Source organism: Vigna umbellata, chromosome 5 (assembly GCF_029865625.1).
Source record: "Vigna umbellata cultivar VRB3 chromosome 5, Vumbellata_1.0, whole genome shotgun sequence".
Classification (NCBI taxonomy): domain Eukaryota; kingdom Viridiplantae; phylum Streptophyta; class Magnoliopsida; order Fabales; family Fabaceae; genus Vigna; species Vigna umbellata.
This window is the reverse complement of record NC_142169.1, coordinates 65,471,222-65,609,116: the sequence shown is the minus strand read 5'-3', so window position 1 is coordinate 65,609,116 and position 137,895 is coordinate 65,471,222. Positions and strand designations below refer to the sequence as shown.

At 29.5% G+C, this 137,895-nt stretch overlaps 10 protein-coding genes across 13 annotated transcripts; 5 read left to right on the top strand and 5 right to left on the bottom strand.

Annotated features, from left to right (window-relative positions):
* Positions 1 to 6,857: 6,857 nt before the first annotated feature.
* Positions 6,858 to 13,276, bottom strand: LOC124832456 (DUF21 domain-containing protein At4g14240-like). The gene is made up of 13 exons (XM_047306662.2): positions 12,956 to 13,276; positions 12,721 to 12,797; positions 12,282 to 12,365; positions 12,074 to 12,187; positions 11,622 to 11,705; positions 11,416 to 11,487; positions 10,720 to 10,787; positions 9,435 to 9,522; positions 9,262 to 9,335; positions 8,505 to 8,880; positions 8,359 to 8,405; positions 8,193 to 8,274; positions 6,858 to 7,236 (listed from the first exon to the last, which is right to left on the bottom strand). Exons 1-13 carry the CDS (start codon positions 13,176 to 13,178, stop codon positions 7,162 to 7,164), a joined length of 1,464 nt encoding a protein of 487 aa, XP_047162618.1. The 5' UTR covers positions 13,179 to 13,276; the 3' UTR covers positions 6,858 to 7,161.
* Positions 13,277 to 26,443: 13,167 nt separating this feature from the next.
* Positions 26,444 to 28,286, bottom strand: IPT5 (isopentenyltransferase 5). Its single transcript, XM_047310772.2, has 2 exons — positions 28,031 to 28,286; positions 26,444 to 27,677 (listed from the first exon to the last, which is right to left on the bottom strand). The coding sequence occupies exon 2, from the start codon at positions 27,661 to 27,663 to the stop codon at positions 26,677 to 26,679; it is 987 nt and encodes a 328-aa protein (XP_047166728.1). The 5' UTR covers positions 27,664 to 27,677; positions 28,031 to 28,286; the 3' UTR covers positions 26,444 to 26,676.
* A 23,580-nt stretch (positions 28,287 to 51,866) lies between these two features.
* On the top strand, positions 51,867 to 54,431 carry LOC124832473 (uncharacterized). Of its 3 annotated transcripts, none has more exons than XM_088114988.1 (2): positions 51,867 to 52,063; positions 52,286 to 54,431. In XM_088114988.1, exon 2 carries the CDS (start codon positions 52,354 to 52,356, stop codon positions 54,139 to 54,141), a length of 1,788 nt encoding a protein of 595 aa, XP_087971114.1. In that variant the 5' UTR covers positions 51,867 to 52,063; positions 52,286 to 52,353; the 3' UTR covers positions 54,142 to 54,431. The 3 variants fall into 3 exon arrangements, with proteins under 3 accessions (XP_087971114.1, XP_087971112.1, XP_087971111.1); XM_088114986.1 differs by having other exon boundaries at positions 51,867 to 52,190; XM_088114985.1 differs by having other exon boundaries at positions 51,867 to 54,431.
* A 3,395-nt stretch (positions 54,432 to 57,826) lies between these two features.
* Positions 57,827 to 65,138, top strand: LOC124832487 (uncharacterized). Of its 2 annotated transcripts, none has more exons than XM_047306706.2 (9): positions 57,827 to 58,057; positions 58,144 to 58,205; positions 58,309 to 58,363; positions 60,743 to 60,841; positions 61,091 to 61,177; positions 62,030 to 62,146; positions 63,004 to 63,096; positions 63,696 to 63,726; positions 64,732 to 65,138. In XM_047306706.2, the coding sequence occupies exons 1-9, from the start codon at positions 57,962 to 57,964 to the stop codon at positions 64,911 to 64,913; spliced, it is 822 nt and encodes a 273-aa protein (XP_047162662.1). In that variant the 5' UTR covers positions 57,827 to 57,961; the 3' UTR covers positions 64,914 to 65,138. The 2 variants fall into 2 exon arrangements, with proteins under 2 accessions (XP_047162662.1, XP_087972939.1); XM_088116813.1 differs by having other exon boundaries at positions 63,696 to 63,788; positions 64,732 to 64,867.
* A 3,185-nt stretch (positions 65,139 to 68,323) lies between these two features.
* On the top strand, positions 68,324 to 68,965 carry LOC124832540 (RING zinc finger protein). Its single transcript, XM_047306767.2, has one exon. The coding sequence runs from the start codon at positions 68,324 to 68,326 to the stop codon at positions 68,837 to 68,839; it is 516 nt and encodes a 171-aa protein (XP_047162723.2). The 3' UTR covers positions 68,840 to 68,965.
* Positions 68,966 to 70,450: 1,485 nt separating this feature from the next.
* On the bottom strand, positions 70,451 to 75,207 carry GB1 (GTP-binding protein 1). Its single transcript, XM_047306740.2, has 7 exons — positions 75,051 to 75,207; positions 74,250 to 74,461; positions 74,022 to 74,162; positions 71,649 to 71,757; positions 71,454 to 71,515; positions 71,171 to 71,274; positions 70,451 to 70,920 (listed from the first exon to the last, which is right to left on the bottom strand). Exons 2-7 carry the CDS (start codon positions 74,340 to 74,342, stop codon positions 70,815 to 70,817), a joined length of 615 nt encoding a protein of 204 aa, XP_047162696.1. The 5' UTR covers positions 74,343 to 74,461; positions 75,051 to 75,207; the 3' UTR covers positions 70,451 to 70,814.
* Positions 75,208 to 77,345: 2,138 nt separating this feature from the next.
* LOC124832508 (putative E3 ubiquitin-protein ligase LUL4) lies at positions 77,346 to 84,889 on the bottom strand. Its single transcript, XM_088116430.1, has 4 exons — positions 84,199 to 84,889; positions 81,923 to 82,436; positions 80,437 to 80,620; positions 77,346 to 77,711 (listed from the first exon to the last, which is right to left on the bottom strand). The coding sequence occupies exons 1-3, from the start codon at positions 84,690 to 84,692 to the stop codon at positions 80,507 to 80,509; spliced, it is 1,122 nt and encodes a 373-aa protein (XP_087972556.1). The 5' UTR covers positions 84,693 to 84,889; the 3' UTR covers positions 77,346 to 77,711; positions 80,437 to 80,506.
* Positions 84,890 to 88,380: 3,491 nt separating this feature from the next.
* On the top strand, positions 88,381 to 92,490 carry LOC124832494 (putative E3 ubiquitin-protein ligase LUL4). The gene is made up of 3 exons (XM_047306716.2): positions 88,381 to 89,158; positions 90,092 to 90,605; positions 91,961 to 92,490. Exons 1-3 carry the CDS (start codon positions 88,461 to 88,463, stop codon positions 92,072 to 92,074), a joined length of 1,326 nt encoding a protein of 441 aa, XP_047162672.1. The 5' UTR covers positions 88,381 to 88,460; the 3' UTR covers positions 92,075 to 92,490.
* Positions 92,491 to 103,856: 11,366 nt separating this feature from the next.
* On the top strand, positions 103,857 to 106,199 carry LOC124832549 (Heavy metal transport/detoxification superfamily protein). The gene is made up of 3 exons (XM_047306779.2): positions 103,857 to 104,175; positions 104,418 to 104,493; positions 104,675 to 106,199. Exons 1-3 carry the CDS (start codon positions 104,146 to 104,148, stop codon positions 106,090 to 106,092), a joined length of 1,524 nt encoding a protein of 507 aa, XP_047162735.1. The 5' UTR covers positions 103,857 to 104,145; the 3' UTR covers positions 106,093 to 106,199.
* Positions 106,200 to 128,280: 22,081 nt separating this feature from the next.
* On the bottom strand, positions 128,281 to 130,258 carry MUTE (basic helix-loop-helix (bHLH) DNA-binding superfamily protein). Its single transcript, XM_047306310.2, has 3 exons — positions 130,128 to 130,258; positions 129,529 to 129,921; positions 128,281 to 128,647 (listed from the first exon to the last, which is right to left on the bottom strand). The coding sequence occupies exons 1-3, from the start codon at positions 130,221 to 130,223 to the stop codon at positions 128,561 to 128,563; spliced, it is 576 nt and encodes a 191-aa protein (XP_047162266.1). The 5' UTR covers positions 130,224 to 130,258; the 3' UTR covers positions 128,281 to 128,560.
* Positions 130,259 to 137,895: the final 7,637 nt, after the last annotated feature.

The window sequence follows — 137,895 nt, the reverse complement described above, 5'->3', positions numbered from 1 at the left end:
TCTTTAACATTATATTAAAATAAAAAAATATTAGGTAAACATTTCTTTTTCATCTAAAATGTTTCTAGCTCAATAGAAAAAAAGAAGTTATCTTATTCTTGTACATTTTGCTGTACTTTTTTAGTTTTAATTGACTTTATTAAGTGGTCCTTTAAATATTTACGTATAAATTTGAATAAAGGTCATTAAAATGACGTCATAGTTCCTTGCTTAAAATATTTTTCTTTTTCATACAACAAACTTTAACTATTTAAATTTTTAGTATAAAAACATCTTACATTAATTAAAATATGACTATCTTAGTACATCATATTAATGTATTATTTTAATTAATGACATTAAGCGACGTAATAATGCGAAAATTAGCAATATTTCATTATGTTCGATGGAAGATAATTTTTTTAACTGTTTTTATTCCTATAAGTTTTATTAAAATTAAAATATATTTTTAAATGTTACAAAACATAATTTATATGCTTACATATATTCTCTTTACCTTTCTTTATGATTAAATTTCAAGTTTTCTATAAATTTAGACACTTTTAATTAAATACTACTCAATTTTTAATTTAGTAAGTATTAAAACATTTTGTAACTTTTAAATGAATTTCTATCGTCTAATCTTTTCATTGATTAGGTGACTTGAATGATATTTTCTTTCATCCTCTTGATTAAAATTGAAAAGGATTAAGTATAAAATAACTATGTTATGAAATTAGAAATAATATTAAAATTTACGCACAATTTTTTTCTCACACACCAGTGTTTTTAAAAATTACATTATAATAACACTAATTCATAAGTTAATTGATTGAATTTAAAATTTTTCATAAAATTAGTCACTAAATATTAAAATAACTTACTTCAGAATATATAAACATTTAATGAATTTATTTTATTTTATTTATTGTTATCGTATTTTTATTTTAACTATTTTATATATTATAATAAAGAAACGTAAATATTTTATTATATTTGTCTACACATAATAAAAGTTAACTGCGAAGAACATGGGACTTTAATATGGAATAATTTGGTAGTTATTATTATTAGTTTTATTCTTTATATTATAAAGTATTTTAGTATATTATATGATGCGAAACATAATTTGTTTTGTACCAACGCTTTTGTTGGTTACGACAATATACATGTGCAGTCAGTACGTATAATAAGTTGAGGAAAATGAATAAGACACTAATTTCCAAAGTGTGTGTTCCATTATTATATATCTCTTATAACAGTACCTTATTGATTCAATTAACCAAAATTTCAAATCAAAGATTATATACATTAAATTCTTCTAAATCCAATTTAAAATCAGAAACATTCCCTTTCAATCTATCAAACTATTACATGCCAAAAGCTTCATTAAATTATCTTAAATTAAAGTTAAAAATCACAGAATGAATTGATAAAATTATTTCACCCATAATCTACGTCTTGTTTCACAAAGTGACATAGATTCTTGCTAATTTGTTTAGAAGCAGTAAAAAAATCATTGCAAATCGAAATGTTAACAATTTATATACATAATTGTTGTGAAAACTTAATCCATGAAGAAAAAGGACATAATGCAGAGGATGATGTCTTGTTTTTGGATAAGGTAAAAATAGAAGAAAGCAACAGAGAGCATGAAAATCACAAATATGAGTGGAAACCTGCAGCCGCCAGCAAGCAAATGACCATTACAATTACTGAAACATCAGTTTCTTCTTTCCCTGTACCAACTGTTTAACCCTGCTGATAGTTCAGTCTCAGATCTCAACAACCATTTCCAGCATGTCCATGTGAATCACTAATCACACTCCTCACATAATTGCCTCACTATTTTATCATTCTCACCACTTAAGAAAACTCACTATACTGATAAACCAATTATCTTCTTTTTTTTGTTATGTTACTTATCTGATTGATGAATGTCAAATCTCTGAGAAAGGTGACGTGTTCAAAAGGATAATGAATATGATTGGAACCCTAAAAAGGGGGCGTATCTGTGTTCTAGGCTTCCATCCTCTAAGGTATGGAATGATATAGATACATGCAAAAACAACTTTTGGTATTTATAAACGTTGGACTTCGTTACTTTAAGGATCATTCTCATGATCTATTACAAAAAGCTTCTATATGTGCTAATTATTCAGTTCCATGTCTAGACATGTGTTCCAAATCCAATGGGACAAAGTATCTTTGATAAACAGGTTTTCCTGACACACGGATTAAAACTTCTCTGCATGCACGATGTTTATCTAATAAAAAGAATGTTAGACAAGGTACTTTTCTTGTGTGGTCTCAGTTAGTCACATCATGAACTGCAAATATCATCTTACTCTCTCTCTGCTCATTATGGCATTTCACAAGACAACCAACAAATTGAAGGCACAGGCTGAGACTTTCCACCAGCCTGGAGTTTTCTTTTCTTTCATTTCGGATGAAAAAACAGCACAAAAGTCCAACCCTTGAAGTAACGTGTCCCCATGGCTGATACTCACCCTTCAGCAACTAGCTTCCCTCTCATTGGTGCAACACTATTCCTAGTCCTCTCCGTGGCTCAAATTTCACCATGACTATTTTACTAGGCCCCATGATAGCTGGATATCAGTGGATTAAATCCTTAAGGTCCACAAAGATTAGTTTCGTGTATACCATTAGATATCTTATCTGTGATACTTTTTCTTTAAGATAAGATACGCGGAGCGTTTCCTTTTTCCAATCTTTTCCAAAACAGTGAGACATTATTTGACAAGCTTACAAGTCACATGCTTCACCTGTTTGAGGAAGAACAAACTAAGCTCCCCATTATGACCCAAGAGTCTGCATGGTGTGGATCTCACGTGAAGTTTTGGCAGCATCGCCCAAGGCTGGTGTAAAATACATGGCCTTGCATGTGTCTCTCATCGAAATTCTTGAGGAAGGAAGTTAAAGAGACCCTTGATGTTTGAGAGGATATTGATGTGAGGTTAGTCACTGTTTAAGATAAGGGTAGTGCTTTGTGTACTTGTTAATCTTTTATGTGGAAACGACAATCACCAATGACCGATACTATTAAACTAAGAAGCGATGCATTTAAGATGAAATTTGGAAGCATGTGTATTGGTATACAATTCAAGCACAGGTGGAGCATTAACATTGGATGAGGCATTTCAAATCTAGATGTGAATCAAATTCGCATATTCCCTCTTGCCACATAGGATTAACCTTCCATAAATTGTGTGCCTTACCATGTTATGCAAGTAGAGACTTTTACGATGAGAAACATGGGTGGAAGAAGATATGCCAAGTGGAAGAGAATCGTGCAGCAGCAAAGGGGGAAGCTTTACATTATGAGGATTTGTATCTCTATGCTGCTTAATTGGCATAAGTACTCTTAGCCAAAAGCACTTTTTGAAATACTTTCAATCAGGTTTTAGGTGCTGTATGTATCTACCTCACTGGATTACTCTATTTGACTGTTATCCTTAGCAACCAATGATCATTTGTATCTAACTTCTTCAGACTGTATTTGAGGTTTTAAGATCAACTCAGAAGTGTATATTCTCTCTCTCAATCTCGTTTTTTCTCTCTCTGCCCCCCTGGAGCAACTATCTGTTGACTGTGTGTTTGTGTTACCTCAGAAACGTACAAATAGAAAATAATATATTCAAAGGAACCTTTTTGCTGTAATTCCTTGCTTGTTGCATGCCTTATGTCTTGTCTCAATTCTTGAACATGCTTAAAACCACTGATTCTAGTAGAAACTGATGTTACTTATACAGGATTTCTATTCGTATTAAAAAGTTAATGTCCTTAATATGACTGTCATTACAGACTTAATATTTAAGAATGTTTAGATAAATACTTGTATTTTTCATACAAAAGTAATTTTCAGTTTTTAGTTGTAATTGCTATATTGCTTCTGTGTGACTGGTGAGATCCTTGCCTTGCAATATAAAAATATATTTGATTGTGTAATAATAGAAACTATATGAGAGAATACATACAAAGTAATGATGAAACAAATAATAAATAAAGTGAGAGAGGTGGTAGATAATATATATATATATAGGCAAATACAGACAGGGTTGGTAATTGTATTAGTATGAATATTGCAGCTAGTCCTTTTCAAGTGACCTTGGGAGGGGACAATGTGACAGAGACCAGTTGGACATCTAAGATTCCACTTGAGCCACACACACCTACTACTCAATTTCTCACTTTCTCCACTACTTCCTTTCTATATATAGAGAAATTATATCAAGTGCTAAACGTCTATGTTGTCAAGGCATTTAGTGCATGGCAGGACATTTCTTGTCATTGAGATCTCCCAAGTTTCAGTTATGGAAACGGTTCTCAAGGCTCTTTCGGGAGCAGAAAACTAGATTCTATATCATATGGAGGTGTATAGTGATCCTTTTAAGGTGGCAGGAACGGATATGAAGGTGTATATGATGATTAAGGGAAAGATCATCAAAAGGGTATGCTGGTGAGCTTTCTGATTATGTGCAAAAGTTATAGATACCAATTCAGCAGCGTGGTCCACTTCAATCGATTAGGTTTGAAGATATAGTATATTGTAATACTATCAAAAGTTACTTAGTTCTTTTCTTTTTCTCTTCTTTCTCTTCTTTCTCTTCTTTCTCTTCTCTAATAGTCCAGGAGGCTAGTGCAGTGTTTATAGCAGAAGGCCGTAGTGCAGCTGTAGACATCAGTGAAAGAATTTGAGATGACTTCGGTGGTGGAAAAAAAAAATACAAATCGTAAAGTATGTTCCTGGTTTGATTTTACGGGGGGTGTTTTTGTTGACTCTCTCAGAAAACATTTTGCAATTTTGAATTTTTTATAACTGTGGAAAGAAATATCTAGATAATAATTTTTTTTTTTACATTCATCATAAAAGATTTCTACTGGTTGAATCAACCATGACCATTCTTTGTTTTCGATGAACTTGTGGTATTTTTTTCCTAGAGTTGAATATAATCTCTTGAAGTATTGATATTTATTTGAGGACTTGACCTCTTGCTTTTCTTTTATATTCACGGATATGAAATCAAATTTCCAGACATATGTTTAAAGAAGGGATATCTGCACTTGATCAAACTTCATTCTTTTTGCTAATCAAATATAATTTATTACAGATTTTTTTGATACCTTTTTAATTAACTTTACAACTTCACTTCATTGATTTATGTCAACATATATGTTTTCTTTATTTAGAGGGGAAAATATGAAGAAAAGTAATAGAATAAAAAGTAGGACAAAAAGATTGTTTTTTAAATGAATAAAATCAATAAGATGAAAAAAAAATCATTCACTTGTTTAGATGAGAGCAACCATAAAGAAACTAAAGTCAAATTGATCAACATAGCCACCAAGTTGATTATGAAAGGACATTGAATGCTGATAAAAAAAACTGAAAGGACATTGAAGTGATCGAGATTATCATTTTGGTCTCCATTTTTTTCCAGAGTAAAGCACGTTTCTCCAACTCCCATTCTAAACAACCAGTCATTGCGTTATTTCAAGATTTTGATGCGTTCAGCCCGATGCAACCAATTGAAGTTTATGAAAAAATGTCGAAACCGAAAAGCAAAATATAACAAAAGCACCAACCAGGTTCAAGTGTACTGCTGGATGGTACAACACTAAAGGGTATGGACCAAAGTAGATAGTAGAAAAAGTAAAAAGAAAGAATTATTGTGAAAAATTAAACCATTTTAATGAGAATATAAATGAATAAAAGAGTAGGACGTTTTATTTATTGCTTTAATATTTATTATTATTATCATCTTAAAAAGTCATAATTAATTATAAATAATCAACCATGAATGTCCACAATCGATTATACAAAAAAATATTACAAAACATCTATTATTTTATAAAATAATGAGTTGTGTTCTCTTTTACATAATATATATTTAATTTATCAATTTTAAACAAGTAATACTTAATCACATTTTAAGCGAGTATTATGTTTTTCCATTTTAGAGAGAAAATATAAAATGCTTTAATCTTTAAAAATGTAAAATACGATAAATGTTTACTCTATAAAGAAAGTAATAAAATGAGGTAGGAGAATTTAAAACTACTCCCTGCTTGTCGTTTCACCAAAACTGTGTATTGGGGTTCGTTATTCTCACCCCCATTAGTTTGCAAACTTCACTCTCTTGTTTTTTTTAGTTTGCAAGCCATTTTTACCTCATATGACCAATTCCCTAAAATCCTTTTATTCCTCCGTCACCTCTTCCTCTCTCCTTTATTTTCCAAACAACAAAAATCTAACCTGTTATATTTGCCTTGTTGCCAGCATGTATGAAGCAAAGCACTCACCTCCTTTTGGATGATATCATCTTCTCTTTATACTTTCAACCTTACTGCTTATGAAAAGAACAATGCGAAAAAGAGATATACAAACAATAAAAACATATTTTTAAATTCTCTGTGATTAAATTAAACATGCACATTGGACAATAAAAATTTCACATTTCCGCTTTTTTATATTAGAACAATTTGTCAAAGGAGGTTAATGCTGAATTATAAAGTTTAAAATAAACTAATGCACACATGTCAAAATTTACATTACAAACTGCAAAGGCCATAAAAAAAATAATACTAACACATTTTTACATTTGACAAAAGATAAAATAGTCATAAAAATGTATAAATAAAAAATAATGATACTATGACACATTTTTACTTTACATTCATTTGACACAGAATACAAAAATAAAATCATTATAAAAGTGCAAACTTTTGTATTTTTTCAGGAAAGAAAAAAATAAAAAATGAAAAAAATAGTATTAAATGAATGTAAAAAATTTAAGTGTGTCATTATTTTTCTAAAATATTATTTTTCTAAAATAAAATCAACGGTGACAATTAAATTGAATTTTGCATAAATTAGTTGACATTCATATGAAAATAAGAATACAAACATATAACTAATTTGTAATTTGTAAAATGTGAAGAGATTTTATATATTTTATTCATACTTATAACATATTGTTTCATTTATGATGAAATTTTTACTTCTTCAAAATTCGAATGCACGAATGATTAAACCAGTGACGTATGAGATTTCTTTTTCCAGGAGAAAGGGTGGATATTGACCATTAATGCAACATCTATCACCCTTGTATGACCATATCCTTTCATATATAATATCCCCCTCCCGATGGGAGAAAGAGCTCACTGTGGCCTTGTATTCGATCCATCGTCCTCTGCAGATTTCTTCACAGTTAGCCCTGTCTTACTTTGGCTTCCCTGAATGATTAAAAATCAGACCAAAATTATTTGTTGCCATAAAAATTGGGGCTTCTGTGCAGGAATTAGAGACATGGTTTTACCACAAACTGAGGTCATAACATTCCCAAAAACTAAGCTACAGTTTTCTGGCTTAAAAAATTTGAAATTTGTGATATACATAACTCATCTGATATTCCTTGACGCTAAAGAAATTAACTTCAAATCATTAGAAATACGGAGGGACAGAGGGGAAATAAGGAACTAATTTAGGGAAAACCATTTAATCTCTTCAGTCACATATCAATCACTCAACTTTGCACGTCATCCTGATGGCCTAGTTGGTTTGGGGCATAAATACCTGACTACAAATAATCCCTTAAATTCAAAGTGAGTTAGATTGTTCTAATAATCCCTTAGAGAAAAACAAGGTCACTCCGGCATACAAATTTGGAATCATCATAATCGAACTAAAAAACCACTAATGTCCTCATTGAACCCATCAGTTTTAAATTCATTTTAAATCTGCTGTCATAGAATGAAGCCTTTCATGGGAAAAAGTATAACAAGATATAAATCATTTCAATGTATCTAGCATACCCACAAATCATCCAAGGTTGCATGAGAAGTAGGCCATATGGCGAAATGCCGACCTAAACTATGACTGTTAATATAGGTCACAGTCCAAGAGCCATAAGTAATTTCCTTTCACATTTAGTTCTATGACACGTGAGCAACACATTTTGACTGGCAAACATACACACACTTAAATGGGTTGAGCGGGGTTGGCAATTTCTTAGCTCGCTACATATGTTAGTAGGGTTAAGTTGAGTCCCTGTATAACCACCCTCTTACAACTCCCCATAAAACGAACATTTTTCTCGTTCAAGTAGAATGAAAAAGATCGAATTCTATGACAAACACGAAATAGATATTAAAATCATTTAAAAAAAAAAAACTAATAGTTTATCACTTACTGCTCCTTTTTGACCAGTCAATCTTCGGATTGATGGGGCCCGTGCCACAGAGGAAGCAGCTGCAGCGGCAGCCACAAGTATTCTAAAATATAAAATACGTAACATTCAAATTCTGATTTACAGCGGTTTCATACTAGTCAGAAGATTAAGATTTGAAGATAATTACCTCTTATGAACATCAACATATTCATCTGTCTCATCCACAATCTCCTCCTGCATCATTGGAAACACATGCAATCAATATTGAGAGAAGAAAGATTTACTAGTGTACTGACGGTGGGGGAATATCTCAAAATACTGTATGTAATTTACTTGCAAAAGTTCTTCAAATACATCTTCTAATGTGATAATACCAATCACTTCACCATCATCCATGTTATCCGAAAAGGAACCATTTGTGGTGGCATCACTACGTTGCAAACTAGTTGACTTATTAATGCTTGGAGGTCTTGAAAATTTATGAATGTCAACCACGACACTTTCCGTCTTCTCATCATCCTGCTTCAGAAGTAATGGAGTAGTCAATTGTGAATCCCCTGTAACCCCTTTATTTCTTTCATATGTCTCTGCACCAGTTATTTCAGGAATTATCTTTTCTTTCCCCCTAGCCCTAACCACAGCAGCCATGTGACTACTGCCCTTCTGAAACTCATTCAGTATATCGTAAAGAGGCATATCCGCAGGAACTCTGTAAATAAACTATAAAACATTATACACATTCCTTATATCGAAATTAAATCTTAAAGAAAATAACAAAATTATAAATTAATAAATCAAAAGTTAAAAGATATGAAAATCATTCACATGCTTATATCCAATCCCCTCGCTTTTAGGAGACTTTATTCTTGACTAGGGTACACTTTATAACTAAATGAATATGAATTTGATCCTTAAACACCCTAATTCTTAATTAAACTAAATTTGAGCATCAGCTAAAAGCGATAGTGTTTTGTCCCTATTGGAAGGCCAAAAGGACTCTTGCGAGAGGGTGTATCAAAGATGTCAAATTCACAATTGTGACTCCATTTAAAATTTAGCTCAGTATAGTTACTCTTGACAACAAATGTACCGTGGGATTCTCCTGATGGAAACAGCACTGACAGGTGTCTCTGTTTCAGGCCTTACAGTGAGAAGACTTTTGACCTAATTTTAAATAGAACTTAAGTGAAGAAAAGAGAATATAGAAAGTAATTAAAAGGGATAGAGTAAATTAAAGTCAACGAGGGAGGATTTAACACCCACAAGTAGAAGCCCAATAATGTTTTTTGGATTTCCAGAATACACAGGAACTCGGCTATGCCCACGAGCAAGAATTTTCCCCATTGCCTCCCTGATTTGAGATTCACAACATTGGTTAAACGGGTGAAAATTGCAGAGTGAATGCATACATATACTTTGTAGCCAATAATAATACTCTCAGTATGCAACTGACGCAGGTCCTACTTATATTGGGGGAGACAATACCTAGAGAAATATTAGTCACATGTTCCAGTAAGTGCAGTGGAAAATAAATATATCTTCAGCAATAAAAAAGTCCTTATAAAAGTAAGCAAAATGAATTCCTCTACACTCAAAGATCCATTTTTCAAACAAATTTGAATAAACTATTTACAATCTATTCTATTTAAGAATATCAAACCCCTTTGTGACAAAAAATAAGTTACTTGACTGCCGCAGTTGTCTGTTGAATTGACCAATCTTAGCGTGTAATAGCTTATATAATAGGTGATTTAATAAGTAAATCGACAAGTATACAAATTTCTGATCATGATCTCTCAGTTCTGTGTTTTCAGTAACTTGGGTAATGCATCCAATAGTTACTAGTATCTGGATTTAATGAGAAGGATGTCAATCAGACAAGGGAACAACCCAGTTAGGAAATAGGGACAGCATCCGAAGGCTACTTGTTAAACATTCACCTTGTTAATTTTATACTTTAGAAAATATTATATGTCCTTGTAATTGTAAAAAACCGTTTTCTCTACTCTGAATTGTAGCCTACTATCTATAGGCACAGTCTGCTCTGCTTTATTTTCTCTCAATGTACTCATTGCTCTTTTTCATATATAATTTGGCCATGGGATCTCCAACACACAAAAATAGATACATACATACATATACACACACACACACACACACACACACACACACATATATATATATGTGTGTGTGTGTGTGTGTATGTATATATATAGTGCCAAGAGGTGCAACTTGGACTTATCTTCTTAAGATCTCAAATACCTGAATACAAACATGCACACATTAATGAAGAATTGTGACTTTAACGATTGTGCCTTTACAATTTTCAATTGACTAGTTCGTATACTAGATTTCCCTCATCTTGTCTATTTGGTCATACATAGTTGAAAATGTCTATCTAGCCCAACACAAACATTTATTTCATTGAAAACACAAACTGAATAACAATCACAATAATCTACACAGTATTATAAGAACTAAGGGAAAAAACACAAAGAACAATAAAACACAAGTTCAATCCAAAATATATAGTGAGATGCATACTGACCAGTCCAATTTTGAATTAACATCCAAAGAAAAAGTTGATTCGATAGGGGTCATGGCCTCTTCAGCAGTCTGGTAAAAGAAAAATCAATATTTGGAGAAATGAAAGGTGAACACAAGTATGCTGCCAAAACAGGTATATAAAATATATCATGCATATGTCAAAATAGTACAGTATGATAGTTAATACTAAAGGTAAAAAATAAAGAAAAAAATAAGCACAAAAGAAAACATACAATTTAGAGAATACAAGATTCATGGAAACTGAATGGAAAAATTTGCAAGAATAAGTAATGCTTCAATAGGCCTAAAGGATATTTTAAGAAATAAGACACTCTTTTAAGCATTTCTTATACCCATGTATCTCTAATTCCATGTCCAAAACCCGTTGATCTTTCCTAGTATCAAAAACAGAAGACACAAACAGTCTGATTGGATAAGCTGTTTTTCACATCTTGATGCATGTGGAACGGGTATTCATACACGCTAGAACTAGTTAGAAATTACCAAATCTATGAAGCAACCCTCACTTGTTTCCACATTCCATCATCCTCAATTGGTGTTTAAATTATAAAATTACAAAATAGGTTATAAACTTGAATCTCATATTTTAAATTATATTGTACTGTCATTATGTCATACGAGATATTGATGATATGTTGATATTCGAAATATATCATGAGGGAAATATGCTGTTTACCTTTTCAGTCAAATCTAGTGCTCCACTGATAATTGTTGTCTCATCATGCGTAAGCTCTCCACCTTTCCCAGCCTGAAAACAAGAAAATTCAACATTTCTGAATCAAACAGCAATGATTGCAATGGTGATAATTGGATAATTTTACCAATTTTGACATGACAGATTCCTCAACTAATCATTCATAATAATACATACTAATTTCATACCTCCTTGCTGTGGATTGAGACAAGAGCTTTTAACTGAGCTCGCCTAAATAAAGCCTCATCATGCCCCAATAGCCTATCTAGAACCTGGAACAAATGTCAGTGGGAAAAGGAAAATGTATGCCGTGATCTTTCTATAAGTTGTTCCTATATATACATTTTAAAAGGACTATTACTGTCAAAAAAGACATGTCTAATGATCTGGTTTTTTACCAAAGGCATCCTATGTCGTTACTACTCATTTGCTTACATACTGAAGTTTCATGGAAAGATCATGACCATGACATGAAATGGTATTTATTTTCACTTTTTCATCCTCTACTTAGTTATATATCATAATGGTTATCCGATAGAATACAAAGAAACATAATTTCTACAGCTTAATACATAGTCAACTGCATCAATTGTTCACATACTAGAAAAGATGCTAATTTATCCAATATATCATTAATTACCTTTCCAATGGGATAAGCAACCGGATAACAGATTATCATTAGAATTCGGACAAGCCATACGAAGTTAGCACCTACAGCAAGGCCATATCTACTACAAATTGATTGCGGAATAACCTGAAACCAGAGACGCAAAAAGTAGTCTATAATATTCATTGCTTACCAATGTTGATGCTAAACCACAGAACCAAAATATGACAAAACCACGTACCTCCCCGAAAAACAGAACAAAAGTCACAGAGAGAATTATGGCAACAAACTGATTGAACATCTTATCTAGGTATATTGGAAGGGCCTGCCATTGCAAGTTTCAAAGCAACAGCTGCTTAAAGGTTAGGCATGATCGACTAGCCAGTGCAAAGAGTTTATATGCATAATCAATACATACAATTACTCCGAAAAGCCTCCAACATCCAAAAAGCAGATTCCTCTATCATTCTTACATAACACGGCAGTGTTTCAGTTTAAGCACATACAACCTTTCTCAAGAAGCTAGTTTCACAGTATACCTCATTTCAAATTGATCTCCCGTAAAACCATCACATGAAAGTAAACTAGTCCACTGAGTAATAATAACCTCTCCTCCAACAAACAAGTTAGAAATAGAAATTCATACGTAATGGAGCATAGCAATCCAACTAATTACCTACCTCCATGGCAGCAGCATTACACAGAAGCAGAGTCACAAGAAGCTGGTGTTGTTTTTGAACCACAGGAAGTATAACGGCTGCATACGGACATAAAAAAATTATGTACAACTCCTTAGTTATCAAAGAAAAGCGCGTTCATCGAAACTATGTGATCCGATTAAATTATACGAAAAATCAACCGCCGAAAACAGAGAAATGGAATAGAAGACAAAACAAAAAAGAGGAGAGGATAAACCTGCTTTTTTTTTCTCAGAGGGAGAACCGCTGCGCTGAAGAATCTCGAGGTCAACGAGTCCGAGAGACATGAGACCTAGGGTTAGACCGGACATGATTCCGGCGAAGATGACAAGGAAGCAGGAGATTCCGGCGTAGACGAACCACCATACGGATCCGAAGGGTGTGCCCTCAGGTTCTCCGAGTTGGTCCTGAGTCACCATTAACGCACTTACCACATTCATCGTCGATCTTTGTATTATTTTTCTTCTTCTCACTTCTGTTTTTCTTCGTAGTCGATGGTCTCTGTCCTTTCTTCAACTGTCTGCAAATGCAAACTTGCAATCCAACTCCTTAACACGTGGCGGAATCAAGTATCTTTTGAGTCGATTCGGTGCATTCAATTTACACGTGGATGACGGGACTGCACTTATCAGAATTTCGGATTCGGTACGAAAATATAGTAAACCACTCCTGTATGTGAAAAAAATATGTTTAAACAAAAATATGAAAATGGATAAGTTCGTTAAAGCAATTGTGTTTTCAAGTAGATTTTTTTTCATTTTTAAAATACAAAGAAATGGCGCTTTAAAATACGTTTTTTTAAAACAAAAATAATTATTGAAATATAAAAAATCATAAAATATATGTACATAAAAGAATATAAAAATGGATTTCTTATTAATAGTTATAGATATAATAATTATAAAAAATATTTGTATTATTTATTTTAATATGTAATAATATTATCCTGGTAAATACTACGTAATTTATTCGCTATTTGGTAAAAGTTTTTTGGGATATTGGCGAAAGTAGAAGGTCGATTAATAAAAATAAAGATAAAATGTATTTCAAAAACAACAATTACGAAAATGCATTTCTTCATTTTTTTCTGTTATAAATATAATAATTATCTTGGAGAAAAAAATTATATTATATATATATATATATATATATATATATATAATAAGAACATTTTCAATATTTTATTGTGATAAATACTATTATCATGGATAATTTATTCATTCTTAGGTTGTATTATACATACAAAAAAGTTGGTTAATAAAAAATAAAGATATGAAAAAAAGAGTAAAACTTATTTGCAAAATAATTGTAAAAATAATTATTATTTATTATAGATGTCAGTTTAACAATTTTAAAAATAATAATTTTGTTTACAAAATATGATAAATTGAATATAGTAGAAGGCTTTTTACAAGTACATGGCAGATAGTTTTAGAAATAAGTGTTTATGAATAAAACAAAAATAAAAGAACACTGAAATATATTTGTACTCATTCATCCAGATTTAGGGAGATCTGACCGATTCCTACTTTAGGACGCTAAATAAAGACATCAGGTATAAACTATGCAACCTGCCAACTACAAGTCAATTTAAAATCGTAACCTATATAAATATTTGAAGTTTTCAAGTTACTGATCTGATCCTATATAAACTATAGAATATTCAATTAACCAGCTGTATATTTTTTTCTTTACGTAATTACATTCTATTTTAACGATGGTATTGATAGAAATATTACCTAAAATAATTTTTTTTACATTTTATATTCAAAATAACGTACCATAATTCAAAAAACATCGTTTCAAATTAATTTTAAATCCATTTATATTAAAATATCTCTAGATAATTATTAATTATAATATATATATATATATATATATATATATATATATATATATATATATATATACAGTAACAATTTTAGCTTTACAGAAAAGTATATTATTATACATCAAAACTTAGTAAAATTTTATTTTGCCCTCAAATGTTATCCATCATTTGGAAAAATAAGAAATGAATAATACATAAGTTTTATATTAAAGCATTAAACGAAATTGGATAGATCAAAATCCAAATGCGTTATATATGGCTGACTGTTTTAGTTTAAGGACTCGTATAAGATGAATATATTTTAAGAGTAAATTAAATTTAAGTACGAGATAAATTTTGATATATTTCATTAAGTTATATTAAATATTTGAACTTTATTCAACAGTCAAATTTATAATATTTTTAATTTGAATTTATACTATTTAATGGTTTTTTAGGTAATTTTTGTTGTATCGCACAAAACCATGGAAAGAAACGTAAGAGCGGATGACAAATTTATCCTCATACTTCTGTTGCAAAAGTGTGACACATGAAAACAAACACACACTTGTAGAGAATCTTGTAGATGTATTTATTCATTAAAAAATTTTACTTGTTTTTAATTTCTTTTGTATAGATTACTATGTTGTATAGGAGTTGGATTACCAAAAATACTTCCTTTTTTTATATATATTATTTCAGCTGATAAAAAAATAAAAATGTTTTTCTTTAATACTATTTGAACATTAAATGATTTAATTATTAAAAGACATTTTAAATTTATTCATATAAAAGTGCTTTTACAATATTTAGTTTATCTAAAACAACTTTTCACATTAGAATTTTAAAAACAAATTTACAAACCCTTGTAATGAGTTTATTCAAACAGACGGTATGTACTCTTACATCAAAGATTACTTTTATTTAATTTACTGGTCATTCACTTCTCATAAACATTGAATTTTATTTAACAAGAGAAGATAGTTGACTTAAGCTCATGTAAAAAAGTTTACTTATATTATTTCATTTTAAAATAATATCATAATTGATTATGTACTTTTAAAAAAAATCACATATTTTTTAAGTAAGTAAATAGTATAAATAATAAAAATAAAATAAAATAAAATACTATTATTATAAAAAAATTCCTCATATATTTTTTTTAGCTAAACAACGTTTATTTCTACTCTTCTCATATATTTTTCTTATTGTCTGTTCTTTCTAATTGCTTCTTCTTTATCAAACAGAACATTAACTTTATTTTATGTACTGTAACCATTTTTTTTTTCTTTTCTCAAAAGAAATGTAACAGACTTACTGTGTATATCCGACTCAGTTGATTATATATGTTGCCTTGAACGTCCCTGCCAACTTTATTTGACTGAAAAGTTTGTTATCTTACAATGATTCATGTAATCATGTCACTATATGTCGGTATTATTAGCCGTTTCTGTTGTCATTTGAATTTGGAGCTTACCATGATTTGATGAGCGTAGACTTGTAGATTCTAGTGCCTCGAAAACCGTGAATTTTCCTCTCTGATCTAGTAGAATCTAAGGCTAAAAGCTTACGCGCTTATTATTTGGTAGGGAAAGGAATCAACTAATGTGGACTACAAATATCACTCTCGCCCACTTGAGACACATGCTAGGAAGAAGACCGAGCAAAACGCCAGAAAGTGTGGGGTAGAGAAAGAACAGCACCTAAAGTATGGTTTGGATAGGCTCATTATTATATATAAACAAGAAACGAAAGAAGTACAGAAGGATATCCTTAGTGATGAAGCTGCAACATGAAGTTATACTCAAAATAGAGACGAACACATGGCCCGAATTGGAAGTTCCTAGACACACTTTTTGACTTTTTAATCTGTTTCTTTTTGCATAAGCATCCACACGTGTAGTAGTAGTAGTAGTTTCTGGTTGATGTATTATGATGTTACGGCGGGGTGGTTGGAGGGTCAGAGCCACATCCAAGTATGCATTTTGAACAGGCTATTTAATGATATGAACATACTAAGAACCTGCTCCATAATGGGCTCTCATCACATCCTCGTGCCAAAAATGCAACAAAAAGTGTCCTGTCATGTGGCCAAATTCTATACTCAATTATTGCACTCACGGTTTATAGGCTGCGAAAATTATTGCAATTATAGGGTTCCGGATTTATTTTAATGAAATGGCTGTGTCAAATCCACATTATATCACAAATGAGATTGTTGATTGTGTTGGGAGACATCGAAGGCCGTCTTTCATTTTCAAAACAAAAACCGTACGATTCCGTTAGTTGGGTTTTTGACCTATTTGGCTGATAGAAAATATTGGGTTTTAGTGACAAGTTGAGATTGTGAATTCAGGCACGCTTCTGCCTTCGTATCAATATCAGTCTTCAAAACTGTCATGTACATAAACTACCGCAGATGCTTTATATCATGTGTATTTCATCTTACTGCAATACAGACATTTTCATCGGTTCAAAGTTTACAAAAGAGAACAACTTAACCTACAAAACAATGAAATCTCAATCTACAAGCGAAGGATACACCCTAGTCTTCTGTAGGTTGATTAGCTCTTGTAAGAAGAACGAAAAATAAAACTTCCTGTAAGACTTTTCTTGTTCTTATTATAACAGTATTATCCCAACTTTGTTTGCCTGCAAGATCATCAAGAGTTGGATCCAGTAGACAAAACTAGTCTCCCAAAATATCTTAAATCAGGTTTCGAACTTCTGTTGAAAGAGATATATACCTACATTAATTTCTAAAAAAAAAATGTTTTTAAGAAAGATATCTTGGTTGTTGAGGGGAAAAAAACAGTGCCTGAACTTTTTAGACAAGAATATCCCGTTACACGTTTCTTGTTTTTTTAATATTGGCCAAGAATCTTAGCAAGAAGTACAGAAGTTAATAAGGCTGAATGTTAATGGCAGCATGCAAATGAGAACATGTTCTTTGGTGACTCTAATGTGACTGATATAGACATAGCTTATGCATTTCAAATGTATCTTGAGAAATGTCTTTAGGGCTAAAGGTTCGTAACTACTTCGAAAGTAGTTTGGTTGATTTCCATGTGCGTGACCATGCTGCTACCTACAATTCTGATTGTAACGTTGCTGGGTTTCTTTTAAGTATTTAGGTATTTCTACAGAAACATATCCAAAACTTCTACTGCAAAATAGGTGCAGAAACAACGATATAGTTTGGTGGCTTCACCGGTGTTCATACTTATCTCACTTCCTCTCCTTTTTCAATGCACTAAGGTAATCGATTCTCCAGAGAGCATAAAAATTCAACGGTGTTAGTTTACTGCGGAGGAGAGAAGAAACAAAGAAAAACTGATTGGTTAGATGAGAAGTACTGTAGCAAACGGAAGTGCGCAATAGGGGTTGAAGGATTCCGGTGGTTATACATAAACACTCCGATTTCTTCACAATCTCCAAACAACATCAATAAAATAACACTTTTATATTAAAATATAAAATCATTTAAGATGAAACAACTCAAAAAGTCAAAAATATTATTTTTTTTAATTAATGTTAGAAGGGTGTGAAAACACTAAGAGAGAGGTACATAAAATTTTTTCCAAATAATTCAGGAGAAATTAAATACTCTAGGGAAATTGAAATTGAAATTGAAAAGGGCTAGAAACCCTGGAAGAGATGCAAGGGTCAAATTCTAGAGGAGAGCGAGTGGTAAAGAATATTATTATTATTTATTGTTATCATTTTATTTGTATAAAACATTATATTAAAGAGACTCAGCAAGCATATTAACAAGAAAATATATTATTTAAAATTTAAATTTTAAATTTTTTCGTATAAAATAAATTGGAAGAATATCATAACTCTTTTATGTTATTTTACTTTATTGATGAACATATATAATAAGGATGTCTGTATATTTAAGAAGTAAACAAAAATGGCGGGTTAAGAAAGCAGTAAAAGAAATCCAAATGTCTGTATATTTATTTATTTATTGTCAGTAAAAATATGTAGCTTGCAGAAACAGACTTTCTAGGTTATTTCATTTATTTTTTTTATCCAATACGAGACTTTGTCATGGAAATGATTTTTCGACAAAAAACTATATTAGACTCTGTGTGTGTAGGGAAGGAAGTTGAATAATATATCACACTTTATTATTTTATTTATTATTGTTGATAAAAAAAATTACACGTAATAAATAACTCAACAATAAAACTTTCGACTGCCCTAAGTAAATTAATATTTTTTAGGGAAAGGAAGTAAATTAATACATGGTCCCCACACTTGTAGTATCATTGGAAAAGGAAATAGGACATGTTTGATTGATTAAGTGATATTTTTTATGAGTAATAGTAGACTGATTGATATTTATATATGTTAAATAATAGAATTGAAAGATAAAGATATGTGTCAATATGACCAAGTAAAGGGAGGAACTTCGTCACAAATATAATTTTATTTATACATATTATTTGTATATTGGTTGGGATAATCCAATTCTCTTTTAAATATTTTATTCTTACTTATCTAAACAAACATTACTTATCAAAATATGTAGAAAGAGAATAGAAATTTCATTATCAATTCACAAATAGAAATATAAATATGTCAAAACTAACTATTTATGAATTATTGAGACATAACTCATTAATTATTCGTTTAAATCAATTGCTAAGTTGAATAATCAAGCACAACCTTTCTCTGTTTTTTCAATGAGGTGATCACACTTTATTTAAAACTTGATTTTAATAGTTTATGAGTAGCTTTTCCATACAGTTTTGAAAGATCGTGCAATTTATGTTCTATTATGATGTTATTACACTTGTTCCAAAATTTAGGATTTATATCTTAATATTAAGATTCACTTATGTATGCAAAATAATAATTTATTTTTATTAAAAAAATTATTTCTATATTTTATTAGCTGATTATTATTAAAATGACATTTAGATGCATTTTAATCAAATTGAAAAATAAAATAAAAAAACTTAGTACTTTTTTAAGAAGCCCAGAACGAAGCTTTTTGAATGTTTGATTCAACTTATATATATATATATATATATATATATATATATATATATATATTTGCTCTATTTTAGATGTTTCCTCTTAAATAACAAAAATTCCCATGCACTATGACAACCAATACTACCAAATATAGATTTATATACACATGAAATCAATTCTAATATATATGAAACAATAAATACTAAAATTTAACAACGCATTCTCACTTTAAAAATATCCTAAACTCATTATGTGACATTTCAAAATTTAATATTGAGTTATGCAAAATACTAATTTACTTTTCTAAGAAAAAAAATATGTTTTTTATTAGTAGATAATTATAATTACAACGATACTTAGATGCTACTTTAATCAAGTTGAAAATGACTTAAAGCTTAATCATTTTTAACAAGTCAATAATATTTTAGAGTTATTTTTTAATAATTCATTTATATATATATAATTTTATTGAAAATATTAACTGTTAGTATTTGTTAATGGAAGAATTCAATCTATAATCTCTCTCATCTATTTTCTAAACTCATATGTTTTGGAATTGTTACAGAGTGGAGTTAAAAAACAACCTTTCAGACTATTTTTTCTAACTTTACTAGGAAGTCAACCTTATATCTCCACTTTACCTTATTATATAGAATGTATTTAAGAAAAAGGGTATATTTTCTGTGCATTAGCGTTGATTTTGCTTACCCTTTTATCTGCTCCTTTTTCTTTTACGAAAATGTTTGTTGTTGCTGGTTTTGTGTACAGCATTTTGTGTGGAATCTGTTGCAGCAGTTGAATCCAATAGTTTAATGTTCTGTTTTGTAGAAAATCGCACATTGAAAGAAACAGAGAAATATTGTGGTGGGTGAGACTTTTAGAAGTATGGTAAGTATGAAAGAGATGAGTGAGAGACACTGTGTTATGGAAGTGTTAGGAGCAATAAATTGGACAAGATCTTTGGTTGAAGAATTAGTAGGGAAAGTCTTTCGTATGCTTCAAAAGGAACAGTAATAATTGAAGAAAAAAGTCTCCTTTTGATGAGCATTTGTATGACATTGAACGTAAGTAAGAATCTTTTGTGCACTGAGAAGATTAGGAATTGAGAGTGGTGGGATCATTGTCATAACTAGCTAGGATAATGTTTGAGCTTCTAGGGACATTTCATACCTTTTCAACAAGTCATTTTCTCCCTTCCATTATTTCCTTACTTTTCTTTCATTTCATCACAAGATTGCATGTTTTCAGTTTCTATTTCCATTCGATTCTGCCTTCTCATTAGCTACATCAACTTTTTAACAAAAAACACCAAATTCAAAACATTTCTTTTTCTTTAGCATAACCATCATTCTTAAATAACTATGGACCCGCCAAGTTGATGCTTGAGGTTGAGCTGAATGAACAAATACCGCCAGGTAGGCTTTTTTTTTATAATGCCATTAAATTCAAATAAATCCAAATATTTCTTTTGATTAACGCATTAAATAATTTGTTTAATGCCGGGATAAACTAATTTATTTATAAAATGACATGTATTCTTTTACTTGTGATTTCTTAAGGACATCATCTAATGGATTCTTCAAGGTTTTCTTTTTGCAAATAATTAAGTGCTTTCTTCAAATGATATTATAGAATTAATTTATGTCTCAAGCGTTTTCAATGCAATAAACGCATTTGAGACACTTGACATAGATTCCTTTTATAAAAAAAAAACAAATTTTTGTATTCTTGTTGTTGTTAAGTATTTACAATAATAAGTAGTTAGTATCAATTTTTCATACGCGAACCGCAACTTGGTGGTTTGTAACTTTTAAACTAAAGTATATTATTATCATTTATGTTACTAATACTACTATTTTTTAAACAACAAATAAGCTTACTTAGTGTGACGTCCTATTATTGTAAAAATTCAACTATGTATGCTAATGCTAGATGTAATGTGATGGACATAGAGACATAATTGGTGGAATATTGTTGTCTTTGTCCATATATATAATTGTTGTTGCTTTTAATTGTTGTTGTTTTTTTCTAAACAACGAAGGATTTTGTTTAAAATAATGCGGTATTATTAATATTATGATTTAAAAAAATTAAGATATAAGTTATGATATCTATAGTAATTAAAATCTATAAATCCACTAATATTTTCTAAAAAAAATATACATATTTAAGTTATATATGTATATATATATATATATATATGAATCGTCATTCCTAAAACAAATTTAAGAATGAGATAATTTTATTAAAAAATATTTTTTTGGAGCTTTTTGAAACTTTTTTTTTATTGGAGACCTAAAACAATTACCACTAGAAAAAGTTTTTTGAGGTTTCTTTCCTTAGAGACCTAAAGCAATATGTGCCAAAAATAAATTTAAAATATTTTTTTATTAGAGGCATGAAACAAGAGCTTTACCTTTTTTAATTTTGAGTCGGCCTAACATAGAGGTCAAGCTAATATCTTAGTTTTCTTTCTAGTTTTTCCAGGAACTTTCTTGCTAGTTTTATTTAATTTTTTGTTTATTTTAAATTAATTAAATAAAAATTATAGTATATTAATAATTTGAATAACTAAGAGTATTTATTTTAATGTGTGTATTTCAGATGTAATAGGATGTAATAGGTTTTTTCACTTTTCTCTGTACATAATCAGACTTTTGAATCTCTCTCTTTTTGAGACACCAGTTGTATAAAACTTATTACATATAAAAACAAATACATCAAAATAACTACCATTAAGCAATAATTGAGGACGAATCTTTTAATTTATCAAACTTTATTTTGTCTTTGTGATGTCTTCCAAGCAGGTTGTCATAAAAGAAATTCTTATTTCATGCACTGTCTATTTATTATATACATTATATTATAGTCAAAGCATTAATATATATATATATATTATATTATATATATATATATATAATGTAAAAATCAAATTGAATTTATATTTTAAAAAATAAATTAAAAATAATACCTCACTTCATTAAAATAACTAAAAAATGAAATCAAGTCACCATCAAGTGAACTTAAATTTATTTTTTAAAATTATCTGGATATCATTCTAAGAAACTTTAGTAGCTTATACGGTTACCTTTTTTTTTTTCGAAATGATATATAGTACAACGAGGGTTCTTAGAAGTTCCTTTCGGAACACCATGTCGGGTTGGCTTAGGACAAAGGTGCCATAACATTTATTATACGATGAAGTTTTAGCGTTTTTGGTGAACAGTAGAATAATATATTGTGTCCTCTTGTGTATACTGAAATATGATTGCAATCACATGGACAGCGATTGATAGAGACTCTACATTATCATTACATTGGCGTTAGCATTGTAGCCTTTGATTTTTATGCAGTGGAATGCCGTAAAAGTGTGATATATGGCTACGATACACACAAGTTCATTTCAGCACATATACTTGTATACGCACCATAGAAATGCGAAACAACTCACTCGTCGATCATTCCGAGACAAATGGGATTTTTGGATATCCTATCTCAATCAAGCTTTAACTTTGTTATTTTATGATCACTCCGGATAAGATGACAAAAAATAAAAAACAACAACGGAGGGAGAAGGAGGACAAATTCATAGTACTCTCTTTTGTTTACCCTTCGTGGCTACCATTTTGTACCGTGTCGAACTCATCACCTGCAAAAAGATATTCTATATATATCCATGCATATATTGCTTTCTGTTATTATGAAAAAAGTGCAATGGAACTGATTACTATACCCTAACTATTAGAGCTGGCTCGTCTATAATTACTAAGATTCATTCCCCATTTTTTTTATTCTTTAAGGTGTTTCTCTGAAACAGTGTTGTAGATATGTAGCATTTGTGATGGCAGATGGCAGGGATGAGCATGCATGAAAGCTGTAGGGCAGAAGTGTTTATATATCTTCTTTCTCCTTCATCTTCTTTACTTTGCTGATTCCCATCAAGCATCTTTCTAATCTGGAAACACTAATTATTCTTCCCTAACAGAACGTGTATGCATGCATGTCAAAACTTTACTTTATTCATGCTCTAAGTTACTCGCATTCTACAACACTTAAATATCAACAAATCTTGAAAAAACAGTACGTGTCTAATTTGTTTACTTTACGAATTTAAGCTCCAGCAATCATGTGTTTAGATCATATTTATATTTATCTAAAGAAGCAGCTTCGTATATGTGTCTCAGAAATAATACATCAACTTGAGAAATGCATAATTAACGAAACTTACGAACTTATGTAATATTGTTAGGGTTTTTTGACGTTTATAGTTTGTCATACACACGTATGATTTCGTAGCAATTTTCATATTAGTTTTTTTTTTTTTTCTATAGGGTTGTAGCTTAAAGGATATTATTTCTCATTAAGTTTGAAAATGATATTGGTTAATGCACCAAACCCTAGAAAGGAAAAAAATACATTATCGATATTATATGATGCAGCACTATAGTCGTTCAGAAGAGTGACATATTAATAAGTTTTTAAAATATGGTAATACAATAAGAACGCTGTTGATGTATGGATAATATATTTTACATTTGGTTAATGATAATTTTGAATCGATCTGAATATAGACAAATAATGATCGATCCACCGAGGCTTGTAAGAAACTCCGGTTGGCTGCAATGTTATATTGATTATATACTACAAGTTGTGTGTAGTCCAGCATTTACAAATGTCAGGCAGAAGAAGTGTTATGTGGTAACCTTAGAAATTGATAATGATATCTATTAATTAAAATATAGATAATTTGATAGTGATGAAAGGCGTATAAATCACTGTCATACAGTTAGTGAACTGATAAGAACTGATACTATACTTTTATATAATAAGCTTTGGAAAATATATATTCTATGCATGCTTGATGTGGACCAAGATGCTCGTGGAAAATCATTACTCATACTGTCTCTTTTTCCCTTTTCTTTTTATATGGGATGCAAAGCCATGACTTTACTAAAGGTGATTTTGACCATACAATTGAATTGTTAAACATATAAATATGTAACGTTTTCCTTTTGTCTAAATTTTCAAGGATTTCCCTGATATAGTACTGGCAATTTTTTTGTAAAATTCTCCATACTCCAAAGGGGAGGTAGGGGAATTAAAAGCAAAAGTGCGTAAGAACAAAGGATGTATATATATATATATATATATATATATATATATATATATATTTGTAAATATGCCCTTAATATGGGTCCACTTTAACTTTTAAAATATGGGGTGGTGAGTGGGAGTATAAAGGCAAGCTGTGTGTTATATATTGGTTGGAATCATGTGAGATGAAGAAGACATAGAGGTTATTCAAGAGCTTGCCCCCACCTTTTTATTTTCTAACCCTTTTGTCTGTTTTTCTAGATTCCCAATAAACACTTAGCATAAGAATATGGTGGGTAATTGTTTCCATACTTTTTTACAAAGAAAGCAGTGTTTGAGCAGTTAAGGTTTTATATTATATATAAAAAAGATGATAAGATAACTATTGGAGAGGAATTGTATACCTTTGAAAATGAAGAGAAGGCAGCCGAAGACATAATCGTGTTGGTGTTTGTTGAACTGGGGTTGGGGTTCATCACCCGCCGGATCTTGAATAGACGGTGATTGAGAATGCATTAATTTATTTATGTGAGTGTATGAATATTAATATAGTGGAGTACATGTTACGATGACTTTTTCATGGTGGGAAGGAGGCAGGGTTTAGCCAAGTTCAACACCAAATCCAATCCAAAGGAGCCTGATGAAAAGACCAAAAGGCCATTCTATTGTCTGGCCCCCACCACCACTAGTGGGGCATGGAATTCTCATCACACATCAATCACTAACTGTGATCAAATTCAACCTTTTAAACTGGACCCACCAAATACCCCTACTTTCAAATCATCATGCTCGTCCAGGTGCACCACAAACTATCAGTACGGAACGCCACCAAAAAGTAAATAAGAATAAAACCATTCATCTTTCATCTTCTTCTTCTTTCTTCTTTTAACATCTCCTCCTTCTGTATCCTAGTTTACAATACTTACCCCACAACCCATCAACTTCAAACCGTTTTTCACGCATCCCAATAATGCTTCTCCTCTGTTGTACGCGGGTACTTCGGACACTCCAATCTATATATTTCACCACAGCACCATGCCTTTAGATTAAAACCCATATTTAAGGATGTAGGAAATCACTTTTCGCTGCCTTTGACTTCATTTCAGTTACTTACATTCCTACAAAGTCAATGTAAACTATGAACAGTGAACTCTCACACAATATCGACCCGGGATTAAAACAAAAACCTCTTTCTTACCTTAAAATTTGTTTTTAAACGGTTTTTTTCTTCAGTGTCACAAACCGTCAACTGTTTCAAAAAAGCTACTACCCTCTGTCACCAGCTAGTAACAAGAAAAGAAATCGCAACTTGTTAGTGTTTTCATTAATCGATGGGTACACTCGTCAACTGTTTCTTCTCATGCTGCCTACACTTTTCAACAAAAATTTACTCTCGACTGGCTACACACAACAGAATTAGAAAAAAAGAAGATTTCTTATGCATTCATTTTTTTAACATTGATAGTGACAGCAGCTTATCGCCCTGACTGGCTTCAAATCTTTTTTTTCTTCAGATTTTTTCCTAATGATTATTATTAATCACAGCGGCAGTGCCTGACACCATATGTATGTATGCAGTAAGAAGATCATAGTTTATGCGCCAAAATAAAAAATAAAATTCCGTCACATCAGTATCTAATTTAACAAGCATTTCCCGAGTGCAGCGGTTACACTGTAGGTCCACGACGTTGGCCAACAAAGCTAGGATCGTATATGCTATGCTCCATTAACAACATATTTAATTATTTATACAGAATACACTTAAGTATTCTTGATACTGATGTAACCCTAAAGATTAAAGAACCCTCCAAATAAAGAAATACATTCATATTTTAACATAACCTGTCATGAAGTTAAACAGAATATATTATATATATATATTTATATTCATATATATATATATATATATATAGTAAAACATTTTCTACTACCAATGACATGACCTGAAATATATATAAATAAAAAAGATATGGACTGCCACAGTGTGAAGCATGCGCTACGGTGAGGCCTTTTGTGTATAGATTCTCTGGCCCTACTTCCTCCCCCTAATGGGTTGCTGCCATTGCTACCGACGGCGCAGAAACAGCTGCAATTACGTCTTTCGGGGACACGATTCCGGCGGGGACGTGCGTTTTCTTTTCCTCGAAAAGGAACTTGTGAAGAATGACCAGGCTCTTGGCGAGCACGTGGTCGTGCCAGGCGTCGCGAGAGCCGAGGAAAACCTCTGTGGCGTCGAGGCGGTGCATGTTCCGTTTCCACAACCCGTGGAGGCGGTGAATCTTTTGAATCTGGCGGTTGGCGAGCGTGCAGTTGTTGATCTTGATCCTGGCAATGGCAGCCTCCAGAAGTCTCTTTCTGGTTGTCTCGTCCTCGGTTCCAGAAGCTTCAGCGCGTAGGAAGTCGTCGAATTCGGGCACCCCAATGGCCCTTCGGATCCCTCGGGTGTAATCGGCGCGAGGATCGAAGAATTCGCGAACCTCGCTCACTTGACCAGCGTCGATCATGCGGTCTACACGTTCCTGAAGAGAGGAATGGAGCACGGGGAGAGAGACGTCAACCCAGAGGAAACAACACTTGTACCTTAACCGAAACTCTGCGTGATGATTCACGAGTGCGTCCAAGTAAGAATTGGAGCCTCCAGCAATGATGGGTAAGCCATTCCTTTCCACAATGGAATCAATTGCGGATGTGGCGTGGCGACAGAAGTCGCTGGCGGTGAAATTTATATTAGGGTCAACAGTGCCAAGCAGGTGATGTGGGACCCCGCCACACTCTTCTTCAGTGACCTTGTTCGTGGTGATGTCGAGGCCCTTGTACACTTGCATTTTGTCGGAGTTCACTATCTCCGCTGGTTGGAAGTGTTTTGCCACGTCTACGGCCAACTTCGTCTTGCCGGTACCCGTGGCTCCCATTATGATTATCACCTTGTCCTTACTCCGATGATGAAACAACGACTCCATCGTTAGCCCCTTTTGGAAACTTACTAGGGGCAGCTCTTGCTTGCAGGCGCAGGCTGATATTGAGATCTTCATTTTTTAACCACAACCTGCAACAGTTGACCAAACCTTTCCTTTTTTAATTCACTTCCAGTAATCCATTCCACCTCATACTACCATTAATTTATAAACAAATTGTTACCGCAATTCTTTTTCAGTTTAATCCACCACCGAATGGATAAGTAACACAACTAAATTTATATATTTGAGAAGTGGGAGTTTAGTCTGAAAGGATATAAGGGAATATATTGAGGAGGGAATGAAATATACTAAGTACAGAAACAGAGTGGCTAAAGCAGGGGATAAGCAAAGTAACGACGAAGGGCATACAGTAAAAGGGAAAAAAATAAAAAATTACAGTAACGCAGATGAAATTTACATGGACCACGGTAAGAGTACGTACCGTCAGTGTCAAAGACGCGGCGAGCGGTGGAAAAAAATGAGTATAAAGGAGTAGTGTTGTGCACAGAGCTTAGGTTGTTGAAGAAGGAGGAGGAAGAATAGTTTGTGTGTGGTGAATATGAAATGGTGTGGGAGGAATAGGAGGGTGGTGTTGTGTGAAAGTGGTTGAATAGAATTAGAATAGAAGGTTTTGTTTCGATTAGTTGGGGGAAGCGATGGAGGGATGGATCAGTGAGTGGATTTTCTGGCATGAGAAACGAAGACGCGGTATTTATAATTTATAGAGAGGCCCACATCGGTGGCTTCGTTGAAAACTTGAAGAATACTTACTGACCTCGGTGTTTCAACAAATTAAAGTAATGAAAGAAGATAAGAAGTTAATAAGTCCTAAAAGGAACTCGTAATTAGTGTTATGCGTAAACTAACACTGACTCCTGGTCCACACCACACCAAAAAGTGCCTCCACCTCTCATCAGTTTTCTCCAAAAAGATAAACAAATCTTATATCTCTTACACCTTTATATTTCTTCATTTCTCACACAATAAATATTCATTTTCCTTTACAAATTAACATTTTTCACTTCATTTTTCCCCGATATTGCTCTTCCTATTCATACAAAAATTATCAATATTTTTCCTTCGTACCACTGCTAATATCACATGGTGTAAGTTAATATCACCTTTTCATATCTCACTTATCTTTCTTATTTTTACTTTACGAAAAATGTTTCCAACTCGTTTATATTTTTAATAGTTTTTTTTTCTAAAATTCAGTTTCACCACCATAAACGTTATATTTTTAACAGTTTCTAAGTTGGATTTTATCCCAGAACGGTTATATTCAAGTTCTGACACCATTATTAATTTTTTTCCACAGAAATAAATTCAAAAGATTTATTGTTTTTATATATGAATTGTTCCAACAAAAATCTTTGACATTATACGCAAAAATATGAGAACTTAATATATATATATATATATATATATATATATATATATATATATATATATATATATATATATATATATATATATATATATATGGTTAGGAAGAAGATAAAAAAAAAGAAAAACAAAAGAATTTATCGAGCATATAATGTATATTTTTACATTAGGAATATACTTAAAGTATTTTTATTTAATTTAATATATATTTCAAGTTTTACATATGGTTGCTTATAAAAAAAAAGATAATAGTGTCTCGTAGTATTAAAATATATAAGACTAAATCAAGTTCTATAATAATCATTCTCTTGTTTTAAAGTTTGATTTACGTTGATTTTATATATGATTGTTTATATAGTAAAAAAATAACAACATCTCATAATATTAAATTAAACAATATAGGACAAAATCAAGCTTCATAATATTAATCATTCTTTTATTTTGAAATTTGATTTACATTATACTTAGTGTAGTGTTCTCTTCCTAACAAGTGTACCAAATTGTTAAAATAATATAGATTGTAAGGTCAAGTAGCGTCAAAATATGTGTTTTTTTTATTTCAAATTCAAATTTATATTTTTTACATTTTAAATTCAATTAAATTAATTGGATTTAAACGAAATACTTTTTTAGATCTTTAAAATTTTTTAAATTAATTTTCATCCTAAAATTTGTTTGATGAAGATAATTCTTTTATTAATTTAGATTAGAATAGTTTTATCGATTAAGAGATGTTCTCGGATTAACCTTAAATGAATATTTTAAATTCGGTTTCGTTTGAAATGCAATCATTTTGGTCTTAATAAGAAAATCTATTATATATATTCACAACATAAAAAATACAGAAAATGTTTATAAACAAAAAATTTATCAAGCAGTGAGGAAAATAATGAATATATAGAAAAGAAGAAGAAAATATTAAAATCATCAAACACTCATATCCTGAATAAAACAACTAAAATTATATATTACATATAAAAGTCTTGATTTTAATGTTAATTTTATCTAAATTAAATATATATAAATGTGATTTAATTTAATTTTAAAATAGATTCAAAATATCTACATCCTTTGTACCTATTTAAATGAATATGAATTTCAATGTATTTTATTGAATTTAAATTTTAGACTGGATAATAATTGCAAATTCAAATCAACCTAATAGAAGCAATTCAATTAATTATGCTCAATTAACTGGATCCCACAATCAAAAACAATATTCTCAAACACTTAAGTGATGAATATACTTTAATTGTGGCTAATATCATGTGTACAACAATTTTTTCCCGCAATATTAGCTGGTGTTTCAACATTACTTTTCAGCTATGTTTTATTAAGTTGATTTTTGACATGACAATATATTCTCGTTGACTATTGGATGACAAGTTTTCCTAAAATTTTATTGGAATAATTGCTCAAAAGTATATTTCAGCCAAGCAATTAATTTCACATGTACAAAGTCTATTAAACTCTATTAATGCATTAGAAACAAGGTCTATTAAACTCTATTATTAAAACTCTAGTGAGAAGTATATAATAGATTTTATTCCAGTGATTAAAATTTGGTTAATCGAGTGTCTAATATACTATTCGATTACTAGTGTTTTAATAAAAATTAAGCAGAACTATGGCTACGTTATTTCAATCATCATTTGAAATCAAAAGTCGATATAAAAAATAGAGTAATTATAATTGACAAATCATATATAAAAAATGAGAAAGTATTAAGAAGTGAATTTTAAGCTTAATTCAATCCCACAAAATCGGTTTGTACATTGAAGTTTGCATCCCGCTTATATATTATAATTTGGTCTTATCTCTAATTCCAACATGAAAAAGACTATCAGATTTATGAAAGGATTATAATAAATTGTGCACAAGTGTTTCATAGGATGTTTAAGGATTTAATAGAATTCTTATTTTATTACTATGATATTTTTATTATTTGATTCTCTTTTTGGAAGATTATGATTTGATGTGATCCAAGGTAGTTATAATAAATTAATACTTTTAATCTAAATTATAGTATTTTGATAATTATGAATCTACTATTAACACAAATTTGATGAATAACTCACCTACGTTATCAATTAATGTCCTAAATATGTTTAAATAACCAAATTCTCTCAATATATATTTCAGTAAAGAATTCGTGCATTTTTATCTAATAATATATTTTTTTTTTTGTATTTTGAGATAAAATGGTGGATAAAGATAAAAAATAAGTAAAAATGGAGAAGAAAGTAGATGAAGAAAATAACGGAGATATAAGTTTGTAAGAATGTAAATTGTACTAAAGTACATTATTAAAGATAAAAATAAAATTGATAAAGAAAATCTATGAAATGGTGACCCAAATTGTTTCAACCATTGAATTTATCATTTTTCCCGTTTTCAAACATTATCAAAGTGTTTGAATTGTATTCATAACTTATATTTCCACTCTTTTTTTGATAGTTAAACTAAAAATAAATAAAAGAAAAATTACATTAATTAATTAAGTAAATATATTGAAACTACATTTTGCAACAGTTATTACAAACAAATAACTTCTCTCTTGATTTAGGTTTAGTTCATGTCTCAATCGCATTTTTTTGAATATCTTTTCTGTTGCAATCATGTTCTTTTGTTTTGATACAGTTTTCTCGATCTTTAATAACATTTTATTTTGGTCCCCTCGTTGATCTTGTCTTTATACATTCCTTTCTTACTTAATCATCACACTTTCTTTAACATTCTTATGTCGATGTGCTTCTATATTTCTTTTTTTCATTCAGTTCTCAATGCTTTCAGCATTCCAAACTTTGTTATATTCTTTTATATACACAAAAATCACAACATTGAAAGTTCACCTAAATAGTTAACTTCAAGCACAGCTGTATACGATGGTGCAAATAATTTTTGTTTTCAGCTCTCGTGTTATTTTAAATAATGCGCTGATCAACTGTTCTTCTAGTATCAGTTTTTAAAGGTTTAACTGAAAATTAATTTCTCTTTTGATAAACTTAATTCAGTTTTTCATACTTTAATTTAGTAGAATTAAATATTACTTTTACATTAGTTTATACTTCTTCGTGTTACAGTTTAGGAGATAATTTAACGTAAGCATTTACATGTGAATTATATTGTCTCCGGATCAAGGATCAAGGTGGAAAGGAAGAGGAACATGCAAGGACCAAAAAAAGGTAATTAGATACTTTATCTCCTTTTATGTACAATTGTTTGATCTGTTCAAGAAAGACTACAATGGATGGAAGAAAACATAGTATAATTCTTCTCTTTAATGTATGTTACCTAGTGTTTTTGGTAGAAAAATGTTGGGCCTTTTATGTGTGACGTTATTCATGTAACACAGGGCAATCGTATTTTGATATCAAGAATGTTTTTATACCTATTTGATACATTTTTAATTATTTTTTTCTTTTTTTTTAAATTCAAAAGTTCATTTTTTCTGAAGACTATTTTACTTCTACAAAGAGTTATCAAACAGTAGTAACTGGTGTCAAACAAACTTTTTCTAAAAAATATATAGGTTTAAATTGAATATGACTGATAAATTAATAAAAAAAACAGTTTATTTTGAACTACTTAAAGAAATTGCTGATAAAGGAAAAAAATCATATATATTTATTTGTACGTGTCGGGAAAATCTAATTTATCTTATTTAATATATTTTTTTACTTATAAAAAAAATGTTTCATCATAAGTAAATAATGAAAATATTTATTTGAATTATCATTATGTGCTCATTTATATTTTTATGATTCTTTTTTGTTTATAAAATTCATATATAATATAAATTTAAATATATTTAAAGAACATATATGATTTTTAAAAATTACACGCAATTCTTATTTTTAAAAATGTTCTCTCCCTTAGTTTTTCCGATTTGAGGGAAATAAGATTCAGTTTTAAGATGTCATCACTCCACTCATGAGTTTTATTTAACTTGGAATAGAAAAGTCTCTGTATGTTTAAGCTCATTAGGAAGAAAAGAAGCAATTTCTGATGTCAAATCATTGATAATTAAGTGAACATTGACATATCATGTGGGCAAATTTTCTTCAACATTTCAATCTCACGTCGTCTCATGTACTCTCTTCCGTCTATTTATCCATGATTGTGAACTAAGTTCTACAATTAGGTCAAATTGATAGGTTTAACTCAAAAATTTTATTAAACTACTCTTAACTCAAAAATAATGAACGAAAACTTACTCTCTAACTTATTAAAATAATAAAATGATCCATAATTAAACTGAACCCACCAAAAACTAAAGATGGTAAATAAACAGCAGAGAATATCAGTCAAGAACTTACCCATAATTAGCTGTAACAAGATCAGCGTTTTTAAAAAAAAAAAAAACATTTTTCAAATGCTATTTTGATTTTTTCTTAAAAATTGTTTTCTATAATAAACTTTTAAGGAATACGGTCTTTGCACACAATAATCAAATGATTATTTTAAATAATAAATTTAAATAAATTCTTATCCAAAAATTTTCTAGTCACATGTGCTGCTCTAAGTGCATATGTAAATTACTAGCCACTTAAATTGCCACCTCCACAAGCTTAAAGAATTATACACTCAACAAAAGAGTAAAGTATAGATAAAAATTTTCCCTTTTTCTGAAGTTTCTAATCTCAAACAAAAAAGTTGACTACGTTGTGAAAACAAGATTGCAACTCTGAGCATTAAATCATTAGGATAAGTGTGACGAAAAAAATAATATGTCATATCACTAAGATAAGGTCATGAATTTAACCTAGACTCCGGTATCCCAGCATGCACATAATTGCTTTATTGATGACACAACTTGTTTCTATCTTTGATCTATTATACTTTTCTTTTTGAAAGAAAAGAACTATAGAATAATTTATATCATAATTATTGGGCAGAAAATGTTGAACCTACCTTTTTTTGCGGAGGTTCATGCTTGCTACTATTGAACTAAAACCATTAGCCATATAGCAGCATATATAAAGACTCTGCGTCTCTAATCACCAGCTACATCAGCATGAGTGCATCCAAGAATTCAATCGTCACGAGTGCTGTATGTCACTTCTCAAGAAATCAAACAAAGGATAAACACGAATGCGCCGTCAAAATTATCAAATTCTTCGTTTGGAATGCCATACAATAAGACGTGAGACATCGTTCTTCCTCTATTGCTAAATTCATGTCCCTCTTAGCAGTTAACCAAAACTGTCGTAGTTTATTTTCTGTACGACAGTACGAGGTTACAACCTAACCTACAACACGTGCCTATTAATTCTTTTTCTTTATTTGTTTATATTATTGTTCATCATTGCCGTTCAAGAGTTGATGTCGACTAAGTTCATTTCTAACATGTTTTTCTTATGCCCGAGAAAAAAAGGAGATGAAAAAACAGTTACAAATGAAATATAAAATGTGTTTGATCTGACAAAAATATTGTTAAGAAGAAATGGGAGTTTTACACTTTTTTTTTGTGAAATATACAGGAAATTATATGATTTGGATTTTTAGCAATTGATTTTCTGATAATTTTTAATCATTAAATAATGAAAGCATTTTCAGTTAATGATGAATTTTAATTTAACAAAAATTTATAACTATTTTATAAAAAAATAAGAAATTTTATCTATTTCATCTTTCTTATTTTCACTCAACATTTTCACCAATCTATTTTAAGTGTACTAAAATAATTTATAATCATTTACAGATGAAACTAATTTTTAGTATTTTGTAAAGCACAAGTGCAATCACTGCCTTGTCTTGTCTTTGAGATTTTGTATGCTTTCCTTAACGATATAATCTTTTATTAATTATTCTGCCTACCTTTATGATAAATTTCAATCCCCATCTTTTAAAAAATAGATTACTTTTACGTTGAAAACGGATATTTTGATTTTGATGAATAACAAACTTATGTACGATCTGGGTGGACATAATAATTTGAGAAAGATTCATCAAACTGGTCAAGTTTTCAGCTTGAAGATTAAGCACTCTTTGAATAATTTCTATCCTCAGTGATCACTTTATAATCAGGAGGAAGAAGAAACATCTAAAGTAAACATTTTCCTATGCATATTATAAACCCAGCCCTTATTATTTTACGAATTTTATCACTCACCTATTTTTCGTATATTTTACCATCAACTTTCATATATATTTTCAAAAGCTAAAGTAAGCTTCCAATTTTATGAAACGGTGTTGTTTTTGTATTTGCTAAACTTTAAAAATTTGGTAAAATATGTGAAATTAAATATAGTAATTAATTATTTTTTCTCTAAATTCAATTATTATTTAATAATTTCCTAATAAAAAAATGTTTTTTTTTCTTTCATATATTTGTTATATATAGCTGCCTTCTTTTTCTTTAAAAGACAACATTATGCGTTATTTTTTCATAAATCTGAACATTGGTCAATAAAATGGTTAGATTATCATCCTCTTTATGTTTATCACCAGTTTTTCTCAAATTACAGATTGGAGAATTTTTTTTTAGAAATTAGTAACAATCATAATAATTGACAAAAAAAATTAATGATAGTCACAATATTGGTGAAAACCAAATGTAAGTATATTTTCCATCAAAAAAAATAGATACTGTTTTGTTAAAAATAATATGCTGAACAAACATCGAACCATTAGTTAAAATAAAATAAAATATCAAAGTATCTATTTATAATTTCTTTTTGTTAAAGTTAATTTTTTATGTTACTTTTTAACACAAATTACAAAACAAATAGTTATTCAACGTGGATCAATAGTCAATGTTAATTAACTACTATAGCTTCATATTTACATTGCATATATATACTAAATTATCGGTGTCAATTTTGAAGGCAATTATAAGTAATGTAGACTTGACACTAATTTTTACATATATGTTTTATTTAAAGCAATTTAATGTTGGTTGTGTCAATGCTAATGCATTTTTATTTTAAAAGTGATTCTAAGGCAGTAATTTAACAAAAAAATATATATCCTTGTTAGACAAAAATCAAATATAAATAAAAAAAATTGGTGGATAGGTAAATGAATTTGAATAAAGAGGATGATAGAAGAACATGAGTACAATTGAAAGAGATGAATATGTGAAATAAGAAAATAGGTGAGGGTGAAATGAGTGTGAATGATAATAATATGTGTGAAGAGATTTATGATTATGAATAAGAGAAAAAATTTGGGTGGGAAGATTTGTCATTTCATTTTCTTTCTCGATCGCATCGTCATATTTTTCTATCTCTCTTCCTTTTTCAACTCCTTCGTCTTTTCTTCTCAATTCTCATTCCTCTCCTTGTAGTATATAAAAAAAATTATCAAATTAGGCGATAAATCAGTTGTCTAAATTTCAATCAAATATATTGACGAAATGAAACCATTAATAATTATAGTGACAAGACATCAAGATAACAATTGTCAATAATAAAAGTTGTAATTAATTCACGAACGTTACCGATAATTTTTTATATTGTTAACTGTGATGGTAATATATGTGGATAATACTAATTATAATTTATCTATGAATCTTTATAATAAATTATATATATAGATTTTATATTAATGAGAGTTTCCACGTATAAATTAAAATTTGAAATTCTACAAAATTATTACTGTTATAATAATTAAAAAAAAAATACTTGTAATACTATGTTATTTTATTAGCCTAAGTTAAGCTGACTATATTAATGTCTAACTTTTTTTTTTTATCATCAATGGAGAATAAATGTCATAAAGGAAACATTTAGGGTGCTCTAACTTTTTTAAATATTTATACTATACGTAAGTCAGAAATAGTTTCTATTAGTGTCCATTAAATTTAATACTTAAAAAATATTTATTTATTAAAACAATTTAAAAATAAATTTTATTTTATTATTTAAAAAATTTAATTATTTGTATCACGTTAGAAGCAATTTATCTAACTCTAATAGTATCGCAATTTTATCGATACTAATAATTAAAAAATAATTTTACATCTTCTCATTGTGAGGTATATTTTTACCAAAAATTAAAATTTTTGTCTTCAAATGCAAAATAAAATATATATTATATTAAAAGTAGTTTTTCAATCATATTCAGATAAAAACCAGTGATAGTTTTATACTCAGTTAACAGTTTTAATAAAATAAATATAGACATTGGTATTTTAAATTAGAAAATACAATTGAAATATCAATGCCTTTAAATCATGCGACCCTGTTCATAAATGTACACACACAAAAGAAAACACAGCCACCATTTACGCAGCGAAAAACATTCATATATATATATATATATATATATATATATATATATATATATATATATATATATATATATATATATATATATATATATATATATATATATATATATATACACACACGGGGTTTGCTAACGCCACGTCTATTTTTCAGTTGATACATTTTAGCAATTTATACCGGGTTTTAGTACACAAAAATACTCTTATATATATCATGGATTCTAAGTTTGAAGGTTAAGGGTATTTTAATAATTTTTAGTCTCAAAACTTAAAAAAAAAAAAAAACCCCCAAACCCTTACTCACCTCTCTCATTTCTCTCAACTTTTTCTCTTTCATTTCTCTCACTCCAACCTTTTCTCTGTCATCCGTCCCAATTGAAAAAATCAGAAAGACTTGCCTTTAAACAATTTGTCTGTGTAAAGAGTTGAGTCATTGACATATTCATCTTCAAGCAAAGGTTCATTCAAGATCTCTTCAATTTCATCATCTTCACTAACCTCTCTAATTTCATCATCTGCATATGTTGAATCATCATCTCTAAAAAAAAACCCTCCAAGCCAATTACTAATTCTTTTGGATGTTTTGTGAAAATTAGATAAAATTATATACGATTATAAAATGAAAACTCATTATAAAATTATTTTTTGTAAGAAATTATTTAACATCGAGTGTTTCTGATTTTTTCCAGGCCAATTACCAATTCCTCTGATGTCATTATGCTTGTGAAAATTAGGTAAGACAAAAATTATAAAATGAAAACTCATTATAAAATCATTTTTTGTAAGAAATTGTTTAACAGCGAGTATTTCTGATTTTTTCCAGGTCAATTACCAATTCCTTTATGCTTGTGAAAATTGGATAAAATTAGATAAGACAAAAATTATAAAATGAAAACTCATTATAAAATCATTTTTTGTAAGATTGTTTAACGACAAGTGTTTTTTATTTTTTCAATTGGGGCTACAGTAAGGATAACAGAGAAAATGATTTTTTATTTTTTCAATTGGGGATACAGTAGGAATGACAAAGAAAAGGATTTGAGTGAGAGAGATGAAAGAGAAAAGATTCAGAGGAATGAGAGAGATGAGTAAGGGTTTGGGGGTTTCTTTTTTTACTTTTGAGAATGAAAATTATTAAAATACCCTTAAACTTAAAACTTAGAATCCATGATATATAAGGGTATTTTTGTCTACTAAAACCCGGTACACAACCAACTGAAAAACAGGCATACGCGCGTTAGCAAACCCATATATATATATATATGAGTTTGCTAACGCGTACGCCTTTATATATCAAAACTTAAAAAAGAAAACCTCAAACCCTTACTCACCTCTCTCATTCCTCTCAATCCTTTCTCTTTCATCTCTCTCACTCCAACTTTTTCTCGGTCATTCCTATCGTAGTCCCAATTGAAAAAATCAGAAACACTTAGCCTTTATAAAAAATTTGCCTTTGTAAAGAGTTGAGTTATTGACATATTCACCTTCAGACAAAGGTTCATTCAAGATCTCTTCAATTTCACCATCTTCACATTGACCTCTCTAATTTCATCATCTGCATATGTTGAATCATCATCTCTAAAAAAACTCTTCCGGCCAATTATCAATTCTTTCGGATGTCATTATGCTTGTGAAAATTAGATAAAATTATATACAACAAAAATTATAAAATGAAAACTCATTATAAAGTCATTTTTTGTAAGAAATTTTTTAATGAGTGTTTCTGATTTTTTTCCAAGCCAATTACCAATAACTTATTATAAAATCATTTTTTTGTAATATTGTTTAACGACAAGTGTTTCTGATTTTTTCAATTGGAGCTAGAGTAGGGATGACAGAAAAGATTAGAGTGAGAAAGAGGAAAGAGAAAGGGTTGAGAGGAATGATATATAAGGATATTTTTGTCTAGTAAAATAACGGCTGCTTTTAAAACGCCTACAATTTCTTAAACTATGATCAAAAGAATTTTAAAATGATTACATGAGTAAGATTACTTTAACATAAAAGACATAAAAACAATTAAGTCTATGTTTTCAAATCACAAAGTCTAAAATAGAAGAATATGAAAAAGGAGTTTAGTACAATATTTTAAATGACGAAACATTTTTAAAGAATCTGAACAATATTTTAGAGATATTCAACAATTTGTGAACTTGTTTCCTTTATGCATGTAAATGTTTTGTAAATAACTCTTCAAAATGTATTCTTTATAACATGTTGCTAAAGATATATGTAATGAGAATATAAAAAATATTATTGTTCATTAAATAACATTTACGCATTTTACAAATTTGCTTTTGAAATCTTATTTTGCACAATAAATTGGCATTTAACAAAATATATAATTAGTATTGTCAAAATAAATTGAAATGATGAGCTAAAACCCGACCTATCACTAGTTTGAACCAAGTTAGGTTGAAATTTTATTTTGAAATTTTGATACAGAATAATCATGAACTCGACTCACTAAAAATTCAATTAATAGGTTAAACTATGGGGATTAAACCAAATTAAAAAAAATTCGACTTATTAATAAGAGATTAAATTGAGTTGATTTACTAAACAATTAATCCGTGATAACTTAAATAACCAAAATACTGATAATAAACTACATTTTATTATTTTTTATTGATTTAAAAAAAAGTATATGTGAAAAATTGTTCTTAAATGAATTCCTTTTATTTATTTATATACTTACATAGTGTGCTTATATATTCAAGTTGCACGAGACCCCTTTTGTTATGCTCAAATTGAGCACTATAAGCTAGATCGAGGACAGAATTCTATGAAATTGTATTTTACTTAAAATAACAAAGCAACTACCCCTAACCATTGTCCATATGTATTTTCTTTTTCTTCTTTTTATATTTCTTAATCTCTATTACTTATCATAAAAACCCAACATCAAGTAGTAAAATCATGATTCTAACTGGTATATAATGGAAGTAAAGCACTCAAATGAATTGGTCATGATACCATTCTGATAATCATTAAAAGATTGAATAATTTATGTTATCTGTAGGTACCAACTTGTTGTAAACTTTGTTAAATTTTTAGTCAAGTAATTGAATTATCAAACCCATGTGAGAATTTAGTTGAAAGACAGAATATCTTGCACAACAGAGTATAACATAGAAAGACGATATTTAATGATTAAATAGATGTTGTGCGCATAATCTTTTCTAAAGAAAATTATACTACTTCATATATTCATAAATATAATTATATATTTAATGAGTGTACACAAGAAAAAAAACTTTTGCCCACTTAATATTTTTCCAATTGGCCATTAGAGCGAGAGTGGACAAAAATAACTTTGTTCCATATCAAATTCAAAACACTTTAATATTAAAAAAAATAGCATATCAATCACTAATTAGATGATTTTTTTTTTTGTGTGTGTTGAGATTGTTTGATATATCTATAGTTCTCTCCCAAAGCCCTAGGTTAATTGTTTTCAAGGGTTTGCTTTTGAATATTCCAACTCATCAACCAAAGAAAGTAATCGTCAATCATAAACTCAGTTGGGGGCGTGAAAATTAAATATTACATTATCTCATTATAGAATCCCAGTTTGATGCTTTCTTTTCCTGCCGATTGATGTGCATTTCTTTTCATGGCTTGCATCATGTCTACTGCTATGGACAGAGACATATATAATATGTGACAAGTTTTTCCTCCAAAACCCACAAAAACAATATAATTAACTCTTTCAATATCAAATTTCTCATTAAATCATCAACGTAAACTTTTGCTATATTAAACAAGTGTATTTTAAACTTAATTTAATTCTATAAAAAGTTAAAATAATATGTTTAATAAATACAAATTTTGTTAAAATAATTCATGGTAACTCAATTTTATAAACTTAGTTTGTAAAGTGAGATTTAACCTTATATTTATACTCTAAATTTATTTTATTTTATGTATATTCTAAATTTGTTTTATTTTTAATAAATATAAGAAACATGACAATGAATAGTGTTGTGAGAAGAATTGATTATTTTTAAAAAAATACACTTAAATGAATCTCGACAGAAAATTCAAACTCGTCATAGTATTAAAGAAAAAGGCTGCATTTATCAATTAAAACTTTCAAAGTTAATTTTCAATTGATTTATAATGAAAAATAACAGTTGGGAGCATTAATGTCATAATTGGTGAACACACATTTCAGAAATAGTGGTGAGTCGTGAGAAGTTTGTAGTTGTATGAATGCAATTGCGTCTGGCATAATTAACCTTGCAATCTGCATAAGGCAATGATTTCCATTTGTGGTCTTTTCAGCAGTTCACATCCACCAAATCAAAAAGCAATACAGTCATCTCGAGTCTACTTTTGAGATTTAGTTACAATAAATATAAATAAATATATATTTATTTATTTATATATTCCATGTAAAGATGAGCAATTCATGGTATCTTAGCTAAAAATCAATATGCGGCTGAAGTGAAAGGCAATCATGGGAATTATAGAGTGAATAATGGTATTTTGATCAATCATTTTAAAATTTGCAAGTCATGATAACCCCAAAGGCTCTACCCGTGCAAAACCCCATTATATATATTCATATAAATTCTGAATGACTTAAAGGAGATGGCATATTCATATCAATGCATACTTTAATCAAGGGTCGTTTCTTCACACTTGGGTCACTTTCTTCTGATTCTTCACGACCCCACTATTTTTCAGTGTATTCTTCCCAGCTAGATTTCCATTTTTGTATTACCCATATGCTTCTTTCTCTCTCTCTCTCTCTCTCTCTTAGTTGCAGAACCTGGTTTAACCTTAAAAAGTATGCATTTCAATGAGAACAAGATATTTGTGCCTAGGGACATTTCAATTTCACCAGATTCCCCAGACTTTTGCTACTTGTCTGCCTTAAATACTTCTACAAAGTTCTTTGGCTACTCATTAAAATAACTTCAAAAATCAACATACACATTTTAAATCTGTGCTCTGGGGCATGTCAATATGTGCAGATTCCTCACTCTTTTGCTTCTATACTCGTCTAATTTTATGCTGCTATCCATATAACAATATTATCATAACACAGCTATAGAATTCAGTTAAAAACAAAACAAAACAAAAGTTAATTCGATTTTTATTTAATTCTAGTATTAACCCTTTCGGTTTAACTATACAAGATTCACTTCTCTCAGACATGTCGTGTATGAAAAAGGCTATGGGTTTTATTCTTATATATCAGTTAAGATTAGTGAGTATTTTATTCAGGTGCGGCCGAATTAAAGTGCTCCGCTTCCTTCTATCTGCCACAATTTCTTTAAAAGGCATGCGTTATCATGATCGGTGTCTGCATGTCAAATTGCGTGTTAACTTTATGCTTATAATTAATTAGCAAACTAATGATATTTAGTTGCATGATGCGCATGCAGCACCAAGCGATGGTATTATGATTTACCATTGTTGTTGCATGTTACAGAACGTACCAATCAGATGCATGTTACAGCACGTACTGATCTGTAAGTAAATTCACATTAACTTTTATTTTATAGAAATTCATTCTCAGATCGAAAGTTAACTAAATAGGATTTCATATAACTATGGAGATACGTTGAATAACAAGAATAACGTTAGCTATAATAGTTTTCTCCCGAATTCTAAAAGTATCATTTGCAAAATTGGTATGCATTACCTGATAAACTAAATCAAAGTCACTATATATACATAATTTAACTATTTCCTTAAACATCATAACACTGATACTTCACGAATTATTAAACATAAAAAGTAATTCACCACGTTAAAATCTCCAATCAAAGTAACATGGACCAAAATTCCGTCTCAAAATCAATCGAAATACACCAAAATTCCTTCCTACCTAATTTTGTGTCATCTACTAACTTTTTTTCCATAAGCATCCTATCCAAAATTTGTTTGACTCTAAAAAATTATTGAATGTGATATTTTTTGTATATATTATATTATTATTGGTATATAATTTGAGCAAAGAATATATCAATAATAATAATAGAGTAAAAAGGTTGACTTTTCCAATACCTATTTTAAAAATTTATTTTAATATATAAACATGATTAAATTAAGATAAATAGCATAAAATTGAAACCCTCATTAAGCTTTTAACAATCATCACAACTCATTTTTGAGTGACTAATTCAACTACAATTATTTACGTATAATATAAAGACAAGTACGAGTAATCCATTTTCTTCCTTGTACTTTCCTTTTCTTTCATATATGAAATTTAAAAAACTAAAAATATGTTGTACACCCTTCCAACTTGAAGCATATAAAGAAAATTTGAAGTATGTTAAACCACCATTGATACACAATTAATATACTGCTAAATCAACTCACAGAAAGTTAAATATCGAAAACAATGTTTCAGATATGATGGGTTTTAGAAAACTAAAGCTTTGACATCAGTTTAGATTTTGGCTTGAAGGGTTTTAATAAAAAAAGTGGTCACACGAAATATTACAAAAATTGTATTTTTAATATTATTGGATCATGTACATTGATTTTCATAGAGTATCCTATAAGTATTTTGTAAGTTTGATAAGAGGTTAAGATTGTACTTACATTTATTATGGTTCAATTGACCCGTGGGTTTGAAATGACTTTCTTCGGTTTTGTAGGGAAAGATGTCCATCGTGTGGTAATCTTGTGTTTTTTTTTTGTATTATTTTTCTTCTTTTCATCTTTTCCTTTTCTATTTTATATAAGGGTTGACACAATTCTAATATTGCATGTTTTCAATATATTTTGCTATTGTACAAAAACAAAACTCCTTCATATTTATATATTTTTTTATAAAAAAAAGTATTAAATAGGACATTTTGGATACTGAATCCTAAAAATAAAAGATATACATATATTAGCAAACACATAATACATATTCCAAAAATTATATTTGTCCAAAAAAGCCTATTCCATTTATCTTTCTCCAATTCCATAAAAACCCGGTTCCAACACCACTTGTGCTATCTTCTTCTTGAGACGAAAAACACCACAATGTCTTTCATCGTGTTGATCAAGAACCAAAGAACCATAGTTGGTTAATCATCTTATTTTTTTTAATATTTCTGTACGGATTCAAGCATCCAAAAATACTCGTCTTAATATAATTATTTGTCGATAGAAAAAAAGTATGAATACCTAATTACGACGAATTAAAAAGGATAGAGATTAAAAATAGTATTATAGAGTCGTACCTGCATTCCACTTTCATTTAAATTGTCAACATTGCTAAGCAAATAATTTCCTCCACAACCCGAATATAAAAGTTCAGTCATTAAGAGTTTATTAAGAATAAAAGTGGTGGGGTTTTCAACAAAACCAGCATCACATGCATACTTCAATACACCACCCTTGGTCTCTGTGCATGGTGTTAGGTTTCAACTAATTAAGAAACAATATATCCTACTTATACTCCAATCTTTTTATGCCAGGACTTCAATACTCACACATTTGACTCTCTTATAATAATCAATCTTTCAACAATAATGATATCCGGAGAATGTCTTTTACTCTGGGGCCAAACACTTTACAAACAAATGCTTCTGCATTTTTCTAATGTTTTGTGTTCTTTCCTAAGTTAATGTTATAGGTTCTTGTCTCCTCATTTTCATTTCTTAAATTAGTAATAATGACCACAACCCATTAGCAAGCAACTTGGTGTATTATTTATTTATATATGTAACGTATTTTTGACGAAAATAGAATATGCATATTGACATAACTTTTGGACGAGAACGGCGAAGGTACCTTTGCCCACCACTATACACTTTTTATTTTCCAATCTCTTTCTTTATTCTCTCTTATTCAGACACCGTACCATCATCAATTACAGTTCAACATTAGTCAACAGCAATGGCCATTCACTGGCTAAAGGAAACCCTAAAGTGCGCGTCAAATCAATAAAAGACTCGACTTCCACGTATTGCCAGATTTTCAAACCTTATATTTTCCTATAAATTCTCTTTATTTTCATCACAAAACATTCTACATGGATAAATTTCTTTTATTTTCAGTAAATGTATTAAATAAATGTATTATTGATGTGAATGGTTAGAAAGTTCTCCAAATCTATCATTGCATAACATATTTTGATGTTGAAGTTAATAATGTTTGTTAAGAAGGTCTTAGAATTAAATTATGAAAAAAAATAGTTTTACATCAACATTAATCTTATATTTACAGAGCTTATAGTAATCTAATATATTAATTGATCATTAATAATCGTTAATATATCTGTTAATCTTTCGTTAACAACGATTATTCTATTAATTAGTCTTTAACCACTTTAAACGGTCGTCTGCACCGATCATCCTAATAGCTGACAGCATGACCATGACCTCGATTGGTATATTCCATATAATTCACTTATATTATAAATTAATATTATTTTTAATTGAACATGTATTCTAATCATTCATAAAATGGAGTTTAATCAATAAAATTATTATACGAAAGAAAATACTAAATTGAAAGATTCTGATCTACTTATAGATTATATTCGGAGGTTAATTAATATATGTCTGCATATATAAAGAAAAGTATATATCTAAAACTCCGTAATGCTTTCAGCTGGCACAGTAATGAATTTCCATAGACATGATGGAATTGAAGGAGAACAAGTTTGAAATGAATTTTTAAGCATTAGTGACAATTATAAAACGTGACTCTTTGACATGAAAGGATTCTTCGCACTGGTCACAGCTCAAAAATCTAACTGTTCACTATTTGACGTGAAAGACCTTTGATGGAATCACTTTAAACTCATATCAAGCTGTATGAATGTGTTACTTACTAAAAAAGAAGTGAAAAATCAGAGTGACAGAAGGGTCAAGCAAATTATTCTTCTATTTTTAATAAACCGGAGTTTGTTGAAAAGAAATAAAAAAAATTAAAGAAAATGTTTTTATTATAATCGTTTACTTTAATTTGTTATTATTTCATTCATTTATGTTTAAAAGAAAATATAGACCTATACTCAATTGTATGCTTTCATAATTCATAATGAAGAAATTTTAAACGTCAGTTATATGACAACTATTATGCTATATTATTGTGTAAAAAAATAAATTATTTTTTATTAGCAATAAAAAATAAATATTATATAAAAAATACTTGAAATACGACAACTCTTCTACCAACCAAATCATGCCTTTTTTTTTCAATTTTCATTTCTCACCTATCCATCCAAATTCAATCTCTTCTTTGTTTTTTTTCTTTCATCGTAACCATTGTCTTCCAAATATCTAACCAAAACTATTGAATGTTTAGTAATTTTTTTATTAACATTAATTTATGTACAAAAAATGAAGTGTTAATTTATAAATATTATAAATTTACCTTAATAATATATAATAAACTGGTTTTTTATGAATTGATATAAATAGACATGTATTGATATAGATTTATGAGTTAAATATACTTTTAATCTCTCAACTATTGAATTTAATCCATTTTTCAAATTTTGTTTTAATTTCATTAATCTCTCAAAATCTTATTCAAAAATAGAACTGGAATGAAAAAACTAAATAAAAATAAAAATAAGTATTTTAACCTAAGAAAAAATCTCCATTAGCAAGTTGTATTACTGAGATTTCTTCCCTTAACGTTCTTTAAGCATGATTAAAGTGAGAAAGTATCTATTATACTGTGAAACCACTTTAAGAAATAAAGACACATAAAGCATTTTATGTTGAATTTAGATAAGTGAGGTGACTCCTTACAAATGAAAGTCCTCTAGTGTGTAGGGTGTTGAATTTAGATGATGCAGAAATAATGGATAGTTGAATTGAAGGATCCGAGAAGGTAGGTATAAAGGTGGTGAAAATGAAGGGTGAAACTGTTAGGTTAAAAGATGTTTGTTGGGGAAAAGGGTAGGTTAAAAGATTAAAAGTGCTTATGCAGAACACGGCATAAGCTTTTTACTGAGCATGTGTGAGGATATGGTGGGCAAGCTTAGCATAGCATAATAGCATGCTAGAACTAAATAGATCTACGTTTAATTAAAAAACTTAAAATCAAAATTAAAAAACAAAAGTTGAATTAAAATAAGCACCAAAGGTTAATAAAACTATACCCAAATTTTTTATCTTCTTCTGCCTTAGTTTCAGAATCTGTTTCAATTTTTTACTCTTGGGGCGAGAGGGAGCTCACAAAGGTAAGTTGAATCCTAAAAATAGAAACCTTAGTTTCAGAGTCTTTGTTTTAAGGCAAGATATTTTACTTACCATTTTTTGTCAAAATGTTGTGTTGACATTTATTATTTTCGAAAAACAAAAAGTGAAAAAAAAAAAAAGAAAACCATGAAAGAATGAAATAAAAACAAATAGCTTTTATAGATTTTTATTTCATTTTCATAAAAATTTATAAGTGAATTTGAAAATAAATAAGACAAATTCTTAACTGTATAACTGGGAATAAGCAATATTTAACATGCTTCTTTCACCATGTTTTTAAATTGCTATATGTTAACAATTTTTTTCAATATTTTTTGACAATAAAGTATATGTTATTATTTTATTAATTCGTATATTTGAAACATAAAATCACGAGTTATCACTTATCGTAATAAAGTTGTTAAAAAAAAAATTTCCTTTTCAATTTTATTGATCGTATAGTAACCCCTTTTGTTTGCGCTCTTTTAACTTCAATTTTTATGTTAAAACAGAAAAGAAAAAAAAAAACTTCTTCTGCATCTCTTTTTTTTAGAAAAACATAAAATTCAACATTTTGTAATTATTAATCAAATCTATTTGTTAATATATAAAGGTACTTTTCAAAACATGTTTTTCGTTCTTTCCAAAAATAAAAATAAATAGCATAAAACAACTTCTCCATATATTTTTACCCCTTTCATCAAGTAGATATATATTAAAAAATGATGAATATTATATACATAATCAAAATATTATTTTTAGAAATATCTAAGTGGATCCTTCAAGGTACTGAGTTCTGTAAAGATGTCTCAATATTTGCAACACATTTTTTTATTGTAAACCTTACATTTTTATCGAGAAAAAAAGAGAGATTATACACAGGAAAGTTGCTCCCTCCACCACCAAAACCTTCTTCCCACACCTCTCAAATTTATTTTTTTTTCCAAAAATATCTTTAGGTTAAATTTTTTTACTTTTACCATTAACTTTTTATACTTTTAATTAAAAACCCTACTTTTATATCTTCAGTGCACACCACACCCACCCACCCCCTCTCTCTTCTCCTTCTCTTTCCCATTTTCGTCATCCACCCTCACACCCACCACCCTTCCCTCCTCTTTTCCATTCCCGTATCTACTGCCTTCAGAATTAAGGCCTAACAATGCTAAATGAAAGCACATACCTATGTTCAAATTTACTGGAATTCATTAAAGGTAAAGGAAACCATCTTCGCCAAATTGTCTAGTTGGATCAAGAAGTGATTGGAAATGGTTTGAATGGACAATTTATTGTTCTAAAATTCAGGGGCTCAAAAGTGGCACTGAGGGTTTAGTAAGGAGTTTGCAAACGATGTCTTCTTTATTGTTGGTAAACTAGCTACAATAAATTATCAATTATCTTAGGTAAATTTCTTCAGAAAGTTTTACTTTAATGGAATTAAATTGTGAAACCTCTATTCTACTGTCTGCGTATTGATTTATTTTAAATCTGTGTTACATAATTTGTTCATTGAAAATTCATGTCGATCATGTTTATACTTGTATAGGATACTTTTAAGAATTGAACTTAAAGCAGAATGTTTGTTGACGATCTTATTAAGAGAGAAATTGTATTTTAAAGAGCTCCAAGCTCAGCAGATGGAAGTAGCTACAGCAGTGAGAATCGTTAAGACCAAAACGAATGTGAAAATTGATTTGACCTTCAACGGATATGGATATATGTTATCAGATATCCCATATCCCTTTAGTCTTCAATCGTCAACGAATTTATTTTTTTTTAAATCTTTTAACTACAGTAGTTCCATTTTTATTGAAGAGCAATTGTGGAATGGGTAGTACAGGAAGAAATCTGTGGTGGTGGTGGTACAGGGAACAACTCTCTGTACAAAGACCCATCTTCTGCCTAACTTTAATATTTACTATTGTTTCTTTTCGTACCTCTTTCTCTCCTTTTTGTACCTCTCTTTATTGTTTTTGCAAAACTTATAAACTCCTAATTACCTTTCATTAAAATTATAATAAAAAAGGTCAAACTTATCCATGCACTTTTTTTATTATTTTCAGATGGAAGTTTTGGATCCAGAAATATCTTTCAAAACATACAATTTGGATATATATTTTTTACCTAATTCAGAATAGATATTTAGAAAAATATTTTTAGATTCAAAAATATTTTATGTAATATTTATTTTTAAAGATAAAAAAACATTCTAGAAGGGATGTTTTTAAAGATATTTTTTAATTTAGAAACACTTTTCCAAATATTCAATCTAAAATGTATAAAAAATAAATAGTTTTTAGTTTTGGTGACTTTTCTCAAATAGATTATTACTTTTTTACAACTCAATTGATCCTTCTTTTTTAAAAAAATTAGTCGACTCGATTTAGTTTGGTTCGACTCGATTTGGTTCGACTCAGCTTGGTTCAGTTGGGCTTGGTTCAACTCGATTTAGTTCAACTTAGATCAGTTTAGTTCATTATGGTTTGAGCTGAGCCGAATTGAATCGAGCTACGTCGAGTCAAACCAAATCGAACCAAACAAAAACAAACCAAACTTACTTCAAACCGAATTGAACGGAGAGCCAATCCGAACCAAACAAAATTGAACTGAACCCAACTGAACCTAGCCAAAGAGAACCGAACCGAGTCGAGTCTAGTCAAATTAAACCAAACTGAACAGAACTAAACTGAATTGAACCAAATCAAATTGAATATAGTTTAATTAAAACAAACTAAATCAAGTTAAATTGACAAAACTAAAATGAATTGAACCAAAACAAACCGAAGAAAACCTAACCGAATCAAATTGAACCAAAATCAACCGATTATTTCCGTTTTAAAAATGTATTGAAATGGTATTTGGATTTAAAAAAAAATCAGTGGCGTGGCCGACACAAATATTTGAAGAATCCCATGTGCCCAGATTTACATGTCTCCTCTTATTGCGATGATTTCGAGGAACACGTGTTAGACAAATATCCGTCCGTCTCCTCCAACTTCCAATCATATTCTTGGCAAAAGCGTAATTTGGTGTAATTGTTATTTTAAAAATAAATTTTATAAAAATTAGAAAAGGATAAATAGTGTCAGGGTGCCATGATTTAAAAAAAAGTTGTTTCCAATTTGTGCTAACTTAACAGGATTTTAATTTAAAATATAGCAAGCTAAAGTTTCTTTAATTAGAATTATATCATTTCTTCACGATGCTTACGGTTTTGGTATCGGATCGATAGATCAACTTTTTGATGTATCTTTCTTGTCTTCGAATGTCTGGATCGTTTGTCTTCTTTCTGTTTAGACTGCTTGGTTTCTATAGTCTGATAGCTTGGTTGATTTCTGTCTAGGCCGTTTGGTCACGTCAGTTTTGGTTGATCGGTTGCCTTCGTGTTCCAAAGGAGAGGTATCTGTCAAAGATACTCCGACGCTCGAGTTAGGCGCAAATTTGAAGAGTCTCGACTCTTGGTTGAATATTTAGTGAATGGTTATCACTATTGAGTATTTGGGAGTATGAGTTGAACGTGAGTAGATTGTGAATGGAACGTACATGACTTTTGACCCTGTCAGTGTATTTATAAGTGTTTCATAGATCAAATAAAAACAAACTTACCTGAAGATTCGGTTGGTTATTAATAAACAGCTTATCAATATCTTTAATTAGATATTCTTGATTATTTTATCATCTATTGGACGATTGGTCTAATAACTTAAACGATGGCCTAATTACGGTCCAATCTATGATTGTAGTGGATGAACTGAACGGTCCTGAGTTAATTGACCGAACGGTACCGAATGTTAATCCTTCGGCCTCCATACTATACACTTACTTTTTCAAAAATTCTTAAAAACTTATCCTTGATAATTTAAAAAAAATTACACCATGGTTACTTTTGTCCTTATTTCTTCGTCCATCTTATCTTTGTTTTCTATTCTCTCACCTTTCTTATCCAATTATATAAAGATAAAAAGTAGTTTATCATTATACTAAATTCAAATATAATTGAAACATTTTAGATCAGATATTTCATTTTCTCCTTTCGAATACATTTCGCATCACCACAATTAATCAAAAAATTATCCTCTCAACTATTTCGAAACAAAAAACTGAAGGTATTTAAAAAGACTCAATTATATGATCTTCTTATACCTTTTGATGTCCGAATTCACATTTTTATATGAAACAGATCCTATCATTATCAACCGAATCAATTTCTGTATTTTGAAATAAATTTCAAAGAAAACCTGTTATGTGAAAATTAATTTTTATTATAATTATATTAAGATTGTTTAAATGCACCATGTAGCCTTACCATGATTCTTTACTCTTCATCACATATATTACTTTTTATAAAAATTCATTTTCTATTATAAAAATTTGGTACAGTAATTCCACATTTAAAAAATATTTATTTATTAATTTTACTGTAATTTTAGATGTGGAATCTAATAATGTAATAAATATCCTTAACCTAAAAAAGAGGTAACTATAACTCATTCAATAATTAGTATCTTGATGTTGGATTTGTGAAGAATCCAACTTGAACAGAGACCGTAAGAACAGTGGTTGGTCCATATTCAGCAAGCTCCATAGAAGAAGAAAAAAGAAAAACTAAAAAATAAAACGCGTTATGAACAAAAGTAGATGAAGAATTAAAGGCACCGCAGATAGGTCTGAGAACTGCTCACACGACATTAAAACCTTCCTCGTGAGTAACTCCACAAATTTTTTGTTTCTTTCTGGAGAAAATTCACATCCTTCTGCTTAGGACACCCTTTGGAGTGTTTGTCATCAAGGAAAACAGCTTTGGTCTTTGTTGTTGTGTTGAGTGTTGGGTAACTTGAATATCGTTTTGGCATTTTTTGATAGCGTGGCTTGGTTTGGTTTGTTGCTGTTCTGTGGTGCTGATCTAGGAAGTTTGTGATGCCAGAAAAGGTGGCTCCTTGGTCTTCTATTAATTGGCGTTTTGGGTTGCTCACTGCTCTTGTTTTGGGTGGCATGGTTGTGGTTTGGACCGTTGATGGATTCACTGTTAGGAGCGTTGTTGAAGCTTGGAGCTGGAGGTATGGTCAAGATTCTTTTTCTCTGAGCTCCCATTTTCCTAATTCCACTCTTTCCCTTCATCCAAATCTCACTTTTAGTGATTGTAGCTCCCCATGTAGTCCACTTAGTTTGGATCAAAATCAAACCAATGTTACTACCCTCTTTGATTCCCACAATCATGTGAACATCACATTTTCTGAGTTTAGTGAAACAGTTTCTGCTAAGAATTCTAGTAGTAGTAGTAGTAGCAGTGGGGTGTCTGATGAGCTTGACAAGAAAACCCCAGTGAAGCCCGAACTTAAGGGGCTTTCAACTTGGATTTCGAGTGAATTGGAGCCAAACTTGACTTCAAGTCTTCTAGCAAGATGGTTAGCTCCAGGAGGAGAACCTTGTAAAGATTCTAAGACAGATAGAATATCAATGCCTGGGTTGGATGATGGGAAGCTGATAGAGCTATCAGCTGGGGAAGTGCATGAGTTTTTTTTTCAGGCGTTGGATGAATCAGGAAAGCCTCGCTGTTTAGGTGGGGATTACTTTGAGACTGATCTTTCGGGTGACTCATGGAAATCTAGGCCTCCGGTGAAAGATTTCAGTAATGGTTCTTACTCAATTTCTCTTCAAGTTCATCCTGATTTTGTTGGGGTTTACAATCTCACCGTAATTCTACTTTATAGACACTTTGAAGGTCTGAAGTTCACTCCATGGAGATTTGTACACGACCGAGTGGTTTGGAGTGTTGCAATCAGGTTCTACAGTAGCATTGCTCAGTTAACAAAACTTGAGACTTGTAAAGCTTCTGATTTTGGTAAGGATGTGTGGTGTGGAAGGTGGACCAGGCATGGCAAGAATGATGACTGCAATATAGGTAATGATGGTAGGTATAGATGCTTGGCCCCAGATTTTCCCTGTAAAGAACCATGGTGTGATGGTTCCTTGGGAGTTCTAGAGAGTAACGGTTGGGTGTACTCAACTCACTGCTCGTTCAAGATGTATTCAGCTGAGTCTGCTTGGAAGTGCTTGAAGAATAGATGGATTTTCTTCTGGGGTGATTCAAATCACGTTGACACAATACGTAATATGCTCAATTTTGTTCTAGATTTGCCCGAAATACATTCTGTCCCAAGGAGATTTGACATGAACTTTTCAAACCCGAAAGACCCTTCTCAAACAGTTAGAATCACAAGCATTTTCAATGGGCATTGGAATGAAACACAAAACTATTTAGGATTGGATTCTCTGAGGGATGAAGGGTTTCAAAATCTGTTGAAGAAGTACTTCTCAGAAGGCACAATCCCAGACACTGTGATCATGAACTCAGGATTGCATGACGGTGTTCACTGGCGTAATATAAGAGCATTTTCTGTTGGAGCAGACTATGCAGCATCATTCTGGAGAGGTGTTATGTTGTCAGTGAAGCAAAGGGGGTTAGCTTGGCCTAGAGTCTTTTATCGTTCCACAGTCGCAACAGGTGGATATGCAAGATCACTAGCATTTAATCCTTACAAAATGGAGGTGTTCAATGGAGTGCTAATAGAGAAATTGAAGAAAGCTGGCATCATCAATGGAGTGATTGATGACTTTGATATGACATTTCCATGGCATTTTGATAACCGGTGTAACGATGGTGTTCACTATGGAAGAGCTCCTGCAAAGATGAAGTGGCGTGATGGCAAAATTGGTCATCAGTATTTTGTGGATCTCATGTTAGCTCATGTTCTGCTCAATGCATTATGTGCAAGCTAACATGAGAGGTTCAGTTGGAAGAGAAGGGACAATTAAAACAGTGTAAAATTTCCTATAAAGTGGATATGGTTGGAAATGTAGGCATTTCTTATACAATAATATGATAGCAAGTCCATGGATAAAGAAAAGATTATTGAGGTAGCTCCACTATAAAATTAGATTAAGCATTCTTTCGTTCATTGATTTATAAGCACTGAGTTGTGTATTCATGAACTCCGTTTGTAGATTGACAGAGGATTTATATCCTCTAAACACATTTCTATGAATAATAAAAAGCAAAATTTATAGGATATGCTTGATTTGCAAATCTTCTATATTTGCAAACATAGTTACTTTGTTTCATGACTTTCATGCATCTAAGAATGCTTGTGGTTAGTTACCTGAATTGAATATAAGAAACTTTCCATCGCTTTCTATTTTCTTGAACTACCAATATAGAATGATGAGATTGAAAATCGATAACAGAAGGTGAAACTTCAAATCCAAACCTCCTCGGTTTATTCTACCTTCTGGTAATAATCTAAACTTAATTAGATTCTTGGTGTACATGTCCTACAATTGGAGTGGACACCACTTCTCAATAAATTATGACAATTGGCATTTGCCACCAAACAAGTAAAACTTGAAAAAAAAAAGTCAAAAATCAAAGGGTGTATTTGAATTATAGTTTTAAATCTCGACCTGTTTCAACTGAAAAAAAAAACTTTATTTTTGTTTTTGCTTATAGTCATACCATAGTTTAGATCCAAGATTATGTTCAAACTTAAACCATTACTGTGTTTGACAGATATATATATATCACACTTATCTAAAGTACGGTTAAACATGACCTTATTGCTTGAGCTACCGAGTTTTATGTTTTCCTTTTCCACATGGTATCAGTTGATAAGGTTTATTCATTAAATCTTAAAATTATCATTTCATATGTTTTTAATAAAATAAAAGTAACCGTTTGTAATACTAATTATTTACGTTTTAAAAATGTGGTTTAATTCTGGTTAGACATGAGGTCTTAGTTGAATTGAATTCCCGGGTTGCAAACTTAGGTCTGATTTAAAATATAGCTTAGGGTGCAAAAGGAAAACCGATGGGGTGCAGGAAATAATTCCCAAAAGATTAATTGCACACATTTGGTAATAACTTCACCTTTTTAAATCAAGGCTTATTTGTTATCAATTAAAAGTATTCTGATGTAAAATAATTTAGTAATTATGCTTCGTAAATTTAAAAGAATGAAAAAGTTAACTTCATTCTTTACAATCATGCAAACTATTTTCTTAAAAACAGTTTTTTGGAAATTGTTGTAAATAACTTTTGATTTTTTTTTCTTCAAAAAAACTTCTGATTTTTTTTTCAATTGTCATTATTTAAAAAAAAAGTGACATGACACAATTCTTTTTTCTTCTCTAAATACGGGTAACAAATGGGACCTAAGTTATGACAAGTATAATCGGGTTGTAGAAAAAATAATAATAATTCTATGATTGAATAGAACTGATATTTTAGCTTGCAAGTTGTGCAATATGAATTATTATTATTAAATAATAAATAAATTTGTAATAAATGAATATTTTTAAATGTATAAATTATGTAATAAATAAATTATATAATTTCCAACAAATATTTTAACCAAGTGAACTTATATACAATTTTTATCACTGAATTTGTATTTTTGCTATTTTTATCACCGAATTCTGAATTTCATGCCACAGGCTTTTAATTTTACGCAATTTACCATCTGAATTTTAAAATTATGTAAATTAAATTCTTCCATCAATTGAGTGTCTAAGTTGTTAAATGCGTTATGATGAAATTAATAAAAAGGTTGAAAAATAAAGACATGATCAATAATTAAGTGCAAATATTTTATATGCATTAATTAGAAACAATGTAACAACCCTACTCTTACGAATTAAACTAAACTAGTTATTTAATTTTTATCTGTATTTTATTCTAGAAAATCAATTTAAAAATCTTAAAATCATGATTTTCTGACCTACATTCATCCTTAAAATCCTTTTTAATTTAAGTTTTTAATATGTTATCCAAGTTTATTATCAAACAATATCCTAAAGCTGTCAAAACGGATAATCTGGCTTGATCCGGCTCGGTCTACTACGGGTTAGTCACTTAATGAGCCAACCCAACCTGACTCATTTATTAGTAAACTAAAAAAATTTGAACCCAGCTCGACCCACCACGGGTTGGTGAATTATACGGGTTGACTCACTAACTTACTTAATTATAAGTTTTTTTCTAAATAAAAAAATTATAAGTTTTTAATTCAAATTTAAATATATTTCACTTTAACTCCAAAGACAATTAAAAATAAATAAAAAATATATCATATAATCTAAGCATGATCCAAAAAGAAGTAAAAAGGTGAACAAATAAGTTTTTAATATTGATAATTTTTGTATTAGTTGTCCATGTATAATATTAGAATTTTGAATAAACAAATCTATAATATTTTTTTTTTGAAACATTTTTTTTTACTTCATCTATAATATAACAAAAATAAATGCTAACTAATAATATTAAAACATAAAAAATTAAATAATTAAATTAAATTAGGTGAGTTGGCTGATCACGGATTCAATGGCTATGCGTGTAAGTATACTTTGTTATTCTTAAAACATAATTAGTTAGGTATTGTGCAATCCAAGACCCTCATTTTCAATTGAAAAAAAAGCAAGGAGGAGCTTGGGGCGGTGGAGTAAGGAAGAAAAAAACACCTTGAAGTAGTCAAACCTTTGACTTACTAATTTTATCCTGAAAGGTAAGTAGCAATTAGGTAAATATCAATTTATTCGCATTTTTCTTATTCTTCAACTGAATTTCTTCATTATGGGAACCACTGTTTATAATAAAATATTTTTCACAAACACTTTGAATAAAATAAAATAGTTATTTATAAGCTAATTTGTAAATCTCTTCTTATACAAGTTAATTTAAAAGATATTTTTAATTAACTTGAAAACTAATTTTTGTTTTAGGAAAGAAATATATTTTCTATAAGATTTATACAAAAATTACCCAAATACACCCATACTATTCAAAGTAGATTCACTAATATCTTTTAAAAATTAACCAGACTGTCTTTTATTCCTCTTTTCTATTTCTATTTCTATTTTATATATAAACTAATATTTGTTACTGTTGAAGTGCTCTCTAAATTATTTTAAAAGACATTGTATTAAATGATTCTTACAGCAAATTTGACAATATCATAATTCACGCTATATTCTATAGTTTATTCATGTGTTAATATTAATGCAAAGGATATCACAAAATAATTTTTAATTTATTTCCTTTGCAAAGATAATTTAGATTATACATAAATTCACCATAGCAGTAAAATAAATAAAAAGGGCTAATTCTGTGTTTAAAGGCGTAAAGGTGTCGGTTATGGCAATGGTGCTTATAAAGCGCAGACCATGGCGGTGGTAGAAGTAGAAGCAACGCATGGTGTGTGAGAATTTACGAAACTACCCAGCCAACAGGAATATCCGATATTCGCCTCACCACCACCATTTCTTTCTCTCTCTGTTGCCAACAACCGTTTCTATTCCAGCGAAAAAAGATACAATAATAGAATTGGCGAAAGAAAGAAAGGTGAATGTGAGTCGGAGCGTTTGTGGTCTAAAGTTGGGTGGTGGTGGCAGAGAGAGAGAGAGAGAAAGAGAGAGAGAGAGAGAAAATCAATCGAATAAATCTGGCAAATCTTGTGGGATTGAGGGCTCGGTCTTCCTCCAAGCAAGCTTCCCCTGATTTGCAAGACGAGGAGGAGGAGTGCAGACCTTGGCGTCGCCGCTTAACCATGTCTTTCTCTTGGGCCTCCGCCCTGAGGATCACCATCCTCCTCCTCCTCCTTGCTGCCGTCATCACCGCGTGCTTCACTCTACCAGTCGAGAAGGTTTCCCCTTCCCTACTCTCTTCTTTCTTCCATTCTATATTTGCCAACGCGGCTTCACTAATCCTTTTTCAATTTTGCCGCTGCAGATGATGAAGGACTTCTTATTATGGGTCGATCACGATCTTGGGCCCTGGGGCCCAATCGTTCTGTAATCCCTTCTTCTTCTTCTTCCTTTTCTTTATCCCTGATTATTGTTTTCTCACCCTCCGTGTTATGGATTATAATTTCTGAATTTGTTTGATGATTTTCAGGGCTGTTGCTTACATTCCTTTGACTGTCTTGGCAGTGCCAGCTTCGGTGCTTACGGTAAGAGCCCTTCCCACCCTCCCTCTTCTTGCAAAACCTTTTTTATTTCTTGTACGTGCTAATGATGAATCTTGCCATCCACTGTCATTACGAATTAGAAGGAGATTTTTATTTTTGGGTATGAAATCACAAGTTTCCATTTTAATATAAAGTTATATCAGGGCTTTGCCTGAATTCCAAGCAGTTTCTGGTGTGTGTCCGAACCAACATTTTTTTTTTTAAATTAGACACTGGGTGAACTGTGTTCATTACTTATGAAGGCTGCACTTCAAAGCTCTTACTTTCCAAACGCCCATAATGGTCTAAAAAAACCAGAATGAAATAGGAAATGTTCCCTGACAAAAGATATTATCTATCCTGAGATGCAACGAAGACAATACTAAATTATCGATTGATTCAACTAGTAGAGAATGGTAACCCACTGTGCAAAAACTCCCACTTGGTAAGATTGTGATGGGTAGATATCCACAGCACCCTCATAAGCGGATAGGTTGTTTCTAGGAACACATTCAAAGTAGTATCCATTAAAGTAATGAATATTGTAGCTCAATACATTGAGCTCCATTTCACCTTGGAATCAAATGTTGAGTATGCTTTGTCTGTTCCAATAGTTACTTGCTTCAATCTTGTGGTGTGCTAAATATAAGGATTTTTGAGGAATAGAATGGGAATTGAGGAACAAAGCTGCTATGCTGGACAGAAATGACAGACTGTGCTAGATGACACTATTGAAGTGATCTGGAAGGCAGAAGGAATATCAATATTTGATATAGGTTGAGCATTAATTGTAGCTCAGAATCTGGAAGTAGACAACAATATATAGGGAAAAGGGATTTAGGGTCAGAAGAAAAAAGCTAGGGGAGGCTATTTGGGAAAGATAGTGTTGTTGACAAAATGTGAGTTAAGGATAAGTTAGGATATGTTTGGTTTGCATTATAAATAATAATGCAATTTGTTAATGTACAGAATACGTTACCAAGCTACAGATTGGATTATTTTAAGAAAATCAAAGTTATTGTTAAGGTAAACTTGCTGTTTTAAGGAGTAAGTTAGCTAACTAAATAAGTTGGATGTATTTTAAGAAGATCTTGGTTAGACTTCCTAAGTTATTCTTTTAAAAAAAAATGACTGTATGTTAGCAAATATAATGAATAATAATATTAAATAATAAGTAGAAGACTAATGTGGCATTTACAAATAAATGTGGAAACTATAGTTTTGTAATTTCTTTGTGGTGGGAAATTTGTGGGGCATCCTTGTCCCAAATCTGCCTTAAGGCGATTCTTACCTTTGTCCCATTCCCCGTGTGAAAACATCCCAGAATAGGCCTATTAGAAATGTATTGAGACTAACTCCCAAAAGCTTACTCAAGGGAAGGCGATTGCTTACTTTACAAATTTCTCTTGCACACCAAATTCCCAGGAATCTGACCTGCCTGATCCTCCTCTCTTACGTTGGGACTAGACATTTAGTTTGTGAAGTTTGCTCAGATGAACACCTGCAGGTGGGCCCTACATTAAGATTGGGTAAGCTTGAATTCCATATAAACAGTAGCCTGGCCCAGCTTACCCCATGGCTAGCTTAAAGGTGGAGGGTTATCCAAGTGTTATAAGGACTATCTGGCCATTCTTAGCCAATATAGGACATCTTAACAATACCAAAAGCCAATGTGGTAATCCATGCAAGGATTTCTGAATATAGTGGAAAATCTGCCATGCATAATGTCAACTTATGCAAATTTTTGAAAAAGGTTAATATCAGCTTTTAACTGTGTTGAATATCTGATATATCTATCTCTGTACTATTCGGTTCCAAAGGCTCTGTTCAGGGTAAAGGAAGCATGCATCAATAATTGGCAATTTGCACTTATCATTTTGTATATAAGCCTTTTTGTGTTTTTTTCTTCTTGCTTATGATGTTTTGGCTTGCAATCTTTGTTTTCTCCCCTCTTCCATTTCATGGTTTTATAGTATGTTTGGTAGGAACTAGGAAGGAGAAAAAAGGTGAAATATAGAGCAGATGGAAATAAAGAAGGGAGAAATAAAGTGAATGGAATTAAAGAAGAGAGAAGTAAACTGAAAGGAAATAAGTGAGAAACACAGCTGTTTGTTTATGAGAAGTAAATAAGTTGAAAAGAGAAATAGAAAAATAGAGAGAAGTAATAAAGGTGCGGTCACTTACTTTTTATTTCTCTACTACCAAAAATACATCATTTCCTCTCTCTTCTATCTATTTTCTCTCACATGTCTTCTGTACTAAATAGTCTTATTTTAGATCTCCATTATAATACCTGCTATAGAAGAATAATTTGGTTGGAAAATCAAATCCGACATTAAATTTGTCGAGACACATTACCTAATATGTTATTTTTTTTTTCAGCTTGGGGGTGGTTATCTTTTTGGGCTTCCAGTGGGTTTTGTTGCTGATTCTATAGGTGCAACTATTGGTGCCGGAGCTGCATTTCTCCTTGGAAGAACAGTAAGTTTTTCAAGTTTTACATTTATAATTAGTTGTCAAAGAACAATATTTTTGGTCCACTAGCTACTCAACAGTTGATTTATGCTAGGTTTTTCATTATTAATACAAGGCGCTCTGTCTTCATATTTACATGATTTCTGCAATGTCATTAGCATTTCATTTAAGTTCATTTCAATCTGTGTTTCCATATCATGGTATAACTATTTCTATCCTGAGGTTACTTACCCATTTCTTTGTCAATTTGGTCAGATTGGAAGATCATTTGTTGTTTCTAGGTTGAAGGATTATCCACAATTCAAATCAGTGGCAATTGCGATTCGAAGATCAGGCTTTAAGGTTTGCAGACTTCATATTTTTAATACTGGTGTGGAAATCTTGATTATTTTGTTAAACTTTCTAATATTGCTCTGGTTTTTTAACCATTTTTCTGGGTTTCTTATGTCCAAACACTCATGTTGAAGTGAGTGGGTCATGAAGTTATGAAATACTATTACTTTAAAATATCACTAATTTTGAGGTATTGAAGTAGAATTGTGTATGATTACTTGTTAATTCTAAAAATTACTAAGTGCTAAAGCTTGCATTAAGTGGGATCAGCTTTGTGGATCATTGATGCATCAAACACTCCTACACTTTGATGATTACTTGTTCAAATGAGCAAGTATGCTTTCTAATGTTAGGTCATCTTGGTATGTTGGTTAATGTTACCAAGCTCATTAAACCAGAGATCATCTTTAAGGTGGTTGTCTCTTCTTAAGTGGCAACGTTAATGTGCAGTGTTCAGTGTGCTCTGTGCACTCACCTTTTAGTTTTCTACTAGGGCGATAAGCATAATAGCACTCTCCATTCCTTGTTTTAATTATATTACTCATGTTATTAATCCTGTTTCTGTATGTATCAGTGAAAAGATCCTTTTGGAGGAAAACCATAACATGTATTTGAAGCAACATGAACCAACCTTTGTCTTGTCTTGTTAACTTGTGCTTTAGATGGTTTTCTATTTGATAAGAGACTGTCTCTTTTTAAGGTTCTATCCTTATTAATTTACCAGTGGTGTTTCTGTCGTGGGTTTTAGTTATTGCTAGAAGTCTATTATGGTGATACTTCTATGCTCAGTTTTGTTTGCACATCTGACTTGGTATTTCTTTCTGTTTTGTTTATATCTGACTTCCTGAACTGTCCGTACAGATTGTATTACTGCTTCGGCTTGTTCCACTTCTACCGTTTAACATGTTAAATTATCTCTTATCGGTGACTCCTGTTTCGGTGGGGGAATACATGCTGGCTTCCTGGTTAGGAATGATGGTATTTTCTTTGCCCATAATTATATTTTCAGTTAGTATAGTAAGGAATTTTTATTGTGTTATGATTTTAAAAATTGTTTAATTTTAGAGTTTCTTACAGTAGCAGCTCTCCATTGCTGTAAATGCAGTCCGAAATGTGTCTTTTTGTTTCATACCCAGATGAAGATGAAAAAGGGTCTTTCTTTTTTATTGTCCATAGGGCCACATAAGAAACAAAATTCTTCACAGATGTGCATAATATATATGTTAAATAATGAATTGAAATAAGAGTTAAAGACTAATTTCCAAATATAGTATTGCAATAGTTGTAGCCCAATGTTAATAATAGCAAAATATAATCTTGTTCATAATTTCATAGTAATATACAATTCCATCAATGAAAAGGTGTCAAGCATACACTTTTGTAGCTAAATCACGCAAACCCTAGTTAACTTAACTAAGCCTTTTGTTATTTAGTCAAATGACTTGAAATATGAAAACAAAATAGCATCTTTCTAATCTCTAATTCTTACTACACAGGTGCATATCAGTAAAATGATTTTGTAAATGTTTGTGATTGTGGTTCTACCCGTTGTCTTATGCTATGGGCTGATAATGAATATATTGTAAAGCATGTATATTTGCTTGAGCACTTGTTTCAGTTATTCAAAAACCTATTGGTGATTACTTTAACTTGGTTAATAATTTTGAGCTAAGTTTCCTGGAGTTCTTGCTGTCATTATTGTTACAAGTTTGCTTCTGTAGTAAATGTAGCATTATATCTGCTCCCATTTTTGGACTCGTATTAGAAATTTCTGTATGTGTTCTTATAGTTTACTAGATAGGGCGCCAATTTCAATGATATTGTTGTTGTTGCAGCCAATAACATTGGCACTGGTATATGTTGGAACAACTTTAAAAGATCTTTCTGATGTGACACATGGTTGGGGCGAGTTTTCAAAGACTCGTTGGGTAAGAGATGCTATCCTCTATTACTTATATTGACAAGCCTTTCAAGTACTTGTTAGATTTATTTCTCTTACCTTGTGGAATACTTAAAATGCCTTGGATGGTACAAGTGTAATCTTTCAATTTTCTTGAGTGCATTAAATGTGTGATTTATCTATTACCATTTTAATACAGGCATGGCCACGCCTGAGTGTCCATATTTTTTTATAATAATAAAAAAAAGCAGAAATATCTTATTTTAGTTTTTATTTTCGTAGACACTTCTGTTTCAATTTTTATTAAGAAATTACATGCTTTTTCTAAATTTCTTTTTTTTTTCTCTCTGTAGAGTTAATTTCATATTTTCATTCTTTATTACTTTTAAAAAAGTAGTATAAAAAGAAAGTAATTGTTATTTACCGTTAAGTCACATTCACATGTGGTTGGTTACATTCTTTTCTAATCAAAATATTAATATTTTGGTACATTGAAGTGAAAAAGGAAAAGCAAAATTTTAAGGGAAAGATAGTAAGAAAATATGTACTTAAAAAAACAATTATAGGAATGCATCTTCTTTATTAATTGTTATATATAATATATATTTCTTTCTGTTGTGGACGCAGGCTTTTATCATTCTTGGTCTTGTGATATCTGGTAAGTTTCATTCCAGGAGTATAGTGTTTATCTAGAAGATATTATTTGCATGCAGTAAGCAGGTCTGTTTGATAATGTATAAATTACGAAGGTTTCTTATAGAGTCCATAGTTAGTCGTTGCTGGTGCCATGCTTCATTTGCATCTTGCAACTTGACATAACGTGTCCATATTCTTGTGGTGGAACAATTAACCTGATTTCATATTGTATTTTTGATCTGCAATGAACATTTAAACCAGGGAAAAACTTGAAATTCTGCCCAGTATTTACGGCAGTAGAATAATTTCAGCCTTCAAACATCACTAACAACATATTGGTAGCCTCTGGTCTTTTAGAAGAAATTTCTTATAGACTATTCCCCGTGGCTTCTTACAAAGTTTCTCTTTTTCTCTTTATTTGAATGGGAAGGCGCTAGCTTTGTCTGCCACCAGTGTAGTGGCTGCCAGGTAGCATATGGTTATTTCAGACACACATGGTCTGTTTTCTGGGTCTCTTCATTGCATTTGGGCAGTGGCAGGAAGAAAAATGACCTTAATAGAGTAATCGAGGAAGTAATAAATTTGCTTATCTCATATTACAAAAATATAAAACTAGGCGATCTTAAATTGGCATGATTTTCTTATAATGAATTGTTTTGGGTTTAACTATTCTTCACTAGTGATGTGAGTTCTGTTGAGTAAAGTTTTTCAGTTCAATTATTATTATTATTTATTATTTTGTAATTTGCATGCTTGGCATTTTTGAATTGAATCGTAATTTGTTGTACTAAATATAACTAACAATGTATAACAGATTTTTAAAACAAATGATTTATACTACAGTTAATTGTAGATAATGATGATTTTAAATTCTTGATCAGGGACGGAGACTAGAGGAGGTTGAATAATTGAATTGTTGTGTGATTGGACACTGCAAATAATTTCATGCTACAATAATTGTATTAAATGAGAAAAAGATTTAAAAATTATTTTCTAATAACCTTGTGTTATTTTGGGTTATGTGCAGTGATTCTGATGATATGTGTGACCAGAGTTGCCAAGTCTGCTTTAGATAAAGCCTTGGCTGAAAATGAAGACATTGATGATATTATTTCTCCTGAGTTACCTATTGTTGCTGAAGCATCACCAAGTCTCAACCAACCTCTGATAATTAAGATAGATTCTGCTGAAGACAGTCATGAAAAGTAAAATCCTTTTTGTGTAAATTCTTTTTCCATCCTACCCTCTAAAGGCTATATGCTTTTTTAATTAAAGCTTAGAGGTAGCTGCCTGCTTCTATTTATTCGCGATTTGTACAGAGTCAAATTTAGAAATAGTGTTTAATCCTACAACCAATGTCACATTATTGACTGCGTATCTTGCTTAACACAACAAAAGTTAATGCTATGAACCATTCATCATTCTCTTTGTTTAGATTGTATTGCAGTCATTGACTATTCAGATCTTGATTGCATGAATTCTAAAAAACTGCTACCATTACTTTTAGAATAAGAAAATTCGTTGTTGATTTTTTAAAAGGTCAATTTAAAATGGGTCTGAGGTACTTTTGAAAATTAAATTATTGAAATAATTAATGTTGTTGAAAAACATTTTTAAGATAATTTGTTTAGATGTAATAAAAAAATTAATCTTTGTTTTTTTACAAAAGATAGACTATATGAACCTTAAAAGAAAAAAAGAATTTTATTAAAATGATTATAAATTAAAAATTTTCAGATACACAGGCTCCAAATATTATTTTAAAATACCATTCAAATTGTAATTTTTTTTAATCCCAAAGCAAATGCAATCTTATGAAATTTAACTTTTTAAATAGTACATTTATTTGTTTTTAAAACAAAAGAAGAACTAGTAAATAACGTTAAATAAACAAAAAAGGTTGTTGTCAGTATAACAGTTCCTAAGGGATTTGAGAGTTTGTGAAGCAAAGTTTTGTTAGTTTTGTCAGTATCTCAGCTTCTTTTCTTTTTCGTTTTTTTATCATTTTATAACTAAAGTTTTAAGGTATAATCTAAGTTTGTATTTACTCTAACAGTATAATGTAGTGTGGGAAATTGACATGTCAAAGAGTCATCAACTAATTATACAGTGCTGCTGCTATTCATTCACATGCTGTCCTTAATTGCAGTTTGGCTTCTATAGCTGTCTTTTTCTAACCTCCTTTCAATTTTTGTTTCATTAAAATCTCCTCATAATGATCCAATTAAATTCTATGTGCTGCAATTCCTATGATTTTCGTCCGTTGGATCAAATTAAAGAAATGGATACATGTATCATACATACCCACAATTTTTTCTCATAAATTACACATACTAATATATCACTTGTGTCTATTATGTTGGGTTGAAGTGTGGTCAAAGGAAATAAAAAAGTTCAAAGTTATTATAAATTTAATTCTATGTGGAAACAATATTTGACACTTATATTTAGAACAAATTAGATTATTGTCAAATGAAATTTTGAAACATTAGTTGACAACACCTATAGAAAAAAAAATATAATTATATATGTTGTTTTAAAATTTATTTAAGCAAGAAGAACAAATGTTTAAAGTTCAAGGAGAAATATATATAATTCATGTTACAAGTGGAAGGGAATCAAATCCCTCTGCGATTTTGTGTTTGATTTTAATATTCATGTGTATATATTAAAATAGCTTGTTAAAAGAAATTCATACTTTAGTATATAGTTATTTCCAAACTAATTTCTCACTTATTAAATGGGGAGATATTATAGATAATAAAATAAAATATAGAATTGTGTATATTAAAGTTAAAAGTTGTAAAAATTGAAAGAGAGAAACTAATTCATTAAAAGACATAATTCTACTTTCAATAAATAAAAATATAAAATAAATAATATTGAATGAAAAATACCAAGTTATATGCGTTCCGAGGTATATAATAGAAGCTTTAGAGTAGAATAAAATAATCCATACTAATAAGTTAAACGCGTTTAAAGTAAAAATAATAACAAGAGAGTGTATAAATATGTTAAAATAGTTTCTGATATGTACAAAACTTTTTGTTACTATTTTTTGTATTATATAATATTGTGGTTTACGATGCTAATAATCATATGATATATCAGGATCATTAATGTAAGCATCACTTAATGATACTTTATTTTTTTAATTAAAATTAGTTATAGAAAAAAAAAATAGGAAATCACGAGCCCGATCGAATATATGATTCAGAAAAATCCAAATGATGAATGCTAACACTAATAAAAACAGGGTGAGTAAGACAAACAAACCCTTTGTCGTAGCCTTTGTCTTATGATATGAATTCTGCAATTGAACCACTGGCTAATATTAACTAAACTCTGTATTCATATGACAAAACTGTACAATGAATTTTCTTATAAGTTTATGTTAAATTCAAATTCAAATAGATCTCCATGTCTAATAAAATTTATTCTAAAATAATTATACTCGGTGAACACATTTGATAAAGAAAATAATAATTTCAAATTAATCAGTTGTTTAAACTTTTCTTATTTATTCTATATTTTAATATGATAATGTCTGTTTGAGACCCAATTTATAAACTTAAAAGTATGAAGATCAAACAAATCATATTGAAGACAAAAAACCATCACTGAATAAAAAACAAGCAACTATAAGAAATTATTGTCTGAATGATGTTACTGCTTATAAAGATTTACGGGTGTCATTGGATGGATATACTTTTAATCATACACATTGCAAATTTAATCATCATGTATATATTTTCAGAAAAAACCAGCATGTATAAGTTTTGTCCGAAATAAGTCATGTTTGGTGATTCCCATGTGACATGTTCCACTGACTATAAAACGTGTAGTGCCAACAATTTAGAAGGGTAGGTTATTTGTCTAGAAGCTCAACTAAAATAAAGGACAGCCCTTCTGATAAAAGGTTACGCAGAATCATATGCTGCCTCATTATGAATCTCTGAATGAATGCCTTGTATGGGTGGAAATACCCCCTTTTTCCCACCCCAAGAATCAAAGGAAAATCCATCTTCTAGAAATTTTTAAAATTTATGTCTGTGCAAGTAAACTTTTCCACTGTCTTCTTCTGTTGAATTTGGGGCTCTTTTGGACCCTACCATTTTCTTCATGGAGGGGATAACCAATATTCTATCATCTTCACGATTCTGAAGTGTACGCCTCAACATAAGCATTTGTGTTCTTCTATGATCACAGCCGCAGATCACGCTTATCAAATACATGCCTATATATTTATGATCACATGACACTGTAATTTTTCTTTACTTTTTCCTAAATGTTACAGATGAACAATAAATTCAACTTATAAAATCAAACCGTAAAATAAAGTTCATTTAAAATATATTTTTTAATATAATATCACAATCTGATATCAATTATAAAAAAGTAAAAAAAAAAAAAAGTGAATTTTAAATTTAATTCAAGTTCATAAAATCAATAATAAATATTAAGAAAATTTTAAACTTAATTTAATCTCACAAAATTTTCTATGAAGTTTATATCCACTTATATATTATAAATTAGTTTTATATATTTAATTGACTTCCAACAAAAAAAAGTTATAAAATGATCAAATTTGAGGTGTTTTACATATAAATGAAACTCCTATGACACAAAACCGTGTGTTGTTTCTTGTTTGGAAGCTTAAGATGACTAAGAAGAAGTTGGAAACTCTGATGGGGAAAATGAGAGGCTTATGTTTTGTTTGTCTTGGAGGTTGGTTTGACAGCTGCTACGATCACAGTCAAGCCTATGGGTTAGGGACAAGGATTTGGAACTTGAGTGATCGACCGGTGGAGTTGCAGATAAGGGTGGGATCAATACTTAAGAAGGTTCACACTTTGAAGCCGGGGTGTTGTAAGAGACTGAAAAGTAAACGCATATACAAGGCATACATGCCTGGTAAGAATGGCAATGATTTGAAGAGCTTGCTTTATTACTATGATGAAACCAGTCACCCTTATGTTTGGATTCATGACAAAGGGGGTGATTCCTTGAGGATGGTCAAACAGCAGTATATTAGCCTTGAGGATTTGAGGGATTCTTCTGAGATCAAGATCTTAAGGGATCATCAGAGAGGTTGCATTTCAGTTCTCAAGAGAACTAGGCCAGATTTCTGCTGAATTTCAATGTCATTTCTTGCTTCATTAAGTCGCTACTTTAGTGTGTCATGGGTAGGAAATAAAATTTTCACTGGTTGCTTTCTTTGCTGGGTGTTATTAATGGCAGAATGAAATAGTCCATGATCATGTTTAAGTGTGTTAGATTTTCTGTATGCACCGTAGTGAAGATATATTAGAAGTCACTCATGAGTCTTTAGTAGCTTAGGGTTTGCCTTATCTGTTTTAAAAACAAACTTTTTTCAAATTATTTTAATAAGGAAAACTTATTTGCTTCTTAAACAATTAATTTTTTAAATTGCTTATTTTAAAAGGGCTTGTTTTAAGTTGAAACACATTAGCCCATTATCAGTAGCATACTTTCTTATTAGTTATAATTTATTAGAATTCATGAAATTGTAAGAATTTCATTCGTTATTGAATACATACTATTCAGCTAGAGAATGTTATTACTTCTATTAAACTAACAAAAAGTGCTAAAATAAGGAGGAGAGGAGTGTTGAAGTAAATAGTACACACTATCATATCTTATCTTGAATAGTGAATGATATATTTGTCAAATTGGGACGTCATCCTGCTCCAAAAAAATTCATTGGTTTAAGTCAATGTGAAACTCATCCAGCAACCCAGAAAGAAAACAATACTATTTTTTTCAAGATTTCATTAGATGATTTTTTATTAAAGCACATAAATAAATTTAACATTTTTATAAACTAAAAATAATTTATGTATAAATTAAAAATTATATCATACAAACTTTTATAAATTAACTCAAGTATAACCTAATTTTAACTTATAAAAAATTACTTTTTCTTTTTTCGTAGGAATTTATTGAAAAATTCGTCCAGATCAAATAACCAAACTGACTCAAGGTATGAGATTGGGACTGAGATTCAGATTCTAGAAAACAGACTCCTTTTTTTAGTTAGAGTATTGGTTAGGTTACACCAGTAAGGATTTAAATTTTGAGAGCTGAGTACATATCAGTTATATACCTTCATTTATCGTGGGAGAATACACGTAGGTAACAGAACTACCAAACAAACTGATATTTGGGTGTTGTTAATAGCAAGCAAGATGGGAGTTGAGTTGCTGGTTCTGCCAGATAACTTTGTTTCTCCAATAATTACATGCAAAGTCCAGGCAGTCCATGTTAAATTTCAGTTAGAATAACTCAACTACTTTTACTCCCAAGTAACAATTTTTTTTATGTTTAATTTGGTTCATAAAAATAAAATGTGTCTATAAGAATTGACAAAAATACTACACAGACAACGGGCCAGTTTAGGACCTCTCATGATGAAATATCCTTCCAACTCCTCTAGGCGCGGCTCTGTTAGCTGATGCAAATTCAATGCTTAAGAATTTTGTTATGTTTGTTTCCTGCATTTTTCTGTTTCCATATAATTATACCTTTTCCCAGAGTAACTACAAAATTAACATAATTTCCTATAGCTCGGGTCACATGGAAATGAATGCTTGATCCACCCCAATCACATTCCTCCCATAGAAGTACGACTACACCCTAAGTATACCTTTCATACTATACCATATATCTTCGAAACACCAAATTACTACCTGGATCTATATGGCAGAATAGTGTTTAAACAATGCTAAGGATAGAAAAGTAAATTAAATTCAGTCCAATACGAACCGTACAAATTACAAAATAGAGTCGACAAAAGTGTGCACGGAGGCAGAAGCAGAAAATCCTCCAGCGCAGCCCAGCACTTGATAGATTGCTTATACAAGGCATGTCAGTAGAAAAAATTTCTGTAAGAGATACTGGGGGCTGAGCCTAGCATGAAACAGCTGTATTACAAACTAAACATCAAACAAGGCTCGGATTAGTATAACATCGAATTATTCTTTTACATTTTCAGCTCAGTGACTTTTAATCATGTATAATCCAATTTGGATTAACAAAAACTATATAAAGGAATAGAGAGACCACTTCAGTTTATTGTGTAAGACCCTTCTAGGGACCTGGACCCATTGCACCTGCCCTTGCTCTTAACATTTCAGTCCTCTTGCTTCTCTCCATCACTTCCACCAACCATTCTGCACTTTCCCTAATCCCTATCCTGCAAATTTTAGAAGAAAATCTCTTCAGTTAAAATGAACACAGAAGCAAGTACTAATTGCTTATATGACAAACATCTACACAATATAGATGAGGATCCAAACACAAGTCTATGTGCTTCAGTATATGCTAACAGTTATTTTCACTTTGAAGACAACGCCCAAGAACAAGTACTTCAAATACTCCATCTTTATTGAAATGATAATGTATAGTCTTAGATTGTGCATTAGAAAGTTGATGCTACTACTTGCCCATCATATGCTGACACAGCTTCAAACATGTAAACTCTTTCATCCAACTTCTTCAAATCCAGATATCGAGCAAGCTCTTCAGCTGATACTGCTTCAGGAAGGTCCTGCAGTCACAAGAATGTCAAACAAGCAGCCATAATTGATACACATGTCAAAGGACAAAAAAGGGGATAACATGAATGAGGAAGTAATATGGTGAAACTCAAATGATGGATGAGATAGAATAAAATAGAGTTATATTAAATGCTATATAAATATAGGATGACAGAATAGTCACTCTCACCTGCTTGTTCGCTAATATCAAAAGAGGGGCTCCTTGAAGATCCTCATGCCGAAGAACCTTTTCTGGAAAACCAGTTATTAAATCATCAGTGTACCACATGTTTTCATCATATCTAGTATCATCACAACTTCAGGCCAGAACCTTAAAGAAGTTTTATGTAGTTATCAACTAGCACTAAAATCAAATATCACTAACCAAGAGCTGATTTCGCATCTTCAAAGCGTGAGGGAGAAGCAGCATCAATAACAAATATTACAGCATGTGCCTCTTCATAATATTTCTCCCAGATTGAGCGAAGACCAGGCTGACAAGAGAGGATCTTATTACATATATATACACTCATCCTCCCCATCAACACACAAACAATGATATAAAAGGGAATAAAATTAGCAGGAAAAAAATAGTATAAAAGGGTCAAGTGTGCGCTTTGCATGAAAGGATACATTCAATTCCTTCTAGCATGTGCAGAACTGTTAAAACCATTCAACTGAACTAAATTGATAGCAAACTGAATTGAATTAAAGAAACTGAATTGTTTTGAAAGAAAACTGACTTGAATTGACGTTTCAGTTTAGATAACCATACAAAAGTTGTTTGCTATTTAGATGCTAATTGAGCAAGATCTCCTTCTAATAGAAGATCTACTTTCGAGTATTGTGTCACCATTGGTAGTAACTTGATTTCATGGAAAAGCAAGAAACAAAGTGTCGTGACAAGATCTAGTGCAAAAGCATAATATAGAGAGCTATAGCCTCAACCACTTGTGAACTTGTTTGGATTAAGTAATTGCTTAGAGAGTTAAAATTTGGAGATCTCACTCATATGACACTTATATGTGACAATTAGGCGGCTCTTCATATAAGTTCTAATCATGTCTTTCGTGTAAGAACCAAACACATTGAGATTGACTATCATTTCATTCGAGAGAATATTGTATCTGGAGACATAAAGACTAAGTTTGTTAACTTAAATGATCAGTTAGCAGATATTTTTACTAAGTTTTTAAGGAGACCAATAATTAATTATATTTGTAACAAGCTTCGTACATATGATGTATATGCACCAACTTGAGGGTGAATGTTAGATATATTGTGTTTTATGTTAATTAAGGAAACATAGACTTTTGATATTGTTTGATATTGATAGATATTGTTGATATTGTTTTTTAACAATATCTTCTATTTACCATAGTTATGTTTGGTTGCCATATATACTTGTATCATTCTTCATTATTAATATATTATTTATGTGTGTTTTAGACAAAAGGGAGATTAATCCTATACCTAGTTTTACTATATTCAATCATTTTTAAAAGTTTATTTGCTCAATGCTAAATTTAATTTTAATTTATGAAACAGGAACATGTGTTTTAAGATAAGATGTTAATTAATAATAGTTCAAGCAAATAAAAATTGTTCAATAATAGTTCAGCACAGTTTATGTATTTTGTTGCCTGTCCGTAGGCATACGAGCTTACAAATATAAATGAAGAGCTGAACCAATTGTCCATGCATATAAGATCAATTTTTACATTACAAAATATTCTTCAGCATCACCAAATTCAACAAATATTCTCAAGCTTTAGACAAAGAGAGGACAAAATTGATGGTCCAAATTGCATGGTTCAAGTCATGGTTCTAACATATAACCTTTAATGACGTAGGAGTAGCTAAGAATGAAAATAATGAGCATTAACTTTAGAAAAAAATTATCAAACCAGCTAGACTAGAAGAGATAGCCTTCCCCAAGAGAAATTTGAAAACAAAAATGGTATCTTGTTCTTTCATTATTTACATGTTAAAAAAATCTAAAGTGCGGCGTCTAATACAAGACCATCGACTACAAGCCAAGGTATTGTTCAACAGCAAGATCATTGGCTAGAAACCGAGGTATCTTTCAACAGTTTGACATCAGACCCATGACCAATGCCAGGGTAGGTGACTCGGTTTTCATCGAGTTATATCTCGGTACTAGAATGAAAACACATAAACTGGGATCCCAAACCTGGTTGTGAACGAGTAATTGTCGGCCAAAGATGACTCCAAGAACAGTGCTGCTTATCAAGGAACTATCCCCGTGTGACAAGATTATAGGGCATGAAGCACACAACTTCTGGATAATGCATTACAACCGTGCAAGTGAAACAATACTACCCTACAAAGGTGGGGAGGTTAAAGGTAGGGGTTAGACTTTCCTCTATAAATAGAGGAAGAGCTTCCCCAACAAAGGGTAGAGAGAATATAAGAGAACACAGATCTTCCAGTGTTTCTGGCATCAAGCTCAGCTAGCTTTTGCAGGAACAAGAAGCAAAAGAAAATTACACTTCAGGAACTATGTAGATGGTTATAATTTTAGGTACTGAACTTCAAGGAACGGAAGAGTTTTAAACAATCAGCTTTTTGGCAGCACCAACATTTCATATTGAAAACACATTTATAGGATTTAAATAGAAAACTTTGCCTATTTATTTCCATACCTGACCTCCCAACATTTCATATTGAAAACATTTCATATTGAAAACACATTTATAGGATTTAAATAGAAAAATTTGCCTATTTATTTCCATACCTGACCTCCCAAGTCCCAAAATACAAGTTTACTATTTGTCACTTCAATGCGACCAATATTCAATCCCACAGTTGGAATAATTCGATCAGGAGGAATGCCTTCGATATTTGAATAGATTGACTTCATCTTCTCCAGCAAAGTCTAAATTTATGCGTTATACAGCAATTTAGAGCAGCATAACGAAGTTCAGAAATTTACTAAAAATATGGCACTTGAAAGATGATTTACCGTTTTCCCAGCCTTGTCAATGCCCAATATGAGTACATGAAGCTCCATCTTGCTGAACAGGTACTTCCATAGTCCATAAAACAAAGAAAACATCCTTGTAACGTTTAAGCTAGATTAACCTTCGAGTGTAGAAGAATATACTGTTCATGCCATGTTACTGGATAGCTCTTCAACTCATCATCACTTCACAATGTCATCAACATTCAGGATTCCTGAGCAAGCAAAGGAAGTAAGATGCCTTGAACAAGCACAACTGTGATAAGATATTACACATTTCCATTTCAAGAGTTACATAAAAAAAATAGAGTAATTGTTGAATTTTACGGTAAGAGTCACGGAAACAGTTATTGATTGATTGATCTGATAATTTTATTTACTCTAGTAGTAAACAGAGAAATAGAACTCCTCAGAAAATTCCAATTTCGATTCGGCAGTGTACAAACCTGTTTTAGCAACAACGCAGCCAAAAAACCGTATGTTTTTTGTTTTCAATCAAGTAATTACTCTATTGCAAGGGCATTGCCTTTTGTAATTAGACGCTTACGAATGACGCTTCACTAGATCTTAGGCACTTACCATCAATTCATTCATAACCTACCTACTCATACATGCATGATTAAGTTACTTATTTATATGATACTAAAATTTTCAGAAATCTCAGATAGTTACAAAACTGTGAAAATCACACTTCATCGGAGCCACCGCATGGACGTGATTCGTTAGAATGAATTCAGTAGTAACAGATCCGATATTTGAGGAAGGAAGAAAAAGAAAAGACGTTGTATGGTTGAAAAGATTTACCGGCGACGGCGAAGAGCTGCGATAGACGGTGGCAGAAGAAATATCCGATGACGGTGGAATCGGATCAAGAGTGATCGATGCGGTTTCGCAAAGCTGTGTTTCGCGCAGACAGCAGAACTAAAGAAGTAAGGATAAAAATAAAATGTAATAATAAAAGAATAAACAAAGAAAGAAAATAACTTTTTTATTATTAAATTTATAATAACTTTTTTACTCAATATTTATATTATTTATGGCGATCAAATATGTAAGCAATTTATTAAGTTTTACCCAAAAATAAAATTAATAACAACTAGTATTTTAATACATGATCAATGCGTTGAAAGGTATTATTGAGCTAAATTATATTTTAGAATTAGTGGAAAATAGGGAAATTAAAAAACAGACCCTTATAAAATAGTTTATACTTGGGGTCTTTATAAAAGGTAAATATATTCTGTGTAACCTTAGTAAGGGTCTTAAATAGTATAGTGGTTGTAAATAATTTATGAGTACAGTTGACTTTAAAAAACAATTAATGCATTCATATGTTAGTAATCCCTACTAATGCGTATGGAAATTGCCTATTCATAAAAAGTTAGAATGTGAAATTGACGTGGGATGAATTCTTACTATGTTCTATTAGTGTTCATAAGTGTTAGTTTTCAATTTCTATTTGTTTTGATGCTAATTCTTATGCTATTTTAATTGAAGTTGTACCATTTTTGTTATACTTTTCTGTTAATGGTGGAGTAAATTAGGGTTAATTATTGGGATATGAATTTAAGACTTAATTATGTGTTAAGTATATGATAAATTTAAAAATTTTCAATTGATAAATCTTATATTTTTCAATTAAGTCACTCTTAAATTATTCTGTTACCTAAGTGGAGTTAAGACTTAATTATGTGTTAAGTATATAATTAACATGCAACGAGAAGTTAATTAATATAACAAGATAACAACCACATCAAACATTCAACATCACATAATCCGATTAACAAAAATAATTTAAGAGTGAAAATTCAATTAAAAAATATAAATTTATTAGATACTCAATAAAATGTAAAAAGTTATGAAAAACTCAATTCAAAATTCTCAAATTTATTTACGAGAGACTTAAAACATAATTATGACTCTTTTTTAATGTGTAATATGTGTGATTATGTTTTTGTAATAATTCACATGTGAAATTCATCCTATCTATCATGTGCTGAGTGACTTGTCATTAAAGGACTAAATTTCATGTTATTCATAGAGTGAATATTAATAATTGAATTTATTAATATCATTTTAAACAAGTAACATCATATGCGAAAGACTATGTTCATTATCGCTAAAAAAATTAGGATTACATGTAGTATTATTGTTGATTAATTGTCGATTAATTGTCTAATAAATAAAGAATGTGGCCTAAAATTGATGACATTGAGATACTACTATCAATATACAAGGTTGGTTCAAGAAGACCAAAGAAGTTGTGTCCCAGAGAATTTAACGATGATTGTAACAAAAAAAAATTGGGAAGAACAAATAAAAAAAATGTGTAAAAGGTGTTTGAAATATGGTCACAGTCTAAAAACTTGTATGAAACATTTTAAGGTTCAAACTTATGAAACTAAGGATGTTCAGGTTGACCAAATGGACAACGTTGATGCATCACATAATGAGTCGTATTTTTGTTGTATCTACTTATATTATGTTTAATGATGTTGAATAAGGATTTGAAGTTGATATTAACATACAATCAGGTTAATTTTAACATACAATAAGGATTTGGTCTTAATTTTAATTTTTTTAAATTTACTATTACTTTTATCTTGTAATGATTAAAATGATAAATATGAAATAAAAATAACCTTGCATTACAATACAATTTATTTATTATAAGCTTATAAGTAAATAATTATTTTATATTTCAATTATAGTTTAACTTAAATATTTTCAGACAGAGGTATTGTTAAATTGTGAGATTTTTTTTAAGATTCTTCTTAAATTTTAAAACATTTTTTCACTATCTACCCAATTCGTTTTAAAAAATAGTGAATTACATGTGGAAGTCCCAAATAAGGCGAGATGTGAAAAAAATCTAGATGCATAATATAAGTATTATTTCTGTTATTTTTTTAATAAAAAATAACATTTTATTTTAATAATTTAAATTAAAACTTGTACTTTTTTAGTAAAAAGTAAATTTCATTTATAGTATTCATTAAAAAAAAGATTAAAAGTTAATTTATTATTACAAAATTTGGAAGTTAAACTATCCAGCCACTATACATGATTAAATAAGTTATAACTTTCAAACATAATTCATTCTGAACCAAACAAGAAGTTATTTTATTTATCCCCTGTTCAAGTATAACACAACGCAAATGATGTCTTAAACACCATAAGCCAAACTATTTTAAAATGATCACCTGTACAACATAGGTGACACGGGAGAAAACATTTAATCAATGAAGATCTAATTTTTCCCATCACACAAACTGTAAGGACTTGGATTTGAGTCAGCAAAAAGGGGATGACAAGTGGCAAAGGATGAGAGGTTGAGTACTTTAAAATAAAATTACATTAGTTTGGAAAGAGTGGGTTTTAACTCATTCCTCTTGTCTGAGAAACCATTCCCCTTCCAGCAAGCTCTCTCCTCCTCCTACATCTTCTCCCTTTCCATCCTTCACACTGAACCATTAAAATCTTGATTAGGTGCTGCCCCAACGATCACAAAGTAGCGGGTGTTGCTCTTAGTCGGTCAATTTTCCCAAATCTGAACCGGTAAGAAAACCCCCTTTCTCATGTGCCCTAGGGTTGTAAGCATGTGATTGAACTTGGTGCATGCAACCCATTTCGTTTTCTTCCATAATCTAGCTTCTATTTGGTGCTAAGATTCGTTTTCTATCATCAATTGATGATTTATAGGTGATTCTAACCTTTTGAAAGTGCAAGCAAGTGGTCTAGGGTTTCTACTTGAGCTTGGTTGTCTACACTAGAGGTAAGGGGAGCTAGTTCTCTTTTTGATTTTACTGTATGACGTGATTACATAATGATTTTCAAATTGGTATGTTGTTGGAAGCATAATTTTGAATTTTGCTAACTTGAAATGCATGTATGAAAGTGTGAGTGCTACGTGAATGTGGTGATTGATGGATGTGAACTGTTTGGGATGATTTTGAGTGATGAATTATGTATGTTGGAACTGTTTTGGTGTGTAAAATTTGTTATGGTGTTGATAGGAAGGAAAATCAAGTGTCTTAGGGTCACTTTTTGGTCATTTTAGAGGAAGTGAGGTAGGGATTTTGAGTAAATGAAGGCTGCAGTGTTCCTGGACTGTTTGGGCAGCCTAGACAAGTCCATTGTGACTTGTTAGAAGCATAACAGTAGTTGAAAACAGGTTCCAAGTAGTGGAATCGAATTTGGGTCCCTAAGTTGTTGAAATTAGTGTTTTGGATGCTGAAAGTGAACTTTAATCACTTAAAAATGGTGGTAGAAATGTTTAGAATCATTTGGATAAGTTTAATTAAGTCTAAAATGAGAATTAAGAGTCTAAGAAGTTGGGAAAAGTGGTTAGAAATGGTTAAGGGAGGTTCTGTTACCATTCTGCAGAGTTCTGAGAATTCTGCAGAATTAAATTCTGCAGAACGCGCAAACTGAGCGTTCGTCCATGGCGGAGCTGAACGCTCGGCCATGCATGTGCTGAGTGACGTTCGGTCAAATGTTGGTTGGATGAACGTTCGGTCTTAGGAGATGATAGTAATAGCGTTCGTCCATGGGAATGTGTTAGTGATTAGCGTTCGTCCTTGTCTGGGGACGTTCGGTCAAAGGTTGGAGTGATTAGCGTTCGTCCTTGTCTGGGGACGTTCGGTCAAAGGTTGGTGTGATTAGCGTTCGTCCTTGTCTGGGGACGTTCGGTCAAAGGTTGGTGTGATTAGCGTTCGTCCTTGTCTGGGGACGTTCGGTCAAATGTTGGGGGATTAGCGTTCGTCCTTGAGCCGGTGTTAGTAATCAGTTAGCGTTCGGTCATGATGAGGCTTGATATTGAAGCGTTCGTCCTAGTTATAACAGCATTCGTCCAAATTGGGTTCGTCCAAGTGCTTTTGGCGTTCGTCCAAATAGGGATCGTCCAAGATGTTAGGACGTTCGTCCAACAGGGTCCGTCCAAGGACTTTTGGGCGCTCGTCCAAGCAGTTCGTCCAAGCGGTTAGGACGTTCGTCCAAACAGGGTCCGTCCAAGGACTTTTGGGCGCTCGTCCAAGTAGTTCGTCCAATGGTGTTAGGACGTTCGTCCAAACAGTGTCCGCCCAAGGGCTTTTGGACGCTCGTCCAAACAGTGTTCGTCCAGTGATATTTTCTTTTGTGCTTTCTCTCATTCCAGTAAGCTTTGTTAATTAAATATTTCGGTTACAATTTATGAATGCATCTTCATGTGATCCAGATTGGTTGAAAGTGTATGATTATAAGTGGTTTATGATGTACATTGTTGATTCAAAAGGAATATTATGAGATTTAAAATGGTCGGATTAAATCGGAAATTTAGATCTCTCGGTGAGATCAGTTAGTGTATTGAATGAATGTAAGAGGCTTCCATATGGGGGGTTATCCCTAACACTCCAACGGTCTTTCATTCTCACTTAGAGAGGATCGACGCGTGTGGTGGGAGTAGTGGGAGGTCCTAGGGTAGACGCTATCACTGGAGGTCTATTCCGCGGTAACGGATTAGCCTTGTGTATGGTCGGGTGGAACCCCTCGGCAATGGCTTTGCAAAGCAGTAGAGGCCATCACAAGTGCACAACCCGCCCCAGCTCTACATACATTCTATGTCCGGACGTGTCTAGAGTCTTAACATGATAGGATACTTGTCTTGATGAGTGTTATTAAATAAATGCTTATGTTTATGATGACTTATGTGTATGGATATTCTGGTAAATGCTAGATTGGTTGAAAATGAATTGTATGATTGTTTGAGATCTAGCTCACCCTTGCATTTGTGTGTGTTGCATGTGTTTGATTTCCCTCTTGCGATGATCATCCAATCCTTTGGATGTGAGCAGTAGGTGATGATGTACCCTTGGAGCAAGCGTTGGAGAATGAGGAAGACCCAGCTCCTAGTGCTTAGGATTTCTTCTAGCTATGATGTTCAATAGCTTTTTATTTTGAAAAACTTCTAGCCTTCATTTTAGCATGATCTGTATTTTGGAGAATTATGAGCTTGTACTTATATTTTAAAGTTTTCCAGTCAGACTTGGATAACTGTACTCCTAATTCCATCTATTGCGTACTCCTAACTGTTTCTATTATTATAATTGATGCATTCTACGTATATACTTTGTTATATATTTTGGGATGTCACACAAACTATAGACATGTTAGTGATTAATATTTACAAAAAGAAAAAAAAATGCTATAATACCTGACTGCAAACATGTAAGAAGGGCATGAATTTTCTTAAAGCGAATTTATTGGCATCAGACTAAAAAATCTCATTGATGGGTACTGTTTACTTTGATCTCAATGAGTTCCTCAATAGACTGACGGCATATAGGGCATTTATTGGATTGAATTCGCAGAGCTTTTGCACATTCACTGCACATACACTGGAAAAATACAACAGAAGTAATATGAGAAAATATATATATATATATATATATATATATATATATACATTCTGTAAAGTGATGCAGGTAGGAGTGAGTATAAAATGTGGATCTAGGTATTGATGGAATGTTGATGGTAGATCATGAAAAAAGAATGGCGCACACCTTATTAAATAAACCTTATTTTAGCTGCCCAAAAAAATCTAAAAAGAACGACTATAATGCGTTTGTTACCTAAGACATTCTACATTCTTTTATAAATTATAACCACGAAATTGCTACAAACCGTGAAACAAGGATGAAATACAATCTTCATCAATATTTTGGGAAAAAAAACATAATCAATCCTAAAAATAATTTCTACACCCTAACTTTTTCGAAGGTCCTCTCATCTAACTACCACGAACATCTATGAAATTGGTAGAACTTGACATTCTCACATTGTAAAAGTCTTAACAATAAGGTTTGACAATAGGTTGGTCTAAAACTTAACCAGGGAAGTGATTAGTTTGGAAGGGTAGAAAATGATGGGAGTATGTTGTTATGCTTCATCTTCAGTTGATTGCCACACATCACAATTAGTGAGTTGTAACGGTATGTTTCTATACTCTAATAATACCATGCTACGCTGATTAAACAGTTAGTAAAAATAGTCCAAACTAAGTGATAGTGTAAAATAAAATACACAAAAAGATGTACTATTGCTACTACCTGCAAGGATTTTACTACCAAGCAATTAGCACATTTATTGCTACTAGTAAGGAAGAAAAGAAAACACTGTATAGTCATTTCACCCACAATATATATGTAAGTGATGATATTTTGATCTACCATTTTAAACTATATCCATAATCAATCAAATAAGATATCACAACCTTCAAAACAAATATTGCATGATCAATCACATGACATATCACAACCTTGAAAACAAAAAGAAGGGAAGGAAGGAGCGGAAGAAAAGAAAAACTAAAACAATATAAGGACCACGGAACACCCATTAGTTCCTCCTATTAGAAATACTTTCAATGAGCTCTGTTTTCCATAAGCAATCTTATGCAAAAACTAGTTATGTTTCCAGGGCTATGATCCGAATGAACCATAAGTAATATTATCCCCATGATATCTTAACTTCCACTAGTGACCTCATGCAAATAAAAGTTATGCTATTATCCAGAGCTATGTATCTGTGTGAACCATTACTTCTATTCTTCTCATGAACCAATACTAAAGCTAGAACCTTAATTTATTCCTCTAAACTGATTATCTACTCCATATATCAGCACATATGAAATAAAATCTTACCATATGTCGACAAGGTAAGACAGCTGTATCCTTTGGTTCAGTCAGGCATATGACACACTCCTTCCCTGGATCATTGTCCTCAAAATCGGCTGCGGACGAGCTTGCTATTCCATATAATTCTCTCAACTCATACCGAACACCATCAATCCACAAAATCTGCCTTACTACATTTATCAGGAAAGGACCCGCACCATTACTTTTCTCTAAGACACCCTGAGTTATTTGCATGTGAGGTGATGCATCTAGCACGGAATCACCCGGAGTTTGATCTTCTGAGGGCGTTTTCAAACTTGTTTCAGCACATATTACTAGAGGAAACACATCTTCTCCAGGTGAGGGCTTTGAAAGATCATCCAACTCAAAGAAGCCTAGGTCAATTCCTGTTCCCGAAGGCTGGGAAAATGTTTGACCAACTCCTTTCTGAAAGGGTATGCTGACTGGCTGAAATGCATCAGGAAATAATGGAACAAACCTACATCTTTCTTCTTCTTTGGCAAAGTAGAAGATAGTAATGCTGCCAATCACAATAATAGGGAGCAGAGAATGAGAAAAGCTAAAATATTTCATAAAATATGCAGTATTCACTCAATCTTTAAATTTCGCATCTTACAAAATTCAGTTCATATAATTAGACAAAGGTTTAATTCGTATTTTGGTCCCACTTTTCGTAGGGTCTGTTCAAATTGGTCCTACGTTTTTTCAAAAGTTCACTAAGATCCCACTTTTCGCAAAAACGATGCAAGTTAGTCCTTTTTGGTTACGGCATTAAAAAACTAACGGCACAACTGCCCAGGTGGAAGAAAACTGATGAGGTGTACATTTTTTGTTGACGTGGCACTGTGATATGTGTTAAATTAATTAATTTAAATTAATTTAAAAGATAGGGTTAATTGTCAAATGTAATTGTCAAATTTGTCGAATAGGAACATAAGGTGCTGCTCCTACTGCAGGGAACTTAAGGGGACGGATCCCTCGGCTTTCTAGAGCACAAGACTGTGGTGGTAGGGTGGAATTGTCGCCGGTCACTGCAGCCTGTGGATGCCTGTTTCGAGAACTTTCATTTGTTGTTGCCATTGATGGCTTGCTTCGAGGTGCGGTCCTTTGGCAAATTAGGGGAAGGATTTTTGACGAAGTGGCTGGCGGTGGTTGAGAACTGATTGGTCTGGGATTTTGAATCTGAAACCTTTTATGAAATGGAATGAGAGTGTTTGGATTAGACATTGTCATCTTCTCCTTCAAACGGTAATTCAGTAAAGCCCGCGCTATTGTGATCTGTTCCAGTTCATCATTGTTCTCTGGTTCCGTAGACGAGCTTGCAGTCTCTTTTGCCACTGGTAAGAAAATTATTACCCATTCGTATTCAATCATTCACAAACGAATCATAAATCATTCACAGTTGCACTCCTCGAAACGAGATTCTGGAACCCTAAATCGCATGCAGATTTACCCCAAATGTAATTGTCAAATTTTTTTAACCCTATCTTTTAAATTAATTTAAATTAATTAATTTAACACATATCACAGTGCCACGTCAACAAAAAATGTACACCTCATCAGTTTTCTTCCACCTGGGCAGCTGTGCCGTTAGTTTTTTAACGCCGTAACCAAAAAGGACTAACTTGCACCGTTTTTGCGAAAAGTGGGATCTTAGTGAACTTTTGAAAAAACGTAGGACCAATTTGAACAGACCCTACGAAAAGTGGAACCAAAATACGAATTAAACCTTAGACAAAATATCAAAGAAATCATAAATTTAACCCAAGAACATATTTATAATGCAATGCGAGAAGTACAATGCGGGGTTTCTCATGGATAGTGAGACAGCAGGCACTAGAACTATGTAATGGGCCATCATTGGGCTTGGCCACAATTTGCTGTGAAAGACAAGTCTCCACTAACATACTGCTCCTCTGTCATCACATACCAGAACCGCAACACCGCAAGAGCACCACTATTTATGATAGGAATCTTAAAACTTTTTTTTTATAATTTCAGGATGATTACTTACAGCTTTTATTCTGATCTAAATATAAATAAAGATAAGGCACCACCATAGTCTACATTCAATCATTATCCTCTCAAAGTTAGCCTGCAATCTCGATTCATACATGAATTCTAAATAAATTTATCAACATAAAATAACATAGCGTGGCAACACTTACTTAACCGTGATGTTTACACTCCAAAATCATAATCGTCTAATGAATAGTGCAAGATACCGTCTTATAGAGCAATCCAATTTTCAGAGGGTTCGAAAGAAGAGTGAAAAGCCTTACCTGCCATCGTAAACAGCGTCGAATACGAAGGAAATGAGATGATGGTCGGGGTTTTCCTGGTCAACCTCGAGGCGCAGGGTGTCTTTGTGGACGTTCACATAATTTCTTATCTTCTTCGCAGCCTGGTGATCGACATAGGGCGGAGGAGTAGAGGCAGAGGAGCGAGTTGCGCCTGGCCACGCGCAAATCTGAGGGTGGTAGAAAAGTTGGTAGTGAAGGTGACTGGGGACGGAATTGGCGTAGTTGGGATAGACACTCTGGTTGTGGTAATACGGCGGCGGCGGCTGTGGCAGTGGAGCGAAGGGAGGAGGAGCGGCATAGTTGTTGCAGTGCGGGGCATAAGTGGTTGTGGAAGGGAGGAAGTAGCCCTGCGGTGGCTGCGGAGGAGGGGGGTGGTTGGATTGGGGATGGTAATAGTAAGGGGGAGGTGGGAATGGAGGCGGTGGATTTTGGATGTAATTGTTTCTTCTTCTGCCACTCCATGAGATACCCATGAGAGTGGTTGAATTCAGAATCAGAAACAATGAATGATGATGAAACAGAGCTCCGAATCGAATGAATGCGTGTTGTCCTGGAAATTAAGTCGAACCCACTCTTTTGTGCTCCTTTCCCTTTACACGGTTTTCTGTAGTTTTCTTTTTTCCCTTTACTTTGCTTCGTTCATTCTATCCTTAACCTTAACCTAACACTCGCTTCATAAAGTCCACCCTCCTTCCTCACAATAATGTCATCTGAGGAAACTCATACGTCAGAGGAAAATTACTCGAAAAATACATACACGTAATATTTACTTTTATATGTCACATATTATATAAAATATATAATATTAAAAAAAAATTATACAGAAATAAATTTGCAAGAATAGTTCCAAAAGATTACGTGGAAAATTAATTTGTTTATAATATGAGAAAACTTATAACCATCCGTGTTTGTATCAGTTGTTTTTAAGTTCAAACCGTGGGTATTTTAATTTTGTAAATAATAAAACGGTTTATTTAAAAATGGCGTCAAAAATAAAATTGTTTAATTTAAAAGATTAAATGACGTAATTTTTACTTTATTAACCAATCAAATATATATCTTTTATCAGATAACAATATAACCAAGTGTAATATTATCAAAAACAATATAATTTATTTGTGAATATAAGATCAAACTCAATAATCTAATGTTAAATATGTTGTTAAAGGTTCAAAAGTTGTCTAAATATCCTAAATCAGTTGTTTAAATCATTTAGAGAATATTTGCATAATGAACTTTCATACCAAATTACTTCAAAGTTTGACATTTAAATTAATAATGTAGTAAATATATTTTTACTTTCACCTTTTAGTTGGTAAGTATTAAAGCTAATTATCTTTAGTTGGTAAGTATTAAATATCAGTTAACCGTTTATGACTGACCAGATACATACTATATACAATTTAATATTTAATACTTAATTTTAAATTATTAAATAGATATATATAATTCTATAAGAGTTAATTGATAATATGTTTAATGTTTTCGTGTATTATTTGCAATTACAATTTTAGTCAACAGTAAATAAGTTGTTTAAATAGTTTTCATTATTTCTTTAGGGACAATTTTTTATAAAGTCGTTTAAATTTGATGTCAGTAATAAATTATAACATTTTGTGTTAGTCAATGAACTTGTGTGGTCGTGTTTTCGTTTAGAATTGTTTTCCTAAACTTTTATTGTTAAATTAAATCTTAAAAATCTAGAGTAAGTATTAATAATTAAAAATACATTGCATCACGATATAGTTATCATTGAAAACAAATATAATTTGTGTCTAAAATGATACTAAAAGGCAGGATTATATAAAAAATTATTAACCTTTTAATATTAGAAGAGACCATGTGTAAAATATAACAAGTATAATTAAATGGGACACACAAAGTTGTCATTTACCATGAGAAAAATCACCAGTGAATGGGCTCGTATTATTAATTATGAAAAGGATACTCTAAAATTACATCTCAAAATTATAAGACATTGTTTATACATCTCAAAAGCACATAACGTTTACTGGGTGACTCAATTAATTAAGTCAATAGTTTTAAAAAAATAAAAACAAAAATTATTATTTGATTTAAAAATAATTAGTAAATCAGTCTAAATTGAAAGAGAAATCTATTTATTGGATACAAAATTTATATTTGAAAAAAAATATTATAAATTTTATTTAATAATGTAAGACAAATCATCACATGTTCAAAAACATTAGCTTGTCAACATCATACAATAGATTAAATTTTGTGATTGAGAAAAAAAAAATTTGTTCAAATTATCAAATTGGTATTCTCTGCTTAATACTTGGTCTGAAAAACAATTTTCAATGTAAGAGTGCATACTAACTTTCTCAAATTATCAAATTTTAAAATTCTTAATTCAACACCAATTCAATCAATTATAAACAACACACAATCATTTAACAGAGACGAATTTTGAATGTGTTTAAAAATCAATATTAGCAATTCAACTAATTTCATGCAATATAAACATGCAAACTCATATTCTCAACTTTAAAACAAGGTAATTAACCTTTCTCACATGAAAGATGATAAAAAAGTTATAGAAACTTAAAACAATTTCAAATGCACAAGAAACCTTATCTATTCCTTTGAACAATAAAAAAATAAGTAAGGCACATTGATTAGTAGAGAGTCTTATAGAAGACTTAAACCTCATATGCAAACTAAATCTAGTTCATATACATAGAAAAATATATGGACCAATAAAAAATGACAAAAATCAACTTACTCTATTGCACAAACTAATTAAATACATACGAAGAACTCACCTAAGATTACTTTATGATCTTCGATCTTTAAAAAAATAAAGAGATAATTATAAAGTTTAGAGAGAATAAAAAACTTAAAAAAATTTAGATAAATAATATAAGATAATAAAAATATTTATAAAAACTATATTTATATTTTAAACTTTTATTATTAAAATAATCGATTTTTATCATTTTATATTCACCGTGAATTCTAAAATATAAAATATAACTTTATAGTTTCTTACACTTAGCCATCTTTAAATAAAAGTAAAAAACGAGAATAAATATGGTTTCTTAGTGAATAATATGTAATTACAATGTACATTGAAATAATTTTGTGTTACTTTTTCAAAAAAATCCTTTGAAATTATTATAAAAATTTTGGTAAAAAAATCACAAGCAATATTTCATATATCTTTTCCTACTAAAAAAAGGAAGTCTCACTGGATTTTTCAATAGATCTGTTCTCCGAATAAATATATATTTCTGGATTGAAAGTGCTTCCTTTGGATTACTATCTTTAATTTAGTGATAGGTCTTCTGGTTAACAAGAAATTAAAAAGAATTACATAATTAAGTTTCATTTGTTTAAATTTTTTTATATTTTTAATTGAATATCTATTAAAAAAATAATTAATAATTGTCCACTGTTATTCTTACAAAAATATTTAATAATTGTCCAATGTAATTGTTACATTTGGTTATCATTGCTTGTATGTTTATATATAGAATCATAAAATTAAGTTTTAAGTTTAAGTCAACATTTGTAACTGGCTTTGTATAAAAAAGTTTAATTCTTTCGAGGTATAAAATTTTATATTTTTGGAGTTATTCCTGTTTAATTTTATTGTCAGTGAAATAATACGAGCATAATAATACAAATAAATATCTGAAATTTTAATTACTTTTGTAAAGATAATATTATTTTGTTTTTTAAAATTAAATATTAAAACAAAAATAATTCGAATACATAAAACATGTGGTTTGATAAACATAGAATTCATTTCCTTATTAAACAGTTTGTAACAGTATGTTTAATAATAATAAAAAAATAAAATGATGACGTCTTGTCAATTAATTGTAATAATTTAATTTAGAAATATAAAAAATGTAGATACTTACAACAATTTTTTTAATAAAAATTAATTAAAACTAAAATTTAGCTATATTATATTTTTTTATGTAAAAAAAATATCAAAATGGTGTTGAAAGATAATAATAATAAAGACAACAATGTCACTTCACTCTTCTACAAAGTCAAACCAATTTAAACAATATAAAAATTCTGGACACAATACAATCAAATTAAAAATATCTAAATATATGAAGAATTAAAATTTGATTAAGCCAAAATAATAACAATGATATGCATCTATTTTCCAGTTAATTTTGCTTGTGCTTGTGATTTTCCTTAGAAGACATCGGAAGGAGAGTGGACCTGATCAAACGATTATTAGGTTTAGGAGAGAATGAATGAAAAGTAAAAAGGGAAAGTGGAAAACTATAGAAATCCGTGGAAAGAACAAAGAACACAAAAGGTTGGTTCAACATAATTTCCCGCACAACACGCGTTCGTTCCATTGGGAGCTCTGTTTCATCATCATCATCTCACTGCTTCTGATTCTGAATTCAACCACTCTCATGGGTATCTCATGGAGTAGCAGAAGAAGAAACAATTACATCCAAAACACACCGCCTCCACTCCCACCTCCCCTTTACTATTACCGTCCCCAATTCAACCACCCTCCTCCTCAGCTGCCACCGCAGGGCTACTTTCAACCTTCCACAACCACTTACTCCCCCCACAACAACAACAACTATGCTGCTCCCCCTCCCTTGGTTCCACCGCCACAGACGCCACAGCCGCCACCGCCGCCGCAGACTCATTCCATCTCCTTCTATCACCCCAACCAGAGTGCCTATACCAACTACGCCAATTCCGCGCCCAATCGCCATCACTACCCACCTTCATACCACTCTCAGCCTACCCTGTTGCCGGCCGCCACTCGCGCCTCTGCCTCCACTCCTCCACCCTATGTCGATCACCAGACTGCGAAGAAGATACGAAACTATGTTAACGTCCACAAAGACACCCTGCGCCTCGAGGTTGACCAGGAAAACCCCGATCATCATCTCATTTCCTTCGTTTTCGATGCTGTCTACGATGGCAGGTAAGGCTTTTCACTCTTCTTTCCGAACTCTCTGAAAATTGGATTTGTTTCATCGTTAATTAAGTTTTGCTGCGCTGTCTTTGTGGATCTTTTTGTTTACAATTCATGTATGAGTTGATATTGCACGATAACTTCAGGAGGATGCCGATCGAATACCTACTATAGTGGTATCATGTCTTTATTTATTTTTAAAATCAGAATAGAAATTGTAATTAATTGTCCTGAAATTAGAAGAAAGAAACTTGTAATATTCCTATCATCAGGAGTGGCGATCTTGTGGTGTTGCAGTGTCCGGGTGTGATGATAGAAGAGCAGTAGATTAGTGGAGAGTTTGTCTTTCACAGCAAATTGTGTCCAAGCCCAATGGTTGCCCATTTCATGGTTCTAGTGCCTGATGTCTCACTATCCTTGAGAAACCCCGCAAAGTATCTTTTGTTTGACTAGGCCTCACAATTTGTGGCCCTTAATTAAGTCATTTATTCTATGTCTTTTAATGAGGCTGTGCTCAGATTTAACTCTAGTCTTAATGCCTTGAGTATAGGTAGGAGTTTCTTGTTATTGTCTTTAACGTGCCAAAAATATGTTGGACAAATTTTTAACCTGAATGAAGTTTGCAACAGTTTCAACGTGGTTTTCTAAGCAAGAACTCCAATTGGTGTTCCAGTTTGAGTAATTTCAAAATTTTGAATCACATTGGAAGACTTAGAGAGTAACAAATTGGTAGGAAATTTCACCTGGACAACAGCTTTTCCTTCCTGCATGTGTTCATGGGTTAAATTTATGATTTCTTTGATACTTTTAATGTCTAATTATTTGAAATGAATTTTGTAAGATGCGAAAATTAAAGATTGACTGAGTACTGCATAATACTGCACATTTTATGAAATATTTTAACTTTTCTAATTCTCTGCTCCTTATTATTGTGATTGGTAGCATTACTGTCTCCTACTTTGCCAAAGAAGAAGAAAAATGTAGGTTTGTTCCATTATTTCCTGATGCATTTCAGCCAGTCACAATACCCTTTCAGAAAGGAGCCGGCCAGACATTTTCCCAGCCTTCGGGAACAGGAATTGACCTAGGCTTCTTTGAGTTGGATGATCTTTCAAAGTCCTCACCTGGAGAAGATGTGTTTCCTCTAGTAATATGTGCCGAAACAAGTTTGAAAACACCCTCGGAAGATGAAACTCCGGGTGATTCTGTTGTAGATACATCACCTCACATGCAAATAACTCAAGGTGTCTTGGAGAAAAGTAATGGTGCTGGTTCTTTCCATATAAAAGTGGTAAGGCAGATTTTGTGGATTGATGGTGTTAGATATGAGTTGAGAGAGTTATATGGAATAGCAAGCTCACCTGCAGCTGATTTTGACGACAATGATCCCGGGAAGGAGTGTGTCATATGCATGACTGAACCAAAGGATACAGCTGTCTTACCTTGTCGACATATGGTAAGATTTCATTTCAAATGTGCCTATATTTGGAGTAAATAATTTTAGAGGAAGAAATTAAGGTTCTAGCTTTAGTATTGGTTCATGCAAATACTAAAAGTTATGGTTCAAACAGATACATAGCCCTGGATAATAGCATTATTTGTATTTGCACGAGATCGCTTGTGGAAGTTAAGAGATCATGGGAATTATATTAGTCATGCTTCATTCGGATTTATAGGCCTAAAAGCGTAGGTAGTATTTGCATGAGATTGCTCGGGGAAAACCGAGCTCATTGTTAGTATTTCTAATAGGAACTAAATTGTTATATATATTAGTTTTATTGCAAAAGTTAAAATTTGATTTGAACGTTTGATTTAGAACGTTGGAAATTAATTAGCAACAGGAAGAAAGTTGAGCGACGTTCAATTCCAACTTTAAAAATCTTTATGATTTTTAATTTCTTTTATTTAATTGATTCTTCCCTAGCTCTATAAATAGAGAGTCTTTCCCCCATTCCAAAACACACCTAAATCAGTCTTCTCTCTTTCTTCTTTTTCCTTTTCCTCTTCTAAAATTATTCTGGATTATTTTTATACTCCTTTGAGAGATCCTTGCTAGTTCTGAGATCCTCAGAAATTCTGAGAAGTTCCTGTTGTATCTTGAGGGCCTTGCGCAATACACCGCGGATAAGTTCTTAAGGATAGTGACTCTACACGTCTCAGGAAATACTGTTTGGTCAGCTATTTACAACAACTAATGGGTGTTTTGTGGTCCTCATTTTTTCAGTTTTTTTTTTTCTTCCTCTTCCGCCTTCCCATGTTTTTGTTATCAAGGCTGTGAGATGTCTTGTGATTGATCAAAATATCAGCACTTACACATATAGTGTGGGTGAAATGACTATATAGTGTTTTTGTTTCTTCCTTACTAGTAGCAGTAAATGTACTAATTTCTTGGGCAGTAAAATCCTTGCTGTTAGTAGCAATAGAACATCGTTCTAGTGTATTTTATTTTACATAATAACTTAGTTTGGACTACTTTTACTAACTGATGAACGTTTTCAATTGTCAAACCCTGTTTTTTCTTCATCAGCGTAGCATGATATCATTAGAGTTTAGAAACATATCGGTACAACTCACTAGTTATGAATTTAACTATATATTTATATTCTAATTAGTTGTGAATTTAACTATATATTTATATTCTAATTTAACACTTTGCAGCGCAGCCAAAATAACGTTTATTTAATAAGGGGTGCCCCAGCCTTTCTTCAGGATTAGCACCAACATATTTTTTTCACCCATGCCTGCATCATTTGTCAGAATGTATATTTTCGTATTGATTATTCTCATATGACTTCTGTTGTGTTTTTCCAGTGTATGTGCGGTGACTGTGCAAAAGATTTGCGACTTCAATCCAATAAATGCCCTATATGCCGTCAGCCTATCGAGGAACTTATACAGATCAAAGTAAACAATGACAATCAATGAGATTTTTCTTCTGATGCCAAGTTGCAGGGTATTATCAATAAATTCCTTTTAAGAAATTCCCCCTTTTTTTCAAGTTTGCAGTAAGGTAGTATATATCAATTTCTTTCTTTTTTTTTTTTTTAAATTTAGTCAATAATCTGTTTATAGTTATTGTGATGTGTTCATGGGAAAATTAGATCTTTCGTGATTGAAGGCGTCGTCCCGTGTCATCTATATTGTACAGGCGATCATTTTTCTGTAGTTTGTCTTGATGGTGTTTATTGTCTAGAGTTATCCATGAATAAGGGAGAAATGAGATAATACCTTGGTTGGTCCATTCTGAATCTTTGAAAGTTATTACATATTTAAACATGTATAGTGGATGTTTGAAACTTATTATTGCTGTGATTTATGTGATGTACCATATTTTGTTTTAATGGGGCCTAGAAGATACTAGGTGTTGGATGTTAAGTAGAATAAGATGGTTTTCAAATAATCACACAGAACAGAAAACCCAAATAGGATCTAGAAATCAATTATTCTCTCAAATGATAGATGAAGAATATCTTTACCTTCATAGTGAGCCTACTTGTAGGATTTATTTTTTTCTTTAAGAAAAAAAAGAAGAAGATAACAATTACCATTAGATATTGTTTATATTTGAAACTATAGTTATTTTGTAGATAGATATTTTAAAAATATGTTTATGTTATGATCTTGCTTCATTAAACCCTTTAAAACTTTTAATCCTATCAAATAACAATTATATTTAGAAACGGTTCTATTTTAATTCATTTATAATTTATTTTTCAATTATTTATTTGTCAATGTTTAAATAAGTCAGATGTCTCTTGAAACATTAAAACTTAAATGTTCTTCCTTATTAGCCTATGGCATATTGTGTCTGGATTTATGTTTAAAAGTTGCTAAATAGACTTTACAACATCCTAATGCATTAAAGAGAGAAGTGGTTTATTGAATTATTGATAATATCATTTTTATTTTATTTTTGTCAAACAAATTAATAAACATTGATCGAGTGGTTACATGTGTACAAGGATGAGATAAAGTTTGTATCCATTGGGTATAATGAGTATTATATATGTTTTCACTTTAAAAATAGAAATTAGTTACATTGACGTTATAATTTTAAAAAATAACAAATTAATAAGATATATTTATATTATATAAGTGAATAAAAATTTTATTATATAAATTAATTTTGTAAAGATTAATTTAGATTTAAAGTTTATTTTTTAACATAATATTATAGTTATGAGTTTGAAATTATTTTAGCAATATTTGTTATTTATTGAAATTATCGTGTATTATTAAATTATTTATTAATATGTAGTTCTAAATTTGAGATATATATACATATTGAAAATTTCATATATAAATTTCAACTGTTTTGTAGATTAAATTAAATTTGCTACAATTTTTTAACAAATTTTAAAGTAATTATAATTATACATCTGTATCTTTAAATAATTTGATAAATTGGACACATTTAAAGATATGTAATTTTATGTCCATAATTAATTAACTTTCCACTATATTGTTTAACAAATGAAGATAATTTCTAGATAATTTTAACCAAGGCAATATTTCATAGATCTCTTGACTTGAGTATTCTACCACACTAATGTTACAAAAATGACCAACAATTGATATCAAGTAAGCTTAAACATTGCATCAACTTAAAGATGAAAAGTTAGGCTGGATCATTATCTTATCATCAATTTGAAGAGACAGGTTGATATTTCCAACCCTTTTAATATACTAACTCTTTTTATATATAAATAATAAATTGGTTTATTTTATTTTGAAATAAAATTGTTATAAATTTGAATTATATTGTTTGAAATAAGCAAATATAGTATTTGTAATTTAAATTATAAATACTAACTAAGTTTCAAACATTAATTATAACTGAGCACATAAAAATATCAATTATTTCTGGTATTTAATTAGAGACATGATTGATTTAAAAGAGTTAAAAGCCTACAAAAACATTAAAAATAATTAACGATTATATATATATATATATATATATATATATATATATAATTAAAAGTTGAAAAATGTAACTTAAAAAAAGTTGGGTATGGAAAGGTTGATAAAAATGAAAAAAAACAAGTATTTACAAGTTTGGAAAGAAAAAGCGAGAAATGAGACCAATTAACTAAGTCAATCTTGAGGCTTTCGAATATTTTAAATTAGTTGTCTCGTTCTTGATAAATCTTTTAAGTTTACAATTGAAATAAGCAACTTATTAATTTTTGTTTAATTTGAGAAAGTATTATTGATCTTAGTAGTATGAGCGAAACATTGATCAATATTACTGCTAGTGCAAGGTGCAGAACTATTATCACAGTGTTGAAGCATATAAAAGTGTATTTAATGGAAAAAATGAGCTAAAGATTGTTTCATTCATATGAAACATCTTGCTAAGTATTAAAAAAAAAACTAAACAAAAAATTAGGCATCACTAAATTTTGAATATCAAGATAATAAACATATACTTAATTATTAACATTAAATCATTCTTACTTAGTATGCTAGTTTATTTACTCTAATTGTTAGTAAGAGGAAATACTATTTGAAGCAAGGTATGTCTGTGTCGTTGGTGATAATTTTGTTTAATACTTATAAATGAGATAATGCAGTTACATAAAATGAATATAAACTAACATCCCTTCGTGCCATTGAAATCACTGGTACAAATATTTTATAACATCGTTGGTTATTAACGTTGAATTTAAAAATGTTAATATTCGACGTTAAACAATATTTTTGTCTTTTTTTCAAATTTCATAAAACATTAACTATGAACGTATACTATCAACAATAAACATAATAACAAATAACAAACAAGTTCAATCAAACAACAACAAACAAGTTCAATGAAACAACAACAAACAAGTTCAACGAAAAACAACAACAAACAAGTTTAACAAATAAGTTTTTCCAAAGGAAAATTAACCTTCAAAAGGTGAATTCGTCAGAATAAAGTGTTTCCACCAGTGAGAGAGAATCATAATGCGCCTATGAAGGACAAGAACACGAAAATAATCGGTCAAAAGAAACGAAAATTATACATAAAGTAGTTAATTAACATGCATTTGTATCAAATGAAAGATTACATATGATGGTGGTCAAACTTCGTTCGAGAAAAGTTTGAGAAGAGAAGAGGGTCTCGCGCGCTAAGATAAAGGGAATAAATTTTCAATCTCCCACTCAAATTAAAAAGGGGAAACTTTTGGCTGACAAATGATACCTCGAAACTCCCACAAAATTTGACTTATATATATATATATATATATATATATATATATATATATATATATATATATATATATATATATGTGTGTGTGTGTGTGTGTGTGTGTGTGTGTGGTTTAAAAGAAAAAAAGAATTAAAAATGGGTCACTTTTTGGCTTCTGACCGACAAATAATACGTCCAAGCCCTCACAGGATTCGACATATTATTTGTTGTTTAAAAGAAAAAAGAAGTGATGACTTACAAATATTACGTCCAACCCCTACAGGATTCGAGTACTATTGATGGTTTAAAAGAAAGAAGAAAAATAATGACACGTTGGTTTAAATAATTACGATCATAGAAGGTCGAATTGTATGAGGTTTCGACGTTCTACAATTGCATTAATTTACAAAAATATCATCGATCATTTTAACTTTAAATATTCAGTGGTTAGACGTTGAACGCATGATGTTATATTGCACTAGTGAATTGGGCCAAAGTTCATGAACAGATTAAACTTATTTAATACTTTATTATTATAGAAAAGGGACATAAAACATTAATCTTTTAAACCACACATGATAAATGAAAGAGACATAAAGGATTAAACCAGGAAGAACGGTAAAGAAAAATAGACATTGGTATTTTTAATACTTTAATTAAATTTAATCTAACTCAATCAAACTCATAGTTTGTTTGAGTTGAACATTAAGTGACAGTTTTTTTTCTTCAAATTTAACCATTTTTTTAATTTATAAACTTTTTCTAATGGTTTTTAAAATTAAAATAACTATTTTAATAAACAAAATAATCTAAGAAAAACATTACCTATATTAAAATTATAATAATAATCATTATTTAGTTTTAAAATTATAATAGTAATAAATTTATTATTTTTTTTATAAAAAAAAGTGAACTTCACATAAATTATGAGCATGTGTTTTCAGTAATGTTTTATGAAAGGGTGTTGCTCCCTCCACCACCTCAAGTGCTCCTGCACTTCTCCATTATTTTCTTTTATTCCAAAAATACTCTACACCTCCCTACTATTTTCTTTTATTCCAAAAATACCCTACACCTCTCAACTATATTCAACAATCTTTTTCTTTCTCTCTCCATATTAATGGAGCATTCACATGGCTCAGATTTAAACTTGTGATATATTGTAAAATTTTATTTACACTTTCCCTTAAATAAGTTTGATTCAATTTTATTTTCACTGTTCAATATATATTTTTTTTCTTCAAATTACTTAATAAATGGTAAAATTTTATTCTAAATTTCTAGAAAAATGTTTATATATATATATATATATATATGTGTGTGTGTGTGTGTGTGTGTTTTCTTTTATATTTAATATCTATAATTTTTAACATTATATTATGTTTTAACTTACCAACATGTTTGACTCAAATAACTTGAATAAAGTATTTAATTTATTAGATAAATAATATAAAAATATTATTAAATACTTAAAATATAAAAGAAAAGTTATTTGTTAAAGATTTGGAATTTATTTAGTTCTTTCGTCGTTATAAAGTTAGTATATAATAATAATAACAATAATATATTATTTACTATTAATATTATTATGTTTATTATTTTGTATTTGCATCTAACTTTTAAATGGAAGTGGTAGAAGCACTAGTATTCTAATATTGAAGTTTCCTCTGAATTTTATATTTTGGCTCCATTAAGGCAGAGAGAGAAATAGAAAGATTGTTGAAGATAGTGGAGATCTATAGGGTATTTTTGGAAAAAAAAAATAGTAGGAAGCTGTAGAGTATTTTTGGAATAAAAAAAATAGTGAGGAGATGCATAAACACTTGGATAAGTGGAGGGAACAACACCCTTTATGAAAAAAAAACCCTCTTTTATTAAACATATCTGAATAACATATTGTCATTATTTAATTTTTGTATTTTAACAAAGTCTTGTCATGACAGAAATGTTGTATATTTGAACGTGGTTAAGCAGCTCAATGAAAAGTTGCTGTTTTCATATTGTGAAGAACTTCAAATATGAGTACTGCAAAAAATGAAAAAAGAAGGTAAATGGATGATTATGCGTTGGTGCTTTATAGGGTGGAGGAAAAACGTTGAAGGTGATGACAATGTCGTATTCAATTATAAAAACAATGATATCTTCACTATTGAGAGTGCAGAGAGACAAAAATGGGGTGCAGAAAGAAACACTACTAAATTTTATTATTCTGGGCTTTAAGCCCGAGCTTTTGCAATACAAGTTACTGTATAAAACAAATGAACAAGTAGATTTTACAGGGTGAAACTGGATCCTATCCAAAAGAAACACCTATATTTAAAATACGACTTTCTAGTGTAATAATAACTTTCATACTATAACTAACTCGAAGTTATTTTTGTATGATTTTTAAAAACTATTGTTATAAAAATGAACATATTATTATATAAATGATAATTTGTAATTGAATAGCAGCGTGAGAGTCTCATAATTGTTTAGCAAATGAGTTATAAAGCAATTTCCCACTCAATCTTAAGTTGGTTTATAAGACACTACATATCTGTCTCCAATTATTAAATCATTGAAGAGTTCACATGATTTAGTTATGGTTAATGATATCGCCTCTATTATTCACAGTTTCATTCATCATCAAGCAAAGTTGACACTCTCGGTAGATGTGAACAACGTGAGAAGCAGACAAAGTCAAAGGAGAACATATATATAAGATCATGTGTGCCAAAACAAACATAATAGGAGGGCGTATTCGGTGGGAAATACACACACACATGGTTTGGGAATACGAAATACGAAGTACAACAGAAGCAATTAGTGTTAGCAAGTTGTTTATAAAAACTTGACATGATTGTGTTTTGGTATAGGAAAAGAGAAAAAGATGAAAACCAAGAAGGAGGGCAAGGTATACCAAACCATCGAAAGTTCGTTCCTATTCTGTACAATTTTGATGACAGTGACTTAAAACACAAAGAAGGTAAAAGGGTAAGAGAGAAACTGAGAAATTAAATGCGTGAATATACTAAAGGGGGGCAATGTAGATATCGATTAGTGAGTTTAGCAAATGGTTATTGTTTATACAAAATGATAATGGTACGTAATAATTAAAGCGTGTGGTTGATGTTAGAACATACATATATATATATATATATATATATATATATATATACACATACATATATATATATATATATATATATATATATATATATATGTATGTATGTATGTATAAATATATAGCAGAATAGAAGAAAAGAATTAGGAATAGTACAAGAATGAAAAGTTTTCCCTTGTGGTAAAAGGTTGTCTACACCTGCAGTCCATTATTAATTTCCCGTAGCATGCTAAAATCTAGTGCGATAAAGAACAGACCATGTGTGAGGTGCAACTGCAACTGTACTGTTGTAGGTGAGGCTCAATAAATACCACTCTCCTTCTCTCTCTCTCTCTCTCTCAAATCTCAATGTGCAAAATCTTATTCTCACTCATCAATCACTATCCAAATTAAGACCATGTGGTTGCTTATGCCAAGTCTTCGACGTAAATGGCAATGGCCTTGCATGGCTGCCCAAGTCATTCCCCAATCCAACCTTAGAGACAAAATCTGTAAAATCATACTCCTAAATATGGATCCACCTATTCATCTAAAAACAACATTTACTCACCTCTCGTTCCACTTAAGTCCATGCTATCATACCTCTCATTGCCTGTCACCATCACAGAACCACCCTTCGTTTTTATCATTATAATTCTTGTTATTATTACTATTTCTATCTTTCCTCCTATTTCACCACTTCCCATCACACACAACAAGCCTTGCCATTTCTTTTATCTACAAATTAAGGTAAATTCAGTTTCATAACTTGCTTGGTTACTCTAAAATAATGATGCCTTTGACATTTAAATTTTGTCTGGAATCAGTTTTATAAGAAGACTCGACTGTCAAAAAAGCAGACGGCTTTTAAGTTGTTTCTGAGAACTCGGTTTTCAAATCTAAGTTTAACCCAAACTAACGTGTGCAAGCTTTTATCGAAACATGTACTTGGTTATTGTTTCTTGTGATCCTTCCGAATGCTCTTTGGCAGTAAAGTGACATGTCAAAAGAAATAACGGTTAAAATCACAGGAACATGATCGTAAGGGTGATCACATTTTTAGGCTTTGAAGAAGGGCAAACAGCAAGAATAATTTTGCCTGGAAAAATAAATGAAGTGCAGAAATGGAAGAAAAAAACAAGAAACCTGGTTGAACGTGGTGTATCGGTATCCAAAGGGTTCTCTGGTTTGTTTTGGTATGATTAGGAGTTTTTTATAGCCCATTTTTAGAGTACTATAGTTACCACTCTAGTTATGTCCAAGTAAAAAGTAAAACCCTGATCATGGTTAAGGAGCTCAAGTATATATATATATATATATATCAACCACTTGTACTAACAACTTTCGATAAATTATCTGTTAGAGGAGGAACTTGTGTTGAATTTCTCATGATTATACGTGAATTGAAATTTGTGTTTCTGGTTTTGTTCATAGAAATAAATAGATGAGTCCATGTTAAAATCTGTGTACATTTTAGGAGAAATAGACACATTTTGGTATGACATGATCATGTGAAAATTATCCATTCCCAGTTCTCTGCTTGCTTTTTCTTCTTTTCACTTAATTGCTGTTAAAGTAAGGTATGCATTATTTAATCAGAAGAGTTCTACTATTGGTTTCAAACACGACATATATGAATACTTTCCTTTTTAAGGCACATTCAAATGCACCAAAGACCACTCAGTTTTCATTTCACACAAGTTTGGCACCAAACACTTAAAACAAGAAGACCCCAAACTTCTGCCACTCCAACTGAATTCCCCAGGAAACAGATTTTAAACTTTATTTTAACAAATAATGACCCATCTATCAGATGTAATTAACTTCTCTCCCAAATGTTAAACATTGAATACACAAATGTCTAGAATACTACTTACAAAAGGATGATATTCTTCTTTTGAACTAATTCTTGTGAATAAGTTAAACTTCATATCTAAAGCCTATTAATTGTACAGGGGTTTATCCAGATTTAAATTAAGACAGATTTTAATGGTAAATAACATTGAGAAGGAAGATCCCCTTTAGTAGAAAAAGGTATAAAACTTTAATATATTATTAAAGCACTGGAGTTTTACTTTCATCTAGTTTATAGGAACTAGTAAAAATAGCTTATAAGTTACTCCAATTAATTATTAACACATTACTCATTATAAGTAATTCACTCATTTTTAATTCAAATAAGTTTTTCTAAGATTAGATAAAACTATTTCCATGATGTCACATTTCAAAGAGTTACAATGCGTTTGAACGTAGTTTTTTTTTTTTTAATTTAAAAGTAAGTTTATCTTTTCACATGCATTAATTTGGTAAAGAAGACATAAACCAACTTTGTCTTGCCGTGGAAAATGTGCAAATACAAGAAAAACACATATCTAAGACATAGTCTTATCCAGTTTTTAATACTATGATATGATAGATAATGTTGTTAATATGTAAAATGGTGTATTCTATCTTTCAACTTTAGTATGATGTATCATGTTATATTATAGTAAATTAACTGTTTATCTTATTTCGTTAGATAACAAGTGGATTTAATTGCATTTTGGTCCTTTATTCAATTTTAGCCTAACACGTTGTACAATTTTATCATTTTATCATTTTATGTCCAAAATGACATTATGTATTCAAACTCTTAATACTTTAGGTAAAAAGTACTTGTCATTTTATATTGAAAATTAAAATAAATAAAATTTATAATTAACATTTTTATTCTCTTAATTATTTTATTTTTATTTTCATTGTTATGATAAACCTATTTAATAACGGATATACTTATAATTGACTTTGACTAGTTAGATTATAATTTTTTATCATAAAAATTGGTCATAACCAAGAAAAAAAATGAGTTTAATGACTTAAAAGAATGAGTATAATAACAGTAGTATTAGTAATAATATTATAAATTAAAATGCTAATTTTGTAATGATAAAAAATAAATCAATCTTATTGAACAATTTGTGATTTTTTTTATGGTAATGAGATTATCAGAGGATTATTATTTTATATATAGTTAAAAAGGTTTTAAAAAGACTTTCACTTGTAAAACATATTTATTGTAATATATAGAATAATAAAACAATTTGTTTCTATATTAATTCGTACTAATATGTTATTTTTTTTATAAATTTTAAAGGGTTCGACAAATCAATGAATTATTATAAATATTTCATCAATATTTTTAATTTACATAGAAGATAATGAGATTATTAGAGGATTATTATTTTATATATAGTTAAAAAGGTTATAAAAAGAATTTCACGAATAACTTGTAAAAAATAGTTATAATCTAAAACAATTGCAATACAATACATAAAATAATGCAACACTTTGTTTCTATGTTAATTCATATTAGTATGTTCACTTTTTTTTTTTATAAATTTTAAAGGGTTTCACAAATCAATAAATAATTATAAATATTTTATCATTATTTCTAATTTATATTGTATATAAAGCCATTTCTTTATGGTAATGAGATTATGAGAGGATTATTATTTTATACACACTTAAAAAAGGTTTTGAAAAGAGTTTCATGAATAACTTGTAAAAAATAGTTATAATCTATAACAATTGCAATACATAGAATAATGAAAAACTTTGTTTTTATATTAATTCATCCTAAAATGTTCATTTTTTTTATAACTTTTAAAGGGTTCGGAATAATAGATATTGTATATTTTTTTTTATATTACATTGTATCCAAAGTCATTTTTTATTTTTATGATAATAAAATTATTAAAGAATTATTATTTTATACATAGTTAAAAATGTTTTAAAAAGAGTTTCACGAAGAACTTATCAAAAATAGTTATAATTTATAACAATTGCAAAATACATGGAATAATGAAATACTTTGTTTTTATATTAATTCATATTAGTATGTTAATTTTTTTTATAAATTTTAAAGGGTTTGACAAATCAATAAATGATTACAAGTATTTCACCATTATTTTTAATTTAAATTACAAAGTTATTCTTAAATATTTACTCATTTAATTTAAAGTTTCATTATTTTCATATTATTTATAAAGAAAAAAAATGATATTTTAATAGTGATACTATTTAAAAATAACTATTTAATATTAAAATATTTTAATATAAATAATTTTATAAATATTGTTATTTTAAAACACGCTATTTTTATAAAAAAAATTCTAAGATTTAGAATTTTTTAACTTCTCTCTGATATTTGTTATCCACTCATTAATCAATGGAGAAAAAAGTATTCCAGTGTTTGATTAAAGGTGGTATAATAATTCATATAAATTACATTAGTACAGCAGCTTACTTTCATCCTCTGAGAAAGAGGATGTTTCCTACATTTCCAAACATAAGTTACACCTAATAATGCACTTAATGCCTTTATTAATAGCTCACACTTATTTATAATTGTTTCTATAAACAAATTTGATATTTGACTGAGGAAGATTTATTATGCACATTAGAGATCATCAATGTCTGTATGTATATTGCTTTTGCATTGAAGAAGTTACAGTTTGGATTTTTTTTTATATAAGGTTATAATTTATAATCTGATGGGTATTACTCAATGCTTGAATACTAAATGTATCTTAATCTTACAATGAGATTTGGCTTAATTATAGAGATGAATTTGGATATATCATTACTTGAGGCAAAGGAGAAATAGACATCATATAATAGAATACGTTGTTTTTAGTCCTAGTTTTTAGATCGGTGGAATCTGAAAAAATTTATTGGTGAGTGTGATGATGAACGTGTGAATCAGGAGTGCCATTTTTTAGTGTAAGTCCACTTGAGAGGTACTGTACTGATGCAAATGTACCATAAGCCAGTTCTGAAAAGGAAATTGACAACTTAGCCCTTCTCTATAATAAATGACACTTAAATATTTCAAGATAAATTCTGACCTACTTCCTTCCATCTCTTCTAACTTATCATCGAAAGATTAAAATAAATAAATAATTAATTAATAGCATTTCATAACTATTTTATGTTTAACCCTTCCATTAAATACTTACCTCACTTCCAAAGAATTACATCCACACATCACATCAACACATTCTAACGGGTAAAAATAATCAATCACTTCCTGACCTGTTATTAACTTAGTTCTTTAGAAAAACAGCAAAATCTTAATTAGTTTTTGGTCTAATATTTAATGCTATTAACTATTTAATCATTAAAATTTAAATTTAAGAGTCCATTTAATATTATCCAATTGTCTTTTATTTATTTAAAGATTAAATTAGAAGGTTTATGAGTTGTTATTAATTTAGTCATCTTAAGAACTGGCAAAATTTTAATTAGTTTTTAAAAGTAATATTAAATGCTGTTAAATATTTATATATTAGAATTTAAATTTAAGAGGTATACCTCAAATCCATTTCATAGGTTATAATAATCAATTGCATGTGAAGAATAATAATACTGCATTAATATTGAAGAATAAAAGAAAGATTAAAAAGAAAACACTAAGAAAGCTTCTTCTTTCTTCCACACGTCCTTGGGAGAAACAGACAGAAGCAATGCTATTTAACGATGTTAAAGCATAACGTTGCTGAGATTTTGTTTATCTCAGAGAAAAGGGAAGGGTGTGTGTTTGGTTCCAAAAGCTTTAGAGGATAAGTCTAAGATTGGATGAGCCTCTCTATATTGTCTGTTTTTATCCTGACTCGGTTTCTCAGATCTATTACCACCCTTTTCTGCATTTCTCCTATCTCTTACAAATCACAATCCTTTTTGTCCATTGCCTGGTAAGACATGAGTAAAGAGGAGATTTTGAAGATACAGGTGCGTTCCTTCATCTCTTTCAACAATCAAGTCCTCACCTTTCTCATTTTTGTCTGCTTATTTTCAAGCTTTTTAGTTGCTGTGCTGTGTTTGCTTTTCTTTTTCTGTTGAGAGAGTCATTTTTTTCTGTATGAAGTGTCTGGTTTTCTTTTGCTTTTACTTCTTCATTCTAATAATTCCTCTTATTTACAACCAAATTTCTCTTTATTCTGTGTTGGTTCTTGGATTGCTTGAACATGCAGAAATGTGTTCTTAGAGTGAACATACACTGTGACGGGTGCAAGAGCAAAGTCAAGAAAATCTTGCAGAAGATTGATGGTATGTATGCATCTATTTCACTCTCTTAGAAAAGGAAAGAGAAGAAAAGGACCAATTTATGTTTCATTCTTGAAGGTTTTATTTTTATTCTGTATCTTGGAAGAAAAAATCAAAATCTCTTATCAGTATCCATATCTTGAATAGATAGTGTGCTTGGTTATTTATTGAGTCTATTTCACAGGGGTGTTTACCACCGAGATAGATGCAGAACAAGGGAAGGTGACGGTTTCAGGGTTTGTGGACCCCAATGTTCTCATCAAGAAGCTTGCAAAGTCAGGGAAACATGCAGAACTCTGGAGTGCCCCTGCCAAAGGAAACAACAATAATAGCAACAACCACCAGAACAACATTGCTAACCAGATGAAGAACATGCAAATTGACAATGGTAAAGGTGGGGGAAACAACAAGGGTCAAAAGGGTGGTGGGAATAACCAGCCAAAGGGTAATAATCAACAAGGGCAGAACCCCCAACAGCAGAACCATCAACAGCAGCTTCAGCAGCATCTGCAACAACTTCAGCAGATGAAAGAGTTTCAAGATCTGAAGCTGCCTCAGTTCAAGGACATGAAGATGCCCAACCAGAACCCCAACCAGGTCAAAGGAGTGAAGTTCAGTTTGCCTGAGGAAGATGATTTGTCTGATGATGAATTTGATGACGAGTTTGATGATGAGTTGGACGATGAGTTGTATGAAGATGAGATGGATGACCCTCAGCATCCTCTGAATAAGATGATGATGATGAAGCCCCCTATGGGTAAGCCCCCTATGGGTAATGCCCCTATGTCTAATGGGGCTCAGATGATGTTGAATAACATGATGAATGCTCAGAAAGGTGGCAACGGTGGTGGAGGTAATGGGAAGAAAGGAGGAGGTGACGGTGGAGGTGGAGGTGGAGGAGGACCTGTGCAAGTGCATAACATGGGTGGTGGAGATGGGAAAATTGGTAATGGAGGTAAGAAAGGAGGTGGAGGTGGAGGTGGCAATAATCATAATCAAGGTGGAGGTAACAAAAACAATGGTGGCAAAAATGGAGGTGGAATGCCAGACGTTAAAAACAACAAAAATAATGGTGGCGGCGGTGGTGTTCCTCCAAATAGCAATGGGAATGGAGGTAAGAAGGGTAATAATGGAATGGGTGAAGGGATTCAAGCTATGAACATGTTTCCAAACATGGGTGGTCATACTCCTAGTATGGTTGGGGCTAATGTGGGTCCTATGGGTAACATGAGCATTCCCATGGGCAACATGCCAATGTCCCAGATGGGTAACATCCCAGCAGTTCAAGGCCTTCCAGCTGCAGCACCCATGAACGGAACTGCCGGTGGTGGTGGTGGAGGATACTTCCAAGGTGGCGGTGGCGGGGGTGGTCCAGATATGATGGCTGGCAATCCTTACCAACAACAGCAATACATGGCTGCAATGATGAACCAACAAAGGGCAATGGGAAATGATAGATTTCAGCCAATGATGTATGCCAGGCCTCCTATGGCAGTGAATTACATGTACCCTCCTCCTTATAGCTACCCACCTCCTCCTCCTCACGAGCCATACTCCAACTTTTTCAGTGATGAGAATACTTCCAGCTGCAGTGTTATGTGAAGAGTAATGGGTGGTGATGCTGATAAGAGGGTTGTTCGGATATGGATGGAAAGTCCTTTCTAATATGATGATGCAATATTATACAATGGAAATGAGTTTCAATTTTAGTTTGGTGTTTCTTCAATTTTCTTCTTATCCCTTTTCTCCAAGTTAAACTTGAGCTTTTGGTCACATAAGGGAGTAATTTATAGATTTTATAATATTTTATGATAGTGAGAACTATGATATCATCATGTAACTGAGGATATGGTGATGATAGACTTCCGCCATGTGAGATGTTTATGTGTGTTTATATGTTGCAAACAGAAATAAATATCAGAAGAAAAAGAAAAGGAAGGAAGAGAATGGTTAAACTAAAATGCCTCTCTCAGTCCTTTCTCCGTCAAAAGAGTTAATTTTTCTCCACAATCAATCTTCTTTTGGTGTTATTATTCTTTATAATTTGTTCTGGCACGCACAGTAACATCATGTCCATTAAAGAATGGTTTGTGTTGCTTTTGGACATTATAGTATTTGACACTGTCCCTGGTTTCAATGTGAGGGAAATCATGAATGTTTGCGTGGTGGGGTGCACACTGAAGTTGGCATATTGAGGGATGGACCCAGCTAGCCAGCATGAACGAAGAACAGTGATTTTATATAGACTCTTGTGATAAGGGTTGGGTGGGGCACCATTCATCATCAGCATCACTATATTGTGATAACCCCCAAATTCCTGTGTCAGGAGTGAATTTATTTATTGCTAAAATACTGTTTATTTATTTATTTATTATTATTTATTATTTAGTCACCGCACCCACAAACCAATGTTTTGTTTTGCAGCACTTAATTGGTACCGGTACTGTCAATAAAGATTCCTCATAGAATTACTACTTCACAATGTTATTAAATCATAAAGAAAATCATATGTAATTTTTAGTTACTGAACTACATTGAGAGAGAGAGAGAGAGATTGATATTTTTCATAAGAGGTGCAGTGCAGTAGGGCAGAGTTCGGTTTGGATGCATTCAAGGGCAAGAGGTACAGAGTTACATAAACCCAACAACGAATTGCCTGTCTTCTTCGTTTCTGTTGATTTTCTCTTTCTCACTCATAACAATCACTCTGACACAACGGTACTCATCCTGCATAAATATTATCATTCAACATGAAAGACTTTCTTTAGTAAATAAATGTTAATCAATCTCATTATAATATCATTCATTCACAAATTTTACAACCTTATCCTTCTTCTTTTGCTCTTTCAATCTTACAGACTGCAGCGATGTGCTAAAACTGCCTATTTTATACTGTTATGTTCATCTTTTAAGTGTCTTCTATAAATGTTTCTTTCTTAAAACATTTTAAAAAGATGAAATATTTGTATTTAATTTTTATTAGATAATCTGTACTTCTTTTCTTTGGATATGTTCTTTATTTATTTATAAGACTCAAATTATTAAACTTTGTTATAATAATTTTCTTTCATAATCAGATCAATATAATGTTAACAAATTGAAAACGGTGAATTATACATGTAAATATCTTTTATATAATTAAAAATTACAATTGATATTTTAGTTGGGAAACTTTATTTTCATTAAAATTATAATGAATGCATATTTTTAGATATATCAATTATATTTATAATACAATTTAAAATATGTCTGAAGCTATTTTTTATTTGTTTAATAATTTATCATAAAATGTATTCAAACAAAGGATGGACATTGATTAAGAAGATCATGTGTACAAGTAGAATAAAAAAGAAGAATAAGTATTTTGATTGACAATTTTATAATTAGTTGTGGGAATAGTAGTCTGCGGCCATGTTTAATTTCTAAAATTAATATTAAGATGGGACAGGAGAAGAGATTATTTGAAAATTATAAATTCAAAAGAAAAATTGAAATGAATATTATAATTTTTTTTCTTATTTAGTAGTGTTAGTGACTAAAAAAATTGTATCATATATAAAATATGAAAAAAAAGTATTATTAATATTATTATTTATTTTTAGTGTTATCTATATTATTATAATTTTAATTACTATTTCTATTGTTCTATAATGATATAAATAATAGATAGAGTAGAAAAATAAATTTGAATAATTTAGTATTAAAATACGAATTTTGTAAATAATAAAATATATTATTAAGATGGTTATTTAAAAGGTTATTATCTCTTTAAAATTATTTTTTTTTCTAAGACTATAACATATTTGTTCATCTTTTTTATAATCAAAATCAAGACCATAGACTATAACAGTCATAATTAATCAGAATATATCTCTGTTCCTCTTTTCCAGTCAATTTATATATAAATTTTGTATCTTGCTAATTTGTTTTACGATAATACTTTAAATTAAATGGCATGGTTTCAGGGGAAAAGTTTGTTTTCTAATACATGTATATGCTTCAAATAAGACGTCACTTTATTTATTTATTATTATTATTATATAATGATTGTATTAAAATAATTAGTATAAATTGTACATTTTTGTACGTATATAAAAGAATGTTTAATCTATTGAAAATATAATAAGTAAGAATTATATTATATATTGTTTATAATTTACAAATTCAATATATATATATATATATATCTTGACATTTCCTATGTTAATAATATTTTCACTATTTTACTGTGTATATTTTAATATGTAACACAAATCAAAGATATTTGATTGTAAAGTTATATTTCACTATTATAAATTAGTTGTTGTTCATAATAATTTCTTAGACACTATGAAACAAAGATGCATGATGTTAATTAAATTTGAATTAAAAACTAATATACTGTTTATTTATATTGAAATAATTAAACTCAAAATGCACATTGTAATTAATAACATTAAAAGGGTACTTTCCCTCCTGAGTAATAAATAATGTGTAGAGAAAAGGAGAAATAAAGTTGTTCTGAAAGATTTATTTCTTATTCTTGTTGGTTGTTCTTGATTAAGTTGAGAAAATAGTTTGTTATGAACATGTAGCTTTTTGTATGGTGCTTCAAAGCCAAATTTAGGCATCAAATTGAGGAGAAAAGGCAAAAGAGCGTAGGTGTATGTCTACGTACGCGTGAGACAATCAAGTTAATCATAGAAGATGCAGCAGGTGTTCATGTTTTGTGCAGTGATGTTGAACACTTTTTCTTACTTTTAGTGGGTCCTTCCTTTTGACCATACAGAAAACCCTAGAGTTTCACATGGACCCTTTGCTATTTCAATTCAATGGACCAACTTGTTCTGCACTTACATGACTATCGTCTTTTAATCTATATGTTTAATAATGTATATTTTTATTTTTATTTCTATACATTTGAGTGATTCAAGTTTAGTTTATATGTAAATTTTAAGTATTTGAATTAAAATATTTCATCTCATAATTAATAAAAATATAAGAAGCTGTGGAATATTATCATTGATTTGTGTAAAACTGAGGAGAACAATAATATATAAAATGCTTGAACACTAGTTAAAACAAAATGAATTTTCTATTTTTATACATTTTAATTTTATCTTCATTATATTTGTTCGTGAATGTATATATGTATGTTATTGTATATTTCTTTTAATTATAAGTAAAAATTTAAGATGAGAAGTTTAATAAATAAGGTATAGTATTTGTTATTAAAATATTTTGTGTATAATTAATTAATATAAGTGTCATATATAGACATAGCTTAGTTCTTTGAATTTTTATATGAGAGCAAAAGCTACCAATGTCATTCAGTGGCGCCACCTGATATATTTCTCCTATTAAGTATTATTATTTTAGTCATTAGGTATTGATTATTAGTTTATTCAATTCCAGTAATTATTTGATTAGATATATTTAGGTTACTTCGTGACAAAGTTTCCTTCCAATAAAATCTAATAGAATTTGACTACTGATTATTGGTTTAGGTTTTGATTGAGTAATTTATAATTCCACTCACCTAATCTATTCACACTTTATCAAGTTTTTTTTTTTCTTTTTTGTACACTGTATATTATTATATGCTTAATTTGATGAGATATCCTTCTATTTTTTACTTGTGTCTTAATTCTCTCTTACTCCTTCATGTAAAAAGGAGAAAATTTTAGCACACTGTACCTCTGTTCTTATTTTCAATACTTTACCTCTCATCTCTACTGTTACTAGTAATATACATGTTGCAAATGAATTTACAAAGTGAATTATTTAGTTTAATAAAAAATATTTATTAAAATTTATAATAAGTATCTTCATTATTTTATATTTCTATATGTTATTTTTTATATATAAACTTTAGAATACAAGAAAAAGTAGAATTAAACATATTTTCTTGAACCAAAGTGCAGATGATAATAAAAAATCTCCACATCACCTCCCTGAAGTTAACATATTCTTAAGCTTTAGTAATCCTACAATTTGCAATACATATATATAATGTAACAAGGTTAATTATCTTAAATTTTAATAAGAACTATTTAGGAAAATAAAGAGTATATCTTTTATTTTATTTTTCTCTTTATTATTCTTTATCTGTATTCGTTGTGATTTTTAAATGGTTTAACTTTTTCTTAATATGGCATGCATATAATGGATGAGTTGATAGACAAAAATGAAACTAACATTTTGGTTGACCTGTCATACCAAAGTCATTAAAAAACAAATGTCGCTATAAAGTGAAAAATAAAACAAATCTCTTATTTGGTGATCATGTTTTAAAGTTATTACATTTTTTTTATACATTGTGTTATAAAATGGGATAATCATTGACATTCTTTTATGATCTTAGATAACCGAGTCTAAAATAATATAATTATAAAAAATTTAATTTTATAATAAAGATATAAACAAAATTAATTATAATTATCTATTATTTATTTTTATTTATGATACATATATTATTTTTTTTTGTTAGTTTATGATGTTATGTTAAAAGAAATTCAATAGAATAATCTTTTTTGAAGCAAAGTAATTCCTGATTATAACTTCAAATTAAATATTTAGATATTTGAAGTATTTTTAAGAAGTTACTTCTATATTACATTATTTCTTTGTTAAAGAAAATACTGTTTAAAATAATAGTTACTTCTGTAAACAACTTGTTTGTGATAATTGATTTCATTCAAACTCTTATTTGTATCTTCTTTCTCTAGAATAACTTTTGTTCAACATTATTCTTGATTCAATCCCGACATTTATGTAATTTTTCGAATTGATATTTTTAGAATTATTTTCTTTGTAACAAATGACCAATGAAATTGTGAGATGTGAAAAGACAAAGTATGAGATGAGAGTAACGATTGATTTTTTATTATGTCATAAATATTGTTATATATATTTTTTCTATTTCTTTATAGATCTGATTTCTCTATATTTTTTCCTTTTGATAATATATCCACTTTATTGTGATAATCTATTCTTATATCAATATAACTAATTTTCTATATTGAGAAATATTATTAAATACTCAATTTTTTACTTATTTTTATACTATAATCAATTTTATATTTTGGGAATTCATTCCAATGAGAAACCATCTTGAATAATTTGACAATAGATTTAAATTATGTGGTATACCAGTTTCTTTATTTGTTTGGAAATTATTGTTTTACCCTTTATAGTAAAACAAATAAGGAGAGTTAAATTCAAATATTTTCCTTTTCAATTTCACTAATTTTTTTAATAAATTTAACTTATTCCTTCCATATTTTGTTGTTCTCGTTGTTATTATTTACCATTCTTAATTTTGTTTTTGTTGTGTAAAACATATTGTTCGAGCACACTTTTATTTTATTATTTAATCCATTAAACTTAGTTACAACCCTTATCTATAGGATTGAGTATTTGTTTAATTAATATTAGTGCATTTTCTTGCTTTAATAAGGAATACTTACACATAAATAGATTATTTTTTAATTATTTGATCATGATATTAACAATTAATTTGTTGGTTTAAGAGATATTGAAGTTAATCCTTTTAAGTACGATTTTTAATGCAAAACCTTGTTACTTAAAAGAAGAGGTTTGAGTTGATCTCAAAAAACTAGCAAACATTTAACAAAATAAATAAATATAAAGTTAAACTACTGGTCTTCTTAATCTGATTCTTAATAACAAAATTTACTAATATCTGTTGAAGTGCCTAATTTAATATATTTAAAATATAATATTCAATAATTTCTATTTTTAAAATTTTGAATAAATTATTTTCTAAATTAATGTAAGGATATCTTATACAAAAGATTTTCATGTCAAGACTGAACTTGAAAACTTCAATATACAATAATATAAATACTAAAAAAAAATATTTTCTTAATAGTTCTACCCACTTAAACATATAATTATAACTCATAAAAGATACTTAAAAAGTTTTAAAAAAAATAAAATAAGGATAACAATAGTAGTAAAACCTATAAATTTACATTTAACAATAGACAACAATAATGTTATTAAAAGTATTTTTGACACTGTCTATCTTTTAAATCTATTATACATTATTAGTATGGATTCAAGCACATTGTGTTTCATTGGGTGTCTCAAGCTATCATATTGATCCATCATCTCTTAAAGTTGTTCAAGTTTTTGGACATTGTAAACATTAATATTTTTTAAAAAGAGGTTTATATAATTAGTGTTTCATTGGCAACATAAATGTATTATATGAAATATACCGATCGGAGTTAATGGTCATTCATGACCAATTATCAGGTATTAATAGGTCAGATTATCTTACGCTTTATAAATATATAGTATTAATTATTGATTATTGGGTTTGATTCCCTAAAAATAACTGCCACAAACTCTATAAATAATAAAACTGATGTCAGGTATAATGATCCTTTTCTATCCTAATAAACCTCTATCCTTTGGAGTTGATCGCGTTCTCGGAGATGATTGAAGATCAAAAGATAGGAGAGTAAGGAGAATAAGGAAGAACGACCGACCTCGGACCAATTCAACCGAAACAACAAACAATCTTAAAAGGGGAAAGTAGTGGTTAATGTTTCTAAGAATTCTATCGGATTGGTCTATTGAAAAAGTCACATTGATGTTTAGGAGCTAATCAACTCATAAAAGGCACAACATCTTGTTGGTAATCTTATTCTCATACTTTTGCAATCCAATATTCATTTCCTTGTGTGTTCTTTTCTTTTCTTATTTTCTTATTGTTGAATGTTTATTTTCATGATTTGAATTGCTAATGAGATTAACCTGAAATTTTTTTCTTTTTTCAAAGTCATATATCTAGTCTCTCTAGAACACCAATATCCAAACCTAGAGGAGACATTTAGTGAGATACAAATGACCTTTGTGTATTACCATTTAATGTGGCTAGATATAAAGATTATAATAATCAAGTTAGAAGAGTGTTCATCAAGCCACAAACTTTTCTTATTACATGACGTGTGGGAGGTTTCTCTTAGAAATGTCTCAATAAAAAATTATTTTTAACATCTATATTATCATTTAATTAATAAAATTTTAGACTGAATTATTAGTTTAATTTCCACTTTAGTGGAAAAGTTTTAAATTATTTTTTTGTTAAATTTTTTGTTTCAATTGACTTTTTGAAAAAAAAATATCAATTTGATCTTCAAAAATATAAGTACTAATAACATGATAGTGTTAATTTGTAGGTTTTTTAAACACTAGCACATGACATTGTCCTGTCAAGTGACACTCGCATTGTCACATGTCATATAAGAGACTTGACATGTGGATAAATTTTTTAAAAATAAGAAATTAAAAAAGAACTACGTATTGACAAGTGATATGTCGTTAATGCTGTTAGTAAATTTTTTAAAAGAAACTAATTGAGACACTTTTTCAAACTACGTTGTGACTTGATTTCTGAACTCTCATATGTTAAGGCACACACTAAACATCACTACCTCATAAAATTTCTCCTTGAAATTCTCTCAACAAACATATTCCATATTGTTGGGTCTATCGAGGAGGAAGTTTCATGTGGGTTGCACAAACACCAATAACATCCGAGCCAACTATATAAGAGATCGACACCACTCTTTACCCAAAATCTTAAGGCAATAAGTTAATGAGTCTTTCATCTTTTATATATTGTTCTACTTTCTCATTTTTATCTAATGTGGGACTTAGACTCACACTTGGATACCCAACACATATATCCATAACAAAATATTCATTTCCACACATACAATTATCATACTCACAAGCATACTCAAAGATTACATAAATCATTATCAAATGGCCAAGAAAAAGAAATAGAGTAAATATACACACTAACGCTAAGGGTGACGCTTAGTGTTGAACTTCTCACAAAAGGGGGCGTTCAACATCATTCTTCATGCAAAAGTCACGCTCAACGACACTCGTTTGGCACGTAGCATATAAGAATTAAATTGTTCCAAACTTGCAGTTAAAGATGACGCTCAACGGTACCTTACTACAGCTCAGCTCGAAAATATTCACAAAATTGGACAGTCAGCAGTTTTCAGCAAAAATGCTTCCAGACTTACACAATCAAACTTGTGCTCAGCACCACACTAGTATCACTCAAATATACCAAATTACAATGCACTCAAATTTGTGATTTAAGTGGAAGAAGACTTGATCAATTACTCAAAGTGGTATTCCTCTTCCAAAGAAATGGTTCAACACAGTTTTTGTACCTTAAACCTTATACCAATTTGTACAATTGTCCAATTCTTCAGTTCTTCCCGTCACAATAGTCCAAACAACAAGCAAAACTTAATTCAATGTTCAAATCATACAATTCAATTCAAGTATAAATATCAATCTGATATGCAAACAACATATCAAAAAATCAAATTTATCCAACTCATGCACACTAAAACAACTAATTTCTCTTACGTGAAATGCAACCAACAACTTGATGATCCCTAAGGCCCTGTTCTCTTGAGTGGATTTGAGGGAATGAATTTGAGGGGATTTGAGAGGATTTGAAGATAATTTTTTTTATCGTTTTTTTGAGCAAATTTGGAGGTAAATGAGAGTGAATTTAAAAATAATTTTTTTTAATATGTCATGTCAATACAATTCTATACTAATTCTCACAAATTTTATTTTCAAATTCACTTTCATTTACCTCCAAATTCGCTCAAAAAAACGATAAAAAAAATTATTTTCAAATCCTCTCAAATCCCCTCAAATCCATTCTCTCAAATCCACTCAAGAGAACAAGGCCTAAAAGACTCTTAAAAGCATAGAAAGCTCAATTTATCCCTATGATCAATGCAAACACGATCAAAATAAACCATTAGAACCACTGATTAACACAGACTAGCAAAAATAATACAAAACCTTATGTGCGAGCCAAAAATGCCACATGTAGAAGAGTAACCAAATAATAAGAAAGGAAAAAAAAATTAATTTATCCAATTGAAGAAACTGGTTGATTGATTTTGATAAACTCACTTCCACCATGAGAATATTCAAACAAACATTAATAGTTTAATTCAAATTCAGCCCCCTAATACCAGTTTTCTTTTATTTTAAATAAATAAACTAATTCAATCACGGACTTAACAGTTTCAAATCTTTATTAATGGACCTCTACCTCACTCATTCAACGGAAGTTGACGTGACAGTAATGCGGTTAACTTTAGGCAGTTTGATTACCTCGAAGAAATTGACCAAATTTCTATTGGGTTTGTCAGCAAAAGTGTTTTCAAACTTTGTGCTGATTTAGATTTTCTATTTCTTTGACTTTTCTTTAAACTATTAACTGTTTATATAATTTGGATCAGTAACACCACATTAACTAATTTCTTTAAATATAAAGCAAAAAATTTCATCAGAATCAATTCCATCAAATTCTAATTTATTCATTTTCATTAAAATATTTATTCAATATTCTAATTTATTTTATTTTCACTAAATTGGCTTCACTTTTTACTATTTTAAAAAGTTTATTTCTTTTAAAATGTATCCTAGGTTAAGAGGACATTTTATAGACATATATTCTTTTAAAAAATTAAATATAAGTTTTATTATTTATATAATTTTACATTAGAAAAAATAAAATTTCACATTAAATATTTTTAATTAGAATTTTTAAAATGATGAGAAGATTCAATTTTTAATTTTATTCTACTAAAATTTTTTATTATAAAAGCTACCAAAAATTATTTAAGATCTTAAAAATCAGATTTATTATTAAAACAATTATCTGAGTTAAATGTTTAAAACTTGTATATCCTATATCATATAAAAATCTATAAAAAGGAACTATCAAAAAGTAATATAAGCTTTTCAAACAGATCCTATACTATATATGAATGCACTAAGAGAACAAGTGTACAGAATGCTGCAAGTTATATATATATATATATATATATATATATATATATATATATATATATATATATATATATATATATATATATATATATATATATATATATATATAATTTTGCTTATGCTTTTTTTTATAATTTTTTTATTTAAAATTCTATATTCTTGTTTTAGAATAATAAAAACTAAAAGTGTAGTAATCTAGGTAGTCCTTTTCTTCTCATATTTATTCCTTAGTGTACAATTTAATTATATATTATATTTTTCTTCTATCTCTCTATTTTGTTATTTGTTTTTAATATTTTATTTCTTTTCTCACATTTCCTAAAATAATTTTAATTTGTGTATGCATATCATTTTTAGTTCATGAATATCATTTTAATGGAAGAATAATCCTTTGTAATGGTGAATTTTTTACGGTAATAATATCTTGACATATTTCATGATTTATACAAAGTTATTTTACAATTTTAATCTATAAGTTAAGATAACGAAGACGAATGTATTGTTTTTTATTATAATTTTTTTCACCAATTTTTTATTCTCATCCACACTCATAATTATAATAGTAAGAATTAAAAGTAATTTGATTAACCAACTTAACAAATTTTAGATAAATTTACTTTCTTTTTATTATAGCACTTTTTTTTTCATTTTTGTACATTAATTGAAAAGCAACTATCCATTGTGTCTATCCATGTGTCTATCTAAATTTATATTATATATAAATGTTAGATTTAATAGTATTTTTATTCTTATATTTATAATAATAATTTAATATATATATATATATATATATATATATATATATGTTTTTTTTTACTTAGTATAGTTTTTAAAAAAATATTACGTGATCATGATGAATACCTACAAAAGTTTAAAAGGAAAGTATGTTTGAGTTGGTCGGGACTAGTGAATAAATAGGGTAAGAACTAGCGTATGTTTAAGTTCTAACTAGGAAAAAAGTCTAATTAGGAAAAAAAAACAATAAAAAAGAGAGTTGAAAAAAGAAGGTGTTCATTTAATGGTTTTGTTGTAGTGAGAGTGATATTGTGTGATATTTACTCTTCCATGTGCTTTAGGATCTCTGAGATATTTATCATAAAACCAAATGATTGTGGATAGCTGCATAAAGTTGAAGCAAAATGATGCTAGTTGAACTGTTTTAAAAAAATTTGAAAAAACCATCAGAGGAAGCAAAGTTGGACTTGTTAACTAGTCTTTTGGGGCTGCTAAATGTTATTCTGCTATCAATCAAAAGCAGCAACTTGTTCTTGCTGTTTGCTGTTCAGAAAATGTTGACATTAGATACAAAAGTTAGATAAAGGCCACACTGCTTTTCTACTAATGTCAATTTCTTACCTTCTACTCCAATCTTATCAATAACTTACTAATTAAGGTAATAGTAATTACTATTTTTCTTTAAGTTTTCAATTTCAAATGAATCCCAACAATTAATTAAATTGATTTAATAAATTTTATAAATAATACGAATTAGAAAACTTGCCATGAAGAATGGACACGTGTGGATGTAAAATATGAAAAATATTATACAGAATACTGCAATCTTAAAAAATAAGATCCTGAATCATACCCTCTGAATCTTTTTAAGTCTGTTTCTTTAATCTGGTTTAAATCAACAAAAAAATATAAATCTATCTGAATATTCTATCTAGATTAATTTGGATTCAGTGGATCATCCAGATAGAAACAGAAATAGAGGACAGTGAAGACAAAAAAAAATTATGATATATTTGTGAATTACAGATAATCATATCATATCCTTCGTCATTATATATGTGATAGAATTCTTTTAAAAGGGGAAAGTAAGTCCTATATTAATGATTGTTACGAAAATAGTCATCACTGGAGTAAGAATTACCCTAATCATTTCATTGATATTTTAATTGATTGAAAATTTATTATATATTTATACAAATAATTTCATAATGTTTAGAGAATTTAAATATGTTAAATTTGAATTATTTTTATTTTAAATTATTTTAATTTACAATGTATTAATTAGATAAAAGTAAGTTAAATATATTGAATTTTTTTCTGTTAAAATTGAGTATTTTAAATTATCACCTAATATAAAAATTATTTCAATACAAATAAAATATTACAATTTAAAAATATAAGTTGTTGATGTTGGTTATGTTTTATTTTAAAGTTCTTCAGATTTAATCATAACTATTTGTTTTACATCAATAAGGTTGTTTTCCCTATATTGTTTATCAAGCAAGTACTTTTGTCTGACTTTCAATCAATATTGGTTTAAATGAAAAAAAAAAAACTTAACAATTATTATTCATTGACCAGAACATAGTACTGAAGATATTAGCACAAATTTTTTGACTGAAGTATATTAAGATGTCTTTATTTTTTAAAGTGAATTTGAGAAAAACAAGTTCTAAAAGTTGTATAAAAGTGAAGTTGTTTGAATCTAAAGAAAGATGATGACAAATAAATCAAAGTTTATTAAAATTAGTAAGTGATATGATAGGTTTTGGTAGAATAAAAAAATGTTTTAATGAATAAAATTAGATGATTATTATTTTATTTTCATAAAAGTAATTTAAAATAAAATATAATTATTATAAAGTATATTCAAATTAATATTATTATTACTTAGAAAGAAGTGGGTTTAGGTGAGAGTGTGGGCCAAGTAGCAGGAAAGTTTATAGACTTATAGGTTCCATGAATCTTGAGAGTGGAGGTTCAAGAAGACTATATCTATGTGTTTTTCATGATGTTATAAATTTTATGTTTATAGACTTAGAAACAATTATTATTTATCACATTATTTAGAAGTAGTGGGGTGTAGTGGTTCTTGTGGAGCAAGAATAGAACTACTTTATAAGTTGATAGACTCATACGTTAACACAAACACAAACGTTGTTAAGCACATAAGTTGTTATTGATAATAATAGAAGGACTAATATGTTATCATAAAAATTATTGAACACATAAGCTTTTAAACATATAGACTATTTTCCTGCTAAAGCTAAAGAGAGATATAATTCAGAAACATTCAATATATTATCTACAGTGATGATGTAGAGTCTATATTTATAAATTTAAAGTAGTAATTTTTTTATACAGCAAACCCACAATATTATGTTAAAAAAAATCATGAAGTTATTTATTTTAGTCCTGCTAAAAGTTACTTGGATATATTTGGAACAGAAATTAAATAATTTTATTTTCATAAATTAAAATGAATTAAAAGCAAACTAAAAAAACAGGTCATCCTAATTAAAAATTAAGTTATCGAGTGAGAAATAGTGTTATCATACACATGCAAGAGTAATCAAATATGTAGACCAAACTTTTAAAAAGTTAATAAATTTTATCCAAAGGAGTTAATGATTCTATGTAAATTCAATAGATAGTATTAATTTAAGAAAGTGCTCAATACATCTGTGAACAAGTTTTAATACTAAATGAAGTGGAGGCAAAAAACGGTCGAAAATCAACGCAACGTTAATTCAATAACTGTGTATGAAGCAAAGTCAAACTGAGGAACTCTCGAAGTTCAAAACACAATGCCAATGATGTTCAGGTTGAGCAGTAGAATCACGTGTAGCTAACACAACACTCCATGTTTTCGAGGCAATATCAATGCCAACAACTTACAATGGCAGGAGGACTTTAATATATCTTAAAAGAATGTAATATTTTCCTTATAAAAATAATAAAATATTTTTCTTTTATGAATGTTTTTGGTGTAAACCATATTATCATTAAAAACTATTTAGAAGTTGGTGATGCTATTGAACATAGTTTACTATTGAAGTAACACTATGTATAACTATGTTGTTTAATAGTAAATGTTTTAAACTTTATGAAATGTATAAATGAATTATCCTAACTTTTACTTTTTAAATTATGAAAGGAATATGAAGTTAAGGGAGATTTATGTGACTTTGGAGTATGAAAAGAATGATATTTCTTAAATATTAAGAATTTACCTACCACATAAATAGATAATATTATTTTCGGTAGGTTTAGTATTGAAGGGGACAATAGTATAATAAATACAAAATATCTTAAATTCAATATTGATAACAATTAAAAAATCATAGAAAAAACTACAATAAAGCTTATACCATGATTCAATAATATTGAATGTTCTTCTTAGAAATATTATAAATTATACCAAAATTATTTTTACTGTAACAAATAACAACTTAAACTAAAAACAATAAATTGTTTAGTTAGACAATAATAGAATACCTTAATTCTTTTGTAATCTTTAACATTTTATCAACGAAACGAGATAATACAAATGAATTGGCATGTAGTATTAATATTTTTTTATACTTTATAATAATATAAAATTAGAATTCTCTTAATACAAATTGTTATTCTATTTTACTTTTAACAATATTTTAAAATTATAGTACAAAATTAATATAAAAACAAAGAACAAAAACTTAAAACAGTGAAATTAACAATAATAAATAGAGAATAAAGTAACATATAATATCATGAGATTATTAAAAGAAGTAAAGACAATTACGAGATAAATGTTTAAAATAAAAGGTTTGATTTTATTTAATTAATTTTTTATTACAGTATAACTTTAATATAGTATACAATAAATAAAATGAATAAAATTACATAAAATAAAACCAGTATATATTATATATAAAAAATTATAAGAGGGATGTAATTAAAAAATTGTGTACAAAGAAGTGCAAAAGTTCTTAATTTTAGACTACTGTAAGTAAATTATATTGGATAAAATTCAATTTGAAAGTTTTTGAGGAAATATTAACTTTGCAAAGATAAACTAACTTTACAGGACTCGGTTCACTATTAAAAAACTATTTGACCATATGATAACTTTTTATCATGGATCTATTGTAAATAAATTGACCTTATAATATATCTGAACTTTTATTTAAATTATTAACCATATGATTTAAAATTTTAAAATTATTTTGTACCATACTGATATAGATGATTTTAAAGTTTCGTCTTTTACATAATTGATTTTCATAACTTTTTTACTTAAAAAATTCTTATTAAATAAATGGCCTAGTGTTGACTAAATATTTGACGGTTTTATTTTTGTTTTTGGTGATGGTTCTTTCAGTGATCATATCTTTTAGCTGCAGTCATAAATTACGGAAAGTTTTTCTTTTGTTGTGTTGTCTTCTTGTTATTAGAAATTCACAGAGGAGAATAGTATCAATTACTCATTATGTCTATGTACAAACCATGGAAGTTAGTCTGGTAAATCTACAATAATACACTCTAAATTCCTACTCTATGCTTCAAGTTCCAAGTAACTCAACCCTACTATTATAAATTAAATCACCTTATATATTGTCTACTTCTTCTACACCATCACTAATAAACTAATTACACAAACTAATAATGCTAACATTAATATATCTTTTCTTTTCCTTCTCCAAAAACAAGATATTCTACAATCCATCTTAATCTCATAAAAATATTAATTATTAATACCTTCCTTCTAAATTAATATGTAACTATTAAACCATTTTAATTATCTCACTTTCCATTTATATATCTAAGGAGAATGTGAGACTGTTTTCATAGAATTGTATGAAAAGATTCCTATAGTTACTGTTATTTTTTAATGTTTATATAAATCTTGAATTCTATATGAGAATGATAAAAAATAGTACTAAGAGATTTTCGTATATATTATTATTATTCCTTCTGTAATATGGTAATGATAATAGAAGAAGAAATTGATCCTAAAATAGCTGTTATTTTACTTTGCTTTCCCAATAATATAGTGTCATTTATTTATTTATTATATTTAAACAACTAACATCGTACTTAATATAAAACAATAAACATAAAAGAATATTTTTCAAACTCAAACTAACTACTCTTTATCGTATATATGGTACGAATTTATAAATTCATTTTCAAACTCAAACTAACTAGTCTTTCATATGGTACTATTATTTATAACTTGTGGATAGAAAAAAAAAAGAGGAAGACAATTAGTTTTATTAAGTTGCGTGAAAAAAAATGAGAAAAATTAATTTAAAACATAAATAGAGTGATTTGTTATACTATTTTTTATATATATTAACTTATTTTATTTATTTTTAATTTTATATTGAATCAATTAAATTATATAATTTTTAATATATATATTTACTTTTTTTTATCCATTCCTATTCTCCAAAAAGCAACTAAACATGATTTTTTTTTCTCGTTCATCGTTCTCCATTTATTATGTATCTTCCCTTCTTTTCATTTCTTTCCGCAATATCAAAATTGTTAAGTAGCAGTTTTCTTTGGTTTCTACATTTGGTGGAATTTTCCTCTCACCTCCTTAATGTTAACATAAAACAATCCAAGCACTCATAGGTGTTTATTGCAAACTTCTTTTTGGTCAAATTCACATGGCCTGAGTTTTGTTGGATTGGGTGAATGAATATGGTAATACAATACAATACAACCTTGGTTTTGGTGTATTTGAGACTTGAGAGAGACTTCTGACTTCTTGTCTCCTACAATAACCAAAATGAGTCTTCCAAGTTCAAGTACTACCAACTTATCTTTCTATTTTTTATTTATTTTATCAATACAACCTTTTTCCTATATATATTAAATCCAAGACATATCTTATTAGTACATAATTCACATGCATAAATTCTTTAAAATAAATTTTTCAATGTTGCGCACTGTCTTGAAGTTCATAGTTTAATTTATTATTATAATATGTTAAAATATTGGTCCTATATACACAGTCTTTGTTTAGTATAAAATAAATTGTCATTCCATCACCAAAATTAATGATGATTAGACCAGTTACGCGGCAATTATTATAACTATACTTAATGTATAAATAAATACCAAATGAAACTGTTTATTTGAGTAAACTGAGTGGAAGAAAACAATAACTAACACTGCCTTTGTGAATAGTCCCAGATGCATGATGACATGTTTCTGTGGATACAACTTGTTTATTAAAGTTTATTTATGGTGATGCGTGATAGACTTATTATTTGCAGAAAGACTGAAAAAAAAAAACAAGTATGTTTGTTTGTGATTTCTTGATGGAAATGTATCCTAAGAATTATGTTTGAGATTATACACATGATTAATTATAAAATTTATAATTAATTTTTAAATTAGATAATTTGATATAAATTATGAAATAAGGATGGGAGTTCTAAAAAAAAGGGAAACATTATAATGTAAATTTCCTACATGCTCACACTACCTGTTCAATCAGATGGGCCTGGGCCTGGACCTGGTGATCTTGTCAAATATTTTTCTTCGAAATGACCTTTTGGTACTCCTACAAATGATTTTATTTTTTTTGTTAACATAAAGGTATTTTAATAATAAGAAAGATGAAATTATTATCTTAAAAAATAACAACTCCTATATTCATAGATGTTACTATATTAATGTAATCTTGTTGAAACTTCTTTGGTATGCTTAAAAGCTCAAATAATTAATTATTTGTATCACATGGGTAAGAGACCCTATAAATGAAATAAAGGAGTTGTATGTATTCTCCACATGACTAAAGTGCAATTACCACAATAATCTTCTTTTCTATACACAAGTAGATAGATTTCTACGTCTCAAATAAAACATCATCAGAATGACATATCAGTCACTTAAGGAAATGAGATCGATTGACTTAATGATGTTTTTTTTCTTCCTCAGTGTACATGAAATGAATAAAGTTTTTACTCAAATACTCATTACATATACACAGCGATTCTTGATATTGAGAGAAAATAGATTTTATTTTTTTATTTTCTGATATGGATGATGGTTTTATCAAAGCTACTTTATAATTGCAATAAATAATACTTACCAGATCTCTCTAACTACATAAAGTAAGAATATTTGACATGTTAAGATTCTGAAAGATGTACAACTATGGTTATAATCTAATTGTAAGGAAATATTTAAAAAAGATTAACATATATTCATAAGAGCTATAACAGGAAAAAAATAAGCTATTTTCTAATAAGATATTTTGTAGAAATCTTTCTATAGGCAAGAATCTAGGTTTTGGTGATTTTATAAAATACACTACATATTGTGCTGTGCATTATAAGGGAATAATCAGCCGGACAATGAACATGTGTATGATTTCGACTTTTCAAAATAACATAAATGAAACCACTTTGAGAAAAGAGTGGCACTGGATTGAAATGATTTTATAGAACAGTTTATTTACTGTTATGTTTTGAATTTGAGAGACTTTGACTAACACATTTGTAGTGGTAAAATTTATTGAAGATGGTAAATTTGGGTAAGTCTTACATTGAATTTAATGATTATCTTTCTTAGGTCTGTTATTCTAATAAATATGAATCAATGATAAATTGTGTATTATTATACTAGCAATACAATTTAGTTGTCATATATTTATGTTGACATGTGTGTGTGAATGTTGTAAATTTAATGCATTGGTAAAAGAGTTAGAGGGTTGAAATGACAATGACAAGAAGGAGGTAGAATGGAGTGAGTGGTCCCATAGTTGGATTTACTATCACTTTTGATGAAATGCAATGTAATCAATGAAGAATGGAAGTGGTCCTAAGCCTACTATGTCTATCATCATCACGTTGCCATCCAATCACGTCATCATCAAATCCCTAATCAAACTTAATTAATACAAATTCAATCATCCACACATCAAACTACTAAATAAAATTCTTACTCCACCCTCTTATATTTATCCTTGCACCATCATTCTAGATTTTATTTTCCGGATCAAATAAATCAATTTCAGAAACATTTTTTCCGACGAATCTCACCCACTCTTTTTCGGGATAAAATTTTCCGAAATTGATTTAGTGTATTTCGAAAAATAAAATTCGAATAATGGGGTGCAGACAGAAATTTAATGGGTGCAGAAAGAAACTGCCATAAAAATATCGTATTTGGACTTTAAAGCAGCAGTCATATGGGCTTGTTTTGAGGCCCAGAATGCAACCCAAACCACGTCTGGGTGGATCCAGTATCAATAGAAAAGATAATCATTTACGGGAGTTGCTCCCTTCACCACCACCAACCACTCCCTGCACCTCCCATACCTAATTTGTCCTTCTATAAAATGGATGTCAACATCCGTTTCACCTTCAACGGATGTTGACATCCGTTTAATAAATTTTTAAAAAGTATTTTATTTATTATTTAAATAATAATATATACATTAAATTAATAATAATTATTTTATTAAATAAAATAAAATTAATTTATAAATAATTAAATAATAATTTTTAAAAAATTAAATAACATTTATATATTAATTTAAAATATAAAAAATTAAAAACAAAAAAACAAAAAAAGGCAACGGATGTCGCCACATCCATGGCACACATCCGTTTTAATATATTTATAACAAATTTTTTAATTATTATTTAAATAATAATACATAAATTAAATTTAATAATAATTATTTTATTAAATAAAATAAAATTAATTTATAAATAATTAAGTAATAATTTTAAAATAATTAAATAATATTTATACATTAATTTAAAATAAAAAAAATTAAAAAAAGAACTAAAAACCAAAAAAAAAAATGCAACGGATGTCGCCACATCCGTTTTAATATATTTATAACAAACTTTTTAATTATTATTTAAATAATAATACATAAATTAAAATTAATAATAATTATTTTATTAAATAAAATAAAATTAATTTATAAATAATTAAGTAATAATTTTAAAAAAATTAAATAATATTTATATATTAATTTAAAATACAATAAATTAAAAAAATAAAAATTAAAAAAAAAAAAAACTCAACGGATGTGGCACATCCGTTGAAGAATTTTTTCTTCAACGGATGTTGACATCCGTTAAAGAAAAGAGGTGGGAGTGTAGGATATTTTAAAATATAAAGGATAGTTTTGGAATTTTAGAAAAATGTGGTGGTACAAGGAGCAAAGTGGGGTGGTGTAGGGAGCAACACTCATCATTTACACTATATAGATTTGTGCCTTTTTATGATTCATTGCTTTAGGGTTCGGTTCTAAATGTTTGTAAATTATATAGTGTGAGAACATTATTATATCAATCATGCATATTTGCGATCCATGTTCTTTTAATTATCACCTTACTTTCTAAACTTTCCTTATTTAACATTTTCCTTTAAATTAAAGTTAAAACCATTTAAATTTATTTGTCATATATGAAATAAGAAAATAATAAAATCATGTTTCATTTTAATTATATGAAATAAAACATCCATAATTATGAAAACGTGATTTTTATTGCTATGAAAAAAATTAATACTATGTCATGATGAATTAATATTATATTTAGTTAATTACTAGACTACAAAACCTTTACTATAAGACTTTTTTGATGAAATTATTGAATATAACATTTAAAAATTAAATAAATAAAAAATGAAATAACAAAAGAGAGGGTATGTCGGCTATTTTACTTTCCTTTTCTTTTTTGTTTACATAAAACATGATGAATTATGAATTCTCTGTGTATGTTAAATATACAATTTCAAACGTATGAATAGTATCGGTTCCACTTAAGAAGAGCCTTGGTCCCAAAATATAAATTATTCAAAATTTTAATATAAAGTAATTAAATTTAAGAATAAATTTTATTAAGTTGTTATTTATTATATTTTGTAAATTAAATGATGATTACTTATAATGCTCTAAACAACACAATTTTCACATCAATCCAAAATACTAAGACTAGAATGATTTTAGTAAAAAAAATACTATAAAAGATATACTAATCACTAATAAAGTCATGATGAAACAAATTAAATATCTGATAGGAAAAATATATTTGAAGTTAATCCAGGTTTTTGTTTGGTTAATTTTTTAGATTTTAAAATCAATTCGATGATCTACATATTAAGTTATATAGGATGTAATAGATTGAACCTTCTTTTTGGATTGGGTGCTGCACGTCCTTATAGACCCTTGTCCATAATCATTAAATATTTTTATTTTACTTTAAAACAAAACAACTCATAAAAAGCAAGGGTTAATATAAGGATAAATTTAATAAAGAAATTTTAATTAATTATACATACTTATAATTAAGTGGAAATTTGTGAATAGTCAAATTAACAGAAGTGACAAAGTATTATTCTAAAATTTTGTAGGGTTATATCTAATAGCTTCAAGAAGCAATAAAATGTTATGTTATCACTATTCACTACTAAAAAACAATTGAAGGTTACCAGATGGCAGCTGATATGTGTGACGGCCTAAGAAAAATAAAGCGAAAAATGTCTTTGTCTATTTTTTTTTTTTTTGGTTTTTTAAATTAATATTTTAAAATTTTAATCTGTTTACTTTAAAATATTATTTTTTTAATATGTTTTTGCTTTGTTATTTCATATTTTGTGTTACGTTTAGTATTCTAATAAATAAAAGTATTTTTAATTTTAATTTTTATATTATTACCATTAAATAATTTTACTACCATTAAGTTTTCCTTAAAATCATTTTTAAAGCATTTAAAAAATTAAAATAGAGAAATTCGGAAAACGAGATAAAACATTGAAGAGCGATAAACGTATATTTTGACTTAAGATGATTGAAATAAAGGTAAAAGTAAATAGTTAAAAATAAAAATGAGAATTAGAATGTGAATACTACCACTGAATTATTATATATGGAATTATCAATATAATACATATATTTTCTCTTACACTCTTATTTTGTCTTTTAGGGTTCTTATTATATGTCTTATACACTCTCTATTTTCATTTTTTTATAATTTTTTATTAATAGTTTTTTTTTTCTCTCTATCCATTTCCACTTTCTGGCCATATACCCCATACGTAGTAATAATTATTTAATTACATAATCCCTAATAAAATATTGGTGGAGATCTCTTACTATCCTAAACAAGAATAGGTGTCTGGAAACATCTAAAAAAAGGGTGAAGAAAACAAAAATAAAAGAGTAGATGATAGTTCTAATAAACTTGTACGTAGTTCTAAAATAAATCTTACACTTAACATAAGAAACTTCCTATCGTTCACGGGCAAAGATAATGCATGTATATTATTACCAAATATATAAAGCTGCAGAATATTTTCCATGTCATGAAGTTTATGACAACGGTTATGATATAATAACCCTAGCTATAGCTAGTTTGTAATTTAACTGAAGAAGTGGTTTTTGTGCATGTATATGACATGCCTATCTTTTATTATAACAAACGATTGAAAATTGGATTTCTTTTGATTTGCTATATCTTCACAGCATAGTTATAGCTTCTGAGCAGAAGCTTTGTTGCACTTCCATTGCCAGTTCCTCCAGACTCAGTTGACATCCCAGTTCTATCTGCAGTAGTAAAAAAACGTATCACGTAAACAATGTAATGACAACATAAAGAAAGAAGCTGTAAATAAAATCCATATAAGTATTTTATTTGTGATTGCAACTCTATCTTTTTAGGTTTACTTGAATATGTACGATCACCCTCATCCAAATTTACGGATATTGTTGTGACACTGATTGTGGTGTTTATTGTTTGTTTTCATCTCAATGGCGACACGCTCTTGTGCTATTTAAATTGAATTTCAGTTCGGAAATTAACATAAATATTGGACAAAGTGCTACAGTTAAATTTTCTATAGAGGAATCTACAAGCTAGATTGCATGAAAATTGTATTAAAAACACATCAGGAAGGTGATGAACAAAAGTGAGAGAAAAACGATAACTAAATTTTTCGGTAAGCGTATAGAATATTTGTCAGACTTGTATGTTCCCTGATAAATTTTAGAAGCGAGATCGCATTAGTAAAATGCGTCATGGCTATTTGATCAAAATCAAGAAGTGTTACCTTCGGTCTAATAACATTTTTTTACGTCCTTTTGAGTTGTAATTTGCGTATTGTGGTTTAGATATCGAAAAGTTGTAAAATCTACATTGATTTCTCAGAAAGCTATGTGTTTGGTTCATAGAAATGGCTTGAAACCCTAATTGAAGTAGGCTATGAATTCCGATTGTTACGATCAATGATAAAATCTCCCAACATTTGGGAATCTCACTGTTACTTTTCTTGATTATTCTTATAAGTGTATTTATGAATATATAGTTAGTGTTAACTAATATATATTATTGTATCTAACTATTTATAGTTATTGTTAACTGATATATATTATTGTTAAATACGAAGTTATAAAAGAATTATGACAGGAATTAATAGTTATTGTTTCACCTTGACCACAAACTGGTAAAGGACAGTCTCCTCCATGCTGCTGATGTTCAGATGAAGAACTTCAAAGGAAAGACTTTCCAAAACAGTTACGATCCTTGCAACTTGACCCGGAATTCTTTGGGAGATCACTTTCAAGATCACATTTGAACCAGAGATTTTCACTTCAACGTCCGCAACAGAAGAGTTGCAGCTTGCTCCCAGTTCCTTGAAAGAATTGGGCCCAATTATGGAGGAGCTATCAAGTTGATGAAAATTTGGCTGAAGTGTTCGTGGACTCGGACCTGGGCTAGGGCTTAAACTCTTTCTTCTTTTCTGGGATTCCAAAGCCTGAAGAACTTGGTGTAACTCCTTGATGAATTCTATGACACCGCCTATTATAGATGCTTGATCTCCCTAAAATAAAAGCAAAAACACGAAAAGAAACTCACTTCCAAAAATCAATCAATTAGCAACATGGGAAATTGTCTTTCCCTCATTGACATCACAAAATTTTGATGATGAGTTTGTTAAAAATTATTCATAATTTCTCTGGTATGGTAACTCAAAAGCCGATCACATACACAGAAAGATTAGGAAGAGGAAAAAGAAAAGAAAAATACCCTTTTGATATAGAAACAAGGAGTCAACGATCTTAAAACTTTGAGATGTTCATTCATCTGTCTTCTTCGGTTCCTCTCGACAGCTATGTGAGACATGATAACTATGGTTGAGGTGTGTCTTGGTTTTTTGGTAGTTAGATGTTTCAACTACAGAAGTCAAAGTGTGGTGTATTTATAGGAGGGAATTTAAGAGTAAGAGTGAAGGTAATAAATGGTATAGGTTGCTTTCTCGTGAAGTATTCTTTAACGTAGTTTAGAAATAGATACACTCTTTCTCTGTCTTTCCTTGCTTATAAACATTACGCGTCTCACGCTTATGATCTTGCGTCAATTACGTGCCCTCGTGAGTTAAAACAGGGACATGGTTATTTTCTCAGCTCTCCCTTGCATTTTTATCTCTTTCCTTTCCCCCATTCATGCATGCCTTGCCGAGGCTTTCATCGCTCAACTTAGTATCGTCTTGCAAACATGCAATTTATTCCCAAACATTGTTTTCTTCGCTGTACCAAATTTATCTGCTTCACACCTTTTTAACCCTTTTTTCCTTTCAATATCCCTTTTATTTTCTTCTCGGAATTCCAACTCCACCTCTCCAAAACTCCAACAAAAAGGAAAATAATGTTTATATACACTTAAAATACTTATAGATCACAACATTTTTTTCACTTAAAATACTAAAGTTTCAGAATCTTATAATTAATTAGTTGGTTATATATTTCATGCAAGTTATTAATAACGGGTCGTAGAACGCATATAATATGGTTTAGGAATACGAATAGCCTAAATTCCTAGATTCAAATAGCTCAATGTTTGAATTATTTAACAAAAACTTTGAATTTATAACCGGCTTACAAATAAGTCGTGATTGAAAGTATATATTTCATAGAGTTGAGAAATACTTTTTGATAAAAAAAAATGTTAAAATAATTACGAAAGTCCTTGGCTAATTCCTGTTATTTTTCATCTTTATATTTATTTTTTTAATTTAACATTTAAATATAAATCATTAAATTTTAAAAAAGTAAATAATGAGAATGAAAGTAAAATTATTCTTAACCCTATGTTTTTTAAATTAAAACATAATCGACAATATTATAAATATATATAATTTTAAGGATATTATTATAATTTAATATTCCTAAGGAATAAATTACTCATCAGTAAATACTACAACGGACTTTCATTTTATTTTCTTATAATATGGACATATGTGGCAACAATTAATTGTCTGCACTACTTCGTTTGGTAGAGGGAAAACAAACAAAAAATGAAAAATAATAGTTAAAATAAAAACTGTTTGATGAGAAAGAAATGAATGAATTTTGTTATTATAATATTATTCATTATTATTAATATTATCTCTTGTATTCAACATTATAATATGTACAGGTGATTGTGATAGTTACATGATTAATTATGAGATCACATAAGTCATAATATTTTATTCGTCATAGTTAGGTTTAAGTATAACATAATTGATTATGTTAAGAATAATTTTCCCGATTTTCTGCATAATGTTGCAAGAAAGGTTCGTTTTGTGTCTAAAACTTATATTAAACAAAGACTTGGGGTACTCCACTAGGTAGTCATGTAGCAGCAGATAATTAATTCCTTACATCTGCGCTTACAGGATGCAGTCCATTAAACTTTCAAACATTAACAAAACAAAAGCCATGACATATAATGACAAAATTAAAAATACAACTTGCCTAATTATTTATCTCCAGAAAAAGAAAATAAAAGATGAAGCAGACTTCTCTCCTACTTTATCATCACAACGAACAGAGAAACAAATTAATTTTTCAGCTTATAATACCTACAAATTACATGTTTCAAGTTACTTACCACATGTTAAAATTCTTAGTTTAAGTTTGTTTCTATAACAATCAACTTAATAAATATGCGGTGACATTTTTTAAATAAAAGTATATATTTTAACTCTGTTGTTAATCTCACAAGAGACTTCAATTTTAGTTTTACATCTATTAAAATTTAAATAGATTTAAATTTTGTATTTGTTGAGTTTTCTACACTAGACTTAAATTAATATTTTAAGTTTTTTCTTAATGAAAAGATATCTTAGTTTTATACAAGATCCATGTTTAATTTAAAAAAGAATTTTTTTTCATGCGCGTAGGTTACAAATTGCAGGATGAAAATTAAATATTAAAGATGAAAGATGAAGATCAAGTATCAAGGATCAAGGATCAAGGATCAAGGATCAAGGATCAAGGATCAAAGATTAAAAATTTCAAATTAGAAGTTAGAAGTTAGAGATTGAAGATTAAATATTAAAGATTATTGGTTACATGAGGTTACAAGTTATAGGTTATAGGTTACAGGTTACAAGTTATAGGTTATAGGTTACAGGTTACAAGTTATAGGTTATAGGTTACAGGTTACAAGTTATAGGTTATAGGTTACAGGTTACTAGTGAAAGATTCAAGATTACAAATTACGTGTTAAGGATTACATGTTACGGTTTACAGGTTAAGTTACAGGTTGCAGGTTACATGCTAGAAGTTACAGGTTACAAGTTAGAAGTTACAGATTAAAGATTAAATATTATAGATTACAGCTTAAACTTACAAGTTGCAAGTTAAATGTTAAAGATTACAAATTACAGATTACGGGTTGTGGTTTACGGATTATAGGTTACATGTTACAGGTTACGGATTACAGGTTATGAGTTACAAATTAGAGGTTACAAGTTATAGATTACAGGTTAAAGGGTAAATATTACATGTTATAGGTTACAGTTTACATGTTACAGATTTCATGTTACATGTTACATGTTGCAAGTTATATATTACAGGTTAAAGATTAAAAATGACAGATTACAGGTTATGAGTTATGAGTTATAGTTTATAGGTTACAAGTTACAGTTTACAATTTATATATTACAAATTACAAATTACAAATTATAAATTTCAAATTACAAATTACATATTACAGGTTACACGTTAAAAAAAAACATAATACACGTTAAAGATATATGTTACATGTAATCTCTAGCTTGTAAGTTATAATACTGAGAAACAGAAACTGAATTATGAGATAATACAAGCAAAATCACTCATTTAAATGTCAAAGAAGCAATTGCAGAAAGCAGTCTGAAAATTGATGTTAAATGGAAGGCACGACGAGAAGATATTATTGCTATGAGCATTGCTGATGGTAAAGGGAGATACAAGAAAAGGAAAGTATTATAATTGAAAATAATTTAAGAAATGAAAAATTAGCAAATAGAAAAAATGAGTAAATGTATAATCTTTTTTATTATTGGCGGCACAGCTTATTTGATGAGGATGTCTTGTTCCTGTCTCACACCTTACTCCCTGGTCTTATTTATAGTTATATTTCAGAAAAGAGAAATAGTGCTTTAGCATGCCCCACCAATCACTTCATAACACACCTACGATAATAAATGATAAAATAATAAATAAAAGGTGAGTGTACAAATTTATTAAATGTCAACCTATTACCATTTTTATTAAAATTATCTATCGTCGGAGATTTAAAAATTAAAAATAAATTAATTTCATAAATTCAAATACAGAAACAAATTTTATCTATTTTTATCATGTTTAATACATTACCTAAAAGCTATTTTTTAATTAAAAGGAGTTTTATTTTCATTTCTTAATATCAATTTCCACGTGAAGAAGAAATAGACAAGATTGAAAATATAACTGTAAATGTAATGGAAGATGGAATATATATAAGAAGAAAGAGACAATATTGAAAATCTAATTCTTACTAATGAAAGATGGAATATATGTATAAGAAGAAACAGACAAGATCGAAAATCTAATTCTAACGATGAAAGATGGAAAATACTACATGGACATCCTTTACTCTTTCTATACACCCTTAAAATACTTACTTTTACTTTTCAAAATTATTTATCTTAAATTAATTATATATTTTAAAATAAACATACTATGTTATTAACATTAGGTGAATGTTTAGTCGAAAATAAAGTATTTATGTATCATCATATCATAAAAAGACAAAGATAGAAAAATAGAAAATGAGGGCGAAACATTGTTCTTGTTAGAAAAATGGAGATAAAGAAAAATTCTTAATATGCATCTACTCCCATATATATCAAAAGGCATACAAGTAGGAGCAATTCATATCCAAAAATGGATTAAATTATGTTTAAATTGAAAAATATTATATGTACCTTGGAGGGAATGTTTTGCAGCCTCCTCAATAATAGTGCGAACCATAGTTATAGCACTTTGCCGTCAAGGAAAAAGATTGTTTTAGAATAACCTATTTTAGAAACATATATGTATATAATTAAAGCTTTACAACTGTTTAAAATTTTAAGATCAATTAAGAATACTACAACAAGAAGAAAAAGAAAAGAGTGGTATTTTTTATCCTGAAATTAATCAGATTCATAGAATATAAAGATTGTCAGTTAAAAAATTTTAATCAGATTCATAGAATATAAAGCAAAAAAAAAAAAAAAAGAACACCTTACTAGAAGAAATGAGATTAAATAGTGCGTATTTTTATTTAGATTAAACTGCATAAAATTGAAAGGTTCAAGTTTTCCAATGAATCACAAGATGGTGTTGCTCTCAGTGTTTAATCTATATATTATTTACATATATGTACAAATAAGATTTAATATTTAATAATTAGTTTCTCTAAATGAGATATACAGATAAGTTTTTAATAAAGAAAAGACTATTTAAGCAATTTTCTAAATAAAATATCAGCTTTCCAAATAGTTAAAATGTATTAATAAATCATTAAATCAGATATATTTCACAAGATACGCAATAACTACAACTATCGCGCCATTTGTTTCTCAGAAAAAATGTTCGCAACAGGTTACGAAAAGATGAAAATTAAATTTAAGATGAAGCTGTTTGAAGAATGCTCAGTTAATAAGCATAATATTTTAACTTTTGTAGTCATTTACCTTTTTAAAAAATTCATGAAGTTAATGTGTAAGACGTACAGTTAATAAGCATAATATTTTAATTATAAGTATTGTAAGACGATTAAACCTAAACTCGACATAGAAAGTTAAAAAATAACAAAATAATAATAAAATAAAACAATTTTTACATTGATCAATGTGATTTTTTTGTACTTTTTATTTTCATTTATAATGTGAGTCGCAATCTAAACACAAAGTAGGTCATTATTAAAACTTCCACAACTAACAATTTTAGTTTTCTCGTTCTCTTTATTATCTTCGTTCTTCTTCAACCATGTCATACCATTTTCTTTTTTTTCTCTCAAACTTGTTCCCTTCTACTTCGAAAGATGTTTTAGATTGCATAATTTGTAAATATTTTGGATCATACAATTTGTAACGTAATTATATTTTAAATTATATAATCCATAACAAATTTATATTTCAAAATATACAATTTTTGAAATAAAGTAGGGAATGTAAATTACATTCAAAATTATATAATTTGTAATACAAATTTACATTGTAGTGTACAATCCTTGATGTAAATTTGGAAGACAATTCAGAATACAAATTACATTTCGAATTATACCATCTATAATACAAATTTATACTTCTAATTATACAGTCTATAATATAAATTTGAAAAAAATGTAGAATATAAATTACTTAGGATTGTATAATTTTTAATGCAAATTTTTTCGTAATAAAAATTTATATTATAAATTTTACAATCCATAATATATATTTTGGAAGTCAACATGGAAGTGTAAATTTTTCAATAAAGAGTAATTAAGTCATTTCATTGAAACTATGAGGGTGTATGGAGATGCATAAAGAAATGCGACGTTGTTTTACATTTTGGCCCATTTTTCCACATCTCCTTTTTATCTTCCCACCGCCCATATTTCTTTTTTGGAACGTTTTGATTCTACCCCTCCCTCACTCGTGTTTTTAGGTTTGATTTGGTTTTTTATTAAAAAATTACCTAACCAGTCATAAATCATAAAATTCACTTTATTTTAATTTGATTTTAATTGAATACAAAGTTCTAATAAAAATCAAATAATAATTTATAGCTTGTTTTTATTGATTAAATATTTTTAAAATTTATTAAACATTTTATCATAAAGAAACACTTTTCTAAAAAGTTATTTGTGATTTTACGTGTGGGACATGCCATATATATCTCTTCATTAAATATGTTTTCTTGGTTCATTCACTTGTTATATTTAAAAGGTTTTATCATAGTCTTTTTAGTATGTATGTTTAGATTAAATTCATTCTTTTGAATCTATATTTGTTAGCTAACATAGACATTCTAAAGAATAAAACACTAAATTTAAGACTGATTATCTTAAATTCAAAATTTCACGTAAGAAACCAAAAGTTAACTCTAGAGAAAAAATAATCATCGAAAACTTAATTGAAGTTTCTCATCAGTGGTGTGATAAATTCTGTTGGGTACAAACAAAGTTCTACATCGAATAAAATAAGAAATAGACACGAGTTTATATATACATAAAATACTTTTCTTGGTAAGAGACTTTTTGAATAGTATCAAAAGCAAATCTATGAAGACTTAGTCCAAAACTGGACAATATCTTACTAATGGAGAGATACATGGACATATGTGTAAATTGAATCAATGGTTTATGCATTGAAAATATACATAACAGTTTAAATATCGAAAGAGATCACAATTAAGAATAAAAATTATTCTTAATTTTCAACGTGATTTTCTATTCAAAATTATTCTCTTGAATGAGAAAAACCGAGTTTGGACAAAGTGATAATGCAGACGATGGTTTGTTGGCGAGGCTGATCATTTTCCAGAAAAAGAAAGAGTGTGAAGAGAGAATGCGAGGAGCTTTCACTTCTGACATAAAGGTTACTGATCAAATCAATATCACATGGTTTTGTGAGAGTACAAATGATGTTAGTTATGAATAATGTAGCACTTGGACACACTCTTGGACCAAATAAATAACTCCTCTTTGCACCTGGACAAGTTCTTGAACCAAATAAGCTCAACATTCACTTGGACACGTTTTTGGACCAAATAAATTTCATATCTTTTATATTTGAACATTTTATGATGAAGTATAAATTATTGTTGGCCTGATAGATAAAAAGGAAGATGTGTTTATTTTAATTATTATTGAGATTATTCGATTAATGAAAAGAATTCATCTTTTAAAGTCTCACATAGTTAAAGATAAATAATGAAGTGAGAGATAATAATTATATAATATATTTAAAGTTCATGATGTCTACATGGCAATAAAAAACACTTTAAGATTAAATTTTACTTTTTTTTATACTTTTGTAGTAGATTATTTCAAGATTTGATTTAAATTTGGTGTCAAACAGTATGAAAAAGTAATCTATGTTTTGTAAAAAAAATCATATAGTGTTATTCTTTTGCTGTAATTAGGCATCGATTGTGATTTTATTTTTCTGACTAGTATAATACTTTTAGTATGTTATGTGATTCCAGTTTTGTCTTATCTTTCACACTTAAAAAATTAATTTTGTATTGTTTGAGAATCTTCCTTGGTTGTTAAAATTGCAATGTGATTTGCAAATGCTATCAAATATGAAAGAGAAATTTGATGGAATGATCGATTTTGACTTGGAACAAACTCAAGTCAAAATTATACTAATACGATACAGATTACATTAAGACATTAAAAGGAATAACTTATGACATGAAAATGATGAGTTAAATATCTTATGGCATAATCGTGTTGTCATGGAGATTAGCATGGATATTAGGTAACATTGATGTAAATATACAATGAAAGGATATTATTGAAATTGTTT

Coding starts and splice junctions, on each gene's coding strand:
- LOC124832540 (XM_047306767.2), top strand. CDS start 68,324: ATGACACAAAACCGTGTGTTGTTTCTTGTTTGGAAGCTTAAGATGACT.
- GB1 (XM_047306740.2), bottom strand. CDS start 74,342: ATGTTTTCTTTGTTTTATGGACTATGGAAGTACCTGTTCAGCAAGATG. Junction 74,163..74,249: donor TTGACAAGGCTGGGAAAACG/GTAAATCATCTT, acceptor GCATAAATTTAG/ACTTTGCTGGAGAAGATGAA. Junction 71,516..71,648: donor AGATGCGAAATCAGCTCTTG/GTTAGTGATATT, acceptor CTGGTTTTCCAG/AAAAGGTTCTTCGGCATGAG.
- LOC124832549 (XM_047306779.2), top strand. CDS start 104,146: ATGAGTAAAGAGGAGATTTTGAAGATACAG. Junction 104,176..104,417: donor AGGAGATTTTGAAGATACAG/GTGCGTTCCTTC, acceptor TTGAACATGCAG/AAATGTGTTCTTAGAGTGAA. Junction 104,494..104,674: donor AATCTTGCAGAAGATTGATG/GTATGTATGCAT, acceptor TCTATTTCACAG/GGGTGTTTACCACCGAGATA.
- MUTE (XM_047306310.2), bottom strand. CDS start 130,223: ATGTCTCACATAGCTGTCGAGAGGAACCGAAGAAGACAGATGAATGAA. Junction 129,922..130,127: donor CTTGTTTCTATATCAAAAGG/GTATTTTTCTTT, acceptor CTTTTATTTTAG/GGAGATCAAGCATCTATAAT. Junction 128,648..129,528: donor TTTACCAGTTTGTGGTCAAG/GTGAAACAATAA, acceptor TTACTACTGCAG/ATAGAACTGGGATGTCAACT.
- LOC124832473 (XM_088114985.1), top strand. CDS start 52,279: ATGCCAGAAAAGGTGGCTCCTTGGTCTTCTATTAATTGGCGTTTTGGG.
- LOC124832456 (XM_047306662.2), bottom strand. CDS start 13,178: ATGAATGTGGTAAGTGCGTTAATGGTGACTCAGGACCAACTCGGAGAA. Junction 12,188..12,281: donor TTGTTCTGTTTTTCGGGGAG/GTACGTGGTTTT, acceptor CTCTGGTTTCAG/GTTATTCCGCAATCAATTTG. Junction 11,706..12,073: donor TTGCTTATCCCATTGGAAAG/GTAATTAATGAT, acceptor CATTTGTTCCAG/GTTCTAGATAGGCTATTGGG.
- LOC124832494 (XM_047306716.2), top strand. CDS start 88,461: ATGAAAAGTAAAAAGGGAAAGTGGAAAACTATAGAAATCCGTGGAAAG. Junction 89,159..90,091: donor GATGCTGTCTACGATGGCAG/GTAAGGCTTTTC, acceptor TGTGATTGGTAG/CATTACTGTCTCCTACTTTG. Junction 90,606..91,960: donor TCTTACCTTGTCGACATATG/GTAAGATTTCAT, acceptor GTGTTTTTCCAG/TGTATGTGCGGTGACTGTGC.
- IPT5 (XM_047310772.2), bottom strand. CDS start 27,663: ATGAAGATCTCAATATCAGCCTGCGCCTGCAAGCAAGAGCTGCCCCTA.
- LOC124832487 (XM_047306706.2), top strand. CDS start 57,962: ATGTCTTTCTCTTGGGCCTCCGCCCTGAGGATCACCATCCTCCTCCTC. Junction 58,058..58,143: donor TCACTCTACCAGTCGAGAAG/GTTTCCCCTTCC, acceptor TTGCCGCTGCAG/ATGATGAAGGACTTCTTATT. Junction 60,842..61,090: donor CATTTCTCCTTGGAAGAACA/GTAAGTTTTTCA, acceptor CAATTTGGTCAG/ATTGGAAGATCATTTGTTGT.
- LOC124832508 (XM_088116430.1), bottom strand. CDS start 84,692: ATGGGTATCTCATGGAGTGGCAGAAGAAGAAACAATTACATCCAAAAT. Junction 82,437..84,198: donor GACGCTGTTTACGATGGCAG/GTAAGGCTTTTC, acceptor TGTGATTGGCAG/CATTACTATCTTCTACTTTG. Junction 80,621..81,922: donor TCTTACCTTGTCGACATATG/GTAAGATTTTAT, acceptor GTATTTTTCCAG/TGTATGTGCAGTGAATGTGC.